Source organism: Asterias rubens, chromosome 12, assembly GCF_902459465.1.
Source record: "Asterias rubens chromosome 12, eAstRub1.3, whole genome shotgun sequence".
Lineage (NCBI taxonomy): Eukaryota > Metazoa > Echinodermata > Asteroidea > Forcipulatida > Asteriidae > Asterias > Asterias rubens.
This window is the reverse complement of record NC_047073.1, coordinates 9701747-9845925: the sequence shown is the minus strand read 5'-3', so window position 1 is coordinate 9845925 and position 144179 is coordinate 9701747. Positions and strand designations below refer to the sequence as shown.

General features: G+C 38.7%; 7 protein-coding genes across 8 annotated transcripts in view; 3 read left to right on the top strand and 4 right to left on the bottom strand.

Annotated features, from left to right (window-relative positions):
* LOC117297953 (cAMP-dependent protein kinase catalytic subunit alpha-like) overlaps positions 1-47603 on the bottom strand; it is a 57774-nt gene extending 10171 nt beyond the window's left edge. Inside the window, exons 1-8 of one of the 2 annotated variants that reach the window (XM_033781149.1) lie at positions 47409-47603; positions 31195-31218; positions 22371-22432; positions 20990-21118; positions 18989-19087; positions 7474-7556; positions 4809-4935; positions 2616-2711 (exon numbers count right to left, since the gene is read on the bottom strand). In XM_033781149.1, the coding sequence (XP_033637040.1) occupies positions 2616-2711; positions 4809-4935; positions 7474-7556; positions 18989-19087; positions 20990-21118; positions 22371-22432; positions 31195-31218; positions 47409-47457 (669 nt within the window). In that variant the 5' untranslated portion in view covers positions 47458-47603. The remainder of the gene's footprint in view (positions 1-2615; positions 2712-4808; positions 4936-7473; positions 7557-18988; positions 19088-20989; positions 21119-22370; positions 22433-31194; positions 31219-47408) is intronic. The other variant, XM_033781150.1, reaches the window with a different exon arrangement.
* Positions 47604-83248: 35645 nt separating this feature from the next.
* LOC117297315 (alpha-1,3/1,6-mannosyltransferase ALG2-like) lies at positions 83249-87433 on the top strand. The gene is made up of 5 exons (XM_033780280.1): positions 83249-83547; positions 84106-84312; positions 84793-84937; positions 85855-86052; positions 86844-87433. The coding sequence occupies exons 1-5, from the start codon at positions 83404-83406 to the stop codon at positions 87350-87352; spliced, it is 1203 nt and encodes a 400-aa protein (XP_033636171.1). The 5' UTR covers positions 83249-83403; the 3' UTR covers positions 87353-87433.
* An 864-nt stretch (positions 87434-88297) lies between these two features.
* On the bottom strand, positions 88298-110063 carry LOC117297942 (WD repeat-containing protein 70-like). Its single transcript, XM_033781134.1, has 17 exons — positions 109991-110063; positions 108436-108546; positions 106685-106894; positions 105495-105649; positions 102862-102921; positions 102132-102265; positions 100137-100290; positions 99319-99395; positions 98520-98697; positions 97454-97553; positions 96305-96389; positions 95726-95864; positions 92959-93059; positions 92350-92429; positions 90586-90705; positions 90325-90487; positions 88298-89347 (listed from the first exon to the last, which is right to left on the bottom strand). The coding sequence occupies exons 1-17, from the start codon at positions 110040-110042 to the stop codon at positions 89242-89244; spliced, it is 2025 nt and encodes a 674-aa protein (XP_033637025.1). The 5' UTR covers positions 110043-110063; the 3' UTR covers positions 88298-89241.
* A 2603-nt stretch (positions 110064-112666) lies between these two features.
* On the top strand, positions 112667-115496 carry LOC117297308 (hydroxylysine kinase-like). The gene is made up of 4 exons (XM_033780268.1): positions 112667-113209; positions 113677-113822; positions 114371-114557; positions 114910-115496. Exons 1-4 carry the CDS (start codon positions 112816-112818, stop codon positions 115392-115394), a joined length of 1212 nt encoding a protein of 403 aa, XP_033636159.1. The 5' UTR covers positions 112667-112815; the 3' UTR covers positions 115395-115496.
* A 488-nt stretch (positions 115497-115984) lies between these two features.
* Positions 115985-124080, bottom strand: LOC117297856 (thioredoxin domain-containing protein 12-like). The gene is made up of 6 exons (XM_033781018.1): positions 123952-124080; positions 121571-121631; positions 121215-121267; positions 119515-119588; positions 118472-118625; positions 115985-117743 (listed from the first exon to the last, which is right to left on the bottom strand). The coding sequence occupies exons 1-6, from the start codon at positions 124052-124054 to the stop codon at positions 117682-117684; spliced, it is 507 nt and encodes a 168-aa protein (XP_033636909.1). The 5' UTR covers positions 124055-124080; the 3' UTR covers positions 115985-117681.
* Positions 124081-125586: 1506 nt separating this feature from the next.
* LOC117297857 (caveolin-3-like) lies at positions 125587-133678 on the top strand. The gene is made up of 5 exons (XM_033781019.1): positions 125587-125673; positions 128643-128759; positions 129324-129509; positions 131593-131743; positions 132483-133678. Exons 1-5 carry the CDS (start codon positions 125587-125589, stop codon positions 132668-132670), a joined length of 729 nt encoding a protein of 242 aa, XP_033636910.1. The 3' UTR covers positions 132671-133678.
* Positions 133679-133761: 83 nt separating this feature from the next.
* LOC117297744 (F-box/LRR-repeat protein 20-like) lies at positions 133762-141882 on the bottom strand. Its single transcript, XM_033780892.1, has 3 exons — positions 141877-141882; positions 135718-135913; positions 133762-135111 (listed from the first exon to the last, which is right to left on the bottom strand). Exons 1-3 carry the CDS (start codon positions 141880-141882, stop codon positions 133883-133885), a joined length of 1431 nt encoding a protein of 476 aa, XP_033636783.1. The 3' UTR covers positions 133762-133882.
* Positions 141883-144179: the final 2297 nt, after the last annotated feature.

Below are 144179 nucleotides of genomic sequence, written 5' to 3'. Positions count from 1 at the left end.
TTTCACCTGTGCTGCATTTATAATTCTGCTGTAAACCTGAACTGTCTCGAAGGTTGTCTGCAAAAAGTGTCAAACAATAGAAGTGATATCTTCAATAATTGACCTTTCCCATGGTGTATGTAAAATTGCACATTACGCAAGCGTGCTAACACCACTGGTTGGCAAAATGCAGTCCATTTAATCTTTTGCATTGGGGTTGAAGGCAGCATGATGCATTGTGTTTCTGCCTAGTGCACAACTAAAAGGTGTTTGCATGAGAAAGGCTAATTGAATCAGGCATAAAGAATATTTTGTTTGTTTCAACCCGAACTCCGATGTGTGATTACTGCATTCCCGTACTACAAGAAGAGCAGATGTCTAAAGCGAATGCGAAGCACATTACGTGACGCAAACAATCAGGTACATGTACGTGCTGTTTTCCAACTTTGACGCAGAGCAGCGTTTTAGCTAGCGAGCCGTGCACCCGTGTTTTGCACGGCCAGTTTTGTGAAATCACGGCCTATTTTTTCAAGCACGGCCTGGCGGTGTATATCTAGCCGTGCACTATTTAATTATACGTTTGTGTAATCTAGATATCAGGCATGAGAATCTTCCGGTTTAAACCGGAATTCTGTTTTTTTTTTCCTTTCAAAATTGTGGTCTCCGAGTGCGATGTGAATTTGCTATAAAATTCGGGGGGTAGGTTTTTGGGGGTATACATTTGGATTTCTCTAATCCCTCTTCTCTAGTCAGACAATGTAAGTTTACCTTTGTAATTGTTATTATCGCGGATCCCCACACGTCGTTCATGAAATACCGGCACCTAAACAATAAATTGCCGTCCAGCAGCTGGCCCAATTTACGGCTTGTTGTCTTCCTGGCTTCGCGCATGCATGCAGCAGCAGCGACAGATGTATAAACTTGCCTCATTCCTTGCTTCCTTTATAGTGGTACGGTTCAATAATGTTTGCGTGTAATGCGCTTGCTGGTGCAGCAAAGATAACACATGTGGAGACTTTTGAAAGTCTACTGAAAAAACAATGCACGTGTTTGCACCATGTGTACTGTGTACTGTGTACTGTGTACTGTGTACGTGCAGGTTTGCACACGAACCAATGAGCGGCGCGGCACGAATCTGAGATCGCCGGCAGGCCATGGTAAACTGGTACCTGTTATTGCCTCACAACCAGCGAAAGATATATTAGGAACCAGCGAACACACTGTACGTCCGGACGACGTGCTTTCTTCATTGGTTCTATTTCTATGTTGGGGTCTAATCTCAACCTCGTTCCAGTTATACCCTATGCTGAATAACAACCTCTTTCACAAAAACACATCGCTCTCGCCAAATATATAGGCCTATATATATTTTAAAATGTGCGTCGCCGACAGATCGTTAAAATCACAAACATTTAATTGCTAAAGAATTTCTTTTACACAACCGAATTTCAAATCAAGAACCTATAAAAATGGTTTTTGGTGAGAAAAAAAAGCATTTTCAAGGGCAGAAAAAAGGGATAAGATCGTCAAAAAAAAAAATAATATTATTACTATTATTTTTTCCCCCTTTCTTTTTCCGGAATTGTAACAAAATCGCAGGCGAACCCAAAATTGTTTGAGCTTTACATTCCTTATTTTCCCTTAAACCTATTATAAAAAATAAAAAAAAGGAAAAATCACACAAAAGTAGCTCACTTCTACCTGGAAAAATAGGTGTCAGAAATGCATCAGAGACCACCACAGAGCTTCTAAAGTACCCAGAGCTCCCAGGGCCCTTAAGCGGGCCCTGGACCCCGGCCGTAAGGGACTTCGCGCTGCGCGCTCGTGTTGTGTGCTTCGCACACAAATTTTGGACTCTAAAAATATTGCACTCCCTGTTTTTCATTTTGCACTCCCACTTTTCAAATCCTAGCTAAAACACTGACGCAGAGAAAATTTGCTTTGCCTTTCACAATTCACGCAAAGTATGAACTGGGCTTAATGACCTTTGTAAACCACGCTATTAATTATTTTGAGAAATTACCAATAGTGTCCACTGCCTTTAATCAGCAGACCACTTTGCTTTGAGTTATATGTGCTTAGTAACAATTTGCAGGATACCAGTTACAAATGGAGCATGTACAGTGTATAATGGTATTTTGGCTTCCACTGAGGTAGCCAAGACAATTGCCTCCATGCCCTAGATCATTGCCCTTCTTGCCCTTTGAAATGTCAAAAGGGACTTACTGTACAGAGCTACATTTCACTCATAATAAAATGTGCCCTGCGTAATTTAAGAAAAACTACCTTGCCCTTAAAAGACGAAGGATCAGAAAAGGGAATTTACAAGGAGGACGATTTATTCCTTCATAAAAACAGAATAACCAACCAAATTTCCATTTGTTGCATATTGGTTGTTACTGGTATTCAGCTGTTGTTTGCTTATCCTGAAATTCCATTGAAATTTGGTTTGTAATACCGTTTTTATTGAGGCAAACATTTCATGCTGGGTAAATTTTGTGCTTAGCAACTCTATGAAATTGGGCCCTTGTCTGACCTTGATGCCCCTTCAAAAGCAGTACAGGGTACAGTTACTCAAAGCGAATGTTTAGTTACAAACAGTAGGATACAAAAGTGGAAAATGGCTTGATCCTTACCTTGCTGAGGATAATTTCTGGTGCCAGGTATTCCGGCGTCCCGCACAACGTCCACGTGCGACCCTTCACCCTCTTGGCAAAACCAAAATCTGTTACCTATAAATGGAAAGTACATTAATGTTAACCCTCTTACATATGTACTCTTGGTAATACTTTCCAGCGAGTTGGCCAACTGTTCAAAATCGATTAGCTGCAACAGCAGCAAAGGGTTAAGTATGGTGTTGGCACAATTGCGTACAGAATTAATTGTTTACACTGTGCATTCACCACATGATACCATCATTGCATGCTGGCATAGTTTATCAATCATTCAGAAGAAACACGGTGGATGATATTGAATAATCAGACAGTGGTAGGGTTAAGTATGGTTTGAAACTTTGCATGGTGGAAATACGAAATATAGAAAGGTTTGCGGTAACACCATGTAATGAAAATCTCTCAATGAGTTGGGGTGGTTAGGTTTGCTCCAATCAGTACAACATTTTAAAGACAGTGGACACTATTGGTTTGTCAAAGACCAGTCTTCTCACTTGGTGTATCTCAACATATGCATAAAATAACAAACCTGTGAACATTTGAGTTCAATCGGTCGTCGAGGTTGCGAGATAATAATAAAAGAAAAAACACCCTTGTCACACGAAGTTGTGTGCTTTCAGATGCTTGATTTCGTGACCTCAAATTCTAAATGTGAGGACCCTAAATCAAATTCGTGGAAAATTACTTCTTTCTAAAAAACGACGTCACTTCAAAGGGAGCCGTTTCTCACAATGTTTTTATACTATCAACCTCTACCCATTACTCGTTACCAAGTACATGTAAGGTTTTATGCTAATAATAATTTTGAGTAATAACCAATAGTGTCCACTGCCTTAAAGAAACACAAGGACAGCTACATGTCCAAACTGCTTCTTTGTTTATTGAGGAGAAACATCTTTTGCGCTCCTCAGAATCAAACTTCTAACGTTAAGCCTGATTCATACTTTCTGCAAATGCGATCACAAATCCGCAGCGAAAATTTCACATTAGTTGACTTGTGCTGGACTCAAGCGTAACATTCGCTGCGAAAAAAAGGTCCTGTGTGGTCCTGCAGTAAGTATGAAACTGACTTCAGTCTAAAAAAATGTTTACATAAAATCTCACTGTTCATTTTAGTTTTCTAAATTGGAAGTACCACTGACAATTCATAAGCATATTGGATTGCAGGATTTTCTTAGGGACTTTCGCATTTGATAATCCAACAGGGATACTGTCAACAGGTTTTACTTTGTATAGTCTTGTGTGTAATCATTGTATCATTTTACATGTGGAGTTGTATTTTTAATGCTTTGTCACTGCTCTTTTTTACCCTGTGAAATAATAAATGAAATGAAAAGGATTGGATTGGCAAAGAGTGGGGGTTCAGGTTCCAGTCATCGTACTTGCGTCCTTGAGCAAGAAGACACTCAACCTTAATTGCTTCCTCCTTCATCAGATGATCATGGGATGCGAGGCCAAAGGTCCTGTGTGTCATGTGTGTTGTGTAATGCATATAAAATAATCCGGTACACTGTTCATTAGAGAAGGGGTTTGCCCCAGTGTTTCTGGCATAGTCTGGCAGCAATATGCACAACCTCACCCTTGTATCCCAGGCCTGATACTTCAAGGAGGCAACAAAGGGGATTGCCTCCGTTGCCCCTAGTCATTGCCTTGGTGCCCTTTAAATGCTCTGGGACAGTAGAATTTTGCAATTTTATCATAGGGTGCCCTTTACCGAGGAGAAAATGCCTTGGTGCCCTTGCCCTTTCAAAAATGAAGCATACAGGCCTGGTATCCCCTTCAAGAAGTTGTATTATGGTTGTTTCGTCTCATAAAATCATTCTTAATAATCTCAACCAGATTTGATAATTTAGTGTCAGGAGTGTCAATTATGATAGAAATCTCATAATGTACACAGCTATTATTATTTATTTCTGGTTGAGCAAATAATATTGACTAGAGTGGGACTTGAACCTGCAACCTTCAGATTAACTTGCCGGCGCTCTACCAACTGAGCTATCTAGCCCTAACATTTGCGGTCTCCTTAATTTGTTAGGGTTAATATTATTACTATAACACATACAAATGGTAAACTTGAGGCTTGAAAAACAACAAAACATTGACGAGAAAATAGTCAACGGAACAAATAGTCCACAGGCTTGATATTTGGAAGCTTACCGAGATGTATCCCGTTCTGTCGATAAGTATGTTTTCCGGCTTAAGATCTCTGTATATGACGTCCAGATAATGAAGGTACTCAAACGCAAGGACTATTTGGGCTGCATAAAATCTTGCATGTGGCTCACTGCAGATCAAAAAACAACATTAGAATACAACATTTTTTTATAAGAAAGAAAAAAAAGAAAGACAAAAAAAAACAGATATAAAAAAGAATAATAATAGGGATTCGCTCTATATTTGATTATCTACAAATTTCCCCCACTGAAAATGGTGAGCAAAACCCCAAAACACTTTAAACAACTTCGAACTAACCTTTTGGAAATTACCTAACTGTACAATGTATACATGTATGTACGGGCTCTCGGTGCAAAAATTATCAAGACTTATGGGCCCAGTACAGGCACAACAGTGTGGTCGTCACAGTTCACACCAGGGGAAGCCCTTTACTACTAAAAGCAGTTGACTAAAAAAATCACAACAAACACGCGCAACTCAGCAGTTTCAATGGGGCCTTAAGATGGCCGTTTAAAATGTGAAAAATATTCCCTGGCCTCATGTCTTTTGCTCTAAACCCAGCAGAGATGTACAATCTCACATCTTCATCTGCATGCAAACTACGAAAAATGAGCAAACGATGAAAATGAGTCATCGCACCGTGGGCAAAGCGCAACAACCAAAATCTTGTTTCCCTTTACCCCATGACTACTCTTTGAATCTTGGTTTTCCTACATTGTAGGCACGACGTAGAGGGCACACTGTATTATGAATTGCGCATACATTTTCTAAGCATAGACAAAAAAATGCTAAGCAATAAAAGGTTACCAGCCAGGTACATACGATTTTGACTGGTCCCATACTGGTATTTGCTTAGTAGTTAATCAATTTCTTGAGCGGTATTCACCGTTTTATGAAATTAGGGCATGGTCCAGGAGATAGCATCTTGACATTGGTTTAATTCTGACACCATTGTGTTTCAGCAGTGTGTAACCACAGTAACAGACCTTGTGGCTATGGACACCCTTTTCTCCTTTCCCAGTAGTTCAGATAACAAACAACAAGATCGATATTACACACGCAAGATACAGGTCTGGCCGAGATAACAGGCCGTCCTGTTGAACACGCTCGATTATAATGAAATCGGGTCACTGCGACAACAATTGCGTCTAGTCCATCGACGTTACCCAGCTCTTCCGTGAAACCTGGGTCGTCTTTTTGCACTTTCTCTCGGCTCTACTGGTTGGTAAATATGCTAAGGTTATGGATGATCAGTCTTAAGAGGAGAGGAAGATGAGAAATGGAGGAGCGATGTACTTGATAATGGGTTTCTTTCTGGAGGGGGTCAAGATGTCTCTTTTTACCCGACAGAGAAAAATGTCAAAACAAGGCCCGCTCAGTGTCATCTGGTAAACACTGTTCAAAATCCATGTTGGTTAGGGTAGAGGAGGACACATTTTTCAGCCCAGTTTTTTTTAAAGAAGACTTGTTTATCAGTACTGCCATATCATTCGACTTACATTTTACCCTCACACCGATGTGTGCATGCATTTTTCACTGGGGAAAAATCCCAGGTAGCTTGGAATAGGATTCGAACCTAATACCCTAGCAACCTAGAACGGGCAAATCAGTCTTATTTAAACACCGATATGTGATGTTTCTATTTACTCACTACTTCCAAAGCCTCTTGGGGAAACAAATCTACAGGCACGTAGTATAGTGTGGGATTCGAACCCAAAACCCCTGCATTGTTGAGCTGAAATATTTATTTATTTATTTATTTCCAGGCAAAAAGTACATACAAAGAATAGGCAATAAAAACATGACTACACAGAGAACAAGCCTGTGGATAATCAAAAAGCGAAAATAATCACTATCTAAAGGCGATCCAGACAATAAAAATAACAAAGGCACAAAAGGGTACAAAGCTAAAAATGTCATACAAATTTGGAAAATAGCACATCAAATACCATACCAACCAGTGCATATATCGTTTGTTTTTACCATTTGCAATAATGTGCGATATAAACTATTTATTCAGTGCTTCCTGATTCCCTTTGAAAAACAAGAAAAAAAGAAACTGGGGTATGAACCCAAGACCCCTGCATTCTAGAGCAGATGCCTTAAGTAATCAATGCAAATTAGGTTTTAACATTCCACCAATATATGGTGAGCCTTTTTTATGCTTTAGAGTCTTTTGAGAAAAATAATCCACAGGCACCTTGGGATGGATTTGAACCCATGACCCCTGCTAAGCCTACTATATGGTCCAATATTTAAAGGAACATGTTACCTTGGATCGGACGAGTTGGTCTATGAAAAGCGTTTGTAACCGTTCTTTTATAAAATGCATATGGTTGGAAAGATGATTTAAAAGTAGAATACAATGATCCACACAAGTTTGCTTCGAAATTGCGTGGTTTTCCTTTTACTGTGCGAACTAATACGGTCGGCCATTTATCCATAAATGGCCGACCGTGTTAGTCGACAAGGTAAAAGGAAAACCGTGCAATTTCGAGGCATGTTTGTGTGGACCATTGTATTACTTTTAAATCATCTTTCTACCCATATGCATTTTATTAAAAAAGCGTTTCAAACGCTTTTCAAAGACCAACTCGACCGATCCAAGGCAACGTGGTCCTTTAAAGTAATCAGTGCAAAGTGTTACCTGAAACGCCCAATCCTTCTTAGGTGTGAGAACATTTCTCCGCCAGGTATGAACTGCAGCACCATGTACAAGTTGGAGTTGTCCTGATACACATAAACAAAACAAAAAATCAAAACATTAACCAATGCACAACCCAAAGCAGGACTTTTCCATGTTAATGTACTGTACTAAAAAAATAGAAGGGAAGTAAGTATAGTGTTTAACACACGAGTCAAAACAGTCTTAACATGTAAATTGTTGACAAAATATGCAGAAAACAGTGTCGTTAAAAGACATTGGACACTATTGGTAATTGGCTAAGACCCGTTTTCTCACTTGGTGTATCTCAACATATGCATAAAATAAAAAAACTGTCAAAATTTGAACTCAATTGGTCGTCTAAGTTGCGAGATAATAATGTAAGAAAAAACGCCCTTGTCACACAAAGTTGTGTGCTTTCAGATGCTTGATTTCGAGACCTCAAATTCTAAACCCGAGGTCTCGAAATCAAATTAGTTGAAAATGACTTCTTTCTCGAAAACTACGTCACTTCAGAGGGAGCCGTTTCTCACAATGTTTTATACCATCAACCTCTCCCTATTACTCGTTACCAAGTAAGGTTTTATGCTAATAATTATTTTGAGTAATTACCATAAGTGTCCACTGCCTTTAAAACTATGTGCGTAGGAGTGTTTTTTTATAGGCTTATATATTCATGCCTGGTACATCCTTCTTGTACTGTAAACAAGTCAGATTTTTCATAAAGGGCACCTCTATTCTTTGAAGGAAACTTTCAATTTGAACAATGACTGAGGCACTGAGGCAATGGCCAGGGGCACCCAGGCCTTTATCACACGGCAATGACCCTGCCAGTTTGAAACGGCCGTTAAAGAACTCGTCGACCCTTTTATTCCCTTATTAATACTTGTTCATGGAACAGAGCAGAGAGCTTGTTGATATTATGTACATTGTAAAGCATTGTTAGAAACAACACCCTTTGAAGTAATGCAGTTTAACAGAAAGAGTTTTTTTTTTCACACACAAATTTGAATCTGAAAAAGGCTTTAGATCTCAGGCTTTTGAAAACACACAATTCTGAGCAACAATTGGTGTTTTTTTATATGTTATTTTTTTGAAATTTCCATATGACCAATGTGCCCAAATTTTAACAGATTTGTTATTTTGTACACATTGTGGGGAAACACCACGTGAGAATCCTGATCTTTAAAGTATACTCTCCTTTTAAATACCATGGACATTATTGGTAATTGTCCAGTCTTCTCATTTGGTGTAATCTCAACATACATGTATGCATAAAATAACAAACCTGTGAAAATTTGAAAAAGTTGTGAGATAATAAAGAAAGAAAAAACACCCTTGTCACACGAAGTTGTGTGCGTTTGGATGGTTGATTTTGAGACCTCAAATTCTAAATGTGAGGTCTCAAAATCAAATTCACAGAAAATTACTTCTTTCTCGAAAACTATGTCACTTCAGAGGGAGCCGTTTCTCACATGGTTTTATACAACCAACCTCTCCCCATTACTTGTTACCAAGTAAGGTTTTATGCTAATGATTATTTTGAGTAATTACCAATAGTGTCCACTGCCTTTAAATATCAGTCTATTTACACATAATTATTTAATTTGTGGATAATTATTATTTCTTTCCAGATGTCTGTGATGATTGAATCGTCCAAGGTTATGTTAGAGCAGCACTACTAAAGACTAATAGTAACAAACACGGATGAGACTCTATTAAAAGCTCCTTGAATTTCCACAATTGGTTATTATTAAATAAACTGCAACACGTCATTTGCCCCATTCCAAAATGCACTGACTGAGTGGTCTGGCGTGTGTGTGTGCACTCACACAATGAGGGAGGCTAGGGAGACCGTGGATTTGTTACAGAAATGCAAATCTTTATTGACATGCAACAAGACGCCGAGAAAAAAACGGGGCTTGTTCCAGCAGGCGTTGAAATGTGCAATGTCGGGCCCTGGGTATGGAGACAGTTACTATGGAACAAGGTTGCCGTGGCGATACTAGATAGATGAGGACCCTATCTACGCAAGAGGATGGGACTGCGTCGATGTTGGATTGAAGGGGAAATTAATTTGTGCTATTTCTGTTTTTATGTTTCAATGCCAAATCTGACGTAATTATTACAAAGGTTTGACTTTCGATGCTCGGAAGGTTGTATAAAAGAGATCTTTTTTTAGATGGCTCATTCATTGTTGGAGCAAATTTTGACGCACCATGACATTCTACTGAAAGTTAGAATAAACAAGATTACAGACAGTAACAATCAGACTAACTTTGTTTTCATAAAATGACACTAAAATCAACTCTTCCTTGCGCTGACCAGTCGCTATTGACCAGTTCAAGTCTCTTCAAAATAATTAGTTGTAAAACTAAAACTAAGATTGCGCGGCCACACAGTTTTCAGAATTGAGTGTGCTATTGAGGCCTTTTCATTATATTTTATTTCTTATTAAAAAGAAATTTGATTTTTGTTTATTTATTTATTTTTACTTAGTCTTCTTTTTTTGGGGGAGACACTGTTGCAAAAAAAACCAAGTAAACAATAAGTGTGTCCATATATGACCAATTTATCACCAAAAATTAATGTTTCATTGTAAGAGGTTTAAAGAACTTCATTCCGAGTCACAGTATAAACTGTTTTTGAAGTCAAAACATCGGGCATTGTAAAAAACAAATCTTCCATTCAAATATTTGAATGCTGATGGCCTTACATGTATATAGCTTTCTTTTGAACCGTAATTTCCGTCACAAACAATAAATCCTTCAATCATTAGAGTTTTCTGTGAGATTAACTGATGAAAACAAATGCCTAAAACAATGCTTTATGTTTTCATCCGAATAATAATGACGCATCCATTAAAAACAAAAAGTGTTTTTTTCCCCCAGAATTTAAACTGGCTCAAGTTAGGACTTGCATGTATTGTTGCTCATGGAAATTCAAGTCAAATCTACAAGGCAATTTCAAACAAATTAGGCTGTACACCGTGGTTGAATTCAAATTAATTCAATTTCATTAACCTGACTGAACACAAAAAGTCCCTGGAGCATACAGGTGTTTTAGAGTGTATGAAATGTACCAAGTCCCAAAAAGCACGTACTTGGACAATCTTATATATAAGAACTTGGGTCTGATGATTGGATTCAAATCACCCATCTATGTATCCATGTCTTATTCCCTAGTACCGTAACGCTTTAATAATGTGCAATGCCTTTCCAACTGTAGTAAACAGACTATTTACTAGGTATGTATGTTTCCAGGGGGAGAAACCTTACTTTTGAATGTCAATGCTTTTCAATAAATAAATTGAAGCTGCACTTGGTTTTGACGCCAGGCATGATACCGTTTAGTTTTAAGAATCAAGAAGGCCCTAATAAACCACGTAACTGAAACTGACTGAGAAAATTTCAATTTGGGGCTGAACACAGACAAATTTACTAGAGTGGGATTGAACCTGCAACCTCTGAATGAACAGCGCAATTGTCTGTAGGTCGCTGCTTCAAATCCTGCTCCAGCATGTCTAGTAAATTTGTCTCTGTTCAACTCAAGATTAGTTAAGAAACATCAGGATTCTTATCACTAGGTTACACCTTTTGAATGGTAGTCTAGTGTTTCTGTGTTAGACACCAGGGCAAAATTTCATAAAGTCTGTTTAAGCAGACAGTTTCTGCTTACCATTCGCAAAGTTTCTATTTCAAACAAGGCTAACGGGAAACAATGCAAAAAGGATGTCAGCCTGCCAGCAGTTGTTGTCACCATATGAGATACACAACAATGCAAAAGCCTTTGTGAACATGCGCACATGTGCTGCTAAATATTTGTGATCGTTGATGAAGTTTAAACACTTTTGCTCACAAAGATTTTTCTGCATGCAGTAAGCAAAACAAATGTGCTTATCGGTAATGAGCTTTATGAATTTGGGCCCTGATCTAGAATGATTGTTTACATACATGTACCACTGACAGACAAAAACAAACTAATTAATGAATCAATCAAAGTTAAACATGTACTTAATGGTACTGTCGGTTAAAAACTTTTGAAAAATATCAAAAAATAACCCAACAATATTCACATTTTTAGTTGTTTCTCAACATAATAATGATGATGTTGTGTGAACGATAATCACTTGGGAGCTGAATGGAATGGATTATTACAGACAGACTAACGAGTCAACAGCACAAAACCATTACAGGTACATAATGTACCTTTAACAGTTTCTGAAACTAGTCATTACGATGGCAGATGACTGGTCATTAATAAACAGATTTTATCAAATGTCAAGAGACGCAACCCTTATAGATGTAATTAAATTACGCAAGGTACATTTGGCCCGTTTGTGGTAAAGCTACGTATACCATTGTCTGGTTGTGCATGCCTAATTAAAGAGGAAGTTGACTTGTACAGACACAACATGTACCGTAGTTGGCTTGATTATGCCTACAATTTTCATTTACAATGTATTCCCCCCCCCCAAAAAACAAAAAGTTTCATTCCAAGTTGAGAAAGATGATAATTAATTAATAACAACTGATTGTAAACAATGGGGGAGTTTTGAGAATGGTACATTGTGAATACAAGGCTCAAATTTAGCGTAAAATTCCCAAAGACAGTTTCATGTACAGTGTACCAAGTGTACATTACCTGGTAACCTGCTTAGTTTTGCTTGGCAGAAAAATGTTTTAAAGCCATTGGACCCTTTCGGTATACAGTATTGTCCAAGGCCCACACTTTGTGACATCACAACTTCTACAATGTATATAAATAACAAACCTGTGAAAATTTAGGCTCAATCGGATGTCAGAGTCGGGAGAAAATAACAGGAAAACCCTCCCTTGTATCCGCACGATTCCCTGTGTCATGACATGTGTTTAAAATAAATCCGTAATTCTCGATATTGAGAATTGATATTGTTTTACTGTTTTCTCAAAAAGTCATTTCATGGAAAAATATTTCAAGAGACTTAGTCTTTCACCACTACCTGTAATCCCTGTAAGTTATTTGTAAATCTGTGCAAACTTTTTTGTACAGAAAAGGTCTAATGGCTTAAAAAGCAAAATTTTTCTGCTGAAGTACCTCTATGAACTTTGACACAGCATGCAGGTAAAAACAACAAAAAACAAATTTGACAAACCCCACTAGCCCACAGGTGAAATTGCTTTTTAAAACACCTGAAGAACAATTAAAATTATATCCAAGGTAATCAGGCGGATGACTAATTAATTTTCGAGGGTACAACGCTGTATAATGAAGGGCAAGGTACTTTTAGTATTAATAAAGGGCAAGGAAGTTTTTCATTAAAGGCAATGGACACTTGGTAATTACTCAAAATAATGATTATCATAAAAACTTACTTGGTAACGAGTAATGGGGAGTTGTTGATAGTATAAAACATTGTGAGAAACAGCTCCCTCTGAAGTAGCGTAGTTTTCAAGAAAGAAGTAATTTTCCACAAGTTTGATTTTGAGACCTCAGAATTAGATTTTGAGGTCTCGAAATCAAGCATCTGAAAGCACACAACTTTGTGTGACAAGGGTTCTTTTCCTTATTTCATGTATTATCTCGCAACTTCAACGACCAATTGAGCTCAAAATTTCACAGGTTTGTCATTTTATGCATGTTGATAAACACCTGCACCAAGACAGACTGGTCTTTTACCAATAGTGTCCAGTGTCTCTAAAACTAACAGAGGCCAAAGTACTCTTTTATTGGTAGACTGCAAGGCAGTTTTTCATTGATAGAAGGGCATTCGGGCAAGGTAGTTTTTTTTATTGATAGAGGGCAAAGAAGTTTTTCATTAAAAGAGGCTATAAAGTAGTTTTTATTGAAAGAGGGCAAAGAAGTTTTTCATTAAAAGAGGGCAAAGTAGCTTTTCATTGAAAGAGGGCAAAGTAGTTTTTCATTGAAAGAGGGCAAAGTAGTTTGTCATTGAAAGAGGGCACAGTAGTTTTTCATTGAAAGAGGGCAAAGTAGTTTTTCATTAAAAGAGGGAAAAGTAGTTTTTCATTGAAAGAGGGCAAAGTAGTTTTTCATTGAAAGAGGGCAAAGTAGTTTTTTATTGATAGAGGGCAAAGTAGTTTTTTATTGATAGAGGGCAAAGTAGTTTTTCATTGATAGAGGGCAAAGTAGTTTTTCTCATTGAAATAGGGCAAAGTAATTTTTTATTGGAAGAGGGCAAAGTAGTTTTTCATTGAAAGAGGGCAAAGTACTTTTTATTGATAGAGGGCAAGCTGTTTTCGTTGATGAAGCTTAGGGCAAGGCAGTTTTTCATTGATACATTTTAGATGTTATTTGAAGTACAGTACATGTGTCAAACCTGACATGTCATACAAATCAGGAGAAATAAGATTTTAAATCTAAGGCAGTTTGTACCTATTTTTATTTCTGGGTGTACTCCAACATTTAATGGAACGTAATTTAAAAAGATGTGTGTTTGTTTACTATGATAACCTTCAATGGAAGATTGGATGCCATCTGTGATTGAGATTGTTATTGTTTGTTTGTAACAGGTGAAATTCACCAACAGCTTGGCAACATGGCAGAGCTTGTGTTAAGGCTGTTTTACAATTAAAAAAAGATGGCATCCGTGTATAACTTCATATCCAAATACTTAAAGGGATTTTATACGCTTGGTAATGAAAAGCACTGTTTGTTTCAACCCTAGTATAAATGTAGCCATTAAACTAATGTGTGATACATGCATTTTTGAGATTTTTCTGAAAACCTGGAGCGATTATGTCCACTGCCAGGCAGGATGAACAATTTGTAATTTGAAAAAAATACACAATCTGATCAATTTGACTTGGTCAGTAACGCAAAGCTGCTGTACTTCTTACAAAATAAGTTTTTCTTGCCAATAAATGACTAACTCACATTTCTGATGTAGAAACTCAGTTTCCAAAAGAAAGATTCCTTAGGTTAGTGGGGGAAAAAATATAAAAATCTCTTACCTTCCGTTAAAATGGTGTAAATTGCCATTGGACTTGACCCCCTCCAATGCAAAATTTGTCAACAACCAACTTTGAAAGTCAACATTAGAACATCACATGTTTTTATTTAAGATATATCAAAGTGGGGTCCTCTATTATTCAATTGAAAAAGAAGAAAACAAAACTCACAAGACTGCTCGACTTGTTCGGTTATGAATTAACAGGCCCGACACAAAAACTACTGGCCACAAGCCTGTGGCCCTGAATAAAGGTCTACTACATGTGTACATATCACCCTCCACAATCGTCTTCAGGAAAATGCCTGATTGATGAGGATTAAGACTCTGGACACTATTGGTAAATGTCAAAGACCAGTCTTCTCAATGGTGTATCTCAACATATGCACACAATAACAAACCTGTGAAAATTTGAACTCAACTGGTTGTCGAAGTTGCGAGATAATAACGAAAGAAATAACACCCTTGTCACACGAAGTTGTGTGCTTTCAGATGCTTAATTTCGAAACCTCAAAACCTTATTTTGAGGTCTCAAAATAAAATTTTGGGCTAATTACTTCTTTCTCGAAAACTTCCGAGGGAGCCATTTCTCACAATGTTTTATACTATCAACAGCTCTCCATTTTTCATTACCAAGTAAGGTTTTATGCTCAACAATTATTTATTTTGATTAATTACCAATAGTGTCCAGTGCCTTAAAGGACTGTAGTTTAAAAAAATAAAAACAGTGATCATCAGATCCCTGCAACAGGCATTGTACTTGTATCAGTCCTATCTTAGTCCAAACATTTTTGTGCTGAGTTACCATTGGAGAAATTCAAGAGGGTCTAACAAAGACACTTAGATTTGGATTCGGTTTAATGAAAACATTTTGCAGTGCTCTGGGAAACAACAACAACAACAACAACCTCAAAACATTGTATTTTTGCCAGTAGACATGCAACTTTGTGTTTGCAAAAAAATGAAAATCACAAACAAATTTGTACTTTTCATTTGAAAAAGAAGGGGAAAAAAAAAGAAGAGTGCATGCAAACACGCAAATCAGCCCTCCAGCTGACTGGTTGCATGTTTTTAGCCTGGCAAGCAACACTTTTCTGTTTTTCTTTTTCCTGACCCTTCAGATATTTCTTAGGAATGTAATTGATACACGTATCCGCTTCACGCTGCGTAAGGTGTACTAAGTATTAATTTCTTTTCATTTGGAATCGAATTCGAATGCCGCATGACTTCAACCTAGACAGATCACACTGACCTGTGTCCGCGCATGAAAAAACAGCAAGAAGGTTATTATGCGAAGGGGAAATATTCACTCACTCGCGACGTTGGGGGAAACTGGGAATCGCCCGACGGGAGGAACACACGTACATGAGACGCACTTTCCTGCCTTCAGGGCAATTTGATCTCCAGCTGTGTTTAACTTGAGATTTTATCCATTGCATGATTTGATTCCATGGAGTGACTCTGCATTGTAGGGCTGTTTGGTTTTCAAACCATGGTAGGGAACAAGAGTCGTAAACATGAAGAACACTGCACTGCAGGGCCTTACATGTGTTTTATAGAGCTGTAAATATTGCTTAAACATTTTCTGCTAAGCAAAAATACATGTACAAGTAAGTAGGATACCAGTCATGTGACATTTTGGCTGGTAACTTTTGGCCAGGACTACAATGATGTGTACGTATACAGTTACATGTATGGGAACATTTTAAAGAAACACTACACCAAGGTCAAAATCCGGGCAAAGAGGAGGCTATAGTAGATTATAGATTCAGTGAACTTACAGATTATGCATTAATTGCTAAGCGCAGAAAAATTGTGTTTAGCACAGACAGGTTCCAAACAAATTACCCATGAAGTTCTATAGCATAGTGAATGGTTCCAATCAAATGTTCTATTAGCACATAAATGTGTTATAAATGCAGAATTTTCTGATTTGAAAACACGCTTAAACAGCACGTTATTAAATTATCTTTCCAAATTTTGTTTTAATGGACAAAATAATAGCCATTTTAAGCCCACACATATCCCGAGCATATAATACATTTTCTGTGAGTTTTTATCATGTTCTATCACTCTCAACCGCCCACCAAAAAAAAACTTGTATATAACAGAAAAACAACTGATTTCAATCTAAAGCAGCTGAAAATCTTAAAAAATGATGCGAGAGACTGCAACACGATCTCCATAGTCCCTCTGCCCACGGTAATATTGATTCGGGACAGTGTAACAGTCATTCAAATACTGCTATTATGCTACTGCAGTCTTAGTCAACACAATGCCAGGCATGAATACCAAATTTCTTTAAGTATTAAAGTCGCCAGACTATTTCCCTCTAGGATTACAGTATGGGTTTTTTTAATGGGAGAAAATTACAATGTACTTGGGTAAGATCATGGATTGGCGTATGTGTTTATTATGTAATAATTGCAATAAGGATTAAGAATATTACTTTGTTTTATCATGACACGGATGTGTGATAACCAGAGCTGCCAACACCAACATTTGGGAGAAAGTGTCCATAATTATGAAGATTTTGAAATTTGTTCATCAAAACCTGGAAAGATTGGTTTATTTTCAGCAAACTTTCTGCAGAATCTGGGAGAGTTGGCCACTCTGGAGTTAGTACATTCTGTGCTTGGTCAAGTCCAGACCCAAAATATATCCAGGTATTTATGCAAATCAAGTGGGATTCGAACCCACACTACAGCCACTCATTCTATAGAGCAGGATGTTAACTCTTAGACCACACAGGCCAGTTTGAATCATACAATGTATGACAAACATGAATGACTGCTAGCAACCGTAGGGCTGGCAGGCAAGATTGTTTTTTCTATAATGGGTATCGTCCATTGCTACTGCAACTTGACCCTACAAATGTACATTTTTGTCCATACAAAACAGTATAATGCTCATTCTACATTATGTACCCTACAACATAACTCAATGTGTGCTGTTTGATTTGTCTACAAGCTAGAACTGGGTGAACAATAACCCTGAACTTTAAGCAGTCAACAGAGGCAATATGCCAGTTAATTAAATATATCAAATGTACTGCATGCGACCTACCTGTACATTGTACGTATCACAATCTATACTGCACTCAGTGCTTATTATGAATACATTCCTAGTCCTTTTCCACAGTTTAATTGAAGGTCCAATTTTAAAAAGCTGGTAAGCACAATACAAATATTGCTCAGCACAAAACAAGTTACTTGCTAAAATTCTTGTCATTCTTCGCATATTGATGGTCAATGCCACCAATTTTGCTTTTCAAAGCAACTTGGCAATCTTTTGTGCTTACATGCTTTTAAGTGTAAGCTCCAACTTCATAAAGCCTGTCATCAGCACACACAAAAATTTCAAGCAAAGAAAAATAAATTGCTTAGAAGTGTCAGGTCACTAACCAATTCTTACAACCAACACACCATAACGTTAACATGTCGCATCTACTAGTGCCCCGCAAATTTTTTGCTTTTCAATGGAATTTGCTAAGCATTTTTTTCCCTGCTTAATAACAGCTCAATGACATTGGACAGTGCTCCGTTTTGCTCCTTTTCTAAGCTTCAACACTCCTAACAATATAAAAATATAGTGTGATACTTGGCATTAATTTATTGTACTAGGGACAAAATGGAATGTCTGTAGCATCAGTATAACAGACGATAAATGTGAACAGACTGCAGCAGCAAAAACAACAACACATCATTAACATAAACTTGCATTGTACTTCACAGCACTCCCCTCTCCCCACCGAAATGGAGACAGTTAAACATGCAGCTACATTAGCCATCGTGGTTCCTTATTGATGCATCAATCAATGCATATAATATATGGCAATAAAAGCAGGCTCATTTTAATTAAGGTCAGTCATTTCGTGATGTCAGGCTCATACGTTTTCACGCTGGAGCTATCGGCCGACCAACTGTGGCATTAAAACCTGTGCATGTAATATACTTTCTATATGATACATGTGGTGTACAGTAGCTGTTGTATAATGTCAAAAATTTATGTGTGAGTTTGGATGCTGCATCTAGATTTCCTTACAATGAATTCCAAGCTGGCACAATTTTGCTCGGCTGTGAAGCTCTCTCAGGGATGTATTATGACCAAATGCTCACTTGTAATTTAGCTTAATATACGAGTTACTGGCGTCTGAACGGAACTTGGCTTAAGGCCTAGACCCAATTTTATAGAGCTGCTGAAGCAGACAATTCTGTTTGAATTGTCTTCTAACTAAGCACACATTTGCAGGAAACCAGTCGAAAATAGTGCAAATGACATGGTAATTTTGCTGGTAACCTTAAGCTGGTAAGCACATTTTTGTTGTACTTAGCTACTCTTTGTACTTTAAGTAGCTTTAAGAAACTGGGCCCTGGTGCTTTTGTTTTGCAAAAAACAAGACAGTTGTTTGATAAAAAGCATCTTTATAAGAAAAATAGAACATTATTCTTTAAGGAATACTTCAAGGAGCCTCAAGGCAAAGACCAGGGGCAATTAATTTGCTAAGCACAAACAGATAATGAACCAGCAGCAAAGCCAGATTATGCTTACCTTGAAGTGAAACTCTAAGCTAACAAGGAAGGGGAAGCTGATGGATTGTAAGATCCTCTTTTCATTCAGTGTGTGTTCTACTTGCTTCAATTTCACCACCTGGAGTCAAAAACAAAGACACAGAGTTTAACATTTCGGTAGTACTTGGAGGTTACAAAAACCCTGGCATCAAAACCTTCAAAACCTGGACATACCTAGAGGTTCACAAACTGCGATAGAACCCAGAGGATCAAGAAACTGGATAGAACCAAGAAGCTCACAAACCTGGGCCCAATTTCATAGAGCTGCTAAGCACAAAAATTTGCTTAACATGAAATTTCTTCCTTGATAAAAACAGGATTACAAACCAAATTTCCACCTGATTTTTCAGGATAAGCAAACAACAGCTGAATACCAGTAACAAGCAAATGTAACATATGGAAATTTGGTTGGTAATCTTGTTTTTTTTTTTAAGGAAGAAATTCCATGCTAAGCAAATTTTTGTGCTTAGCAGCTCTATGAAATTGGGCCCTGGATGGAATAATAACAATAATAATAATAAGACTTGTAATGCGCACATATCCACCCTGCTGGGTGTTCAAGGCGCAGAACCCACAGGTTCACAGACCATATAACATGTAGAACCCAGAGGTTCAAAAACCTTGTTAGTATCAGCCAAAATGTGCGCGTATCGTCACGCAATCGTGTATATTGGCCCAATATGTTTGCTTGTGCATCTATTCGCCTCTCTTAATACTTAAAAAAAAATGCATGACGTCATAATTCTTACCAAAAATGAGGCTATGGGCGCACTTCTGCCACCATTTGCAGTGGCTGCGCCCATCGCCTCGTTTTGAGTTAGCATTGTGACGTACCTCATGCATAAATATTAAGAGAGGCGTATGGAGAGAACCCTGTTGCAAGATTATGAAAATAAGCAAAGCACTGAAGGGACTCACTTGAACAGAAATATTTCATATTGCCTGTAGAAGGCTCTGTTAATTTTGATAAAGCCAGCTGTACTAGACATTAATAACCCCAGGCTACCATTAGCCAACACATTAAGGCAAGCATTTGGTCATGCTTGAGTGCTCATAATGACTCCCGTTATTTCCGTTATTAAAGAGACGATTTAAACAAAGATTTCACTTCTGCGATCCACGAGTACCAATGTATTTTTGAACCTGTGGATTCCACCAAGGTTCTTAGACTCCTGGGTTTCACCCAGGGTCTTGAACCACTGGTTCTATGTATCCCAGTTTTTAATCTCTGGTCCCATCCAGGTTTTTGAACCCCTGGGTTCTATCCAAGTTTTGAACTCCCGGGTTCTACCATGGTTTTTGAACCGCTGGGTTTACCCTAGTCTTTGAACCGCTGGGTTCTACCATGGTTTTTGAACCTCTGGGTTTTTACCATAGTTTATTTGATATTCTACCCAGGTTTTTGAACCTCTAGGTTCTACCCAGGTTCTCGGACCTCTGGGTTCTAATCAGGTTTATAAACTTCTGGGCTTGTCAATATTTTTGAATGTCTGGGTTCTACTGTGGCTTTGAACTTCTGGGTATACCATAGTTTTTTAACCGCTGGGTTCTACCATGGTTTATTAGGTATTCTACCCAGGTTTTTGAACCTCTGGGTTCTACACAGGTTCTTGAACTTCTGGGCTTTTCAAGGTTTTTGAATGTCTGGGTTTTACCATGGCTTTTGAACTTCTGGGTTCTATCCTGGTTTTGAACCACTTGGTTCTACCATGGTTTTTGATCCTCTGGGTGCTTCTATCCAGGATTTTGAAAATCTTGGTTTCCCAGGTTTTTGAATCGTTGGGTTCTTTTCAGGTTTCTGAACTTCTGGGTTCCTTCCAGGTTTTTTCAACAATGGGTTATTTCTAGGTTTTTAAAGAACTTCAGATGATTATGGGAAAAAAATCTTTGCAACTGTTCTCATGGTCAGCACTAGCCTACAAGAACACATCATGAATTTGCTTTGAGAAAAGGGAATTTGAGGACTAGATCCACGACGTACCTTTTGTTTATCAAGTATTTTCATAGCGAAGAAGTTACCAGTTGATTTATGCTTGACCAACATGACCCTACCAAAAGAGCCGGTACCTAGGGTTTTTAAACGTTCGAAGTCGTCTAGACACGCTGTATTCTGTGAGAAAGAAAAGAACAAAGTGTTTAGTCAAATTTAGAAGTACTCTTTCTTGGTTGAAATTTTGAGAAATTGTTCTACTTATTTATGAAGTTGGAAAAAGTTATGAAAGAACAAAGGAGGATGAAGACTAAGCAGATAGTCCGTAATAAACAGCCGACTACAATGTAGGAGCAAAAATGATCATGAAACTGATGATAATAATATTCAGAGCATTTATAGAGCGATCTTACTAAACAGAGAAAGTAACACAGCAAGATTAAGAGAAGACACATCATAATTCTATTGACGCAGGGCCCAATTTCATGGAGCTGCTTAAGCATAAGATTTGCCTAAGCCTGAAAATAGCTTGCTAATTTTACAGTATGTTTCTGGCCAAAATTTCATGCCATTTACATTACTTGTGACTGTATCTAGCTGTTATTTACATTACTTGTGACTGGTATCTAGCTGTTGTTTACTTAGCATAGCCATTGAGTGGAGTCTTGGCCGGTAGTCTGATTTTACTAAGCAAGGATTTTTGCTGAAGCAAAATTTGGTGCTTGAGCAGCTCCATGAAATTGGGCCCAGATCACTCAAAGCCATCATCCCAGATACATCTTGGTTGTACCACTTTGGAAGGCAGATTAGATACGTTTTAGTAAGTCAAGTCAGATCTTATAGCAGTTTGTGTTTGTGTTTGTATTTAAGAGGCAGGGAAATTACCAATTCAATTTTGTGATGAACCCATTCTTCGATAGGTAGTCTTCATGTGAGTCAGGAAAAAATTACTCTCCATTCTCAACTTGAAATGGTGTCAATAATAGCCATTGTATTCGATACCCTTCCAGTGTCAACATCCAAAACATCAGGGCCCAACTTCTTGGCTTTTCCTACCTCACACTTTCTGCGCTTGCGATCACCATTCTCCGCTTGCAGGGCAAGTGCTGTGATTCTGCACTAGGTGTGTAAGCGAAGAATGCGAGTAACGCAGAGTATACGCCAGCACAAAAGGCAACATTTTCTGCTAACCCGAGAAATACATGTACACTTGACGTAAGCGCAGAATTCCCTGCTTCTGCACACACTTGTTCTTTGCTTACAGTAAGCAGTACTATCAAATTGGGCCTTAATGACATCATTCTGAGAAAAGTGGGTCTCCACATGAGCTGCTACTCTCTCTAACATGTCTAAAGTGTTCAATACACATGAGCACAATGACATGGACATGTGTAACAGAGTTCAGATAAATAATTTAACAAAGTTTACTTACTTGTGTTGGGCAGTCCCATTTTTTCTGGCATTCTTCTTTTGCTTGTGCTAGGAAGTTTTTCACTGTAAACAAGAACACGCAATATGACATATCAGTACAAATAATCAAAAACCTACAATGAAATCATAAACGTGTTTAAATGTGGATGGCTAAAGCATGCTGGCGATGAAAAATATTACCTGTATTAAATTTATGTGATAATAAACTTTGTGATAATAAACTTTTATCATGCTGTGGCCATCTTGATTTGCTTTCATTCAAATCAATGTAACCAAACCGCTTGAAGGGCAAATAGTTTGGTTACTTTTAGTTTGATGAATATTAGCATCAATTTCTGCTGTTTGATACATGGAACAAGACCAAGACGGTGGCAACATGATAAAGATCCTTACCGTATACTCAGTCTTGCTTTCTGAGTCTTGACATGCGAAAGGATACAAAATCCATACAGGCTACTCACTCGTACCTCAAGTAGGATTTGAACCCCTACCCCCTCATTCTAGAGTATGGTGTCTCAACCACCAGACCACCAAGTAGACAAAGGCCTAATTTCATTAAGCTGTTAAAGGATTTAGGTACTTTTTCAAAACGTCCATAGATTTACGTTAAACTTACAAGGTTTGAAGATAATGATAGTGGAAAGCTTCCCTTCAAATATTACTTACTGAGGTTCTGTAGTTTTTGAGAAATGAGTAAAACAATGTCATGAAAATACGTTTGTAAATGATTAAAATAATTTTTGTCTCGTGAGACGAAAATTATTTTCATGACATTGTTTTACTCATTTCCCAAAAAATACAGCACCTCAGCACGTAATATTTTCAGGGAAGCTTTCTACTATCATTATCTTCAAACTGTGTAAGTTTTGTGTAAATCTGTGGACATTGTGTTTTTTGTCCTACAAAAGTTACATAGACCCTTTAAGCAGAACAATTCTTTTTTTTGAGAAGTAAAAAAAATTTCGTATTTTTTCACAAAGATACTACACAATGTTGTAGCCTATTAATATTATTCATTCAAAAACACAAGCATTCGAATTTGAGTTTATCAGTGGCACAGGGCCTGCAGTCCACTCCAGTGTTACATTTGAGCCCAGCTTGTTAATAGCAGGGATCTAATTAAACATGATCATTCTATCGTGGATAAAGAATAATATTGTTTGCGCTTGTTGTTGCTGCATGTAATTAACAGGGTTCAGGCCTTTCAACACCAAGCACGTACATGTACTTACATGTAGTGGTGAAGACATACTCTAGAATGAATGTTGCGAGGGTTCAAAAACCCACCTAAGTACCGGAAAGCATCGCGTACACATTGCTTTTCACAAATCATTGATGTCAATGCTTACCTCATGTGACGTCATTGAATGTTAAGGATGTTTTATGGCTTCAACGAAGTTGCTTTATTTTTAATACATGTATCCAGTCAGTTTTTTTATCACCAAATATTGATTTCTCTTGAGAATACATTCCTCAGTCTGTCTTTAATTCATGTGTTCTTCAGAATAAAGCTGATTTTGTTTCTTATTTATTGTTTTACCCTTTAAAACAATAATAAATGGAAAAAAAAACTAACTCACAAATTGAATCGTTTTTGAGCAGAAGTGAAATGGTGACATTGATTCATGAAAGAAATTGGTTGAATATTTATTCTTATACGTTCATTTATGTAATTCATGCCAATGTGCTCGCACATATTATAAACACTTCATTTTTGAAAAATGGCACACAGGTAAATGTCTTCAAGAAACATTCATGCTTACAACATGCACGACAGTGAGGTTTTGCAAGCAATTGTACACAAAGCCTGGAATTAAACCGAGGCAACTGCCTCTGTTGCCCTAGTCTTGGCCATGGCACCCCTTCAACAATCTCCCAAAGATTTCCCAATGGGAATGCCCTTTTCAAAATTAAAAATGGCTTGCACTCTCACAAATATGAAATTCCAGGCCTGGCGCAAAACATGTTGTTTGATTCACAATGCACGATGACCATGAAAGAGAGAGATGTACGCAACTGGCCATCGTCATCTCTATGGCCCGGAGTCCCTAACATCACAGCCACTGTGATAGAATGGTTGCTTAATGATGTACATGCTCCAAAAGATTGATGGAATATTATAATGGAATGGAACACACACATACAAGGTCAACTTTTATAGAGCTTATGTCAAATTAATTATCAAGCAAATATGAACCGACAGTACATAATGTGATGACCAACGTCATAATCTGGCCATCTCGGAATTAGCGATATGGCATTTAATAGTGAAACCAACTAGAGCGTCAGCAATGATATCAATGTGATGTGAATGAAATCACTGTACGTAATATCTATAAACCTCATTTATGTTAACCTTGAATTCCCACGATGAGCAAGTAACCCACCGACAGGACCTGATTTTTGACACAGGTCGTCCAGGCTCGAGTCTTTACAACTGCTGGGTGTCTTTTGGACACCTTGTTTTAAATTTGGACAGCCTGTTTTAAATTCCCTGCAACCAGGGCTAAACATTTTCTGTTGACTTGTACATGTAGCTCTACCAAAACACCCCTCCCATGGTTAGAATGTCATTCTGCACTTTCACCTTTACAGATCTGAGGCACGAATCAGGAGAGACTGTTTGTTTACTGGGTTTAAGCCTTAAATATACACCAGTGTTTACACTTCTTCTTTATTGATTTGTTTTATTACATGTAGTTCTGGATGCGAAGCAAAGGATTCTCAGAAAAGCAACATTAATAACTACATGTACATGTATAGCATGTAGTGGAGCCACACGGAGAGCTGACAAGACAAGGACGTTTCGGTTTACAGATTATGTAAAAAGAAAAACCCCAGACAAAATCAAGAAGCAATTGAAAACCCATCCACATAGTGGCCCCGGTGAGATTCGAACCGGGGTCCTCGAAATGTAGAAGTGGAATGCAAGGAAAGTATACCACTACGCCAACCCGACAGCCAGCCCAACCTTTGGCTGCTTAAACATGCAGGCGTCAATATGATATCACGCATTCGAAGAGAGCAATCGGACCACATACATGTGATTCTGTGAACATGTGTGCATCATTTTCATCAGACCATGCAGAGTAATACTGACAAGAACGGTAACAGGCTCACGAAGGCAATGACAGGCGATGCCAGAAGACCCAAATAGACAAGGCCGGTTTTAAAATAAATGTTAATATTCAATCCACATGCTGATCAGTTAAGTACAGTTGTAAATAAGTACAGTCGTAAACACATGCAAACAAACTCCAGAGATCTCTTCTTGAACAAATCTCCCCCCCCCCCCAGAAAAAAATACTGTTAAACATTTATAACAATCCATCCTCAACATCCAACGAGCTGGATAAACATACAAATCTATTAAGCACAGGAGAATCTTCCTAAGCTTAGAAAAAAAAAAGTTTCTGCCTTGTTTGGCCTAGCCAATGTCCCCCTTGACAGCTGTGCAACATCAATAATTTATTTAAGCACTGAAGACTTAGCTCTTCATTCGTAATGTATTGTACATGTACAAGCATCTTCCTAATAATAAAGTTTCTCTGAATTCGCTGGGCATCCCTTGGGGCACCCCCTGGTTTTGACATTTTAGAGTTTGACACTTACTGTACATGTATTTATTATGAAGCCTTGGGTTTAATGCATCCCTAGGAATACATGAATATAAAATCCAACATACAAACACAGGCTGTATTGAGAATGCCGAATACCAATAGAATCTCAGGCCTGTATGCTCTGTTTTTGACAGGGCAAGGGCACCAAGGCATTTCCTCCTTGGAAAAGGGCACCCTTATGAAGAAATTGTAAACTTCTACTGCAGAGCATTTTAATTGCCTTTGTTTGCTCCGTGAAGTATCCGGCCTGGGATCTTTGGCACAATAAGGCCTTATGTACAAGTATGGAAGCCATCTTGGTTGGGTTACCAGTGTACCCCAAAAAACAATGTTATGTAATAAACACCAGAAGAGGGTACTAGTCTGTTCCCTCCCTCTTCTTCCTTCCACTAGATTTAATAAAGTGTACAATAAAGTTATCGATTCTCTGAGAATTCTAGCTTAGATAATTAAGTTGTAAAGAAGTGGCCACCACACAATTTGATGTCTTCAATAAATGTCCACTCTGTCCTCAGAATTAAACAGCTCTCATTTCGAAGAACTGAAGAATGTAACAGACTTGATACATGTATATATTGATATTTTTTACGCGAAGGAAACCAAAAAAGTGAAAAACCAGCATTTAATGACATTGTACACCTTATTCACGTCAATGGGAAGCCCCACAGATGTCTCGATGCCTTACAAATGTCTGTTGTCATAACGACAGTAAACGCAGGTTGATCATTATTGCGTATTACGCCTATTCTCATACACACATGTGCACACGTCCTGAAGTTGTGTAAGTGTACAATCCACTGAAAAATATATTCCAAATGTTGGTTAATTTTGAATGCTAGTATACATACGGTATCGTATAATGAACTCAACAGTTAATACGCAAACATTTTTTGTGCTTGGGTCCCTGCTTTTTATTCACTTCAAATACCATTCAGCCACCGGACTCAAGCTCTGGTGTTTCAAATCAGCAGATCGTGGGTTCGAATCCCGGTCATGACACTTAAGCAAGACACTTATTGCTTCATCCTTTAGATGGGATATAAAGCCCTACCCATGTGTTGGGTAATGCATGTAAAAGAACCCAGTCACAGTTTCGCTAAGAGGAGGGGGGGTTTTGCCCCTGTGTTTCTGGCATCCAATACATTTTTAAGCCTCATCTACAATGCTGAACAGGGCCAATTTAAAAAAAAAAAAAAAATATATGCAGCCAATAACTGCTTAGCAAATTTATGACTGCGGTACCAGTTGCAACAATGTAAACTTAATGGTATTGTGGCTGGCAACCAGTTACTGTTACACAAGATTTTTCTGTGCTTAGCAAGTTTTATGCTTGCGGGCTTTATGAAATTGGGCCCTGGCAAAATCAAAATCTCTATGGAAACATTTGCAAGGAGTGTTAATGATCAAGACTAGAGCGCAGAGCAGGACGGCCTTGGGAAAGTTCCGGCCTGCAAATTACATGTATACGCCTTCTGAAGCATAAACCCTTAAAATTAAAGCTACATAAATTGTTTCCTACAATACAGAGAGACTATAAAGTGACATATATCCAAACAACAAGTACTAATCCACAAGAGAAAGTGACTGGGTAAATTTTAATTCAATTTTGGGTTGAACAAAGAAAAAATCATTTGAGCCCCGTCCTGCTAGTCCCTGGTTGTTTCGGAAGGGATTACAGCTGGCAGTTACAGGTTGAATGGCTTTATGACTGTCACCCCTGAACAAATATATTGACAAAACACACGTAGGGTGACTGCTAGGGCTACATATCTCAGTTGGTAGTGTTGCCACGTTTATCTGGAGGTTAAGGTTCAAATCCTGCCCTAGTTTTGTTTTCTTTGTTCAACCCATACAAGCAAATTTGAATATAATTGATACGACAAAACAGTACTGACAAACAATAAAGAACTTCTTTAGATATTGAATGAGTTGAGAGCCCCAGCAACCAAGCTTTAAAAGAAATTAGCGAGCAAGGAAAGTTAAAAGAGAAGCCCAGAAAAATCCATTAGAACCATAGTCTTAGAATGACTGTAAAATACACTAAAAAAAGCTACATATGATCAAACATGGGTACTTAATATTTCCCCATTACAAGCAGAAAATCTTCCTAAAAATAAACTCTGTCTAATCTCCAGTTACAATAGTGCCTAAGATAACTATAAGGTTGAATATGCACAATGCAATGTCCCAATGATGGCGAGTAAAAACCCTTACAGTCCCAAAATCTTCCACGCCTGATGTGATGCTTCCTTTTTTTTAATAGGCTAGGGCACCAAGGCCTTTTTCTACTTGGTAGAGGGCACCGCTATGAGGAAATTTTACAGTTTTGCCAGAACTTTTAAGGGGCACAAAGGCGATGACCAGGTGCCACAGAGGCAATTGTCTCCATTGGGAATTGCAGTTGCCTTAGTGAAGTATCAGGCTTGTCCTTTTATATCCAATTATCATTGCTTAGGGTAGGACTAGGAATTCCAAGTTGAAACATTTTGGTGAGGAGCAGTGCCTTAGGAGAAGAGGACGTGGGAGGATTTGGGCTACACTCTAGCCACACTGCCTACACTTTTTGTACGTTCTTGATATGTACTGTAGGTCTGTAAGGGTTTTAACTCGAGGCAAAAGTACAGTACAACACTGGTTTTCAGAAAGATCAATTACAATAGTTGTTTTAAATTTAAAACTAACTCAAGCCTGATACTTCAATTATGTGAGGTCAAGACAGTTTTTCGTATGTAAAAAACACCCTCTATGAGAGATATAAATAGCTACCGTAACATAGCATTTCAAAGGGAACCAAGGCAAATGACCAAGGGCATGTATAGGCAAATGCATGCACCCATTGCCTACTTGAAGTATCAGGCCCGCTGAATTTGGCTTGTTCAGAGATCAGCTATTATTAAACTCACACAATGTACACATTCTGAATTGAATACTAATGTTGCACCATATTTAATGTTCCCCAAGAGATGGACAAGGAGAATGCTGTATTTCTTGTAGAAAATGAAATGAGAGTTGTACGGTACTTACTGTAATCTTTACTTCCGATTCGATTTACTACAATAGAATGGTTGGAAACTAGTCAACACCAAGAACAGGGTCTCCATGTGGTTTTAAAACAAGATTTTTCTTACTCAGCAACAAATTTGCAGATTGATAAAGTTGAACTGATGGGCAAGGAGTTGGTTCTTCATGTACAAGGAGTTTACATGTACCAAATCCTTTACATGGATTAAAGGCAGTGGACATTATTGGTAATTACTCAAAATAATTATTAGCATAAGACCTTATTTGGTAACGAGTAATGGGGAAAGGTTGATGGTATAAAACATAGTGAGAAACAGCTCCCTCTGATAGTGTCCACTGGCTTTAAGTTACTAAACAAACAAGCACACAGATACTGCCTGTTTAAAACTTGACAATTTCAAGAAGTCTACTCTTCGAATGGGGATTCAAAATGGCCAATTAAGCCTAAGACATGTGTAAAGCCAGAGCAAGAGTCAGGCTCAGCAATGGTTTTTAAACAAATATTCATCCTTTTTTCAACCAAGATGGCCATCAACAACTCGTCATGAGGGTCATCAGACAACCTTGTTCACAGGGGCACGGTGCAAATTTGATTCCTCTCACCACTAACCCCTGCCTGGAATGGAGACAATGACATTGACAAACAATGCTGATTGGCTCACAAGAGCAACTGTTTTGTGAGCACGCTTGTTTAAATATTTATCAGAGCTGCCAACATTTGCAGATTTTCACAAAATTTTTGGAGATATTTAGAATATTTAGGATGTAATAGGGAATAAGTTTCCATATGTAACAAGTAACAACATTGTTCAATCAGAACATGGAAATATTGGTATTCCAGGGAAATTTCTGCAGGATCAGGAATAGCTCTTAGATATGAGCGCTTTTAGGATGTGTAGCACACGTGGAAGTATGGAAGAATGGAAGTATTTTGCACAAATGCACTTCAAATAGGTCATGTTATAAGTGGTCACCCTTACTACATTACATAATGCATTTTAAAACACATGTACAGTAGCAAGATCAGAGTAAAGCAGATTAACCACTTTATCTCTGCACTTAAATGACACACTTCCAGGGGTTACCAGCACGACCAGGCTCAAAGTACAGACTAGACTACATGTAGATTCCAGTTCCTTTACCACTTGGCAAGTAACCCCACAACCAAACAAGTTCTGCAGTGACAGTCTAGTGTTTTTCTGATCCTTGTGAACATATTTTAACAGATTTTCAATTCCAAATTACAGCAAATGTAGGCCCTATATAGCTATAGAAAACAAATTATTTCAAAACTATATTCAAGGTCTTGCAGAATAAATTTTTGGTCCATTGAAAGTCCTGACCTGATCCAATACCTTTGGACTAATGGATATTTTCTTGAAATTTGAGTGCTGTGTTATTTGATCGCGTAAGGCATGTAAGGCAATGCTTCTATAAAACGAAAAGAAAGGTCCTATAAAGCGTACAGAGATTATATAAACTAAGATGGAGTAAGAGACCTTCCTCACGGTGTGGCAATCTGTTTATTCCACTCAAGAAGCTGGAACTGGACTGGGTAGGCAATATAGCCCAGACTTTAAATGGTTAAATAAGAATTGCCCAACACACATTGTAATTGTCCCAATATTAAATGACATTGACAGCCTTGTGGAAGCATGACACATGTTTATTACTTAATGTTAACAGGCCATTTTGTAAGTGCAAAAAAAAAAGACTTGTGAATAAAGGTCAATTTCATCGAGCTTAAAGCGTACAATAGACTACAAGTTTGATAAGCAGAAACAAATCTTGCTTAGCAGACACAGGTTACCAGCCACGCCAAACTGCATTGTAATACATACCACTGGTTACTTGCTATGTACATGTTGCTAAGCAATATTAATTTCCTAAGCTTTTTATATTCTGCAGCGCTTGACGGCTCTTACAAACTGGCCCCAGATTCTTCTAAGTAAGCCTGTTTACATAATGCACATACTCTCGTTCACCCATACACGTAATGCTTAAAATGATATGGTCGCAAAAGTAAACAACTTCAAAGCATGTCCTCAACATGGCAGGCAAAAACAATTGCAAAACGAAACTCATGAAGCAAAAGAATTAAACAAAAAACACCTGAACCTTAAAAATGCTGGATGGCTGAGGCAACATACAGAACAAAAACAGAATCAAGTGGATTTCACCTACATGATGCTGGCGTGATAGAACCATCTGAAAATCGTGAGGGGTGGAGCATGCAAAAGAAGAAAGTAACAGTTAGTGTGCAACAAAGTTTTGGGAGGGGTTATTCTGGGGTAAAGAGGGCAATATTTTCTTCTCTTGCACAGAAGCAGGTAGATCTATTGAGGCATACAGAACATTTGCAATAGGGAGGGGGAGGGTATTTAGGGAGGCTTTTCACCTTGGAGACAATCTGATCGTTTCACTCATTCATTCCAGATACTTGATTTTTAAAAGAGAAAACTGCAAGGCATCAATGCGGAATGGACAGAATTCCTCCTAAAACAATTCAAGGGGCACCAAGGCAGTGACTAAAGCCTGGTTCATACTTCATGTGAATGCGAATGCGATACAAAATTTGGCGCCACAAATTCGCAACAAATAAGTGGCAGTTGACTTGTGCTCAACTCCTGTGAAACATTCGCTGCGAAAACAGTCCTGTGACGTCAAATTTCACATTGCATTTGCAGGATGTACAAAGATGTATGAAACAGGCTTTAAGTAACGGCAAGGAGGCGATTGCCCCAGTTGACTCCATTAAGTATCATGCCTGCCTGCCCATTCAAGATTATGACACGCATTTGACCCCCAAAATCACAAAATAGTTTCCAGATAATGAAATGTAAATTTGATCAGATAAGACTGTCTCAACAAGTGATGTCCCTCCCTCTTTTAAAAGCAACAATGGTCATTAGCAACAGTACCGCATAAAATATTGGCTACAAGCAAACAAATTATAGGAGGCAATAAAACCAGCTGGTCCCTAAATAACTACTCAGTTTGCTTACTTACATGAAGGCCGGTTTATAGTCGGTCGCGCGATGGCGCGCGATGGAAATCTTACGCGCAATCCTAAGACTGAGCCCTAAAAACTTTGTCTTTTTTATGATCCGCGCACGTCAAGATTTCCATCGCGCGACCGACTATAAACTGGCCTTAAAAGTAGGATTAATTTTCCAGCACTACAAATTCAACTAATAACAAATGCATGCCCTAATCATTATTAAGAGCATATTCTATTGAGCGCGAAATGCTTAAAAAGAAGCAAAGTTAGGCCAATAATTGCAGTAAATGTTTAACACTTTTTCACTACAGATCTTTAGAGCAACTTACTACATTGAAGCTTCATTACATTTACCATCAAGTCATACATAAACCCTCCTACTGTCTGATCTTAACACTGAATATAATCCATACTTATGAATTAAATAATAAATTGTTAACAACATGTATGCAAAAAAAAAGTGAAATCTGACAATACAGTCCTGTACAGTTTTGCCACAGTCCTGAGCAGTTGAATTGTTTCATACGGTTGGTCAGCTTGCTTGAAAATGGTGCAAAAGAGATGAGGGTTTAATGAGTTAATATAATAGTAAGGTTTCATGGGCGCTCAGTTAGTGCAACAACTATTTTAATTGGCTGTGACGTTATCAGTCTTTGCACATTGATGAAGTTTCAAACAATTAAAGTATATAAACAGGAAAGTAAACTGAACAGATAAACTCAGCAAGAATTTGAACGAATTTGGAAGATTTTGAACTACATGTTGAATAACCACCATGATCAACAGACAGAAAGTAGTCTCGACTACTCATTTGAGAATGGACTTCTTTGGTGTTGTGTGAGGTTTTTGTAGTCTTTTTGACTTTGAATGGGGGATTTTAATTATGTGAGACCTACAGCAGCAAAGGCAATTTGAACACTGTGCGCTCTTTATATATTTATATAATGTAGCTGAGCTTATTTTAAATGGGAGGGTCATCAGGGAAACTGATAAACAACTTGTCTAAACAGTTACATTCAATTTTGCAATGCCCCTTATTCTTGACCGCGCGAGGGCGCTATAAATAGTATTTTGATCACTTCCGGGGGTACACAAGATTCGCCCTGCACAAATTAATAGGCGTTCTGTCACTTTTGTTGCGCCGTAGTTTCAATTTGCTTTAGAGGTGGATTATAACGGCTCCTTTAAAAGTCTTATTGTCTGTGATGGATTAGATGTCTGTGGTTATAATGTGTTCCAATCTTTAAAAATTGTTTGGGGTATGAATGAATATACCCCCGGAAGTGATTGAGAGCGCCCTCACGCGGTCAAAAATATGGCCCATTAGAATTGCATTCTACTCTAACCAAGTGTGCCAAGGAAACCTTACTAATGTAGCTTTTTTTATTAGTTCATATATAGTTTTACTTTGACTTACATGTAAGCAAACTGCACAACATACATAATTGGGTATAAATACTATCTTTGACAATGACAAGAGTAAAAACAAGTTGCAATCTATTTGTGTAGCGTCCAGTCCTACGTGTACATGCGCTACTTGAACTTCAGCTTGTGGTAACATTATTATCATTTCAAAGTGTTCATAACAAACAGCTCTGCTCCTTCAAGACCAAAGTACAAAGTCTACAGTTCTTATCAATGAAGAAAAACACACAAAAATAAAAAGTTTGGGCAAAGGTATACACTGCAGATTAATATTACTTTTGCCACCAGCTCTTCTTACTTGCTGAACAAGTTTACAATTCTAAATTTGTAATGTCAGAGTCACATAACTTCATCAATAACCCACATGTTGATCAACTAAAAGTAAACGTGTAAGTCCTCTGGATATTAAAATTGATATTTTTTGTCACCTTGAATTATCCACAAAGCGTGACCTTGTGCAATCCAAGACAGTTCTTGACCACATGACCTACATCGATCTGTAACACAATTTTTTAAAACTATTTTTGTGTACGTACTCAATGCTACACGTTATATTGAGTTAGCATATTGAGTGACCGAGATATGCAGCATTTTGCTTTACACAAGGGAATTGGTCCACTATGTGTACACTATAAAGAATACTTCACCAAGAGTTGTAATAACTGAACTAATGTGTGCCCCTAAACATTGAACAAAAAACATAAAATTGTCTGTCATTCTACAAATGAGTTAAGGAATTATGCCTTACCAAACTCCAGGCTGTGTTAGCTTTATTTGTAATTGTGATGTCACAGGTTACACAGTATTTTTTTTGCTGTTTAAATGCACTTTCTACTGTCTCAGATATGAAGGCACAGCAAGTACTCTGCAGTATGGAGCAAGCTTCTAAGTCTACTATACAATGACTACACAAGCGTGATAATGAAAAATGTACCATGATGAGCATGCTTTCATCATTGTTATTAATCTATGAATTGGTACATCTAAAGACAATGAGCTAAGAAAACATGCATTATGAAATGAGTAAGAGAAAGCTGATGAGTGTACATATGTATTTTGTAATACATTGTAAGAGTCATTATTTGTTTAAGGACCTTAGAATGAAAAAGCAACATAAACACAGACAGATATTTTGTGGTGAACATGCATGAGTAACACAACAGTGTACATGTAGTACAATGTGTGCTTTCACAAATTGTACATTATCACAGTCCCTTGCATAATGAAAACACTGCAGTCTATGCAATAATCCCCCTCAATTACCAGTGGCAGTCAGGCAGAATGCCTTTATAAACAAGTAACTGTCTCAATTAACCAAAGCTTTGCTTTGATATACATACATTAGGCATGGAGGTAGGAATAGGCCTATGTGTACAGATTTCTCATCCAATTCAAACCAGAACGCTTAGGCCTACTGTATGGTCAACCTTGTCCCCAGCCTGAGGCGTGTTTTTCTCCAGGTCCTCTTTCATTCATCCCCCAATGTAGTGTACAATTTTGGAGGGTTGTTTTTTCAGCGGAAATATTTAAGTCCAGACTCCCTGTAACCATGGAGGTGTAACAAAATATTTTAGAGATGATTCTGGCAAAAGGAATATGGCTACATTTGTCCACTTAAACATACTCTATAATAAATTTACTGAAAACAGTAAGGAATCGGATTGAATTATAACGCTAACACAGTACATTTATTATAAGATACATGCAAGAGCACAAAATTCCTGACAAAAACTGTTCTTGTTGTTGTTATAATGATCGCCGCAAAAATTATGTGAATTTCTATGCATCTTTTCCTAAATTTAGTTCAGTATCGGTTCTATGCTAAAATCAGGCTTATTTAAGTTACACGCATTTATTAATCATGGGGGGGGGGGGTAGAACAAAACACCTGTTTTCTTATCAACAATCCTAGGAGCCAAATCACCTGAACAATTACAACTGGGGAGTGGATAACCATGTCCAGTTAAATATTACAAAGTCTTTCTCTATCATTGTATGGTTATAATGAAGCACACTCTGTGGAAACTGTTGCCATGACAATAAATATGATATCAGTAAGTAGAGGTTTCAAAGCCAAACTGACAGCTCTCTGATTTATGCAAGGCAATGACAACAGGCCAACCGGAACTGCAAAAACATCTTCTTTTAATAAATCACGCAGCAACCAACCCGCTAGGGTCAAGAAAACACTAGTCCTCAAGAATACTAGCCCGGAGCTGTTAATTTCTGAGCTGCAGTTTGTCTCATGGTGGTGTGGTGTGTGTGTGAATTTATTATGCCAATCCAAATAAACCGGTTTGATATCTAGAGAAGAAGGATTGGAAGGAAGATGGCCCTGAGAGGAAGAGTCTTAAGATGGAGGGAGAAGATAATGGATCAATGATTGATCACAGAGTCAATGTTAATGCATTTGTAGAGGTCCTTGATGAAGTATCAGAAGCATCAGAACATACAAGTACATGGAAATGTAGTATGGATTTATGTTGGTAAAATATTAACCCTTACATCTGGTGTCATCTATATGGGTGCAGTAAACCATAGAGCTAGGACCTAGCTCCATGAGTAAACACTGCACATCAGGCATGGTATTGGGCCCTTGGAATAAGATAAGGACAATTTATTGGGACCATGGGTTGACCTACATTACAAGAGGCTTTTTTTAGACTATTTATTCAGGTTATTCAATAACAGCTGTGCTGATTTTCTGAGGGTCCCCAAAATAAAAATTTTATCTAACATGTTATATTTAGGTCAGGCATAATCAGCGTCCAACACTTTTTTGTTCATTGTTGAATTATTATTCAGCTGAATGATTTTGATGTTCATAAAAATGGCGACGGACCAAAGTGATACCAAGATCAGGCATAAAGTCATCATAAAGTTAAGTGTTAATTTCTGTTTCTTCAGATTATTCTGATAACAGGTCCCCCTTCCAAAACAAATGAAAATTGGTTCTATTAATACTGCTATCGAATAAAGGGCAGGTGACATAGAAAAAAACAAACGATAAAACGATTTGGCTTAACTGATTCAATCATGGAACCTTAAATGACATCAATTGAACAAAAAAAACATTTTTAAAATCAGCATCATTACCCACATTTTTGGCTTTGAAAATACAATAAAAATACAAACAAATCAACTCGCAAATAAAAATGTACACACATTATTCTAAAATGCAATTCATACACGTACACCCTCCATGACAAAATGACAGACCTCTCACCCTTGTACAATAAAGTATGGCGCTTGCATTTTTACTCATTTCTTGATTCACCTGAATTGAAATAATTCAATGTCTTTCTGGTTGAACCCACAACTAAACCACCAGAGCACCATCAATCACACTCTTTGGAAATGAGCCAAGGTATATTCCTGTGATATAAATTTAATACACACAGTATGCCGATTCTAAATTGATACTTGGCTCCCTCGGATTTTGTTCAACATACATTTTGTAGAATATAATAATAATGGTAATATCGAAGTCAATGCTTGACCAGCCAGCATCATCTTTTTGTGGCAGAGATATTTTAATATTGTTCTATACCCTGTGTGCGTGTGTATGTGTGTGTGGAGAGAATGGAGTGTGCCGATCATTAATTAAACCTGTTCTCTGGTGAGAGACGGTGATGGGTACGGGAAATGGACAGAGCGGTTAAAATCATCGCCAGAACGCAACACTTGAGGCAGCTGAATTGTACATTATTCTACTAGCTCCTGGCACACATAACTAATACAGCATGTCTCCTACTTTGAATATATAATGTTGTATGCTTGTACATATTGCAAAGTAAGTGTACGTGCTTGTATGCAACCTGGATACACGTTCTATGTTTGTATGCAGTACAGTAGTACAGTACATTGTACAACACAGCAGACAAATACTGACAATGCTTTCATACACAGTACCATACATTTATAATAGCACAAGTCAGATTACGTATCTTACAAGTACATGTAACATCCAAAAATAAATAAACAACAATACAGTATTTCATACACAAAAAAAAAAGCATACACGTACATGTACATGTACATGGTACAAGCATGTACGTATGATACATGTACATGAACTGGTTATGTAAAAGCATTGTATATTCACAGGGTATTGCGAACATGTACAATATTTCTATTCCTTTATGCTGTGGTCTAAATGAAATGGCGCTATATAAAAAACCCATTGTATTGTATTGTATTGTATTGTGTGGTGTGCTTCACATTTTTCCTTGACGTTTCATTTTAAATTGTGGTGTTCAATGTGCAGTAGAATGTACAATGTTCATGTATACAATTGTATGCATTTTATAACACATTTTAATATTTGGGTGTGGGTTGAGAGTACTTATGGTTTGTAAATCACGATCAATAATGAACAAACCTGATGTACAAATGACGGACATCTTGTAGTACTTGCACACATGTCCAACTCCTATAGACTCATTTACATGTGTGCTTCATTACTCATAATCACACCAGTGCTAATATCAAATCTCTACCATTATCTCCCAATGCATTTGAAACCTTCAAGGCAAATTGGCCTCATTACCTCTCAGCTAAAAATAGCATTCAGCTGTCAGAAGAAATGAGAGTAATGCTTTTGAAGGTCCACGGATGCCAACAGGCGGAGCACCACTGAACTTACATTTACTGGTAACCTATCTACAATGGTGGTACATAGTGTACACTTTGTTCAGGTATTTAGGCTTAATTAACTAATCAAATGAATAGAAAATTTTAAAAACTTGCCAAATTGTACTTTGCTGGTTACACGATTTAAAAGCAGATAGTTTTAGTTGAACACGTTTACACTTTTCTTGTGAAAGTGAGCTACATACTTGACAGCAGGGATTTTAATACTGAACAATCTATAAACCAACTGTAAAAATGTTCCTTGTCTAACACGTTTCTTTAATTAATAACGTGCGTTGAACTGTGGAAAACCAATGGCTGTTCGTATTTTTCAAAAGACTGGCGTCCGTCTTGAAAATAAAAAAATAAAAATCCATTTTCTGCATATTTATTTTTGTACTTCACTTGGCCCTGCATAATGAAACTGCAACTTTAAGAAAAAAGGAGAGCTACATTATATAATGAGTTGCTCTCCTTAAATTATTTAGGATATATCTCTAAGATGCAAACTTCACACATTAGTGATGGAAGCGTCATTGGGTGATCGATTTGAGCGAAAGAAGCCACAATTTTTATAATCATCGAAAAATGAAACTAAACCACAAATTGAAAACATTCTGAATAATCATTATAAATTCATGTTTTTATTTACATTTGCACCGAATTAAAGTACACACTGCACTTTGACAATACATGCAAGTACAAGTACATAGACTAGCCGCATTATTTTTGTTACACGATCAAAGCAAATAAATTAAACATGTGTACCACCTGTACAATGTATGAAGTTCATTTCCTGCTGTGAGTAATATTCAAATGTTTCATTTTTTTCTTTGAATTTTAATGAGTGCTTTTTCACACTTCTTGGAAAAGGCAAAAATTAATAATTATTACAGTTATTATGTCTGATGACCCCCTAACCATGGGTAAGTATGTGAACCGTTTGTGGCTCAAAATGCTGAGAGTTGGAGCTTTGCAGGGGAAAACTTTGCCTGTGACTGTACAAAAAGCTTGACCATTTTGTACTAGTTCTTGAACAGGTCTGACTGAATACCAAAACTTTGCCCATCTCTTTCGAAACCAGGCATAATGCAGTATCTGTACTTCAGAGATGTCAGTCAAGTATACAAGAGTCAACCATGCATGGAGACTGAATTTGAGAAACACTTGCAAATGTGCATTGTACTCCCTGAGTACCATCAAGTAAAACCCACAATAAAGTGGGGACACTTGACTCACGACCCAACTCATCTACACAAACACTAATGCGTCAATTGGGGGTCACAACAAGCGCTGAGGGGGAACAGGCAAAGAGACCCTGGAAATGGTTACAACAACGCCGCACGCTTTTCTTCTTCTACGTATCCCCCAACAGAATGGCCTAGATTCCTGTTCGCATTAAAACCTGGAAAGGTTACGCATTCCCATAGGATACTTCCTGGATATCGGATGGGCAATATGGAGATTCTTCCTTAAGGAGGAGAGCCAGCTCTCTCGACAGACAAGACTGTTTCTTTAATCCAGACTGTGTGTGCCGTGCATATTTTCAAAAGACGGACTGTGTAGCAAAAGTAGTGTTATCTTTAACACAAAATTAATTTCCAATACCTGAACAAAAAAGTGTTAGTTTTACATCCGTACAGGGCTAAGTATCTTGTAGCCTTTAAATCTAGAAAAATTATTATTTTCAATGCTGACCACATAAAATGTGAGATGAATCATTCACGTCCGACACACAAGGAAATTTTCAGTGGTTATTCTTACTGTTAAAATTCTTGATAAACAAAAATGGTTGTGAATTTATGCTCTCTTGGTTAAATGTAAATAAGTCACAAGGATGTAGCCAAGCAAATTAATTTTGCTCAATGCAAACACAAGAATTGACATAGTACATAAAGTGTACATTGGGACAACATTGGACTGTACATGGAATGGGAATGTCGGCTCATACAATCGCTCCATGTACAACTTTAAGCCTGTAATTTGTGTCATCCACAAGAGTATAATTGAAGTAAATCAATAGGTATTTCAGCGAGCAGGCTGTCCTCCAACATTCAATCTAATCTCCTATCATGTGTTGATGTGGGCCTCTAAGAGCAATCTCTGATGACGTGCACAGCGTCAGAAAGACCTTGCTCCATCAAATGCCACTTACTTTTATATCGCATAATCAGGCTAGATGCAACTCCAGATGCGTACAGTGTGTCCGCCAGAAACCCAAATATCTGATCCGAGAGGGGAGTGCCCGAGGAATGTGTGCAGTTGTCGTCCATGACGTTTTTGAAACTACGCAAACATTTTACGAACCCCAAACTGCCGACCCGCTGAAATCCGCTGAATCTGCCGACCCGCTGAATCGAGATTACAACCCACTACAACACTAACATCTAACTAGTCCTGGTGTAGGCTATACACATTAATATAGATTTTTTTTTTCCTCCGTCAGGCGGGAGTGTAATGGTGTCAGAGTAGGAATGATCTGCATTAATGAATTTATAATCACATTTCTTGATACTGTGGAGATGAGATTGCATAACAGTATTGAGTACAGCGTTACTAAATCAGGAACACATCCACTTTCAAGGAATATAACGACATTTTAGTACGGTAGCCTAAAAATAAGATGTGTATGGAGTTATGAAACAAAAAAAACTGACACTAATTTCTCATGATGACACCATCAGTCTCCTGTCACAGCACACTTTAACCATTGTAAGTCTACATCATAATAATAAACCTCCTTCCGAGTGGTGCATGATGTCGCCGGCGCAATGTTTCCCCAGAATGCTTTTCTTGAATATACCCCCTGAGAGTGCGACATTAAAATATCCAAATAAGTTTTAATTAGTCGAAGTAATTTCCCATCAACTTCCCAAGTTGGCCAACAAACATGCAGTCATTAATTAGTCATCAAGGAATGGTCTGACAATGCAGTTTCTCTTGGGTACTAGCATTGTATAAGAGCACTTCAATAAGGAAAATGTAACTTACATGTGTGTAAATATTTTAAGGGGCATCAATCAAGGCAATGGTCAGTTGGGGCATGTGGACAATTTTTTCCCATTGCCTCCGTAAAGTATCATGTCAGCACTAAAAGAGGCACTTACATTTTAAAACAAGTGAATACAAAAATTCTGGCTAAGTAAAGCTAGGTAATCACAATACTCTTAAATGTCTTTGTACTTGTACAAGTATTAACCTCAGTTTCAAAAAATTTCTGACAAATTCTTCATAATTTCATTGAATTAAATTTTGCAAAATATCAGCATTGCATTGTATGAAACAGGACCCAGAAGCTGTTAAAAAATATGAATACAAACATTTTGGCTAAGTTTTAAGCTGTTATTAGATGAAACAAACATAATATTATTGTGTAGTCACAATGCTCTTTTGATCAGTTTCAATAAATTTCTGACAAATTCTTCATGTCATTGAATTCAATTTTGCAAAATATCAGCATTGTATGAAACAGGACCCGAAAGCTGTTAATAGCTCAGTAGTGCCATTGTTCCTTAGGAGCCTTGATATTTACCCAAAAAATGCACGACGTTGAATCTTTTATGGGCAAATCTCAAACATGTTCACATTATGTACAAGTATGTATCACTCTGATAAAATCTTTATTTACATGTAAATTTATGGATACAATGCGTTTAAGCAATCATAAACCACAGCAAAGTCCATTAAAAATCATTGTGCGTGGTATTTGTACTGATGTAAATGTACACTGAACAAAAGACTTTTGAACTGCCAATATTCATGAAATATCATTGGATTCACCTCCCACGTTGTAAAGTTCTTGCAGACAGTGCAGCCCCTTGCCTGTATACCCCTGGTCAAGGCCTCATTCAATGTTCCAGTTCAAATTTTAATTTTCTCATAATGTACACGTACAGTAGGCCTTTGCGTACAATGTACATTATGCCCCAAACAAAACACTGCACAAGTATAGTAGACAATGTAAGCCATTACATGTACAACACGAAGGTAATGACCTTTTTCTAAAGTTTATGGACTGATCGTTTAGGAATCTTGTTTGAACATAGCTCAAAGCTTGCTTCTTATTGCAGAATTCTGCATTTTCGGCCCATGTGGTTAACAAAATTACAGGGCGAACGTACATATTGTGCAATGATTACAAAATTACAGGGAGAACGCACATATTGTACAATGATGTACAAAATGTACTTAAAAAAGCACAGAATTTGTCACATAAGGAGCACTGCACCATGATATTGGGCCCTGAGCTACATTGTACTTTGTAGACCATGACCTCTGCGTAATTCCAGGCCTTGACTGGACATGCATACATGTAGATCTGTCTACACACATGTTGTGATCATCCCCCCAGAACACCCATTTCATGTGGCACTGTCTCGAAGCTCCAACTTCAATACAGAGGGGAACCTATTCTCCTTTTTTCCCTTCAAATTCAAAATCAAGCCCGCCCCTTCAACCTCAGCAATGATTTCTTCACTCAAACGTTTTTCCTCCATTATCTCACAAATAGATCTCTCCCAGTTAAATGATGTCTATTTATATCAACTGATGGGGGTGTCAGTTGAGGAGATAGACATTTGACATTCCAAAGGTCAAACTCTGTTTATTCAATGCACACACAGAGAGATACTGTATAAAAATGGCTGAGCTTGGAGAGTGTTGGCACACAGTATGTCAATGGAATGACAGAAAAATCGTTCAACATACATTTTACAGTATGTATTCCTTATAAATGCACACGACACGTGCATGTTACTTGGACATTATGCATACATAAGGTTACATATTGGCTCACTTTGTAACAAGGTTTACATTTAACAGCTTGAGTGTCTAATAACCATGGTAGGATAGGCTACACGTCCGTACAGGTACTGATTCCACTAGAACACAGGGCTCAAATTTTTGGGGAAAATTCACAAGACCGCAAGGCTTGTTGTTGTTGCTCAACATTTCTACTAGACCAGAAAACTTGTTACAAGACAAGAACCAAGACAAGATTCAGGTCATCATTTTGTTTTCATCAATTGTAATGCTCAATCATTTAAAGCCAACATTTTTTAGAAGAAAAAACCCCAGAAAAAGTCACCTGTGAAAGTTTAATATAGTGTCTACAGTAGATTCTTTTTGAGAAAACTGGAAAAGACTTAATTGAGAACAGTTGGATCTATTCAGCGAAGTGAGAATAACCAACCCTCTATCGCTGCAGCATTCACAAATGGACACCTAGAAATTTTAAACAAATAGTCACCTTTAGGAGATCTTTGGTTGGATATTCAAACATTTTCAACAAACTTTCATTCATTATTTTCAAACGAGACACCGGACGAAAAAAACATTCCAGGATGCTTACTATTTACCATCTTTATAACGAGTATGCTTTTGGATAACAAATGTACAAACAAAAGTTCAGGGTCATTCAGGCGTTGAATGAACCCACTGCACCAACAGCAATTGCTGTACTGCCCTGTGCTTTTTCGTGCCCTTTGCAAAAAAAAAAAAGTTATAAATGTTTTCGTCAAGAAAACTGCTGTGCCCCTTTACATGTAAGAGCGAAGTTCAAGGCCTGGTCTTCACCCAATTAAGCACCCAACCTTAAATTGACAAGCATGGCAAAAATATTGATCACACTGGCGCTAAAATGGGTAATTACTTCAAAAATCAACAGAGCAGAAAGAATTTATCAGATTAAAGTCAATATATTTTAACTTGTACAGTAAAACAGTGAGGTAGTATTATTTCCTCCGCTAAAATTCACTGGTTTCGGTCTTATATCTGTAGAGCATGCATTATTATGTAATTTTCGAGTGCTGACTGTGCAGCCCATTTCGCAAGGATAAATAATAACATCAAAGTTAGGGCCTACATTACGACTGGGTCTTTCGAAATTTCTCTTCCTTACTGGGTAGCGTCTTAACTGATGTTTCAAACTGAGAAATCACTGTTTTTAGTGGGAACGACAAGTGTAATTTATAACCATCAAGCGCACTAGCTTTCAGGAACCAGGATACGTTCAACACCGTACTAGCCAAAATGGCAAACGCTAAACTGTTTTATCATTTCGCAACCTTATACCATTTGTATATCAGGTAACATTAACAATACATTGTACCAGGTGAATGCTTTCACCGGAATTATTCAACTGAAAAGTACCAACCATTTGAAATCAATATTTCCCACCCCCTATAAATAACCCAAACTTCTATTGTCACAACTTTTGTTCACAAAGGCAGTGGGGCTTTTTCATATAGGCCCCTACCACAGACCTAAAAACACTTTGAAAAGGAATCACTCAAGCATTCAAAATGTGAATAGGTAAACAAATGTACAATTTGAGAAAAGCGAAGAGGAAATAGTACATAAAATATTATAAACTACATTCCATAAAGTAGCCACAGCCATCTTGCAAAAAAATATATATCAAATTTTCTTCTCATCTCAGGGCAACGACTAAAATACTTTGAATGACATTAAAAAAAAAAAAATGTGTGACATTGTATGTGACTTACAATTCACCCACCAAAAAATGAATAAAATACATGACATTTACAAAATGTCGACCCTCAGTTTGGATATTAACATGTAAATGAAAAATTAGACAAACAAGGACTTATGGTTAATGATAAGTGAGCTGATTAATGAAACCACAGTTAAGAGACATGAGTGGATTGGTCAGCATTGATCTGCTGTGATGATAGGATGCATGGTAATTCAGGCCTTGAACGTTGTTCCCCTGAGGGAGCAGACAGGTAAGGGGAAATGCATCAATTTCTTTTGGAACAAAATTAAGTCCTACTACATCTGGGGCGCTGAGACCAAGACCAGAGGCAAGTAGACAAATACCTCAATGTACAGTAAAAGTACACAATACGCTTGACAATGTATTGTCAGTACATGTAGTAAAGACCTGACTACATTACATTTCATCGCATGGCAGTACATATGCTGAATGAAAATCATGATATAAAAATGAGACAATGTGACAAACAACTTGGCTGTCATTTTGACTTGACAGAATTTACGCCTCCCCAGGATTTTTCCAAACAGTGGGGCATTCTACCCCAATTTTGAGGAAGTTTAGCTGAAGCACGCTGGACAAGGATAAAAAACACGGATGAAGGCAAATAGATCTATAGCACATGTACAGGTCTGACATGATCCTGCCATTTTTGGAAAATTTTATGCGACAAATGAAAATTAAATAGACAAACAAAAGTTGATGATGCAAGCCTGATTCTAATGTACAGTCTTAAAGCTACACAATGGAGCTTGAAAGAAAACTATATGTACAACATGTAGCAATGAAGCAGGCAGTCATTGTTAAAGCAAAAACATGCAGAGCGATTGCTAAAGGTCAAGTTAAATTTGAGACAGCAGAAAGTGATTAAGGCCTCTTGTACATTGCATCAGCTATTCAGCCGTCACCAGAATCCATTCTCTTCACAAATAATCCTTATTCTATTGAGTAGGGTTACTAATTCAGGTCATTGTACTAACCCTAATATTGCAAAATTACAAACATTGCAATGTATTAAAGATGATCTGTCCATTCCTTTGATGACATGATGCTAACAAAATGTCAACTATAGTAAATAGAATACCGGTTACCAGAAAATGCCAAAGGTGGCTATTTACTTTGTTCTTGATGCATTCCAACAATGTTATAGACCGTTATCATGTTCACAGCCATTTTTGTTTTTCTCCCACCAAGATCAGTGTAATTGTAAAGGTTGTATCCGAATTAAGGTCTACATACTAGACACACAAAGATGCGATGACCCAGCTGTAGTCGTAACAATATAGAGCAAGGACTGCAAGGATGTGTCGTGGCCGAGCGGTTAAGAGCATCGCCACCGAACTCAAGTTCTGACCTGTTCAAGGGAGTGTGAGTTCGGGAGTCGTGGCAACACACTTAACCACTGCTTCGTCCTTCGGATGGGATTTAAAGCTGTAGGTCCCGTGTTGTTATGTTATAACTTATAATGATGTGACCAATCCAATTTTTTGCAAAATAGTCTGGTGCCTTTTTGGTGTTAATGAGTCTAAAAATGCGCTTTCACTGAATTTGTTGAAGACAGGGAATCCAACAAAGATGGCGGCAGGATGATAGGTCTATCAATAGAAACAACTGTTTTGATTGTTGGCAACATACATGGACTATCCCTGGTAGGTGGTACATGTACATGTAGGCACAATAATAATTATCACCAGCTGTTGTGTTGCGGCTGCAAAACAAAACCGCCCTACTTGTAACATTCTTAATTAATGTAAACTCAAAGTTTCAAACCAGAAAGGATAATTTTTGGCAAGAGATATCTGGTCAAATATAATTATGTGGCGAGAAAGTGCAGCAATTTGTTTCCTATTTGACTATTTTGTTAGTATTCTACTAAAAAAAAAAAAAAAAATTAAAAAGTTTTGTTATGGCGCCTAACTATTTTATACTGATACTAAGCTAGTGATAGTATACAAACAAGGAGGTAAAATGAAGCTGGTGTAGACCTCCACAGTAGTACTTTTATTACTATTTACTTATTTATTTATTTATTAATAAAAATTTATTTATGTATAAATTATGATCGTTTGAATCCAAGTGTAAAATTATTAAGATTCTGCAGCCCTATCCAATCCTGAGCTGAGTGCTAATGTTTTATGCTGGTATTCTTGACGTGTACCAACATATAAGAGTCAGTGCAAAGGTGTCACATATAAGTAGGTCCTAGTGTCATTCATGTTCTAACCTAAAGACTAAATCAACACGTTCAGACATTGTTAAATTTTTAGATAGAAACAAAATATTTATATTATTACTTCCCAAAAAAATACGATTTTTTTTTTTTATTGGTTGTGTACCTGGTTGTTGTTTTTATTTAGGATGTTTACATGTTGATCATCATAGAATCTGGAGCTATTATAAAAAGGACTTCCTTCATATGCATAAATCATGCAACGATCCAACCATGGATGACTACATGGATGGAAACTTGTAAAAATTCATTTCATACAAAGCACCACCCATCAATCATTTTTTATTTAAAATTAATATTTATTTTAATTAAAAACATAAGAAAATGACAGCTAACCTAAGGCAATTGCTTTACACTATACTATACACACAGATGTGGTATGACTTTGGGGGTCATTAATAATATTAAAACACCATGTACATAAATTGTGCACTGTCATGGACCCTTCAACAATATTTATCGAAACAGACAAAATAAAATGACACTGACATTTTGACACTGCGGTCTACTGCTTAAAAATGCACACCGTACGTTAACTACAACAACACACAACACACATGCACTGCAGTAGTGCAACAGACGACAAAAACACCAACCACTTATATCCTGGTTCGGCCCTTGTTTTGATGTAGGAGTGTTCCCCATTATGGTTCGCTGGAAGACAGATCCTTCAGCAAGTTAATGGTGGGGAAATCCACGAAAATGTTTCACCCTGTGCGAGTAGACAACGTTGCTATAATCCCATAAATTCTGTGAGTAACAGTATCGACCGCTAGCAAAACGTCAGCCGACAAACCCCATGATGTTACATGTATTATGCATTTACCATGTACTGCATCAGCGCATTACAGTCAGATCCCTCCATTATCCTTCCGCGGTAAAGTTTACCTTTCCCAGACAAATTTAATCACATGTCTCTCATAAAACAACACATAAATACGAATAGTAGATGATATTTTTCTTAAAATTTGATATTTTTACAGCTTTTGAGGGATTATTATTTGATTTAAGTGTCTACTTTTTACAGCGCGAAGGCGATCGGGTAGTCTGTTCATACGAACCGCCGGATGTTAGCTTAGCATTATGGGGCTAGGGATTGAACTCCCGGACGAGAGAAAGTTTACGTCTGCGCATGTCATTATGTAGGTCAAACTTTTCATCGGCGGCAAATAAGACAAATTTGAATATTTGTCTCAATTTTGCAGATGAAAACTTGTTTTTTTCTTGAGTGTGAGTTTTGCGTCAGAGCATAATTATGGTTACCAATGGCAGAATTTATTTGATTTTAAGATTGTGTGATTCGATTGCAATTTACAAAGTTGAGACGTTTGAGCGGGAAAATAATATTGCGGGTCTACTAGGCAGTTCAGCGTCTTCAAAATCAAGAATTTCTGGCTGGACGAATAGTTTGGATGTGCTTGAAAAAAATGCATTATTAATGTGTGAAGGGGGAAGAGTTGCTATATATATTAAATTATCCTTGACAGCCGAGTTCAATAGATACTTTGAACTATTTTTGTTGAGATAAATTCCCTAATGCGGCCAGCCAAGGTGAGCGTGCGCGCGCTGCTGGTGCAAAATTAATATCAAGACCTATAGGCTAACTTTAAAACCAGAAAACGTTAAACTTTGAGCTGAGATAAATTTCATCGGCCACCTGTAATTTTGGCAGGCTTATAAAATAGAACATGGACTGTGTTGGTGCCAATAATCATGCACAGGGAAACTTTGAGTTGTTCAGATAAATTGTTTTTTTAATTTTACCCGCCATTATTTTGATAAAATCTTTTTAAACAGATTATTAAGCAGCTCTTTGATCTACTCCTGGGTCATTGCAATCACAGTGCACTGATTTAATGAGCATGCAAAGGGTCAAAGTCTCACCTGTTTTTACCGCCCCTTTCTTTCACGTAAAATTTGTTACATTATCATTAGCAAATCGTACATTGCATGCGTTTGATCATGGTTTGGTGCACCACCCATTAAAAATAAATGGCCAGAGAGATAGAGGGCGCTGACCATAAGTTTAACTTTTTCCCCGAACAGTTTTCACTCTGTCGAGCGAGGGCGCTCTATCAAAATTGCGTTCTACCAAAGAGGTAGGTCCAGTGATTCCAAGCGGTGCAATAATAAAACGCCCATCCAACCCTTTATTGCTTGAAATGGGTGGGGCAATCCTAAATCGAGAATATCGGCTCAAGGGCATACATAGAGAGTGTGTATCGTCAAAAATAAAGTTCCTGACAATAAAACATTGTAGGCCTAATACGTGTTGGCCTGTTTGGCTTGTCTCTCCATTTTCGACAAAAGACTCCAGCAGAATCGCATTAATTTTAGGCAAAATAAACGATAGGTCTTTTCAAACTCGAGAGGACTAGACTGTTTTCCATGATTCAGACAGTGACATTAACTTCCTTTAACATTATTAATTAACTCGTAAACCAATTATTTGAACACAATATAAACCGTAAACTGAGAATGGGAAAGGATTAAACATTGCCCTTTTTTACAAACAGTAGGCCTACACGTACACAGGGAACACGATATATAAACATTATAAAACAAGATGAAATCAGTATTACTATAAGCCGTGTGTAATTTGGGTAATTTCTCCACAACTTTATGAGTATACAATACATGGAGAGATGTCGATTTTAATATAAAACATTGTTAGAAACGACTCCCAATAGAGAAAGAGGTAATTTTCACACAGCAGTTTAAAATTTTTCATGCAGGAGGAGGATTCCTTTCTCACGTATCTGAAAGCACACAATATTCTTTGCAACAAGGGCGTTTGATCTGTCGTTATTTTCTTGCAACTTCGCCCAACCAATGAGCCAACATTTTCACAGGAATGTTGTTTGATGCAAAAGTGTTGGTATACGAGAATACTGGTCTTTGGCAAAAATAATACAAAAACCTTAAAATTCACTGAGAGTCTGTGTTGCGCAAAGGTCAAACAACTATGCCTACGCAAGGTAAACCAAGAGAAGCTTGCGTAACACCATGTGAATTATAAAAGAAACAGTGGTTAGCGACTCAACGTTTCAATCACTACTCTTAAATCGTCTTCAATATGCAAAGTATTGTTTCCCCATACGGTCATAAAAGCCTTGCATTATTATTATCAGACACAATATGTCCCCATGATCCGTGGTGAATCATCATGAATCCCGCTATGCGACCGTTTTAACTATTCACAAAAATGAGATGGTGGCTATATTTAGACGAAAACAAAGGTAGATTGTGAGTACTGGACCTTACTAATTACTTCTGTCAATAGTGTGTTCAATAACGGTCCGTGGGTCCTTTGTCTGTGGTTTAGGCTGGGGGGGGGGGTCACTTCGTAGTGATACTACTGTGGCTCATATCCGCCAATTCCTAGAGAACTCTTGTTTTATTTACGGCGATATATCGCCATACTATTGCGTTATATCGCCGTACTAGTGCGTTATATCGCCATATTTATTGCGTTATATCGCCGTATTCTATTGCGTTATATCGCCGTATTTTATTGCGTTATATCGCCGTATTTTTATTGCGTTAAACAAAAATGCGTTTTGTTTAGCTCAGGACTGCAATGTTGTTAGTGCAGATTGTATGGTGTTTTATAAAATTCCTCTGCAGATTTTGGAGCTCCTGGTTTAATGGAGTTAAATAATTTAGATTGGACTCCAACCAGTACCGTTCGGGAATAACACTTGTTGGTTTGGATTAGGTCAAATTCTTTCAAACTGCTAGGCGTTTTTTATTTAACGCCCATTCGATCATTTGGATGGCATAATGATGGCACTCAAGTAAAATACGGAGGCGGCGATCTGTGTTTTTGTTTGAATGTGTTCAGACAAAAATGTACAGCCAATTAATAACTTACGTCACTTGCGATATTTGGCACCCTTACTAACCGATTAAAAAAAAGGGAAATTATCACGAAGCTTTCCATGGAGGCCATCAGTACAAACATTTTATCAGTGAACAAACATTATAACATAATTACACAAAACATCAAAATATTATTGTTAAAAAGGAAAGACACTATGGTCTCCTGCTTAAAATAGCAAAAGTTAATGACTAAACATGTAAATTATTACATTGGAAACAGCAAGAGTTAGTGTTTTCCCCTTTTAACCGATTGCATTACTCCCCCATGTTTCCAAGAACCTCATACACAATGACGCATCCTGTCCTCTAATAAAGCAATGGTCTTAAACCTGACGACGCATGCAACAGGTTAAATCCACACTTTCTCATAGATGCTATATTGATGCGTTGCTATGGAAACTGAGCCAAAAGCGGACGAACACGGGAGGTTAGTCTAATAATTAATGAGGTGAGTGTGTGGTCGTGTATTAGGGTCTATTTGTTGTTGGTAATGCATCATTGATTGGATCGCGTGTAAGGTAAGGTAAGGTAAGGTACCAGTATAGTGGGTCCAATTTTATAGAGCTGCATAAACATAAAATTAATAGGCTACTGCTTATAGAATTCTGCTTAGCAAACATAAGCAGGGTACCAGCCACAGATAGTACACGCGAGATGGTATTTTGGTTGGTAACCTTATTCTGTTAGCATAGTTAATTATGTGCTTGTACTTTTTACGCTGTAACAGCTCTATGAAATTGGGCCCAGCTGGTACTAAATTGATGCATGTTACTATTTTTGAATCAAGACAAGGTACATCGTTGGTGGTGTATATTTATAGCAAAGTTGATCTAGGTATACTATACACGATAAAGTAAAGCATTGGCTAAGCTGTTTTCTCTTTACAGTGTTTAAAATTAAGACACTATACGGCTTAAATTTGTTTACTTGTTGTTTTCAGCTTAGCATGTTGTGGAGCAGACAGAAATTGCACTCTCCCGGTGAAAGTCGGTGATCTAATTTGACTATAAAAAATATTATGAAGGGCGCCCTCGTGTGTTCTCAAAACCAGATAGCTGCCGCTACCGTAAAGCCTGATGAAGTCACACTAGTTCGAGGCTCGTGAATAATGCAAGGTATCGGCCTTGCTTGCCTGGTGTACCTTTTCCCTCACAACACATTAAACGGTTCATACATGTGCATGCACACCTTTCAATATTGCTGCTGAATTCTAAGGATACAGCTATATTATGGTCAACATTTCTCAACTCCTAAATATGCTAAATTCAAAATCACAAACAGAATTTCGATAGAAGAGTGGCTGTGTAGTACCAGGCAGTCCGAATTATTGGCATGTGTGAAGTGGCTAATTTTAAGCTCCTTGGAAAGTCATGCGTCAAGTTTGCAATGATTAGGCCTATAACAAGGTCCTTGCTCTAAACAACATTGTTTTGGGGAGCAAAGACATTATTGTAAGTACATGAGTTGAAGTTATTGAGGCTGTACCTAAATAAAGCTCAGACAAACAACAACCCTGAATCGTAAATGATGACAAGTTCCTTGCTCTGTGATTTCAGCTCATATCCTAATGACGAACGGGCGAACTTTTAATTTGCAGACAGAGGAGATCAAAATCAAAGTGTAAACATCACGTAAACACATTATTTGGGAGATAGTCTCATTTCCAGACGTTTATTTTAATTTCTAGCGACTTGTTGTCAGCAAACACGCCTGATGCATCGTGTTATCTGTTTGCCATCTTCACTCAGCGAGTGAATGATGAGTCTAGCAGTTGATTAGTTATACACTGGCTGTATACAGCATAATATGACCAACATAGCAACAGCGTGAACTTACCAGTCTGAATAGCACTGGTTCTGCTGGCAAAGTGGCTGTGCTCGACTCTCTTTGAATCAAAGATACGTTTTTCAGGTTTGGGAGTCAGGTTCAAAACCTACCGGGGGCATGTGGACTGGGTTTTTAGTCTATCTGACTGTGTGGGTTTTCCTTGTAATAATTCTTGTATGTTTTTACTCCCACATCTTAAACGTCAATTTCATGATTGTCTCCCCACTTTGTTGTCTAGTTGCTGATAAGGCTTTGACATCATTATCATGGATGAAGATAGATGAATATTGTTTGTGGTGGTCGGGTTGGCAGAGTGGCCTTCCCTCTTCTTTCACCTCTAAGGACCCTGGTTCGAATCACGACGGGGCACTACGTGGATTGGGTTAACTTAATAGTCCCTGCCTGACTGATGTGTGGAATTTCCCATGAAAGTTCTCTGAGGTTTTCCTCCAAAATCTAAAACTGAAAACCAAATCCATTGTTCTCGGTAATGTGCACACGACCAAAACCACGTAAACAATGGAAAATTACCTGGTAAGTCTGCTGCCACCTAGCGTTTCAAAGTCTCCCAACAGCAACCAAAATGTCGCTTCTGTATCTACAATTTAAGGTTTACACAATGCAATCCTACACAAAATTACTGCCTATAAAAGTTTTCCGCTTTCGTAAAATACTACATAAAAAAAAAACGTAACTCGAGTCCTTCGAAAGAGAATACCTAAAAAGGTCACCATCCCACGGTTATTCAACTTCTAATTTCTGTTTTCTTTTAATTTGACAGCGTCCTGAAAAACAACTATTTTTATCATGTCATATTAATTCATTTTGTGCTAGACAAGCTGTTACAACATGACGAGATTTGACCAAACTAATTCCTGTTCACGATTAACGTGCTGTGGTTTTAAAGGGCTAGGGCACGGGCACTTTCTGTATATGCCACGACACAAAACACAATGTCCACCGATTAGTATATGGACAGGTTTGCGGTAACACCACGTAATGACTACCTCTCACCTACACGATTTGAATTAAATATAATGATTTCTGAAAGCTCCCCTTAACATATTTCTTGCTTGGGTGCTGTAGCTTTTTAGAAATGGGTTACAACATCATTTTCGTCTCAGGAGACGAACATTATTTCAGCATGTACATTGTATTTGTAGGCATATCCGGTCAATGTTTGCGCGACTCTCCTGAAAACATATCTCTGTGATAAAAAACACAAAAAACTAGCGACGACTATATAATGAAGCTCAAACTTTAAAGACACTGGACACTATTGGTAATTGTCATAGACTAGTCTTCTCACTTGGTGTATCTCAATAATATACATAACATAACAAACCTGTGAAAATTTGAGCTCAATCGGTCGTCGAAGTTGCGAGATAATAATGAAAGAAAACATCACCCTTGTCACACGAATAACTTCTTTATCGAAAACTACGTTTCTTCAGAGGGAGCCGTTTCTCACAGTGTACTATACTATCAACATCTCCCCATTACTCGTTACCAAGTAAGGTTTTATGCTATTAACTATTTTGACTGATTACCAGTAGTGTCCACTGCCTTTAACATGTAAACAATATTACATAAATCTTCATTCACAATGAGTAGGGATTTATGCCACGGCCAGAAACTTGATCTACAAAAGGTATCAAAGCCCTTTTAAGTCGGAACAACTGACTTGGTAACGAGCAATGGAGAGTTGCTGGTAAACATTTTATGAGAAACGGCTCCCTCTGAAGTAAATAACGTAGGTTTTGATAAAGAGGTAATTTCTTACTCAAATAATAAAATACTTCACTTAAAGGCAGTGGACACTATTGGTAATTACTAAAAATAATTATTATCATAAAACCTTTCTTGATTACGAGTAATGGGGAGAGGTTGATGGTATAAAACATTGTGAGAAACGGCTCCCTCTGAAGTGCCATAGTTTTCGAGAAAGAAGTCATTTTCAACGAATTTGATTTCGAGACTTCAGATTTAGAACTTGAGGTCTCGAAATCAACCATCTAAACGCACATAACTTCGTGTGACTAGGGTGTTTTCTTCTTTCATTATTATCTCGCAACTTCGATGACCGATTTAGTTCAATTTTCACAGGTTTGTTATTTTATGCGTATGTTGAGATACACCAACTGTGAATGCTTGTCTTTGACAATTACCAATAGTGTCCACTGCCTTTTAAACCTTTTCATGCATCTGAAAGCACACAAGTATTAATGCAACAAGGGTGGTTTTTTCTTTTAGTTTTCTCTTGCATCTTCGATGATCAACTATTGAGCCTAAATTTTCACAGGTATGGTTATTTTATGCATGTGGGGATACACCAAATGAGAATACATGGTCTTTAACAGTTACCAAAGGTGTCCAGTGCCTTTAATAATTCTATTCGTGGCTGGTTGCCTAACACACACACACCGTTCGCTTCCTGATGATGATGATGAACACCACATCTCCGAGTTCTTTCCCGGCAACATTGTTAGTTTCCAATAAACATGATACGAGAGAAGGCCCCGAGGGAACCCAAACTGCTGACGTTGATTATTATCACGATATACCGTCACCCCAAAACGTACCGTGCCCGGAAGAAAAAAACCGATGCCAAAAATAGATAAAAGTATTACTGGATTTCCTTACTAAAAATAGACGAAATCAAATAAAAAAGGGTGCGAGGAAACGAATAAATAAAAATAAAAATAAAAACAGTATTTATAAAGCGCCAAATTGCCAAAGGATACAAGGCGCTGAGAAGGAAAGAAGAGGGAAAAAGACAGAACAAAGATAAAGATGACCAGCTACGAAGAGGCAAAAAGGTGGGTTTTGAGAGCACGTTTGAAGGCTGGGACACTGTTTGAGCTTCTGGCATGTATGCAGTATTTTTTTCTCAGAGACTTTAACTTTGAAAAAAAGGAGAGATGATAAAGTGAATGAACAGTCCAGCGGCCATTTTATCCAATCTTTAATTCATTTGAACACTAATATCCAATGGGCAAATTGTGTCCGAGTGGTGGATCTGTGACGCAAATAGGGTGGTATTCCTGAACAAGAAGTTGACACCATACAAAATGTTACAAAATGCTGTTGGGTACCGAATGACAATTGCCTTTGATTCTTCTTCGTCTTTAAAGACACTGGACACTATTGGTAATTGTCAAAGACCAGTCTTCTCACTTGATGTATCTCAACATATGCATAAAAAAAAACTGTGAAAATTTGAGCTCAATCAGTTGTAGAAGTTGCGAGATAATAATGAAAGAAAAAAACCACCATTGTGACACGAAGTTGTGTGCTTTAAGATGCTTGATTTCGAGACCTCAAGTTCTAAATCTGAGGTCTCGTAATCAAATTCGTGGAAAATTACTTCTTTCTCGAAAACTACGTCACTTCAGAGGGAGCTGTTTCTCACAATGTTTTATACTATCAACATCTCCCCATTACTGGTAATCAAGAAAGGTTTTGTGATGATAATTATTTTGAGTAACTACCAATAGTGTCCATTGCCTTTAAGCATCCACGGGGTTATTCGGAGTCAATGGTATTCGATCGTGACTATAACGGCCTTGTAGTTCTTGGGGTTATTATCTGCCTGTCTGGGCAGTATGAAAATATTCCATTAACCCCCAATCAACAAGTCTTCACTCTGAAGGATGTTCATTTCGTCAACTTTCAAGAAGAAGGTGACTTGTTGTAATTATTTAAAGATAAGAAATATTATTCGCAATGTTGATATTTGCGGAAGAAGACGGTTATATTGGGGGGGGGGGGGGGGTGTCCCAAATCAATATGGAAATATTGTCTTATACAACAGACTTCCTCCATGGGGATGCAATTTAAAGCAATTTTACTGGGAATTAACGACAATCCTGGCCAAGCTATTGTGGGGAGATGGCATAGTATGAATTTAGTTTTGGTGAGATGACAATAGACGTATGAATTGATAGTAGAGCTATTTTATAGCTGAATTGCATAAATTTAACAATAGACACAAGGTGTGTATGGATACGGTGCAACTTGTATAACAGTGTCTTTGTTAAAAGGTGTTACTTTGCTACATTCTCGAAATTTGTCAGACCCCACTTTTGCGAAACATGGGAAGGGTATAGCATATAACCTCTTCTACTTACTCCAAAAAAAATTACCATAAAACTCACATGACAAGAACACTGTAGCCGATGATTGTATTACAGTTTGAGAAAATTCCCCTGGAGAGGAATGTGGTATTAGAGAGAGGGAAGAAATTTCGAACTGGGAAACATTTTTCAGATTGTGCATTCCAACCACGAATTATTCTGCCAGCGTGGACATTTACCGCTCAAGATTTTCGGTAATATCCTAAAAACGCCATTTTAAAAGAATGAAACATTTAGGATTAAACATTCTACCGGTTCCACACACCGAATGTATACCTTGGCTTGAATTCATTACTGGACACTTTTGAAATTGAACTGGAGTAGAGAAGATACGAAATCAAGCTGTTCGATGTAGCCATGTCTGAGTTAGTATACCATAGTGCATGCTTGCAAAGAGATCATTAAATTTGTAAATATAATGTCTTTGTAAGCGAAAGTAGTGTATTATTTTTCTGAGTGAAGGCCAAATTAGGGCGTGGTATACCAGCAAAAACCGTCACCATAAACGAACATGATGGGCGATGTGTCATGTATAAAATCACAGGTATCCTTGAGTCTGAATCCAGAAGGACGCATCCTCTATAGCTGTGTTTTTATGGCGTAATAAAATATCCTAACCGCGGTCTATTTTTAGCAATTGGGTCTCTGGGGATGAGGCCACGAGACTCACCCTGGCCTGGGACTATGCCAGCATTATTAAGTATCCGTGCTCCGTGGTTTTATGTACTAAAATTACATCTGTTATAAAGCTTAATTTTGTTGGTTCGTGGGTTCAAAATAATATGGCAAATGCATTAAAACCATCCAGTCGAAGTTTCAACATTACACATTGGATCCCTACAGAGGAAAGTGGTCAATATATTGTTCAGTACACTGAGATTTAACGGGAGTGTGTGTGGTGGTTGGCATGGTACACCAGCATCGATTTCCGAACTCGTCTTGAGGAGCAAGCATATTGTAATAATAGTCTATGATTGTTGTGGCTCTACGAGTACAATGGCAAATTAATTGCTGCTTGATCATCAGTTTGAATGAACGAGTTTTCTTTAGTCACACACTCGTATCAGAAGAGAACATGACAGTTAGGCCTATTAACAAATCGACCAGACGTTATCTCAAACACATTCTTTCAAAAGCCTCAATCAACGGTTGGAACAACCATGGAGGTAGAATTCTACCTCCATGGAACAACCTATACATGTACCAGCAGTCTTCGATAAACCACGGGGGTTCCTTCATCAACGAATAAACCAAACTCCAGCAGCAAGAAATTGTGACAATGGCAAACAGTTAAACGAACACGTTGCCTTGGATCGGTCGAGTTGGTCTATAAAAAGCGTTTGTAACCATTTTTTATAAAATGCATATGGTTGGAACGATGTTTTAAAAGTAGAATACAATGATCCACACAAATTTGCCTCAAAATTGCGTGGTTTTCCTTTTACTGTGCGAACTAACGCGGTCGGCCATTTATGGGAGTCAAATTGACTCCCATAAATGGCCGACCGTGTTAGTCGACGAGTTAAAAGGAAAACAACGCAATTTCGAGGCATGTTTGTGTGGATCATTGTATTCCTTTTACAACATCTTTCCAACCATATGCATTTTATAAAAAACGGTTACAAACGCTTTTTATAGACCAACTCGACCGATCCAAGGCAACGTGTTCCTTAAACCTCAGGCCTATGCTCGGTTTTGAAAGGGCAAGGTAACCAAGGCATTTTCTCCTTGGTAAAGGCACGGTAAAGGGCACCCTATAGTGAGAGGAATGTGTTATTTTCTACTGGTGCATTTCAAGGGCACCAAGGCACACAGGCGGGCACTGGAGGCAATCGCCTTCGTTGCCTCCGTGAAGTATCATACCTCCAACAGAAAGGACAAGAACCAAGAAACACTCCCTAAAATGTACTGCACATGGTAACAGCAATGCAGACTATTCGCTGTTAGCACCTTATACAAGGATCAGCCATTAGAGTAACTAACATGTCATAAACAAACCATGGCCACACTGCCCCTTTATTTACAAATCTTAATTTTTCACAAGTAGTAAACTGAGAGGGTTGATGGGTCCACACGCACATCTTGAGTGTCCGAAGAACAACTTGTGTGTAGCGTGACTTTTGTCATCACAACGGTAGACTGCCTCGTGTTTTTGACCTTTAGGGGTTTACATTACAAAGTCAGATGCATATTTAACCATGGAGAGTTGCGGAAGCCACCTATCAAATTTCCACTGGCTTTGAGTGTGTTATACGGAAGCACTGTTGAGGTCAACTCGACCTAAGAGGCAATAATTATACGAACCCAAAGTGTTATACGAGAACTAACGTGCAATATTTGGTGTTCCATTCAAAATCAGGTATTAATTAATTATGGATACAACTCGCGTTTTACATTTCCCTCTCCATCGTCAAGAAAGCTGCATGGTGATTAGAACACAATAATTATAATATGTAAATTCTCACCGGAAATACACATACCGGATGCTGGCCACTCAGTTGAACTTATGTACCAGGCCCAAATCATCGGTGACAACCCGTACAATATTTACGCCATAATGCAGCCATTTTGAGTTGTAAAAGGCGCTCATTTTGTACAAAATATTGTGGATAGGTTAGTGATAGTCGCGTCTGAAATAAGTACTTTTTGGGCACTTGATTGACATATTAATGTGCATTTCGGAACGACCTACGGTCTGAACCAATAGGCATACAGCCAGAAGAAAAAAAACATCAACACATTCAAAGTCAAGATTTTTCCGTGACCATGTCCCCCATGATCCAGTGGCCATTTTGTTTTCAAAGGCTGCCATAATTTCGGGACTCATCCGGACAGTACTTTTGAACCAACAGGCGAATTCGTTATTCTTGATTTTATAACGTAGACCTGAGCTACACGAACACCCACAGTATTTATATTTGATCCATGAATGGCAGTGGATAAACCATACATTTTCATGGGGGGAGGGGGGGGGGGGGGGGGGGGTAGGGGGGTGTCAAGCAGATGCAACGACAAATGGATTGGGCCTTTTGGATGTATCGAACCCTTCATTCTTGGTTGTGTTGTTGATCTCATTGGGGGAGGGGAAGGATTCTGATGGATTTGTTGAGTTTTAACCCAGCCAACACTAAATTCCTAAATGAGTACAGAACAATTTGTCTGTCCTTAAATGTAAGACTAGGACAGACAAGTTATCAGTGGTTAGTGCTGGGTATAGCCAATTCAAAGAGCTGGAAGAAGGACATACGAAGTTGCAAAACACACTGCCTTCTGTTACTATATCTGTAAAGGCCTAAAACGACACAGAGAGAACACCCTTCTTCAGTGTTCGTGTTTGCCAACACTTTATCCGATAGCCTCAAAATATTACTTGTAGGATCCACTTCCTTCAAGAAAAACACGGGGCCGCGGTGACACCTTTTGCTTTAAAAAAGTTCAGTAGAAACTGGCAGACGATCGCTCGATCTACCACGCGCTAGCTTTGGGTTTCGTTTCCCCGCGCAAAATAAACTCCACAGTGGCCCCGGGCGTCATATCGAAATAATTATGTTACACGGGAGCTGTTGGAGATTTTCGCGCCAAAAATAGAACGGAACGGTATCGGCTAATAAAGTGGATGTTGCGTGTGACAAAGAAACGCGATGGTGATGATACGACAGATTGCCTTTGGAGTGATGAGGACGAGGATGGAAGAAAAGGTCCTCAAATCGAACGTCAAGCCCGAATTTTCAAGTCAGATTAAAGGTCAGTTTAAAAGGCAATGTCTGCAGGAAGAATAACTCATCGTTACTTTTGTGTGGTTGTTCCACTAGGGTTTAGGTGATCCAGGCAATCACGATGAAGCAATTTTTGTTCTGCCATCCACTTCAATGTATATCAAACCGAGACCAGAGGGAATTTTTTCTGCACTTAAAAATTGCCATCCTCAAAAAAGGTCCTATTTTTTGTTTCGAAGGATTCCTTTTTTTGAACCGATTCCCCATTGAAAAGCAATACGACAGTGGCAATTTCGAAGTGCAGAAAAAAATTGCTGCCGGACACCGCTGAGTTGCCATACGAATCATACTTTTAAACAAGACAAAACTGGTGGCAGCGTGCCATGGGGCATATTGCAGTGAACTTCTGCATCAGAGAGTAGGCCTATCTCATCTTTCACTATCGCATCTTGTTGACCCCATCATCATTATGCCTCTTTCGAACAGAAGAGAAACGAAAGTGCTTCAACCCACACTTACGTTTTGGCAAGACTACCTTTTGCTGCAAAGCTTCACCATTTTTAACAGAGAGTTAAAACAAGATGTCAGAACAGTTATGCACGTAAATAACTTAATTGAGAGTATTTGTTGATCTCCTTTTTTAAGCATCCACCACCAATAAGAAACACATTCGCTGTGCGTCAGTGACATCCAAAAAGACGGCGTTCGCGGCTCGTGTATCCTCTTATGCTAACCCGAGCTCGCGGCCATCACTGAAATGGATTGCATGCTAAGAAGATGATCTGATTACATCGTCCGCTCTGAGCAGAAAACCAGTCACTGAATATGTATTATGACACTACTGTATCGGTTGGTAACCAGGCAAAATAACACACGACTGTTCTATGTGTTTAATAGTTTAGGGTTCTTTGATTTTCTCTATTATGAAACGTCCGTCTGGATCAAAGTAAACGCTGAGACGACAAAAACAAACCATTATCTCGACCATGGAAATTAAATCAACGATCTAGCATCCGTAATCATAATTACTGCGAAACATTAGACAGAGGAGTTGACCAGAGTAACTCACTTGTACTGAGCTTAACATGTTATATTTACTGAGATTGGACGGACGTCTGGGTACCAGACTAAATGGCGCCGTTACATGTCCTGTGTGTGCAACGCAAGCCAATAATTACATGACAGATGAACATTATCATAAAAAAGGTAAACCAAACACTCTTTTACTGTCAGCATTAATTTGGTTAAGAGACTGAGTAATGTGGGAAAACCCCATAGTGCAATCTATTCCAATAGTTCCAAATCCTATACTTGGAAAGGGAGTGTTTTATCATAAAGGCTATCGAGCGTTTTGAAATGCGGACGCAAGCTGTTTTTAAAAGTGCGTTTTAGACAAACATAAAACAAAAAGTCGCAATACACTGCGGTTTTGTGGTGTCTTTTGTTTGTTTGTTTGTTTGTTTGTTTGTTTGTTTGTTTGTTTGTTGGTTTGTTTGTTGGTTTGTTGGTTTGTTGGTTTGTTTGTTTGTTTGTTTGTTTGTTTGTGGTCGTTGTGGTTTGTTTTGGTTGGGGGGGGGGGTCAGAGAGTGCCGTTTATTTGGAGCGGTTTGGAGGGGGCAGTCTGAAATGTCCCGAGTCAGAATTGACTGGGATTGTGGGTCCCTGTGAGCGCCTGGGCTGGCTCACAGTGCTCACGGGGAAACTGGTTAAACACTTGGCAATAACTACGATTCTGCGTCAAAAAGCAGCTTTGGCAAATTCTGGGTTAAATTTTTCACATAATTATTCCGGTTCAACTCTGACTCAGAGTTTTCAGTAATTTTGGTTAATTCTTAAAGAAGGCCTATACACTTTCATATCAAGTATCTCACGTTGGTTTTGGTTCCTGACTGCCATAATGAACTTTTCAACAACCCCAAGGTATTGCAAACAGAGTCCGATAGAGCAGGAGGGACCATCCACATAGTACAATAGGGTTTCCAAACATCGCTCCCGGCACTATTTGCTTAATCCCTCAACACAAATCTACATGGATGTCGTGGGGGACTGCTGACTCAACAACTTGCTCAAACACTTTGGGGGTAAAGAGAAGGCCTTGCATGTAGTTCAGTGAAAATATTTATCCACGGGCCCCCTGACTATGGAAGTTTGGACTCAGTAAACGTCAGAGGGTCCCATTCCCCAAGTAGCTTCGAAACTGGGTCAAGATGGCGTGGATTTATAGTTCAATGTGGTATTACATATTATAAAGTGAATTGAACTATATGCATTGATGACAGGTAGTCGGGGCCACTCATTCTGTTATTATTTTTAATTTGATAAACGTCCTTTAAACCCAAGTCCACTAGTTAATGTTTTTAAAGACACGTCATCCAACAGCGCCAGCACAATTAGCGCCAGAACATGACGGATAGGGAACGAGAAGTGCTCAGATGTGGGAGGATAACCTCAATGGAAAAAAACCACACAACAGGTATAGACTGAAAACCCAATCCACCTACAAGGATCCAGTCTGAGGTGGAATTCGAACAGGAGTCCACATAGGTGAAAGGCAGGGAGAGAAACCACTGAGCCAACCTGTATCCCCTTTGCTATAACGTTCACATTCGTATCTACTTTGAAACTAAACATAATACCAAACACAATCTCGCTAAATAAGGCCTACACTTACAGACAAACCGTGGTTAGTAGAAGTATACCAGGCAAGTTACAAAACAGTAGTGTTGGTTGTAACTTGCAAAGTTATGCTTAGCATATTTGGTTTCGGTATTTAAAGGCAGTGGACACTATTGGTAATTACTCAAAATAATTATTAGCATCAAACCTTACTTGGTATTGAGTAATGGGGAGAGGTTGGTAGTATAAAACATTGTGAGAAACGGCTTCCTCTGAAGTGACGTAGTTTACGAGAAGTAAGTAATTTTTTTACGAATTTGATTTGAGACCTCAAGTTTAGAATTTGAGGTCTCGAAATCAAGCACCTGAAAGCATTCAACTTCGTGTGACAAGGGTGTTTTTTTCTTTCATTATTATCTCGCAACTTCGATGACCAATTGAGCTCAAATTTTCACAGGTTTGTTATTCTAAGCATATGTTGAGATACACCAAGTGAGAAGACTTGTCTTTGACAATTACCAAGAGTGTCCAGTGTCTTTAATAGCCGAGAAGCAACCGTATGAAATTGTGTTCCATTGATCGCGAACAGGTAGTACTCTGCACTCTCTCAAACTGATGAGTGGTTGATCCATCCAATTACTTTGCGTTGGAATACGATGAGAGTGTGGTATCGTGTCAGCCAGTGGCTTCAATAGATGAAACCTATACCATACCCTGACATAAAATAATGCTTAAAATAATGCAATAATGTACAGTTCTACTACGTAATAAGTTGTCATGTGACGTCAAATAACAGTACTATTGAAATGTATAAAGCATATACACGAGGGAGTGGTAACATGTCGTCAGATGACTTCAGTGATGGTGAGGCGGTTTAAAGACGTGTATGATTCAATATTAGTCAAAAAAACAAAAAAAACTATACAAATTACTGTAGGTAAAGAAGCACTGCAGCTGTTGTTAAAGTATACTTAATTGTTTTGAAACAGTTCCCTTCTATCTAAAGAACTTAGTTTCTTCACAAATTCAATATGAAAAACGTTTGTGTTTCTCGGATTGTGTATTCCAATACGGGTTATTCGTCCAGCGTCGACATGATAAAATATACCCACTCCAGATTTCTCAAAAATGCTACCACTATTTCGCTGAAAATTTGAAAGGTTAGTTTTATTGTATAGAAATATTTGTTGGGTTAAAACAATCGAACGGGTAAAAAAAAAAAAAAAGGTATACTAACATGTCGTCTATATTATAGTGACTCCAATAATGCTTCAATGCATGCGAACGAGGCTACAAGCATCCATGTGGGGTAATGTGTCAGCTATATACGGTGGGTGCGATCGTTTAGCTTCCCTGGGTCGACCCCGGTGTGTGGCGTTTTTTCCCAGGATGAACGTGTGCAGATAATTACCCACGTTCGTCCTGGGAAAAAACCCCGCCACACACCAGGGTTGACCTAGAAAGCCCAGTTTCACTCCACTATTTCCAAATGGATAGTTTATGATTTGTAACATGTCGCCCATTGGTTTCATGCTCAGTCAAAGTGCTTTCTTGTTGGCGTAATATAGCAACTGGCAATGTCATTTTCAATTATTTTAATTTTCAGAGTTCCTCACGTGGAACCGTCACGGTTGATAGGTCTACATGAAAATGAGCGAAAACCACATTTTCAAAATTGAATTAACCACTTCGATTTCTACACACCTGAGGAAAAATATGTTTACCACTTCATAAAATTCTTTGACGGCGATTTTTTTATTGACAATTTTAATTTGACCCAAGGGCCCAATTTCATAAAGCTGTTGTTATTATGTCAAATTAGCGCGGCAAATTTCACAAAAGCTAAACATCCCTTAATTGTGTCAGGCAACCCATTCTTAGGTTTGGAATAAGTTTGCATATTTTGATTATATAGGCCCCATACCACTTCTACTCACGAACCCGTGTGATATCTGAATTCAAAATGTTCTTGTAAATAATTAAATACATGTATTAGTCATTGTGAAATATGGATGCCCTCATAAAATTTCATACGTAAATTTGTGATAATTTATTATATGGAAAGGTTTGCGGTAACACCATATAATGACTATCTCTAATGAGGTGGTTCTGAAAAGAACCGTTTAGTTGAAACCAACGGTTCTTTTCAGAACCACCCCAACTCATTAGAGATAGTCATTACATGGTGTTACCGCAAACCTTTCCATATCGTATTTCCACCATGCAAAGTTGCAAATCCTACTGATATTAAATTATTACTTTTTGAAGTACACGTTAAGTTATTCTTTAAAGCCATTAGACACTTTCGGTAAACAGTATATTGTCCAAAGGCCCACACTTCGTGTATCACAACCTATATATAAAATAACAAACCTGTGAAAATTTAGGCTCAATCGGTCATTACATCGGAGTCGGGAGAAAATAACGGGAAAACTCACCCTTGTTTCCGCACGTTTCGCCGTGTCATGACATGTGTTTAAAATAAATCCATAATTCTCGATATCGAGAATTGATAATTGTTTTTATGTTTTCTCAAAAAGTAAAGCATTTCATGGAATAATATTTCAAGAGAAGTCTTTCACCATTACCTTCTGTAAACCCTGTAAGTTACTTGTAATTCTGTGAACTTTTATATATTTTTTCTGTTCCGAAAGTGTATAATAGCTTTAATTCATCAGAATCATTCCATATAATTATCTACTCAAACATAAACAGTTAATGTACTTGGTGTTAATTTACCCTCGCTTGACAACTCAAGTCATTCTGGTGCATCGATGGAGCGACGTATCTTCTTAAAGACACTGGACACCTTTGGTAATAACTTGTCATTCAAATAGCAGTATTCTCACTTGGTACATTCCAACATATGCATAAAATAACAAATCTGTGAAAATTTGGGCTCAATAATATTGGAATTGAATTTGCAGAGGATGATGAAAGAAAAACACCCTTGTTGCAGTACTATGTGTGCTTTCAGATGCGTAATAAAGGCTTCAGCTAAAGTCTTGAGTGAGATCTTTCTCAAAAACTACGTTACCTCAGAGGGAGACGTTTCTCACAATGTTTTATACTACCAACAGCTCTCCATTGCTCGTTACCAAGTAAGTTTTTATGCTTAACATTATTTTGAGGAGTTATACCGATAGTGTCCAGTGCCTTTAAGAATTATTACACCTCATCATCATAATCTAAAATGACCGCTCGTTAGGGGAATCGAAGCGTGAAACGTCGCCGAAGGGACAGCGCGTCAGACCCGGCTGAACACACCGTTACACGGTGTTAAAAACGGTGGCCCGTGTGCCTTGTCGTATTATATTTATTATTTTTGAATAACCCTCGTTATCCAGGCAGGAAAAGACTTGGAGAGCAATTTTTTTAGAGAATTTGTTTTTACAAATCAATGATGATTTATTATTATCATTGGTAAAAGTCAACATTTTGAAAAACACGCATTATAAGGCCTGCAAGCACATGAACTTGCTAAGAAGAGTCAGGTTACCAGTCATCAGGGCATAACGTTTACACTGTTGCGACTGGTGCCCCACTCACTTTTTGCTTAGCAAATGAATTATTAAACAAAGCAGTATGTCTCTAAACAAAGCGTGTATGACTTTTAAAGATACTGGACACAATTGGTAATTGTCAAAGACCAGTCTTCTCACTTATAGTGTATCCCAAGATATGTATAAAATAACAAACCTGTGGAAATTTGAGCTCAATTGGTCGTCGAAGTTGCGAAATAATAATGAAAGAAAAAACACCCTTGTCACACGAAGTTGTGTGCTTTGAGATGGTTGGTTTCGAGACCTCAGATTCTAAATCTGAGGTCTCGAAATCAAATTCAATAACCCTTTATTCGAAAACTACGTCACTTCAGAGGGAGCCGTTTCTCACAGTGTATTATACTATCAACAGCTCTCCATTACTCGTTACCTAGTAAGGTTTTATGCTAATAATTATTTTGAGTAACTGCCAATAGTGTCCACTGCCTTACTTGTTCCGTTCAGTCACATTACTACACAAATCCTTGCATGCCAACGCATTTATACATCAGGAGAAGAGAAGCAATTTAAGTTTAAAGTATTTCTGTATATACAAGGCAAGACACTTGATTTCCTTTTAAAAACACACGCGCCGAATGATTTGACTTTCACCTTTGAACTTCTCAGCAACAATGCGCATGATCGCAATAAACTTTTGTTGTTTCGATAAAAGTTTGTAATTACTTTTGAACGCAAACAAAATTGAGCAAATTATTCAATGTTTTAATCAGTGGGGATAGATTAAGATATATTATTACTCTATGTCATTTATCGCTTGGACTTTGTGTTGTTCTGAAAGAGGATCAATGTGCAAATAGATAATCATGAACGCAGAACGATTATTGTTATTTATTTGGCATACAAAACATTTGTGAGAAACAACTCCCTATATATGAAGTAACGTAGTTTTTGAGAAAGAGGTAATTTCCCACTCAAATATTATAAAGGACTTTAGGACTGGAGCCTTTTTAGGCATCTGAAAGCACACAAAATTGTGCAACAAGGGTTTCTTCATTATTCTCTTGCAACTTCGATGACCAATTTGATTGAGTCCAAATTTGAACAGATTTGTTATTCTATACAATATTATGTTGGGATACATCAAGTGAGAACGTCCCTGTCGTTGACAACGACCAAAGGTGTCCAGGGTGGATTTCACAAAGGTAGTCCTAACTTAGGACTAGTTAAGGTAATGCTAAGAGATAGGACCAGTCCTAAGTTAGGATGAGTTACTGGTCCTAACTTAGGACTGGTCCTATCTCTTAGCATTGCCTATACATAAGGACTAGTCCTAAGTTAGGACTACCTTTGTGAAATCCACCCCAGTGCCTTTAAAACCGTCCACTACCACGCTTTTTAGTTATACCTATAATTCCATCCAAACCGAAAACGGCCGTCGGTAATTCGGTTTTTACATCAATCGATTGCTGGTTCAGCTTGATCGGAATAGTAACGTTAATACTGCTTTAAAGTATTAACGTGGTACCCTGATGGCGTGCACCATATCATAGGAGGCCATTCCTATAATAGAACGCCGTGAGGGAAAACTACACTTCGTTCTTATGGCCCTGTTTCCCGCCAATACTTGTTCTATTTATAGCCTAAGCGCGCTTCCCGCTGGTTTGGGGACTAATGGAGCTCGCATGCTGCACTTGTCGCGCAGAATAGAAGTTAATCGACTGACGTGTCTGTCACTGTACATCTTTTAAACTACGACCGAAAAGGACTGCTTGTGTCAATAAATTGATTTCGCAGGGAGAATTAATATCTATCGATTAAAGCTGTGCACTTTCGGTTTTGTAAATTTCGATTTTTGTTTTTTGTATTAGCAAAAATGACATTTGTTCATCTTTGTATTGAATGAGTAGGTCTATATAGAGCAAGGTCCCCTTTGCTCTGTATGCTACGGTATAAACCTGACGACTTGAAATATCTTGAAACAACAAAACCGAATTTCTCGGATTCGTTTATGATGGAAATAAAAACCCAAACTGATTGTTGTGCGGGGATATAGCTCCATGGTAAAACGTAAGCCTGTAGGCCCACCAACCGCCTATTCATTCATCAAGGCGACGCTTTGCTGTTCTGCTTTTCAAAAAACCTGCTCCTGTAGTAGACCTCTTTAACAAACTGTCCCTAAGTTTTTAATTATCTGACAGCATAAAGTAGACATTATGAAAACATGAGATGGGACGAATAGCTTCATCAGTTCTTTGGAGCACTGTACAGGTTTTCAGTTGACCTGCTTCTAAGATGACCTTAAGCCAATCACCTCACCAGGACATGTCCAAGAAAACACCAGGGTAAAAAAATTAGGCCTTCAGTAAGCCCCTTTCAGTTTCAGCGATGTCATCATGCCTTTCGATTTCGCGCCTACCTGGTCGTGAAATTCAGCGTTTAAACCCCTTAAGGCAAAATCCATGGGAACGAGGTCATGCACCCGGGAGACACGGCGCGGATTAAGGGTTTGCGGCCTCATCCCCAGTCACACAACTCGGTTTCCACGAAATTGCTGCTTTTGGAGGATACCGTCCCTCTCGCATGGTCGAGTTTTAAAGGGAAACAACGAGTGCACGTCAAAAATACCATGCCCTTATTACCATCTTTTGGAAGCGCGTATTATTAGAGAGGTGTACGCCTGGGCAACATTGCAGTTTCGGAGTCCAGATAACGTCACTATAAAGTATACGACCTGCCTCTAGCTACAGGGCAAACTCGGTTCGAATCCCACCCAAGTAATATTATGCATGTGGTGGTATTTTGGCTGGTAACCATATTCTAGCTAGCATTATTGTGTTGTGCTAACCCACTAACTTTTTTATGAAATCGGCCACAGGCCGAAACCAGGCGCCATTTTCGGTACATACTTTCAAAATGGCGGACGGGATCTAAGTAAATGCCGGAGCCAGAGTCCGCACATGGTAAGCCACTCTTTCAAAAAAGCATAGAAAACATACAAACAGCCCCACGATATTATCGAAAACCGCTGACGTAAGCATGACGTACTTGTGACGTTATGAAGGCGAAAGGTGTAAAGTCACAATATACAAATGTTTCTATTTTTAGTCGCAACTCCCGTTGGCACACCTTTAACAGATGTAGAGATTGCTGCCATGATAACGAAAGGAAATGTACCCAGAAACAGTCAACTTGAGTCACCGGAAACTTTTGGGAGGTCACGTCATTTTCTTGTAACCTACGTGACATCCCGAAGCTTTTCACAGCAAATGTTGAAGAAACTTTATCACATGCTGAACTTTGTCAAGAGACATGATCTAGAATAAACGTTATGAGACATCATACGGAAACAACCCATCAAGAGTTCTTAAAGGTACTGGACACCTTTGGAATTGGAGATATATCCCATGTATAAAATAAAAAATCTGTGAATATTTGGGCTCAATTGGTCATCCAAGTTGCAAGAGAACAATGAAAGAAAAAACACCTTTGTTACACAATGTGTGTGCTTTCAGATACATAATAAAAGGCTTCAGCTGAATTTTTTTTTTTCATTTTATAGCCATTGGACACTTTCGGTAAACAGTATTGTTCAAGGCCCACACTTCGTGTGTCACAACTTATATATAAAATAACAAACCTGTGAAAATTTAGGCTCAATCGGTCATCGGTCGGGAGAAAATAACAGGAAAACCCACTCTTGATTCCGCGCGTTTCGCCGCGTCATGACATGCTTCTTAAAATAAATCCGTAATTCTCGCTATCGATAGTTGATATTGTTTTAATGTTTTCTCAAAAAGTAAAGCATTTTATGGAACAATATTTCAAGAGAAGTCTTTTACCATTACCTTCTGTAAACCCTGGAAATTATTTGTAAATCTGTGAACTCTTTTTTTTCTGTACCGAAAGTGTATAATGGCTTTAAAGGTACTGGACACCGTTGATGATTGTCAAAGACCAGTATTCTCAATTGATGCATCCCAACATAATGCATGAAACAAACAATCTGTGAAAATTTGGGCTCAATTGGTCATCGAAGTTGCAAGGGAATAATGAACGAAAAAACACCCTAGTTGCACAATGTGTGTGGTTTCATATGCATAATTATTAGAAGGCTTCAGCTGAAGTTTTGTTTTATCATTTTGAGTGAGAAATTACCTCCGCTTAAAAAAAATGCATTATTTCAGAGGGAGCTGTTTCTCACAATGTTTAACACTACCCAACAGCTCTCCATTGCTCGTCATACTGTCCAGTGCCTTTAACGGGATTGTAGGTTGCTATTAGTAATTGAAATCAACTGTTCGTTCCAATCCTATAATTGTAGATAATAAACCATAAAACTATCTTCTTTGTGAAAACTTCAGTCGTTTCAAAATGGGGCAGAGTTTTTCAGATATTGCCGAAAGTCTGGAGCGGTTAGTTCTATAACATAACCGATCATCTGATCAAAAAATATGTATTTTATCCCTTTTGACGCACTGTTTGGTTTGGGTGTAGTAGGTCCCATATACAGACAAATTTATCCAAACCCAATGTGTTGCATTCTGCCCGCCATATCTCAAAAATGCTTATTATGTTCGTTGGCTTTTAATTTGTTTGGCCTCCCGTACATTTCACCTAGTCTAAACAGCGCTTAATTATTGATTACAAAACCCATGCATTATTTCTCCTAACGGCTATATACAGACTTGTGAATCCCATTTAAGATAATGACCAGTTTAATTGTCTTTTGATGAGATGATTTGGCACTAAGTTCAGGCTTGCCGCATACTATGTACGTCTTTAATGTTTGCAGCGGGGAAAACAAACTCGGCGTGTATATTTATGCAGTAGATTCCAGGGAGACCAATACCAGAATTCAAGTAATGTTTGGCATGCAAAGCGAGTAAGAGCCTGTGATTGATGAAACAAATGGTGATGAATTTATATCCTTGTGTGAAGAAGGTATGGTGAGACAGGGTACCAGACTTGTATTTCGATAATGTTGCAGGTACTCGTCCCCAGGGGAAAACTAAGGTACATTCAATAACACGTCAGATTGCACCGGGGGGCTCGAGCGCCATGATTGCATTATGCCATGTTTCCAGTGACGGTGTACATTAAAGGCATTGCACACACTATTCAGTGCATGGTTGTTTTATAATCAATACAGAATGCAAGTCTTAAAGGCATTGGACACTAATGGTATTTACTCAATTTATTAACTGATAGCTTAAAATTTGTTTAGGTCTAATTCTGTATAATAGGCATACCTCTATTCCATACGCTTTTTTTATACTAAAAACAAGTATTGATACACCATGGCACTTGACACGATTGGTAATGGGTAGTTTGCATAAAATAACACATATGTGAAAAATTTGTCTCAATACTGGTCATCGAAGTTGCAAGAGAATAATAAAAAAAATTACCCTTATTGCACAAATTTGTGTGCTTTCAGACACCTAATAAAAGGCTTCAGAGTGAAGTCTTGTTCATATTTTGAGTGAAAAAATACCTCTTTCGAAATGTTTCTCAAAAACTACGTTACTTCAGACAAAATGAAATGAAAGCCGTTTCTCGCAGTGTTAATTGTCGCAACAGCTCTCCATTGCTCGTTACCAAGTAATTTTAAATGCTAACAATAAATTTGAGTAAAATTACCAAACGTGTCAAGTGCCTTTAAAGACTTGGTACTATGTTATTGTCGCAATGAAGGCCTGCGGAGTTTAGAGCATCAAAACTGACTTGTGTTTCAACACAGAACATACTGTACAAGCAAAGGGCATAGAACGTGGCCTCGCATGATATGATGGCTATTGGCAGGCGATCACAACATTATATATATATTTTTAGCAGAGGATCGAATCAGCATCAAAACTAAAAGAAAACCCGTAAATAAGTTAGGAATTTAGATTTACAGTGTGCTTTGCCTCAAAGCCTGTTGCTATTTATGACCCCCCCCCCCGCCAACAGATGACGGTTTACCAAAAGTGAAAACGAAACAAGGAAACGTTCAAACATTAATTTATAATTATTTATGCACGCCTTTAAATTCCAAACATCCCGTTGCTAGTTTGTCGAATGCATACACTGACTTGCACGCGCATTTTGAAACGCCAGAGACAAAATAATCTTAAAGACAGGGTGAGGGTTTACTTTTGATATTAATATTGTCAAAGACCAGCGCAATATATGCATGCGGAAATTTAGGCTCATATTTAAGAAAACAAAGTAAAACAACAGTGGGGTGCCCAGGAGAGCATAAAAGTAAAAAAAAAAATAACTATCGCCAAAAGGCGTATGTCTCCTACACAAACTGTGAAGGATAGTCTTTGACAATTACCAATAGTGTCCACTGCCTTTAAAGGGAAGGTTCACGTTTGGTAGTTGTCAAAGACCAGTTTCCTCACTTGGTGTATCCCATCGTAAGCATACAATAACAAGCCTGTGGAAATTTGGGCTCAATTGGTCATCGGAGTTGCGAGAAAATGATGAAAGAAAAAACACCCAATTGTTGGACGAATGTGTGTGCTTTCAGATAGGAATAAAAGACTTCTAGCTAGAAGTCTTTTACTATAATTTAGTAAGAAATTACCTCTTTCTCAAAAACTACGTTACTTCAGACCGAGTTGTTTCCCACAATGTTTTATACTATCAACAGCTCTCCAATGCTCGTTACCAAGTCAGTTTTTAAAGGCAGTGGACACTATTGGTAATTACTCAAAATATTTATTAGCATAAAACCTTTCTTGGTGACAAGTAATGGGGAGAGGTTGATGGTATAAAACATTGTGAGAAACGGCTCCCTCTGAAGTGCTATAGTTTTCGAGAAAGAAGTAATTTTCCACGAATTTGATTTCGAGACCTCAAGTTTAGAACTTGAGGTCTCGAAATCAACCATCTAAACGCACAGAACTTCGTGTAAAAAGGGTGTTTTTTCCTTTCATTATTATCTCACAACTTCGATGACCGATTGAGCTCAAATTTTCACAGGTTTGTTGTTTTATGCATATGTTGAGATACACCAACTCTGAAGGCTAGTCTTTGACAATTACCAATAGTGTCCACTGGCTTTAAGTATATTTGTTTTCAGTAATTACCAAACGTGTACCTTCCCTTTAAGTGATGGAGTAATCACCAAAGGTATACCCTCCCTCTAATCTAACGGTTGATACAACATTGATGCCCTCATTTGTGGAAGGATGCCACAGTTGGACTGTGTGGACACAAAGAACAGCTCGTCATTAACAAAAACATTATATGAACATGTTTATTATGTTATGCCATCTGGCTATTTTTGTTTTACTTTTGGAACTCCGTTTTAAAGACACTATGGACACTATTGGTAACTCACACTTGGCGGTATCTCAACATATGCACAAAATAACAAACCTGTGAAAATTTGAACCCAATTGGTCGTCAAAGTTGCGAGATAGTATAATGAAAAAAAAACCACCCTTGTCACACAAAGTTGTGTGCTTTCAGATGCTCAATTTCGGGACCTCAAATTCTAAATCTGAGGTCTCGAAATCAAGTTCGTGGAAAACTACCTTCTTTCTCGAAAACTACTATGCTATACTTCAGAGGGAGCCGTTTCTCACAATGCTTTATACTATCAACAGCTCAGCATTGCTTGTTAGTTGTTACCAAGTAAGGTTTTATGCCAATATTTTTTTGGAGTAATTACCAATAGTGTCAAATGCCTTTAATCATAGAGTTAGCTTTAATACAGCTAGGAATATTCCCGGATCGTAGGACAAAACAGTCACGCACGATTGGAACTGTGATCTATTACACTGTATATCAACGCGTAATGATAAAACATGATGTACATAATGCTAGTCCATTACGATACCTAATCAAGGAGACATGTATTTCCTTCGGCGTGCATTTAAAGGCAGTGGACACTATTGGTAATTGTCAAAGACTAGCCTTCACAGTTGGTGTATCTCAACATATGCATAAAATAACAAACCTGTGAAAACTTGAGCTCAATTGGTCATCGAAGTTGCGAGATAATAATGAAAGAAGAAAACACCCTTGTCCTACGAAGTTGTGTGCGTTTAGATGGTTGATTTCGAGACCTCAAGTTCTAAATCGGAGGTCTCGAAATCAAATTCGTGGAAAATTACTTCTTTCTCGGAAACTATGGCACTTCAGAGGGAGCCGTTTCTCACAATGTTTTATACCATCAACCTCTCCCCATTACTCGTCACCAAGAAAGGTTTTATGCTAATAATTATTTTGAGTAATTACCAATAGTGTCCACTGCCTTTAAAAGGGTCATGATTTGCTGGTTTTATGTTTTACTCACATAATGGTACAATACTTTGTACTAATAAACATTGAGAAAACAGTATAGCGATTGCAAACTGCTTAGTACCAGCCAAAAGTACATTATGGTGTTAAGGCACTGGACACTATTGGTGATCACAGAACATTAGCATAACAACTTACTCGTTAACGATAAACGGAGAGCTGTTGATAGAATTGAACATTGAAACGGCTGCCTCTGAAGTAACGTAGTTTTCGAGAAGAAATTATTTTCCACTAAAACATCTGAATTTGATTTCGACACCTCAGAATTTGATTTTGAGGTCTCGAAATCAAGCGTCAGTCTGAAGGCACACAACTTCGTGTGACAAGGGTGTTCCCCCCCCCCATTATTATCTCACAACTTCGACGACCGTTTGAGTTCAAAATTTCACAGGTTTGTTTTTGTGTACATATCGATGAGATACACGAAGTGAGAAGATTTATCTTTGACAATTACCAAAGGTGTCCAGCTGTCGATTTCACCAAACTCTTCGGACTTAGGACGAGTTCAATTCCGTTCAATTTTCTCTTTTCACTGGGCCCACCGAGTTATTCCCCATCAAAGTCAAAACAGCCCAACATTACACCATTGTAATTTTGCAAACGTTAGACTAGAGCATCAATCTTGAAAACTCTACAAATCTCATGCTACATCATAATAAGGTTTGGGAAATGTTGTGTGTATACACCCAAACCAAACAGTATACTCCAATCACGTCCGCCATACCTCAGAAAGGCTTATAGGACAAATTTGTCAGGGCCTATGCCATCCAAATACATCAAGGTTGGAACTAAACAAGCCCCAGATCACGATTGGGCATTGAACCCCTTTAGGGGGCTCTCAAAATCTGTCAAAATATCGAATATTTTGGGGCCTCTAGACAAAACTAATGAGCTTGACGCTCTCAGTTTTCTCATTATTTAGTCGGGTGCACCCTAACACTGAATTGCATCAGGGTGACAAACAAAATGGCCGCTTCCATTCAGTGGCCATTTGTTGGAAGACCACCCTTATTGAAACAGTCAAACCGTTTATATGCGAGCTGTGTTTGATTCTCCACTCGTCAAAGCAAACACTTTGTCCAAACACCAAGGTCTTTTCATTGTGGGTTTTGACGTCTATTATCATTTATCCACAATCGTTTAGCTGGTGACAATACGTAGACATCGATTAGTCCATGTTGCTATAGGGCCTTATCGAGCAACTAGAATCCTTGGGGGGGGGGGGGGGGCAAGAGGGATACTGAACTTACCCCGGCCACATTCAGCCAAAAAAAAAAAAAAAAAAACTGAGAAATAGCCCCGTTTTATAAATAAATGTTTTCATTTGAGTGTTTTACGAGCAGAGATTATTCATTCAAAACTTTTACTTTCAAGAAACACAGAAAAACAACCTGTGAAATTTAGTATAGGCTGCACCCTGCGTGGGGATTCGGCAGTTCTTTTAATGTAATGATTTGTACTTTTCTGAGAGGAATTAGAGGTGGCTCTGAAAAGAAGTGGCTGTTGGTTTTATCGACTGTTAGTAATGTAACGATTTTCCTTGGACACCCAAAGTAAATGGCCAGGTTATTTCAAAAAGGAAAGCGACAAAAGATGCAAGTTATAGAGGTATTATGCAGAGGATAAAAACATCATCATTCAGTTTTGGTCTGAAAGCTTACTGATTATGAAGTTCATACCAAAACAATTTTTCCTGTGAAATATTTTTCTCTAAAAATGTAAATCCGAGAAGGAAAAAAAAAACCGCATCAATGCGTTTAAAATGCTTAAAATTGTTCGTGTATTTTTTTTCCCAACTATTTTCTCCGGACTCACACGAAGGACTATTAAATCACCTTTTTTCCGGCACAGATTTGTCATTTCACTGGTTGGTTTGATTGGCTCTACCGATCCGTCATTGGAGCTAGGAATAGGATAGTATGTTAGGGAATGTGGTTGGGATGAGGGTTGACTTAAGAAAATGGCTTCTTATGCAGAACAAAAAATGTCCCAGCAAAGTTTAAAACCGTTACAAATGGGGAGTGGCAAATCTATAAATGATTACCATAAACGCACCGGATGTAACTTTGTATAATATTCGATGTGGACGGCAGACAACTCATGGGGAGTCAAAGAGCTTAGAGCATGGAGCAATATCTAGTTTATTGCTCCATGCTTAGAGACAATTGGCCAAGACACCGCTCGAGACATGCCATTGCCATACGTCTCTTGTTGTCGTTGACATGGTCATCCTTTTGTACCTTCGTGAAAAAAAAAACCATAGTATAGTGTATGCAAGAGGCTCCCATACCAGATCAGACACAAGGTATTGCAACAATTACCGAATTAGTACACTCCCCATAAACAGCAAGCCGTTTAGTTACCTAAAATGTAAGATAGTTATAGGCATGTACATGCAGTTATGTGTACATTATACAGGAACTAATCCTTCCTCCATACAAAGACATTGCACACATGCAATGCAATCAACCTTTTAGTACTTCAAATAATGTTATCACATTATTTTGAGATGACAACGATGTTTTGAAAGGGAATTTATACACATTTATTTCGACTTGAATGATATGTTGAAAACAAATCTACTTGTGGTGGATAATTTTCTTGCATGAGAATGTTTTCTCATGTTTACCAATTTTTTTTCTCAACATTTAACTCTATAAATCCCTTGAGGTAATGGAAATTTATATAGCGCCTATCCATGTAAACATGCTCCTGCGCGCTGATCATTACTCACTTTAACTCAGTCTAACAAAATCCTACACCGTATGCTAACTCGACACCTAAATCATTGTTGGGTCTAAACTATTGTTCATGTAAAGCGCATTAGCTTACTCACTCTAAAAACTCTGAATTCTGGATTACTGGTCCCAGAGGGGCATTTCAGGGTCAGGCTGCTGTCCCAGAAAATGGTTGTACAATATGATGTTTTAACCCGAGTTATGTGTCATATTGACCCATATCTGGGTCAGTTTGACCCATTTCTGGGTCATGACTGACCTGGAAATGGGTCATATCCAAGGGGATCCTGATCCGGCTAAAAACTGACCCGGATGTTTTTAAAGTGTTGTACAATTCTAGGTCAAAAAGGGTGCAAGAATTATTTGGATTATGGGGTAGTTTAGGATTTTAACAAATCATTTGCTGAGTGCTGCTGAGTGCTGACTTCCATAATTTGTTGGGGTAAAATAATGCACTATCATGCTAGCAGTTGGGCATGAAACACAGCAGGTAATTGTGCTACTGTGGTTAAAATGGGCTGTTAGTTGTTATTTCGCAGAATCTGTGCACAAAGTGAAAACGAAAATCGGAAGGCGTTTCCTTCCTCTATAGATCTATATGTCAATGGTTTAAACAATGTTACCCGTCATTACATAACATATCAAGTTGTAAATAATAAAAAGTCTCTTGACATGGCCATGTTCGTCAAATATTCACAACAAATAAAAACAATCTGTTTAAAAGGGCTACTTCAATGTAAAGACAACACAAAACCACTTTTTAAGAAAATCACATTACGTAAAAAGTGAATGTTTTTCGTAAGTTTGTGTTCAGTTGGAGGAAATCACATGACATGGTTCTCTTTTAATCTCTGCTTACACCGTTACAGAGAACTTTGTGTTTTATCAATGCCGATAAGTATGTGCTTCATTACGGTATGGTGCCGTTAGAAGTGCAGATTTCCGCGGTAAAGCAAAGCCATGCAATTGGACCCAGACTGCTCACACTTCCCTAAACGATGCATTAGGTCCTCAGCTATATCAAATTTTGCAGAACGGTATTATTTAACTGTGGCACTAAACACTGTATTAACTATCAAACCACGGAGAAATTTTTTTGTTGTCTATGCTCAACATCATCACAAATCTAAAGTTTAGGACACTCGCGAGCTTTAATAGCTGGGAACCACACTTGCAGTCAGATATAAAATACACAATCCCCTCCAATGGATTTCATTAAGTCAATAAATGGCGGTTTCTATTGACCCTAATCTTTATTCGATGGTTTCAAAGTGCAATCCTGGAGTGACATTGTGGCATTGCCTCTTCCCAAAGCACTGATATAATTCTAATCAAGTGAACACCATACACAACCATTGATGAATATTATCACAAAACAAATAAAATACTACCCCCCCCCCCGAACTATGCATCACATAACACTGAAATAAAGTATACTACACAATTGGGATGTACGGTGTATATGATGGGTTGAAACAGTGGAGCAAAATCCATTTCCAGAGTAAACGTCACATTCCATGGTCTCCATCTTCCAATAACAAACCTTCTCTTCTCTACTGCTGAAATCTCATCGTGACGTGCTGACATTCTGACATTAAAAGTAACTGCATTTACAATGTCCAATACTGCCAAACTAATTCACAATCTATTGCCTAAATACAAGGTATTTAAAATGTACTTGTGTTGTACAGGTTTTGTGGGGGCACATTCACAGTTGACCCGGGGGGAGGGGGGGGGGGGAGTGGAATGTCAACTATCATCTGCCCGGAGCAATAGGGGTCTTGGGTTCAAATCCCAATGAGGACCATTTGTTTTTCTCTCTCAATCCATGTTTAAACTATCAACGATGAGAGAGTTAGACCACTTGATGACATGAAATAGTATTGGATAAACCATTCACTATTGGTTTTAAGACCACCTAGTAATAGTTATGTTACCGGGGTTAGATTAACCTAAATGAGCAGGTTTCAGTTCCATCCATATTCCACCAACATAATATTTATTAACCAAGATAAGGTTGAAAAGGGGGTGATATGTTAAAGGTTGCTCTTGGAGTCTTAGCCCAAATATTAATCAAGAAAATCACATTGGCTTAAATCAATTGGATTATCTTAACACAATTTCGGTCACTAATTGTTCCTCAAACCACACCCACGAATCTCAGTCGATGCTGTCATGGTTTAGCTGACTCAAGCGCAAGCAACTAATAATGGCTTATTTACTTTTGATTTAAAGACACTGGACAATTAATATTCTTTATCCCCGATGCAAATTAATTCAACATCTTAAAACCAGTTTAACTAATCCCTTACTCGTAATCGGGTTTTGCAATACCAGACAAAACTTCATGCAAGCAACCACGTACTCTCCAAAGCTTCATCAATCTAAAAGAACAACAATAACCTGCAAGCGTGGTTTACTCCATGGTTATATCCAAACCGGTTTAACGGTAAACCGTATTCAGTTTGTTGCACTAACCGCGTATTCTCAAAACTCCAAGACCGTTTGTGTATCACACAACCATCTCAATGGAAATGCTGAATGAAATAAAATCCAAAGCATGTTCTCTCGCATCAAACCCAAAATACACTCAAGATCAAGATGCCTCACTGTGAACAAAATAATAACAAACTATAACGAAATCATCCATGAAAGATTTTACTCGAGTACCTACACCTGTTCTGAAATTGCCGTGAAGTAGGCCTAGTGAACACGCGACAGCCAGACACGCAGACTTATTGAAAAATAAGTCTGAATTGTGTTTTTTAAAATTTGACCCATGCAGTTGTATTACTTTAAATCGCACATACTTATTTAATTTTTATTTTGTTCTGTGGGATTTGGACCTCAATTTGTTTTGAAAATCGTTCAAAGCAGGCCAAGGAAAATCCATGCAAATAGACAAATAATTTTTAATTTAGTTTTTTATTTCTTAGAATTTACAGAAGACCAAAACTGTTTTGTTTAATTACTTAGACCAATGCATTGTATTAAATAATCGCATCCCTACTGATTTGTTATTTTATTTTGTGGTATTTAGAACAGATGTTATCAGAGTAAAATCTTTCAAAGCATGCCAACAACAATATTTTCAAAACTTACTGAAGTCGGCGTGATCCGAGCTGCCCGACTTGCTGGATTTCCCTTTGGACATATCGCTGCCGGAATCCCGCGTCACACGGAAGCGTATCTGAGGTAGGTAGAAAGAGGTATATCCGATTTTGGGGTTATATAAATCCAAGACGTAGATAGGAGAAGCTCACTCAGTGAGAGTGAGAGGGAAAATGATCACTTTGATTATACTCCAAGATGAAGAAGAGACGAGCTTGGTGATGCTACACTTAATATATATATATTTTTTTTCTACTGGTGGGAGACATCCGAGACGGACCACACCGTGGGTAAATCGCAGCGGGACAGCGGGGCTGTCACCAGGGGTAGAATCACGGTGAACGCTCGGTGTAAAACACACTCGACACCCAGCGCACACCCAGCCCGTATATCAATAATGAAGGGGGCCACCACCACCACGTCAAAAGGGATCCTCGTAAAAACTAGTTGACTGACATCCAACTTTCCCCTCCAATAAACTTTGAAAGAAAAGCATACAAACCTTGTCTATAACCGACATGGCTGATATACATATGAATAGCCAACTACTCCAATTCAAGGCGCGTACTCTACACGATCCAAGATAGCGCACGAATTGACACGGGGGCTAGAGAGCTATTATTATTGTTGTGTGATCATCAATGTACCAACGCACGAGTACGTGTACACAGATCTCCTCCACATGCCGACCGCACTGCCTGCCTAAGCACGGTTTCCCTCCTACCCCTGTACACACCAGATCATCAAAGATTATGATTGGCCGAGTCACTATTTCCCCGGGTTAACCAAACTCCCAGAAGGCTCTGAATGCCGACGACAGTTTCCCCAAACTATTTTAATGTTCTTCCTTCAGACCTCGATGACAGAGTCAGAGGTTACGAGTGTTTAGAAACGAGGAAGATACTGAAAATAATCATAATTGGGTCGACCGGTTTATAAATCATCCGACGGCCAAGAATGTGGATGTGTAAAAAAAATATATAAAAAAAATGTGTTTAAGCGATGTTATTCAGAATGAGGGCGCTGTTTCACTTACCTAAACACATTCCCATCTCTCTCAAAAATAAATGAGGCTGTTCACGGAAGATTATTTTCATGGAGGTTTCTTATTACTCCTAGAGAAGCAATGTAAAACCCTAAGCTGATATTCTCCAGCAAATCTTTAGTTACATACAAAACCTAAGACAAGACAGGACCACAACGAAAATTCTCCCACAGTCATGAACAAAAAAGCCCTAATGCAATTCAAGCTATTCCCAACATCAAAGTCAACATTAATTTCCACTTCTACTCCTCCGCCACAAAATCGGCATCCACACTAAAACGGTCAGGAAGGAGTTCTACCCTTGTTTTGCTATTAAGAAATTGTGTAAAATAAAAGCACAAACTAAAGCCAATTTAGACGCATGCGGAATCAAACTTACCATCTTGCAAGGATCTTTCCAGTCAAAGCTCGAACTTTAACCCAAGTTAAGAATGAGGCCGTATAAAGGACAGCGACCCTCTCAAGAGATGGTGAAGTCAAACAGCTAAAAAGCAGATAGAAAACCGGAACATTTCAGTCGAAGAAAACTACTTAGCTTGTGGTGAGCAGTGAAAATGCTACCGTATTGGGGCCCCAGCACGCCCTGATGTGTGTGTTCAAGCTCTAGAGCGTACTATTTGCTGAACTTATTCGCAGTGATGTAATTACATGTAGTGGTAAAAGTCAATGTAAAAACCACCCGCATCTTCGGAAGGTATTTTATGTTATTATGATCAACTGTCATAAAAGTGGTATCCCAGGCAGACTGCTCGTCAACTGGTTAGTCAAGCTTGTCTGCCCTTTATTATTTCTGCAACACAGCCAAGACAGGTCAGATTATTTGCTTATTAAAGGCAGTGGACACTATTGGTAATTACTCAATAATAGTTATTATCATAAAACCTTTCTTGGTGACGGGTAATGGGGAGAGGTTGATGGTATCAAATATTGTGAGAAACAGCTTCCTCTGAAGTGCCATAGTTTTCGAGAAAGAAGTAATTGTCCGCGAATTTGTGTTCGATACCTCAGATTTAGAACTTGAGGTCTCGAAATCAACCATTTAAACGCACACAACTTCGTAGGACAAGGGTGTTTTCTTCTTTCATTATTATCTCGCAACTTTGATGACCAATTGAGCTCAAATTTTCACAGGTTTGTTATTTCGTATGCATTATGTTGTGATACACTAACTGTGAAGGCTAGTCTTTGACAATTACCAATAGTGTCCACTGCCTTTAATGCTTTGAAAAAAAAGAGAATTTGTTTTCGCAGTTTCCAAATCAATGAAGGACGAGACTGATGCTTTTTCCCCTTTGTTGGCATAAATGAAATAGTTTCTATAATTCTGACTTGGATTGTCATTGCTAATGATAACTGTTCCAGAGAACTATTCAGGGAATTTCGGAGGTTTGATGTCTGGTGATCTATGCTGTGATGAAGCTTATCAAAAAAAATCGAACCTTCACACTTGTTTTTTTTTAATGGCAATTTTTTTTTTATTACATGTTTTTCACGATGATTAATTTCACACAAGAGAGGGCGGTGTTCACTTTGCTGCACATCATGACCTTTGACATTGTAAATATTGCCAACATCGACTGCAAAGTGATTGTTCCCGAAGTCTTCCTGTTTTTCCTTAATTTAATGATGCAATAATCGAATAGCATTGATAAACTTTGGAGAGAGTGTACTTGAGAAGAAAGTACGTATTTTAAGTGGGCTAAAACCTCAATTCACACGATGGTGAAGGTAGTTTTCGTGCATCCAGATTTAGGTATCGGTGGAGCGGAGAGGCTGGTGGTCGATGCCGCCCTTGCGCTGCAATCTCGGGGCCACTCGGTGAACATACTCACGGCGCATCACGACCCCGGACACTGTTTCAAGGTAACCTACACTACATGAATGTAGTTTTATACTATATAGAATAGAAAGCACTTAGGCTTATTCGAACTTTAAGCTGCTGAGTGAAAGTAACAGTGATTTCATTGCAGCTTGTTGCTTTTAATTTATTCATCCTTTTTTAAAGTTAATTTAATTTATTTAAGCATATTTATTGATTTGAAAAGGAATAGTGAGGGTTACGCCCACTATATTATATTTATAATAAGTAAATTTTTTACTTTTCTCAAAAATAAGTTCGGCAATTCATCTTGGAAAACCAAGAACTGTTAGAAAAAAATAAATCAAGCTGCCAATAGGGACGCCAGGCTGTAGTTTACACATAACTGTACTAGGTTTTATTCGTTTTTTTTGTTATGAATCGAACAGACCCAACGCACCATGATCATGATAGTTACTGCACCGGTGCATCAGCATTGTGACAGTACTTGGACACGGATTTCACCCATAATCCTTGGCATGCCGATCATTTACATTGGGACGTGCACATGGGTTATTTGTTATATCTTGGTTTTATTTTCTTTTAACTGATTTTCATTGCAGGAAACCAGTGATGGCACATTGGATGTCAAGGCAGTTGGTGATTGGTTACCGAGGAGCATCTTTGGTCGATGTTACGCCCTTTGCGCATACATCCGAATGATGTATGTAGCATTGTACTTGGTGTTCTTCAGCGGATTGGTCTATGATGTCGTCTTTTGTGATCAGATTTCAGCTTGCATTCCTTTCCTCAAACTGAAGCGAACTAAGGTATTACGAAGGATTCGTGATGGCAGGATTCAGTTTAAATGCAGCAGGGTTCTTCCCATGCATTAAGCTAGCATATCTGACCGATACGCGTGTATTGCGGCAATATGCGTAAATTTCGGCCGATACTCAAAAAAAAATTTTTATTTAGGGCTTACTATATTTTTTATATTTTATAATTTAATAAATAAAAAACATCACAAGAAAACCAGCACAGTAGGGCTTTTACAACCTAGATAAACACCTATTAGAAACTATTCCGATGACCTTGTTTCAATTCAGCATCCTTCAGCCAAACATCCACACATTTGGCTCAAGAATGCCCCCCCCCCAGTATTTGTTTCAAGGTCTTGACACTTATTAAACATATTCTATGCTTTCTTCTGGTGTAACTCACTCCCTCATACAAAACCAAAAAGCATAAATGGTTAAGAACCCGAAGAGATTATTGAGCAACTGGAATTTCTTTTTGTAACGTATCAGGTGCTTTTCTACTGTCACTTTCCTGACCAACTTCTGACGAAGCGAGCAACGTTCCTGAAGCGTCTTTACAGAGGGCCCATTGATTGGCTGGAGGAGAAGACTACAGGGATGGCCCACTGTGTACTCGTCAACAGCAGTTTTACAGGTAAAGGTTAAATGCAATCCATTGGGAATGGCAACCACCATTACCCTAGTCTCAGTCTTTAGTAAGGGAATAAAAAGTATTTATCATCATAAAACCTTTTATTACAAGAAATGGGGAGAGATAGATGGTATAAAACATTGTGAGAAACGGCTCCCTCTGAAGTGACGTAGTTTTTGAGAAAGAGGTTAATTTCCACGAATTTGATTTCGAGATCTCAAGTTTTGAAATCAAGCATCAGAAAGCATACAAATTCGTGTGACAAGGTTTTTTAAAATTTCATTATTATCTCGCAAATTCGACGACCGATTGAGCTCAAATTTTCACTGGTTTGTTATTTTATGCATATGTTGAGATACACCAACTTTGAAGACCAGTCTTTGACAAATACCAATAGTGTCCACTGTCTTTAATCACCCCCAAGTGACATGCTCTCCACCAATAGTAATAGCAAAGCTGTCTAAGGGTATTTATGAATGTAAAGGCAATGTCCGAATTGGATTGCCCTGTCATACATTGAAAGGTATGGTACATTTTTGGTAACTGTAAAAACAATAAGACCAGTATCCTCACTTGGTGAATTCCAACGTATACACAAAATAATATACCTGTGAACATTTGGGCTCAATTGGTCATCAAAGCTCAAAGAATATAGAGAAGAAAAACAACACCCGTGTTGCATAGAATTGCGTGCTTTCAGTTCAGAAGCACGAGACTGAAGCCTTTCTCAGATTCACATGTCAGTATAAAAACTTAACTCTTTCTCTTAAACTCCATTACTTCAAAGGGGGGCATTTCTACCAAGGTTTCATAATATCAGCAGGTCTCCATTGCATAACCTTTTGTTTGGCAACAGTCGTAGCTGCCAATCCAGATATGGCCTAACAAAATTCAATATCCATTTCTTTTCAACCTTATAGCTGAAACTTTTGCTAAGACATTTCCCTCGTTGAGTCACATCACACCAGACGTTCTCTACCCCTCTCTCAACTTCGCTGCTTTTGACAAGAAAGTCGAGCCCCTTGGTGACCTGCTCCCAAAGAACACAGACGTCCTCTTTTTGTCCATCAACAGATTTGAGAGAAAGAAGAATCTTGGTTTGGCAGTTGAGGCCCTCGGTGAGTTAAAAATATACAACAAATCCTTTGAATCTCTGTTCTTCGATTTCATCATCATCATCATCATCATTCAGGATGTGTTCATCCTGTGTATGATGTAGCCCTCATTTAAATGCCATTCATTTCTACTTCTTGCAGTTCTGGTCCATGTTGTTCCTGCATATACTCCGATGTCAACTCTCCATCTTCTTCTCTGTCTACCTCTTTTAATTTTCCAGTGTAAGATGTAGCCCTCCTTATGTAGACGCCATCCATTTCAATTTCTTTCAGCTTTGGTCCATGTTGTTCCTGCATATACTCCGATGTCATCTCTCCATCTTCTTCTCTGTCTACCTCTTTTCCTTTTCCAGTATTCTTTTTGTCCATCTGTTCTCATTTCTTCGGGCAGTGTGTCCAGCCCATCTCCATTTAGCTTGTTTTATTGTCCTTATGGTCTTTAATTCCTGTGCATTTAATCTTTTCTCTAATTGAGATTGTAGCATTGCCTCTCCATTGCTCTTTGTGCTGTTTATGTTATAAAATGTTCCTACTTTTTTAAATGGCCAAGTATCATGGCTGCCCTTCAATAATCAATCAAAAGACTGCATCATTTACAGGTCTGGTCTTAATAATAATAATAATAATATGGATTTATAATGCGCACTTTTCCAGAAAACCGATCAAGGCGCCTACACAAAATGAAAACATCAAATTAACAGGAACTTGTGTATGTCAAAGTTAAGAACAACAGCAAGTCAAAATAATTTTTTAATTCCACCGACTTTAAAGCATTTTCACTTCTTTCTTCACAGGAAAGCTCCTTGAAAACCCTGCTCAAGTCAAAAGAAAAGTTCATCTTCTTATGGCTGGTGGCTACGACGATCGAGTCACAGAGAACCGTGAACATTATTTGGAACTCCGTCAGCTTACAGAAAAGCTCAAGCTCAATGACCGTGTGACTTTCAAACTCTCGTTCAGCGATGCCGAAAAACTCACCCTACTCAGTAATTGCACTTGTCTACTGTACACTCCCAGCAACGAACATTTTGGGATTGTTCCGATCGAGGCAATGTACATGAGTCGGCCAGTCATTGCAGTAAACAGCGGCGGGCCGTTGGAAACAGTAGTCCACGAGAAAACTGGATTCCTGTGTGAGCCTGAAGCGCAGAGTTTCGCTGACTCCATGCGGGAGTTTGTGACAAAGAAGAACTTGTCCGATAAATACGGAAAGGCCGGGCATTCTAGGGTCGTTAGTAGTTTCTCTTTCAAAGCATTCGGGAACAAACTGGATAGAATTGTCAAGAAACTTCGGAAGTCATAGTGTAAAAGATATGCTTGTTGATTGAGAACCTGTGATTTTTCATGATATATCATGTAAAATTAAATAGCGCTTGATAACTTTTATACTGCTTGCTGTTGAACAATCAGTTGACTCCTATTAATTGCCTAACTACAAACACAAGCTTCAAATCAAAGGTATTTCAAACACAACAATTATTTACAAGAGTTAAACCATTGTTTTAATTTTCATACATTAAAAACGCAACTAAAAAATTCATTATACAATGTACAGATTTCGTGACAATGAAATTTAGTCAATGATTTGTGTTTTTCGTTTGTCAATAACCTAAGCAAGTCTAGCACTTATTTAAACATTGGGACCCGATAAAGTTTGAAAGTTTGTTTTCTTCATGCCTTAAAGCCATTGGACCCTTTCGGTAAACAGTATTGTCCAAGGCCCACACTTCGTGTATCACAACTTATATATAAAATAACAAACCTGTGAAAATTCAGGGCTCAATCGGTCATCGGAGTCGGGAGAAAATAACGGGAAAACCCACCCTTGTATCCGCACGTTTCGCCGTGTCATGACAAGTGTTTAAAATAAATCGAGAATTGATATTGTTTTACTGTTTTTCTCAAAAAGTAAAGCATTTCATGGAATAATGTTTCAAGAGAAGTCTTTCACCACTACCTTCTGTAAACCCTGTAAGGTGTTTGTAAATCTGTGATTTTTTTTGTTTGTTTCTGTACCGAAAGGGTCCAATGGCTTTAAAGCATCGTACGCCGTCCCAAAAGTATCTTTGAACACATGTTGGACACATTATTCATAATGACTGTACTAGTTGTACCAATCCCTATCAACAATTTGACTTGTCCAAGCTTATTCTAAGCCTATAAAGTTGGGAAGGTAGTGCATTCTGCTCTACCAGCCAGGCTCCTAGTGGATGATACCAATGCCTACATCATTTCGGACTGTGAAGGGGTAACCCTGTTTCAGCCCCAGGAGTAGATAGCACTGTGCCCCTGGTGACAGCTGATTTGGGTCGACAGCCCAAATCAATTAGGTGAACCCTCAACTTGTAGTGGCTGTTCGGCCATGTGATGTTAGGCGATCTTTCATAAATTTTAAATTTTGTTTTAACGGCAAACAGCACCTTGGGTAGTCTGCCTTATGAATTTCAGCACATATTCCACTCTTAATAAGGTACACAATGCAACAGAATTATTCCAAGATAAATGCAATTGTCAAAAATTAACAGACTTGAATTTTAAGCCACATCTTTTCAAACCTGTAAATCGATGAACAGGGCGAAAGTTGCTCCACACTACACTATGATGTAATAGATGTAATAATTGTATTGAGAATAAAGAATGCTATTTTTTGTATCCTTACACCCATGTGTGATAGTGCCATTTACTTTGTACTTTCTGTGGAAGAAAATATTCAGACTCATCAGAAGGGATTCGAACCAATGACCCTGCACTCTAGGACATTCCGTTTGTAATTCATCGGAATACTCTCACACAAATTTTTACCCTTAAAACAGCGACTTTGTGATCATTAAGTATTTTTGTATCAATGCGGGCTTGTAAAATAATTTAACTTTGCAGCTTTATCTTGAGATAAATTATTTTACAATATTTTTGTGAATTCTCAAACGAGCGAAATGCACACTACGAAAGTAGTTCCAGTGGGCTGTGCCAAGATTCATTAGTGTGAATGCTGGAGAAAGTTTACAATTCAGGGGCTCACCAGGATGAGTACACTGGGGTCGACCCGGGGAAGCTAATCGAATGCACCAAGTGATTCGTGTTGCCATCTGGCCACTCTTTCAGTGTTCCCCAATACCTCAGTGATTGGTGTCACCATCTTGTCACTCCTCCAGTGTTTCTATCAAGCTAAACATGTACACCACAAATCACACTTCAAGTGTCTGTGTCTAGCTTTTGTTTCTTTGCCCAGTGAGGAACGTCGGTGTCGTCAGTTTCTTCTTCGTCTGACTCCTCCTGGTAGATTGCTTTTGGTTGGGTCCTGAAAACAAATAGTAGTAGTACAAACTGTATTAGTATTATGACAAGTATTATTAGTATTAAATTACACCATTTACTACAATCTGAGTCAGTATTCCCTTTACCTTGGGAATCAGTGTGTGGTTTAAAGGCAGTGGACACTATTGGTAATTACTCAAAATACTTGTAAGCATAAAACCTTTCTTGATTATGAGTAATGGGGAGAGGTTGATGGTATATAAAACATTGTGAGAAACGGCTCCCTCTGAAGCGACATAGTTTTTCGAGAAAGGAGTAATTTTCCACGAGTATGATTTCAAGACCTCAGATTTAGAATTTGAGGTCTCGAAATCAAGCATCTGTTAGACCATGGTGCGACAAGGGTGTGTTTTCTTTCATTAATATCTCGCAACTTCGACGACCAATTGAGCTCGAATTTTCACAGGTTCATTATTTTATGCATATGGTGAGATACACCAACTGTGATGACAAGTCTTTGACAATTACCAATAGTGTCCACTGCCGTTAAAGACACTGAACACCTTTGGTAATTGTCAAAGACATGTCTTCTCACTTTGTGTATCTCAACATACGCATAAAATAACAAACCTGTGAAAATTTGAATTCAATTGGTAGTCGAAGTTCCAAGATAATAATGAAAGAAAAAAAACACCCTTGTCGCACAAGTTGTGTGCTTTCAGTACTTGAATTCGAGACCTCAGATGAGGTCTCGAATTCAATTAAAATATTTACTTCTTTTTCAAAAACTATGTTACTTCAGAGGTAGCCATTCCTCACAATGTTTTATACTATCAACAGCTCTCCATTGCTCGTTACCGAGTTAAGTTTTTACGCTAACAACTATTTTGAGTAATTAACAATAGTGTCCAGTGCCTTTAACAACAGCACTCAAATGACAAATCACAGCTGTAACTCAAACATTCCACGTTTACTCATCAAATTTAAGTGGATTATGACACTTGAATTGTCTGAACTTACTCAGTATATGCTGGTGAGATCCAGAAGGGATTTGAGGAAGCCTCCTTGGCATGACGGAGGATGGCTTCTCTTGGATTGCTGTCGTCTTTCTTATCAACGGCAATCACTTTAGCAACATATGACGCTAAGCTAGCCCCGCCCGCTGCTACTCGCCCACCGCGCCCTAGAAGTTAAAGGAAAACAAACATTAGTTGTGTATCTTCAGTCAACATCAGAATGCATTTAACAACTCCAAGCCATGACCAACAAGTAGATGCTTACCTGAGGTGATGGGTAGATCTGGTCGACGTGACTTGACAGGATCTTGACGATCCTTCTTACTTTGCTTGTAAGATGTCAACAGTTTGGGTTGATCCTTACGGTACATCCGTAACATGTGCGCTGTTTGGTAAACAATACACAGCACATAAATCATAAGTTAGAATTTTAAAAAAAGTTTACGCTTTTTTGCACAGGATAGTGACTAGGCCTAATAGTAGACTTGATTCAAGTCTTAGATCACAGTTATTCTTCTGTATCTCAGCCACGAAAAAACGCCCCCACATTATTAGCTATCACGCGCCCTAACTCGCAATCTAATCGTAGGCTAAATGACGAAGGTTGATCACAAGTGGGCGCTGTTTGTAGCGGCTATCAGTGGGACGAATAAAAAGCCACGATCAAAGACTTTGAACCAAGTCTAGCCTAATAGTGACAAATTTATCTTTGCACAACATTTCTCATCTCACAAAATCAACATCTATGCATCATAATAAACATAGCATACAAATCTTCAGCATAGATAGATAGGCCTAATAAACCAATAATACTACTACTAATAAAAATAATTTAGGCCTAGGGTGAAACAAAGATTTTTGTTCCTGTACCTACAGACAAACACTACATCAAACAAACAAACAAACAAACAAACACACACACTGACTAGTAGTAACTAAGACAAAACATCACCTACAAACAATGTCATGACTTTTCTTTCATCACTAAGAATTATTAAACTGAGCAGTAATTTCTTTTTAAAAAATTTGACAAAGTAAGTGCAGAATCACTGAGACTATTCAAATATGTAGTACCACATTGGACAAGACTATTTTATTAACAATGAAGTTCCGTTGAAACTGACATAACGATTATTCTAACGGGAACTTTGAGCATCATAAGAATTGATATTTGACGATAAGGTAAAGAAAGAGTACACTAGAGTACAGGCAAGAAGAATTTAAAAAAAAATAGTTAATGGCCTGCAAGAAGAATTTTAAAAAAATAGTTAATGGCCTGCTTTCTGACCTTAGCAGAGTCTTTATTGGAGATAAAATAACAACACAACACACATGAACAGGTATGTACATTTAGTAAGTGTGACAAAAGCAGTGAAGTGGAAATACATGAATAGAGAGAGAGAGAGAGACAGAAATACATAAATTTAGTTACAAAGTAGAACAAAAGAAAAGCATATTTAATAAATTATATCTGGGGTGGATTTCACAAAGAGTTAGGACTTGTCTTATCTCGCGTTAGGACAGTCCTAAGTTAGGACTAACTCTTTGTGAAATCGACCCCAGGCCCTGTAAAGGTTTAGCTTAAGCTCAAAGACCTCAAATATTCAAAGAAAAGAAGAAAAGAAATGCAAAATTTAGCTCTCAAGGTATGTTATGTGTGATGGAACAAGAAGGTAATGAATTATGGTTGCATTTATACAGAAACTTAATAACAAAAGAAAATATAGGAAAAGTATGTTTAATAACTGAACTCAGGCCCCGACAAAGGCAAACATTGAGTGTGCTAATGCTTAAAGCTCCAAGACGTCAAATATTTTTAGAAGAAAAGGAAAAGCAAATATACAGGCCTGTCTGCTTCGTTTTTGAAAGGGCAAGGGCATCATCAAGGAATTTTCTCCATGGTAAAGGTCACCCTACGAGGAATTGTAAGTTTCTACTGTAGCATTTCAAGGGAACCAAGGCAATGACCAGGGGGCATGGAGGCAATCGCCATTAAAGCCTCCTGAATATAACTCTCATGTGAACTTACGTGTGATGATGCTTTCGTTTCGAACTATGTCTAGTTCCTTGACTTTCCTCTTCTTTTTTACTACACACAACTTGGCACCCCTGTGAAAAAAAAAGTTGTTTTAAAAGTCATTTAAAAAATCACTTCAATTCGTCACTGCTCCACAATCCCCATAGCACTTAAAGGGAAGGAAAATCTGTTGTAATTATTCTGAGACAATTCCCTTCAAAGGAATGTGGTTTTAAAGTGATTCAAAAGCATTTCAATCTAAGAAACGTTTCTTAGATTGTGTATTAAATTTAGTGTTTATTTTACTTGCGTTGACATAACCACTCCAGGTTAGTTCTATCATATATATGTACATTTACATGTGATTAAAGCAATCAAACGGTTCTAAAAACCAAAGGTATACTTTGCTTTTAACACTACACCTTAGTCATAGTACACAAAATTTGCATTTTCCTCCCTTCCTTCAAATCAATTTAATCAAAATGAGGCTGCAAGGTACAATATAGTCTGGCCCCTCAATGGTATCATCAAAATAAAGATTTCTAACTGATGGCGTACACAGGGATCGTGACCAAGATGAAGGTCTAGGATGCTTTATTTCAATTAACCATTAAACTTTACCTGTGACTTTTGTCTGGGTCGTAGAAGATTTTCGCCTCTCCGTTTCCGCAGCCGACAATGATTTGGTTCAGCTTCGGATGCCACAAACATCTGGAGACAGTCTGAAAAAGATATATAGTTTGCAGAGGAAAGTCAAATATGAGATTTTGATACAGCATAGTATCTACTGCACTTGTTCAGGACAAATGCAACAGGATGGCACCTTTAAAGGGTATATGTACATTTTTCCTAAAACACAATGTCCACAGATTTACATTAAACTTACACAGTTTGAAGATTATGATAGTAGAAAGCTTCCCTTGAAATTTTACTTACTGAGGTGCTGTAGTTTTTGAGAAATGAGTAAAAGTAATAATTTTCGTCTCAGTTTTAGCATGTAAAAACGTAGTAACCAGTTATGCTATGGTTTTGGTATAATATCATAACTGGTTAAGGGGATTTTACATGCTAAAATCATTTTGGTCTCATGAGACCAAAATGATTTTGTGACTTGTTTTACTCATTTCTCAAAAACTACCCAACCTTAGTTAGTAATATTTGAAGGGAAGCTTTCCACTATCATTATCTTCAAACCCTGTAAGTTTAATGTAAATTTTGAAAAAGTACCCGGCACCTTTAAAGGGAAGGTATACATTTGGTAATCACTCTTAAAATCAATGGCAATAAGAACTTTTGGTTAGAAGCCTACCGCAGCTTTCGATATAAGAAAGCATTTTGAGAAACATTTCACCTCGAAGCATTTGAAGTTATGTGGATGTGTAAAAAGATATCAGTTGTCATGGTTTGAATCTGAGACTCAGATTGTGTAATCCTATTACGAATTATTCTTCCTGCATGAACATATTCCCTCCGGATTTTCGGCGATATCTCAAAAAAAGCGACCCGCATTGTGAAATGAAATTTTTACATGTTAATTTTATTGTATTGACCCATTTCACCCGACGTCATCAGCAAAAAATCTTGAATGCGCCGTACTGGTGGGCAATTTGACTGTGCGTTTTTATATATAACTCTATGCTGCATGTTATGCAGTAAAGTGAGCATTTTAGGCGACGCGGCGTTAATACACGTAAACCTAACTGCCCACCAACATGGTGAGCGTGGCATTGATCCGCCGCATGTGATACGCGTGCAAGGGGTCAATAGGGGGACCTACATCTGCATTTACACAGGATTAAAACAATCAAACAGCTAAAAAAAAGAGGTATACTTTGCCTTCAAGTGAATGAGTTTGTCGTCTCAGGGCTATAAGATCGTAAGTGAAGTTTGTAAGAATTTGATAAAATTGCTTCTGTACACTGACGAATGGAGTTTATTGATCAAGATTCGTCTCCAAAGTAAATCTTGGCGAAAAGAAACATTCAGTTTCCAAGAAAAACATTTACTTGTGGGTTTTTATTTATTCAAACTTTAGCATATACATAAACAACTTTTTGATTATTATGACTATGAAATTGCAATTAACGACCTTGTAGCACTGAGCTGACGACTTGTATCTTAGTCAAACCATTGGGGGAGGGGAGTGGGTAAGGGTGTACAACTGTAGATGATTCAAATTGTGAGGAGTGTTAAAATGTACTTTCAAACAATAATGATGCATAGATGAATTTCATTTATTCATTCTGGTTGTGAGGCCAAGGACTCTCAGAAAAGCTTAAAAAAAAAAACAATGGAGAGAAGACGAGGAAGCAAGTTTCAGTTTTAGATGTGGGAGGGAAAACCCCAGAGAATTAATCCAGGGAAACCCACAAAATCAGGTAGGGACCGAAAACACAATCCACAAAATCGTGCCCTTGGCGAGATCCGAATGGAGGATCCTCGAGGTGGAACTGGAAGGCAAGGAAAGATACCACTAAGCCAACCACACCGCCCGTGTTCATGCAAGGAAAGATACCACTAAGCCAACCAAACCGCCCGTGTTCATGCAAGGAAAGATACCACTAAGCCAACCAAACCGCCCGTATTCATGCAAGGAAGGATACCACTAAGCCAACCACACCGCCCGTGTTCATGCAAGGAAAGATACCACTAAGCCAACCAAACCGCCCGTGTTCATGCAAGGAAAGATACCACTAAGCCAACCAAACCGCCCGTGTTCATGCAAGGAAAGATACCACTAAGCCAACCAAACCGCCCGTGTTCATGCAAGGAAAGATACCACTAAGCCAACCAAACCGCCCGTGTTCATGCAAGGAAAGATACCACTAAGCCAACCAAACCGCCCGTGTTCATGCAAGGAAAGATACCACTAAGCCAACCAAACCGCCCGTGTTCATGCAAGGAAAGATACCACTAAGCCAACCAAACCGCCCGTGTTCATGCAAGGAAAGATACCACTAAGCCAACCAAACCGCCCGTGTTCATGCAAGGAAAGATACCACTAAGCCAACCAAACCGCCCGTGTTCATGCACCTGTTTTGTCAATTAAGGCTTTGATTTCTATTTTGCTTATTTTTACTGGTGTACTTTTTATTAAACTTTTCTGTGTAATTTTCTTACGTTCTTTTTTTTTACTGTAAAGCCCAGTTCATACTTCCTGCGAATGTGAATGCGATACGAATGTTGACGTCACAAATTCGCAACGAATAATTCGCAGCAGTTCAACTTTGCTCAACTCACTTGCGAATATCGCTGCGAAGGGAGGGTGGTGACGTCAAATTTACGTCAAATTCGCTTTATGCGACCTTGAACAGACTGGTCCTGGAGAGAGCGCAGCACAAATTCAATAAATTATTATTAATCAAATTATTTATCAAGGGCAACTTACCGAGTCACCGCATGGAATCTCGGCGACAATATCGAAGGTTTCTCGTTCCAAGAAGACGAGTTTGCCTTCCCCGGCTCCCTTCTTAACCGAGGTGCAGGTTACCAGCATCTTGTCATCCGGACTGAAGACACAGTCCGTCCTGTAAAACAAACACAATAAAAGACGATAAATTTGCACTAGGGATAAAGATGTATTTTGGTTTTACCCATATACACCGATGTGTGTTAGCACTGTATACTCAGTACTTTCCTGAGTTCTGTGAAAAGAAAACCACAAGCATATTACTCAGGTGGGACTCAAACCCACAACTCTTGCAATTCTAGAGCAGTGTCTTACCAAATAGACCACAGAGATTGCACGGCAGCAAGAGGCACAATAATGTTGAGACTTTTTCTCTAGCAGTGACAGAAGACCAGGGTTTGAATCCCATCGAAGTTTCCTGTGGGTTTGCTCCCATACCATTTTTGAAATTTGTAATTTATGATTTGCTGAAATATTTCAACCCCACATTATTTAAACTTTAACCCACTAGGTTTCCCTTGTGGTTTGTTACTTGATATCTGAAACTATTATACTTACAATGGGAAATAGTTAACAAGTCCTGTAGCTACATTTATTGGCCTCTTGAAGTTCCGCAGATCCCAAAGTTTTAAAGTGTCATCCCCTGGAAAAATGCAACCAGCAAAATTTAAAAGAATTATTGATTTATTTAAAAACTCAGGCCCGAAATGACACAAAAGCCACAACCTCTGTTGCACTGGGCCTAATTTCATAGAGCTGCTTAAGCACAAAATATTACTTAACACATTTCTGCTTAGAAATAAAAACGTAGCAGAAAAGAACAGGATACCAGTCACAGAGTGCTGGTAACAATATTCTTATAAGCATAATTTTGTTGTGCTAAGGTTCTTTTTCTGCTTAAGCAGCTCAATAAAATTTGGCTCTAGTCTTCGGCCTCGGTGCCCTTCCATAAGTCTTAAAAGTGCCCTTTGAAAAATGGCCTTGCCCTCTCAAAGATGAAATTCCAGGCCTGTACAGTTGTTATCATCTAGTTTTCACAGAAATACACCAATCCACTGTGAAAGTTTTATCAAGCGAGGAGATCCTGTAAGTTAACAGCAAGTAACAGTAAAATGATTACAGGATTTTGTGCTTTTAATTTTAGTTGCCAAACCACGTATAACAAGAGATTTGAGAAGTATTTGGCATTGTCTGCACATGGCAGTATTTTAACCCTATTGTTTTTGAGAAAGACTCTGCTAGGGTCGAAACATCAGGCCACTGTTGTGGTAGTACTAAGTCTGTAGCGCATGCGCGCTGCGGGTATGTCAGAGGTCATATGAAATACACTTCATACATGGCAACGTCCACACTAAGCTTGTGTCCTCATCTTCCTTATTCCACCATTGACTAGTTCATTGTATATCCACAGTGCTACAAAATTGCTTTGGATACCTCTCCATGTAGTATTATGGATATACAATGAACTAGTCAATGGTGGAATAAGGAAGATGAGGACACAAGCTTAGTGTGGACGTTGCCATGTATGAAGTGTATTTTGTATGACCTCTGACATACCCGCAGCGCGCATGCGCTACACTTAGTACTACCACAACAGCCACTAACTATTTTACTGCATTTACACCATTATGTCTATTTGGTTTGTAAAGCAGTTTGCAACAACTAATAAAGTTTTCTCATTATTTTTTTTGCCACAACCGTACTTACCCCCTCTTGTGGCGAAGACCCTGTTGTCATATGAGAACGTTATACTTGAAGTATCAGTACCTACAGCATGTGCCGTCTTCTGATGGAATGTTGGTCTTATCTACAATATTTAAAATAAAATAAAAACAGTGTGAATCCCGGTTCATACTTCCTACAAATGCAAATGCGATGCAAACTTTGATGTCACAAACTTGCAGCGAAGAATAAGAAAGAGTTGCACTGAGCTCAAGCCTTCTGAAACATTGGCAGCGAGAACAGAGCTATGATGTCAAAATTCGCTTTGCATCCAGTGTTGTAGCTAGACCAATTTAAGTGGTGGGCTCTAAATTCAGTTTAGTCTACCAAGGGCAGATGGTTCAACAAAATTATTTATGACTAGATATGGGGCCAATCATTGCTGAAGTATAATTTTGGGGAAATCTGTGCTGGGCAGCACAGTGTATTTTGCTCAGAGTCCTGGGCAGGCCCGCCCGGCACCGCCCACCGTGGCTACAACACTGTTAGCATCATTCAAATCAAGTACAAGTATATCAACAGAAGACAAAAAATACCAACAAATTCTCCATATTGGAGGAAATGCTCATTCTAACTAAGGGTTTTAACTCCACAAGAAGTTGCGAAAGTCTTGGCTTAGAAGTAAAAACATTGGGCGTTGGATTGTCATGGCTGAGTGGTCTAGTGCACTGGACTTAAGCCATGCATTGCTCTAGGTCTCATGTGTTGTGTAATGTATGTGAAAATGTATGCGCACTTAACACTGGAGAGGGTGTTAGTTTCCTGGTCATTGGGCCAATTACATTCCTGTAATTGTTCTCAGCTCCAGTAGGAGTGTACAGCCGCGGACTGACGTGATGCTCAGAAGGTTTTTTCAAACGTAATATCAACCTCTACCCTAGCAGGTGTTCAGTTATACCCCTTTGGGTCAAGAAAAGCAATCATAGAGAAGTGTCTTGCTAGTACTAGTGTCAGGACCAAGATTCAAACCCACACCCCAATGACTAAACCACCAGATCTTAGATTTGCTGCTCTAAACCATTCAGCCATGACACCCTATACTCAGACTTACGAAGGGTTTCTTGACATCCCAGAGTTGCAGCGTTCCATCTTGACACGGCGCTGCAATCAGTTTAGCGTCCCGGCTGAACGCACAGCAAGTCGGGACCGTCTTGCGTCCCTGTAACGATCGAAACTTGACAACGTCCTTCTGTCTTTTGGGGTTGTTGAAGTCCCATATCCTTACAGTTCTAAACAGAAAAGCACGTTCAAAGATTAAAACAAGACACCAAGTACAAAAAAAGAAGGTATTTTAAGAGAATTTCATTCTAAGTATGCCTTTATTTTGCTTTTTCCCCTTACACCCATGTGTGTTAAGCACTGTATACTCGGTACTTTCCTGAGTTCTGTGACAAAAAACCACACTTGAGTGAGATTTAAAACCATGACCTTTTACCACTAGTTTCACAGGACTCGGGGAAAATACAGAAAATGCAGGGTACAGTCTCCCGACGATGACTAGAGCAAGCTAGTCGAAACTTTGAGACCAATTAAGAACTCACTGCGCATTTAATAATGAGAAGTCCCCTCAATCCAATAAAGCCAAAGAAGTAGTCCAGGTCAATTTTCTACATTCCGCCCAGAAAGTAGTTAAAAAGCATGACAGTTCTTTTAGAACTGAGAAGTCTCCCCGTTTCAGAAAATCTACTCCGTTGCAGTAGAATATAAAGCAATACAAGTTCTGAAAAGAACACAATCTACCAAATAGATATACACAAGGTGTTATCGCAAACCATTGTATATTGATACCTCACCATGCAATGCCTCAAATCCCATGTTATGTATTACTTTTCATGCTCGTGACTGCTTACCCGTCGTTAGAGCATGTGATGAACTCTTCCTTGATTTTGGGATTCCAGCAGGCACCGTTTAGAGTTGAAACATGGCCCTGATCAAGAACAAAACATAACAATTATCAATTATCTACCGTATAGAAAAGTTTGCGGTAACACCATGTAATAACAATCTCTAAATGAGTTGGGGTGGTTCTGAAAAGAACCGTTGGATTAACTCGACGTTTCGATCAGTATGCTCTGATCGTCTTCTGGAGAATTATCTACCGGTTGAAACCGAAGACGTTAACAAAAGAGAGCTTGACAGAGGGAGGTCCTTGCTTCGCTTTCGTGTGGGAAACCAGTAGGGACATCACTAAGAAAACCAACGGGATAACAAAGAGAATAATTGGCGAGGTCAACAAACATGTAGGCACATGTAGGTATTTCTTGAAAAAGTGTCACAGCCGCGATTCGAACCCACACTCTGCTGATCAAACACCACAGCTTGAACCCGGTGCTCTTCACCGCTCGGCCATGACACGCCACATAAACCTAAAAACGTTCAACCTGCTTTTCTGCTTCTAAGAAACCCGAAAAGGCAAACTGTGCTTAATACAGGGCCGATTTTCATAGACCTGCTTACTAGTAAGCACATTTTTTGTGCTAAACGCATTAGCATATTTCACAGGTTAGCAAGAAAATTAGGTGACCATCTTGCCTGCTCGTTATGAATTTACATTCAAACGTCTATCATTATGCTTAGCAGCGTTATAAAATGAAAGTTACACAGTAAGCACAAAATCAGCCAATGAAGCAGCTCTATGAAATTGTACCCAGGTCTTTGATTGGTGTACCTTGGTCCTAGCCATATCAACGATGTACTGATCTCCCATGGCACATTCCATGACCTCAAAGCCATCTCGATCGATGACCTTAGCTTGAGCTTTGGCCGCTGCTACTAAGATGCAGTCACCGGTAATGCTGTACTGAAGTGTCTTTATCTGGTGGCTGAAATCAACAAATATAAAACGTTTTTAAGGCGCACATATCTGAAAGAGAACGAAAAAAAACACTCATGGCACATACAGAGCAAAATAGATTATGAAAACAAAAGCAACAAGAAATGAACATAGCAGCAAACAAGATGCAATCGTATGATTCAACAATGAAAACACAGGATAAGCATTTACACATGACTCTGACAATAAGCAATTTGCACTAGATGTGTTTAAAAGTCTGGAGTGATGGAGAAGTCTAAATGTGACCGGCTACGTGAAAATGAGTCAGATGTTGACAATTTCAAGGATTGAGTTATATGCATGGCTGGAAAGAACACACCAACAGCAGTAATTTGGTATATGTCGTAGCGTTGGGGTGTATCGCGTTGCTGAGTTACTTCCGTTTGAAATTAGCCAATAAATCATTTTTTTTCTGAAAAACGAATTACAAGTAAAGTGATGTTTTAAACTACCATTTCGTGCAAAAGGATACAAATTAGACATAAGTATGATCATAAAATTGTTGTATTCATAGCTTTATTGCCTAAAAGAAAGTGTTCTAAAGATTAACCATGATGCAAATATAGATCTTAAAAAGTAAAAAAAAAAAAATCTTTTTTTTTGGTCCAAAATTTAACTGTCCATTACTTAATAATGCATTGGGCGACATCTGACTCATTTTCACGTAGCGGGTATATGTGATTGGGAATTAAGTTCCACACTCGGGGGAGCTGGGACAGAGAAAGCTCTGTCACCCTAGGAACTACAATGACCTACAAATTACACCAAATAATTATTCAAACTCAATTCAAATAATGTGTAATGCTATTATGCAAAAAGAAAACCAGCAAAGCAGAAATTGTAAAATAACAATTGACATCAATGTTATGTAATACTTTAAACATTACATGTTAAAAAAAAAATTTGTATATACATTGTAAATAATTGAGAGATACTAACATTGTAGGCCTAAAATTAGGTGTTACAATTAAACAGTTTTTATTTGAACAAGCAGTAGGAGGACATGAAAAGTATTGATCAGAGTCCACATAGTTGCTTTTTATTAAAGGGAAGGTACACATTTGGTAATTGTCAAAGACCAGTCTTCTCACTTGGTGTATCCCATCATAACCATAAAATAACAAGCCTGTGAAAATTTGGGCTCAATTGGTCATCAAAGTTGCGAGAAAATGATGAAAGAAAAAACAACCCTTGTTGGACGAAATGCTGTGCTTTCAGATAAGAATAAAAGACTTCTGGCTAGAAGTCTTTTATTATTTTAGTGAGAAATTACCTCTTTCTCAAAAACTACGTTACTTCAGATGGAGTCGTTTCCCACAATGTTTTATACCATCAACAGCTCTCCAATGCTTGTTACCAAGTCAGATTTTAAGTTAATATTTGTTTTGAGTAATTACCAAACGTGTACCTTCCCTTTACAGATGAGGTGAGGTATTATCATTATTAATAAATTAAAGGATGCTAGACTTTTCCAGTCATAAGTTTACTGGCCCAATGTTAAAAACCATGCCCTCAGGGCATGCAGTCCATTGTAAATTTTGAACCCTGACAAGTCAAATTTTTGAGTCAACAAAGTTTAGTTATGGACCGTGTTAGTTCAAGAAATGAATACCTAAAACTGTTGAGAGATATTTGTGTGGATCTTTAAATTCTAATTTTAAAACACCTTTCTATACAATATTCATTTCAAAACAAATACTTTGACAGCCTAGAGCACCAATCCGAAGGCAAAGTGTCTCTTTAACCCCAACAGGCCATCCACAAGCCCACTAAAAAATGTCACAAATATCACCGAACCATCTATCAAACACCTAACCAACAGAACAATACCTTTCACAGGGCTGCAACGAGCGGAAGGAGTGTAACGATGCGTCCATAGCAGCAAAATCCCACATCTTCATGTCATAGTCAACGCCCCCAGTTACTAAACGAGAGCCAGAGGGATCTAAACTCATCGCTGAAACCTAAAACAAAAGAAGGTTTGGTGAACAATTAATAAAAGCATTGTTTTTTACTCATTACCTACAAAGTTTTGCTAACATATAAATACGTTGAAGGCAAAGTATACCTTGGTTTTGGGAACCAGTCAATTGTTTAAATCTTATGTAAATGTGCAATAAAACTAAATTGTACAAAATTCATTTCAAAAGGGGGTAATGTTTTTGAGAAATTGCTAAAAATCTGAAGCGGTTATGTCCATGCAAGAAGAATAATCCACATAGGCAAACACAATCTGAGAATCATTTCGTGCAGGATCGTTTCTCAGTCTGAGTGCTCCCAGATTCGAGCATACCATGGCAAATTTCGGACATAGTTCTGCAAATTCTGATGCTTACTAAGAAACCTGTCTTTTCCTGGTTTCACTCAGCAATAAAAATTCATTGCAAGACAAATTGTCAGTATTACCATAGTGATTTGTATTGTGACTTCCAACTTTACTTTGCAACTACGATTGATTTGCAGTTAAGATCAATCTTAGCTCTTTGTGAAAATCAGCCCCTGTTTTTAGACTAAATTTCATTACTCAATCATAAAGTTACAAGAAACAACAATTACTCACTGTTTTGACTCCATGATTTAACACAATCTCATGAGAGGCTGGTATTCTGTTGGGTAGACTCTGTATGGAAATAGAATAGATCCTTTGTTTTAGTGGCGTGTTGTATTTAAGCAGAGTTTAGGGTTCGAGTCCTGGTTTTGACACATGTCCTAGAGCAAGACACTTAACTATAATTGCTTCACTTCGACAAGGGGTAAATGGGTACTTACGAGGGCAGAGATGGTTCTTGTGATTGATTTAGCTTGGTGCGCTATATATTTGGCAGCACAGGCTGTGAACTACATATTTAGCAGGGTTTGACTGGTCCTCGGGTGTTTTAACCAGGTGATTTGGCCAGCGGACCAGTGTTAAAGGGTGTCATGGCCGAGTGGATAAGAGCACCGAACTCAAGTTCTGGTGCTTCTGATAAGCAGAGTTAGGGTTCAAGCCTCGGTATGACGCGTGTGTCCTAGAGCGGCACACTTTACAATAATTGCTGCACTTAAACAGGGGGTAAACGGGTACCTGTGAGGACAGAGATGGGTCTTGTGATTGATTTTAGCTTGGTGCGCTACATATTTTGCAACACAGGCTGTGAACTACATATTTAGCAGGGTTTAACTGGTCCTCAGGTGTTTTAACCAGGTGATTTGGCCAGCGGACCAGTGTTTAATGCCATTGGACATTTTCGGTAAACAGTGGTGTCCAAAGGCCCACACTTCGTGTATCACAACTTTTATATAAAACTAGACATGATTGCATTTGTGCACAAATGCATACCTGTTTCGTCAATGAAATTTCAATATTCTCAACTGAGTTTGAAATTTGTTGTGTATTCAAAGCAATTTGCTCAATCTGGCATAAATAAAAATAATAATTCAGATTAAACCATGTTCAGTTAGGAATTGATGACTTAAAGGTGCCAAAATAAAAAATAAATCATAACAAATCACATGATGACGTCATCAAGACGTCATTTCACAACTCACAAGAACTTACCAATATGTAACAACCTACTAAGTTTCAACATGATCGCATTGTTACTTCGGGAGTTATATTAGTTCAAATAGTGCACCTTTAAGGCCACGTCACGTGACCCCCTCACGACGCCATTGGTCTGAAACTTCACAAATATGATGCCTGCCTGACAGTTAACGTGTGTATGAAATTTGAAGTTATTACAAAAAACTTCACCACAGACATCTTCAAAAAGTCCATTTTGAAGAGTTTTCAACCTGCCGCTAGAGGGCGCTGTTGCAATTTGTGACGTCATCAATATTTTTTTTGAACTGCCCACCCTTGCTAGACACTTACGTCCTTGGAAAGCAACTTCATAACTTTTGCCACTTTTGAATTAAAGGGCACTTCCGGTTACGACCGGAAGTAGAGGTCGTGTGAGGTCACGCACACGAAACAAAATGAAGACCAAATTTATCCCTACCCTATCCCGCAAACAGAAAACCTACGGTCTATTTTGGCTGATTTGATTTAGATTTTCAAACATTTAACATAAAACACCTTTAAGATGACGTCACGTGACCAGTGATGACGTCATCATGACATCCTTGCTTTAGGATCATTATTGCACCATAACCTTCAATCCCTGAAAGTTTCATTGCAATTGCTCTTTGCGAACTATGCAAAGAAATTGCGAGTACTGAAACAGGCAATAAAAATATAAAAAATTTAGGCTCAATCGGTCATTGGAGTCGGGAGAAAGTAACGGGAAAACCCACCCTTGTTTCTGCACGTTTCGCCGTGTCATCACATTTGTTTAAAATAAATCCAGAATTCTCGCTATCGAGAAGTGATAATTGTTTTAATGTTTTCTCAAAAGGTAAAGCATTTCATGGAATAATATTTCAAGAAAAGTCTTTCACCATTACCTTCTGTAAACCCTGTAAATTATTTGTAAATCTGTGAACATTTTTTTTTTTTTTTTCTGTTCCGAAAGTGTATTTTAATGGCTTTAAAGGAACATGCTGCCTTGGATCGGTCGAGTTGGTCTTTGAAAAGCGTTTGTAACCGTTTGTTATAAAATGCATATATGATTAGAAAGATATTTTAAAAGTAGAATATAATGACCCACACAAGTATCACTCGAAATTGCGTGGTTTTCCTTTTACCTCGTCGACAAACACGGTCGGCCATTTATGGGAGTCAATTTTTTGACTCCCATAAATAACCGACTGTTTTAGTTCGCAAAGTAAAAGGAAAACCACGCAATTTCGAGGCAAATGTGTGTGGATCATTGTGCATTTTATAACCATGTGCATTTTATAACAAACGGTTACAAACGCTTTTCAAAGACCAACTTGACCGATCCAAGGCAACGTGTTCCTTTGAGGGTTTGGGTACTTTTTGTAGGACACAAAACACAATGTCAACAGATTTACAATAAATGTGCACAGTTTGAAGACAATGATGGTATAAAGCTTCCCTTAAAATAGTACTTGCTTAGGTGCTGTAGTTTTTAAGAAATGAGTAAACAAATGTCACAAAAACTATTTTAGCATGTAGGCCTACAGTAACGTATTTACCAGTATTGGTATTTAAATACCAGTACCGGTAAAAACATTGTACATGCTCAAATAATTTTTGTCTCCTGAGACAAAAATTATGTTTGGCCTATAAGGGAAAACGCTGTGTTTTACCTCATCCTCCTGACCGTCATCCCCGCTATCATCGTCATCGTCACTGTCACTGTCACTGTCACCTGTATCCTGACTAGGTTGCTGCTTGGTCTTAGAGGAGGAATTAGATGATGAGGAGGCAGCTGGAGCTGAGAATCCGGGCGGCAGAGGTGGACCTGTTCCAAGTAAAAGAAAACTGTTAAAACTGTGTTGTCTCATTGAGTCATACTTCTAGGTCGCATTAATAGCCAGGACTTGAGTTGGTTTTTGTGACAATGACTCGCTATACACCATCATGCCTTGTGTCTTGTCATGGCCATGCGGTCTAGTTCACTGGACCCAAGCTCTAGTGTTGCCAGCAGCAGAGTGTGGGTTCGAATCCCAGTCATGACAGTTGTGTCCTTAAGCAAAGCACTTCACAATAATTGCTTTGTAAAAAGTTGGGAAGGAAGTGCATTCTTGGGGTGTCGTGGGGTGTCGTGGCCGAGCGGATAAGAGCACCGAATTCAAGCTCTGATGCTTCTGTTCAGCAGAGTGTGGGTTCGAATCCCGGTCATGACACTTGTGTCCCTGAGCAAGACACTTAACTATAATTGCTTCTCTCCACCCAGGGGTAAATGGGTACCTGTGAGGGCAGAGATGGTTCTTGTGATTGATTTAGCCGAGTAGCGCATATTAATGTTGCACAGGCTGCATACTCCCCACCAGGGAGTTGAGATGGTTTAAGGAGTGAATTAAGGCCCAGTGACCAGGGGTAATAATGTGAAGCGCTTTGGGACGCCCTCCGGGTGTGAAAAGCGCTATATTATTATTCTGTTCTACCAGCCAGGCTCCAAGTGGATGAAACCCATGCCTACATTTTATGGAATGTGGAGAAGGTAACCCCGTTTCAGCCCAAGGAGTACATGTACATGTACATGTAGGTGGCAGTTGGTTTTGGTCGATAGCCCAAACCAGTTAAGTGTTGCTCTCGCACTTGTTAGGCAATCTCTCATAATTTAGGCCAGGATCTCACATTCGCAGGTTGTATGAACAGGGCTTGAGAATGTTCAGAATAACTGTGCTCAATAAGTAACTAGGAATATTCAGAGTAACTGTTCTGAATAAGTAGCTGAGAATATTCAGAACAACTGTTCGGAATAAGTTACTAAGAAAGTATCCCTTTCAGAGATCCTCTCAGGTGTTTCTGGTATTCCTGAGGAAGGACCTACCTATTTCATCGCTGTCACTAGAATCCTCAGATTCGCTCTCGTCGCTTCCATCTTTACCCCTCTGTTTGTCCGTTGGTTTTGGTTTTTCTGTTGGTTTTGGCCTTTCTGGACCCGCAGAAGGTTTACTTGGTTTACTTGCTGTAATCTGCTGTGCAGTGCGCCGGGTCTGCTCAAACATGGCACTTACATCAAACGTCCTGGCTTTCTTACCTGGGGATCAAACAAAGAATTAAGCCAAAATGAAACATTGACAGTAGAGTAGACATTGTATATGGCTACACCCAAATGCTCATTGTTTATGCCAAACTATTGATTCGGCCCAGATATAACCGCACAGAATTGGCAAGAAAAAAACTTGTCTAAGATCACAGATATACATAAAACTTGTACTTGGTCTAATGATGATAGTAGAAAACATCCCTTGCAAAATGTCTGTCTGAAATGTCATATTTGATGAGAAATAAATAAAACTAATTTCTTGTTTTTGAGTTTATCGCTCAGTGAGCGTTTTATCCCTGTTTTTTAATCGATGTCATGCAAAATGTTTAATCGGTTTTTCACTATTTTCTCGTGACCCAGGTGGCCGATCGATCTCAAACTTCTACAGGTTTGTCAGTTTGTATTAATGGTGGATTACCTAAAAGTGCTTACTTTGCCAGCAAATGTTTTGCTAAACAAAAACCAGTTATGTTATGTTCCTTTAAAGCCATTGGACACTTTCGAAACAGAAACAAAGTTAAAATTTCATGGATTTAAAATAACTACAGGGTTTACAGAAGGTAATGGTGAAAGACTTCTCTGGAAATATAATTCCATGAAATGCTTTACTTTTTGAGAATACAGTAAAACAATATCAATTCTCGATATATAAAAAATTACGGATTTATTTTAAACACATGTCATGACACGGCGAACTGTGCGGACACAAGGGTGTGTTTTCCCGTTATTTTCTCCAGACACCGATGACCGATTAAGCCTAAACTTTCACAGGTTTGTTATTTTACATATAAATTGTAATAAACGAAGTGTGGGCCTTTGGACCATTCTGTTTACCGAAAGTGTCCAATGGCTTTAAAAGAGGCCCATTTCAAAACCACATCATGGGCTTAGACTTTGGTTCCCTTCGCCTGATTGAAGCCCTGTATGTGAAGTGCACAGTTTCTAAATAACTGACGGAGTGTGAGCAAAAGCCCAAGCTGTGGTTTCAAGAAGGGCCAGAATTGAGCCACTCCTCACTATAGTTGGGCCAATTCTATAGTTGGGACAATTCTCCAGTTGGGCCAATTCCATAGTTGGGCCAATTCTATAGTTGAGCCAATTCTAAAGACCATGTGAACTTTGTTTACAATAAGTTTGACCTTGTACATTCTTTGGCTCGTCTGGCAGGCAAGATACTGCACGGGTCATATTGAAAAGTTTACATTTTGTGTCATAGTTTCCACATAAATCCAAGAGTTATGAAAGTAAAAGCCCGATAAGTTTTGAGATGTGTCCCTTTCATCAGATCAAAAGTTGGTAAGAATTGGACAGTGCAATCTCCATAAAATATAAAATTTGATGTACAGTATTCTTCCTATGAGCTGTGTACAAATAGTGCCTGCAGGAAGTCCAGGCTTGGTGGCTCTTTTGTAAAGATGTGATGTCACAGGTCACATCGTCTATAGCTGGATCTGAATACCATTGCCATAACACTGGAAATCTTCATAAAGAAATTTTACAAAATTCAACACCGTCAAAGAATTTAAGCTTACCAAATCCAGAGAAGCCCATCATTTTGGCCATGTCGTCATTTTGTTTCTGAGCGGCATCTGCTGCACTGTTATCATCCAGGTCTTCCTGTATGTTAACTCGCTCCCTCGCACCTAAACAACAACACGCATTAGGAGACAAGCATTAAGCGTCATACCAGGGTTCAAAACAATTTTCATTTTATTTTTTACAACAGATTACATTTTCATGAAAATATTGCTCAATAGTTTTATGCAAAAACTAGATTGAAGTCACATGTCACAGATTGTATGTGAGAAATGGCATTTAGGCTGGTGGTAACAATATTCTGGTACTACAATAATGTTGTTGTTACACCAGCCAAAATGCCATTTCTCACATACAATCTGTGACTTGTTGGTGCAGAGTGGGTGCCCAGTTTGCAAGCAAGGTGCAGAGTTTGCAAGGTGCTCTAAGGCATAATTTCGGTGTATAATACTTCTCTCCTTATATCTGTATATTTTTTATCGCTATCCTATGTTTATGTTTTGAGTTGACTGTGTGGCTGAATACCTGACATGTACTCCTAGAAACTATAAGGCTCCCCTGTGAGCCTTATATAGGGGTCTCATATTTAGGGTCTTTTTAACGCTATATATGTTTTTCAAATTAGCGTTCATCGGTGAAAGTTTTGCGACCGTTAGCCAGCCAGAACTGAAGTTTCATGTGTACTGTACACCTAAAGCTTTCCCCATTCTACTCGATATACATTCATAATGCTTGTATTTCCCTTTTGTTGAGTTACGTATTAAAGGCTCACAGCAGGGGAGCCTTATAGTTTCTAGAAGTACCTGACATGTAGGCACCTCGCAAGCTCGGCATCTTGCAAACTCGGCACCCACTGGGCACCAAGAATGTCAACATGTACCATACAAACTCGGCACCAACCGATTTTTTACTAACAAACTCGGCACCAAGCAATTTTTCCCTTAAAAGAGTCAAGTGGTTAAGGGAAGTTAAGCCGTTTTGTTTGTTCAATAATAGTGTTCCAAATGATCAACAAGCAAGGCAAGGGAATGTATGTGTGATAATCGCTCTTTAGACATGTATTGTTAGACTTTAATTTAAATTTTTAAAATAAATGGCAACAATATCAAATTTTGGTTGGAAGCTTGCACAGCAGCTGAGCTTTGAATAGTCAGGATACATTACATTAATTTACATCAATAAATAACAATACAAAAATACAAGACTAGAGAGCAATAAACAGAGCCATGGATGAACCTGGTCGTTTGGTCCTTGCTCTTTCTTATCTACCTCCATCCATGTATAAACTAAGTTATGCACATAGATAGGGATTAGACCCAGTGACTGGGGCGCTAGATTCCTTTTTTCGAAATTTTGAAAAAAAAAGAATCTAGCGTCCAAGTACAAAATTAATACAATACAAAACTGTGTACAATCTGGCTGCATACAAAATGCATTATGAATGAACCCACGTTTTCACAATGACAAATCAACACTTAAAACAATTCACACGTAACCACAAGCATCACATCAGGTTGTTAATTCAACAAATAAGACCTATTTATATCTTACGTTCGCGAAGTTTTCGCATTTCTGCCAAGTCGTCGTCGTCTGAATCTACCATTTTCACACATGAGACTGTAAACTTGAAAACTTCGAACAAGTGGTGGCGCTATTTAACATTAACCCCCAATAATTTGCCGATAGGGGGCGGAGGGACAAGATTGAGGCCGTGTCCGAAACGGCGACTTTGGCTACAGCTAGCTACGGCTAGATCGCGCGCGTCTGCCTATTCTTCAACACTGGAAGACGCGCTGATCTAGACGTAGCTGTAGCCGAAGTCGTCGTTTCGGACACGGCCTAAAAGTCGGAAGCTGTAATTAAGACGGGATAGTTTTATTTTGGAGAGAGAATAACTCGACGGGCCCCCTGGTAGCCTCATATCAAATTGAGCAGACTGTGTAAAAGTTAAAGAGCCAATGATGGTGAACCATTCCCATTATGGCAATGCACTGTATTCTATGGGTTTAGTTATAGTGGGGTTTAGCACTTTGTCATACAATTTTGTTATTTTTATTTTTTATATATTTATTTATTCTTTTTGTTTGGACCTTCTCGTCAAGGGAACTCGACAACCTTCCTAGGGGATACAAACGCCAAGATGGCAACAGGCGCGCCAGTCTCCCTGTTGGTTTAGAGTAAACCTGTGGTGACTCAGTGAACATATGATTTCGTACAAGTCAAGCAATTTTATTTGTGTTTATATTCATAACTAGATTTGTCAGGGGCATTTCGGGACTCATTCTTGTAACTTTATCTCACATGATGACCTCTGTATCCTGTAACTGTCAATGTATTACTCGATGATCGTGACCCTTTTTGGTGCGGTGCAGCAGCGCGGCGATGCATGCTCCGCCTTTTGCCTCGGGGGGGGGGGGGGGGGGGGGGGCGGGGATTTTTACACAGAACACATTAACAAGTATTCTTTACGGTTTTAACCGTTCGATTTTTGTAATCCCGGTAGTTGTGAACAATAAAATTAACCTGTGAAAATTTCTTTTCATGAAATATCGCCGAAAATCCGGAGCATAATATTATAATGTCCACTCATCATGAGGAATAATTCTTGTACAATAGGAATACATAATCGTGACAATCTCAGTTTCAAAGTCTAGGGCATTAAAAAACTAATATTATTTAATATTTATCTTCTTACATAACCATATTGTTTCGAAGATATGTTTCCAAAAATGAACTGAGAACTAAAACTGACAACAAATAATGAACTGAACTGTATTCAAAAGCTGCTGTCAGTGCTGTTATACCAAGCTTCCTATCCCCTTTAGCCTGACCGCATAAAGAGAGCTCTCCAGGGTTACTGAGATTTCATTTCAACAATGGGGGCCGTTCTGTGTAGAACTAGACGGGCCGTCGAGTCCATTGTAGTCAACCCAACCGTTAAGTTTATTGAATAAAAGTGGCCTATACCTGTGTGTGTGGTCACTGGTTTAGAAAAGCACAAAATGCAAGTTGTTTTGGCTAGAACTCTCTGCAACCGGCCACGTAGCCTACCTGTACATCAAGACGAAGACAATTTCAGGACGCATTCCAAACGTGAACACAGGTAAGATTACTTTTCCTTTCTTTTTATTTCAGTTTTCATAGATAACTTTGAAAGAAAAAAAACCACCCTTGCCTTCGAGACCTCATAATTTATTCTAAACTTGAGGTCTCGAAATAAACATCGTGGAAAATTACTTCTTTCTCGAAAATTACGTCACTTCAGAGGGAGCCGTTTCTCACAATGTTTTATACTATCAACCTCTCCCCATTACTCGTTACCAAGAAAGGTTTCATGCTGATAACTATTTTGAGAAAATTGCCAAGAGTGTCCACTGCCGTTAAACTTTGCAAATAGATGAAGTTTGTGGTTGCGAGTGTCTGGTCATTTTGTTTTGATCCACTAGAAATCAGTATTTTATAGTAGGACTATAACACCCCCCCCCCCGAAAAAACGAAGAAGAAAAGAAACCAGTGACAACTTCCTTTATGAAGTTTGCAACCACTGTACTGTCTAGCTGATGATGATGACTAACTGCACCTTCTTCATTGAGTTTATTACGCCCTCGCCGTTTATGAAAATAATTAGGTTTTAAAGTGTATGTTCATTTCATTCACATTTTAAAAAGTTTGATGACTTAGCCCTAAGTAAGACAAGTTAAAAATCGAGGCTATAACACAAAGAAAATACACGCTCGCCATAGCGGGTGGTGAGATTTAGGTACAAACTTGTGGGGTTATGGAGAGGAAAATGACAATGCCTTTGAAGATGTAGGTGGGTTGCCGAGGGAGTCGTGAAGTGCTCGAAGACCATTACCTATTGACTTTTGCAAAAAAAAAAACACCAAACAGTTACTGGCAGAGTAAAGCATTTTATGTTGTTCACCATAATATACATGAACTGACATTTTCAAGAAGTTTGAGATTGATCGGACATCAGGGTCACGAGATAGCGAATAACCGATTTACACATTGTGCATGACATCGTTTCAAAAACTAATGAAAAAAAAACGCTCACTGACCGATAAACTCCAAACGGGAACTTATTTTTATTTATTTCTTTTCAAATATGACATTTTTTGCGCAAGAAATATTTCAAGTTATGTTTTCTACTATCATCATCTTAGACCGTGTAAGATTTATGTAAATCTGTGATTTAAGACGATTTTTTTCCTACCAGTTCTGTAATGTTCCTTAAAGGAAATTAAGTAAGCCATCGTTCTTTTTGTTCAATAATTATTGAGTTTGTAAATTATTTTTCCAGGGGCGTGGTCAAAGACTGGATTATTGATATGACACAGAAATAATGACTTAAGATCCACATTAAGAAATTAATAATGGACACAAATCTGTATCTTGGACTTCCTGAAACTATTGAAAGTTTACCAGACAGCAATGAGCAGCTTATTATCAAACCCTTCCTCACCGATTCGATGGCCGGCGAACTTCTCAAAAAGTTATATGGCATGGAAGCCAGTCACACCAAGGAACTTCCCAGCTTCTGTGACCAGAATTTCCACGTAGGGGTTACCGGGGCCGGAGGCGCGGAAGACGGCGTCCGTGAGTTTGTTCTGAGGTTGAGCAATACGAACGATTCGTTGCATCAGAGAGGGTGCTACGATGACATAATTGGGGTGCTGAGGTATCTACAACAAGCGGGCGCATTGGGAATGTATCCCGCCCCAGTGATGAATCTCCAAGGGGAATACTTGAGCCTGCAGACGTTCTATCGCGGTAAGGTTTCAGGAATAAAGACAAGGAACCGGTGACGTTCTCGGAAGGTTTGCAACTTTCTGAAAATAACAAAATCGCCCTTGGAAATTCAGATAGGCATTTCCTATTCAACCTTTCAGACACTATTGGTAATTGTCAAAGAACAGTCTTCCCACTTGGTGTATCTCAACATATGCATGCATAAAACATATCTGTGAAAATTTGAGCTCAGTTATTGGTCGTCGAAGTTGCAAGATAACTATTAGAGAAAACACATCCTTGTCACAAAGTTGTGTGCTTTCAGATGCTTGATTTCCAGACCTCAAAATATAAATCTGAGGTCTCGAAATCAAATTCAAATAATATTTTAATCGAAAATTACTTCTTTCTGTGTCCAGTGTCTTTACAACATCTCCTTTGGGAGCTTTGCCAAGTTCCCTTGTTTGGAAGATCATCTAAACAAACTTTCCTTCTTTGTCCAACAGGTACTAAAGACAAGACGCATGGTGTCTTCCTTGTGATGCTAGTTACTTTCATCCAGGGTGGAATATTATCTGAGGTTGCTCCTTTATCAAACCAACTCCTGTACAATGTGGGAAAAGCTTTGGGAAGACTGAATGCTACATTGATGGTAAGACTTGTGTTATTGGTGCATCTATAACAATGTGTGTGTAGTGCTAGAATTTTACACTGGACCATTGCTTGTTCTCTTCTATTCAACATCTTTGTCTCAAAGAATTACTCAAATGTTAGTTTGGGTCTCACAAATATCTGTGAATCCTGCCGAGAATCACCCATAACAAAGAAGGGATAAAACTTCTCTTAGTGTTTTGTTAAATTGAAACAGTTCAGATAATAAAACTGTGTTCTCATTTTGATTAACGTCTCCCTCTGAGAGTAATTTCTCACTCACATATTAAAAGACTTCATCAGGCCTGAATCCCCCTTTAGGCATCTGAAACCACACAAATTTGTGCAACAAGGTGTTTTTTTCTTTTATTATTCTCTTGCAACCTCGATAACCAATTGAGTCAAAATTTTCAAAGACTTATTCTTTTTTGCCCATGTCGGGATACACCAAGTGAGAATACTGGTGTCCAGTGCCTTAAAACTTTCATAGTCTAAACTTTCATAGTCTTTGCATCCAATTTGAACACCCAATTTGAAAATCTTTAACAGGGGTATAAAGGTGCAACCAGCAACCTCAAAGCACGTGCAGCAGACAACCGATTCTGCATGACTAGTGCAGGCAATGTGAAACAGTACGTGTGTAGAGAAGCACTTCAGAGCAGACGGAATCTAGCTAATACAATACTGGACCGATTCATCAAGGATGTCAAACCGTTGGAATATGACATGCAAAAAGGTTTTTATAACAAGTTTTCTGTTTTCTCACCCCTGTGGTAAAATCCTAACCTTTTGTTTGTTGTAAGGAAAAGGCAGTTTTTTTTCTAAGTTAAGGGCTCCTCTACGAGGTGAATTTAATGAGGGCACTGTGACATTTCAAGGGACACCAAGGTGATGACCATTGTCATGTAGACAGTGGGGGACTTTCGAGACACCCTTTCCAATTGACTGCTTCTGTTACACGAGTATATTTGTGTTGTCAGTTAGCTTTCGAGAAAGACTCTGCTAGGGATGACACTATTTTTTGCATTTAAAACAGAAAAGTGTTTTTTAAAAGGAATTTTGGTAATGTTGATTTTTTTTTTTTGCAGGAGTGATCCACGCAGATGCTAATCGAGCTAACATTCTCATTTCAGAACCCACCAATCACTCGGATGCAATTCCAGACATTGGCCAATCAAGAAGCCCTGTTATCAGTGGTATTATTGATTTTAATGACATGTCCTATGAGTGTCTGGTGTATGACATTGCAGGTAGCGTTGTTGATATGATGGTCGGTCGGAAGGATGACCAACCACTAGAGGGCGCTGGTCACTTCCTGGCTGGTTTTACCTCTGTGGTGCCACTGTCCCCAACAGAATGGAATTCGCTGTATGTCTCAATAGCCACCAGATTCGTACAACTTCTTATCATGTCTTACGATGAATACTGCCAGCAAATAGACCAACCAGACGAGTACATCTTGAGATTTGTCCACGCTGGCGGATGGGATGTACTCAGGGAATTGTGGGAGACGCCACAGCAGCAGGTCGAAGCAATATGGGAAAGAATTATCCAAGTCTACAACAATAACTAGTTCCTACACTACGCTTTTGACAATAATTGTACCAATGCACTTTACATAAGTGCCCTGCAGCCGATTTCACGAAACGCTAGGATGAATCCTAACTCGAGTTAGCATGATTAACCCGTCCTAACTTAGGATGGGTTCAATGCGTCCTACGTATTTGAATACGGAACTTTACTCGTCCTAAGTCCTAAGATTAATCCTAAGTTAGGAAGAGTTTGGTGAAATCGACGGCTGGTCAGTGCCCACTGGGCCAATAAAATTCCAGTAATCTTTCTCAGCACCCTGGGGAGTGTACAGCCCGTGAGCTGCCGTGGTGCTCCAAAGGCCTTTTCATACACAATAACCCATTGCCCCTGGGTGAAGAGAAGCAATTTCAGTAAAGCATCTTGCTCAAGAACACAAAGGTTAAGATTGGGATTCGAACCTACACTCCATTGACTCAACCACCAGAACTTGAGTTTGATGCTCTAAACCACTCGGCCATGACACCCTAATATTTGAACTGAAGAATTTTAGGTTGTTACCATTGGTAAATGTGTTAGAAGGAGCAACATAAAAAACCAAAGGTGGCAATGAAAGTATGTAAACAACAACAATTTCTCTATAAATTGAACTTGCATTTAATGAATATTCTAAGAATTTAAATCTGCAATTTTTTTTTTCTGATGATTGATAACAATTGGTTGACCAGAAGATAGGCCTATCTACTTGTATTCTGAACATTTCCCAAAACATAAACTATCTGAGATACCCAAATGAAAAAATATGACTTTTACGATATATCAAACGCAAGATATTTTTTAAAGCACAATGGGAGATTGCCTTACTACATCACAAGGCAGGACAGCCATTACAAGAAGAGGGCTACATAACTAATTTTGGCTGTCGACCCAAATCAACTGCCACCAGGGACATGTTGCCACCTACTCCTGGGGCTGAAACAGGGTTACCCCCCTTCACAGTCTGTAAGGATGTAGGCAAGGGTATCATCCACTAGGAGCCTGGTTGGTAGAACAGAATACACCGCCTTCCCAATATTTTACAAAAGGAATTATGGTTAAGTGCTTTGCTCAAGGGCACAAGTGTCATGACCTGGTATTAAACCCACACTCTGCTGCTAACAACACCAGAGCTTGGGTCCGGTGAACTAGACCCCTGGTCCACGACACGCCACATAAGAATTTAAAATCACTTTTTAAGTATTTGCATTGTGTGAATAGTTTGAGTGACCTTCATTGTTAAAAATCAGTATTTTAGAAAGTGTCAGATTAATAAACGTTAGTGTACAGACCACAATATACAAACATTCCTCAAAAAATTGAGCTAAGGTATGTACAAATCTGGGTTGGATTTAACAAAGAGTTAAGACTAGTCTTATCTCGAGTTAGTATGAGTTACTCGTCCTAATAAACTAGTCTTAACTAATTAGGACATACGTTTTTAATATCTCCTAGGACTTCTCTTAAGTTTGGACTAGTCCTAACTCTTTGCGAAATCGACCCCTGGTACAAACAAAATCAAAGGCTGAACTCAATGTTAAACTTACCCCCAAGCAATCCCAACTGAGATGTTGATTTTTAGTCAGAGGTTAAGTGCATAAGATATAAACTATTTTCTGAAGAAAGATCAAGATGATTTTGTGAGGGAACCACAAAGTGTGATGCCTAGCGCAAAAAATCAGGCACTTCTCAGATAAAGAAGAGAACATGACAAAAATTAAATGGCATTAAAAGCAAAAAAAAAGTATTTGTTTTTGGGGGACAAGAAGTGGCCGCAGACTTACCAGGCAAATCCATTGTTCTCGTTATGTGCGCAAGCTCAGAACAACGTTAACAAAGGAAATTTAACCGGCAAGTCTGCTGCCACTTGGTGTTCCAAAGTCTCCCATTCAAACATCAGTCTTGATAACAATATGATGTGCCGCCTTAAACTTTCTACAAATTGACAAATTATTACAAAACAAGCCTTTAAAAAAGGTGTTTCTTGAAGCTTTTTTCCTTGTTTATTTGTTGATAAAATAAACAACATTTTGAGCTTTGGGCAGGAGCCTGGTTTTGACCTGAAGCGTCACATAAATTATATTCTTTGTTTATAGTGAACTGGTTCACTCAGACCGGCACATCGCAAACAACATTTAGTGCCAGTGCAATCAACATGATACTCCTGTGATTCTTTCAGTAAAAAAATATTTGAGAAAAAAGCTCATAAATATGGTACAAAAAGGTGCATGCTAAGACAAAAAACTAGCTAAATACCAACACCAGATGACAAAGGGTTCTGGCGGGCGCAAAGGTTAGAGTTCTTCAGTACCGCCACCGCCAAGCTTTCGGTGTGCCTCATTCATTGTCGCCACAACTACAACAGAAAAATGTAAAATCAGAAAATAGTCACAAAAAGGCAGGGGTACACTTAATTGTCAAAGACCAGTATCCCCAACATATCCATGAAGCAACAAACATGTGACATTTTTGGGCTCAATTGGTCATCGAAGCTGCAAGAAAATAAGGGAGAAAAAAACGCCCTTGTTGCATAGAATTGTGTGCTTTCAGGAGCCTGAGAAAAGCTTCATGCCTGAAGCCTTTCTCAGATTCAAATTTGTACATGAATGTGAACAGAATTACCTCTTTCTCTCTCTCTAATATCTTTTGTAACATCAGCAGCTTTTCAATCCTTTTTTTTAACCAGGCAGACTGGAAGTTCTCAACCCTGACTAAATCAGAAGCAACCCTTTCTCCAACTTTTACTTTGAAAAAGAATATCTTCCAGAAGGTCGTCGTTTTTTTATGAAAACAAAAAATCAGCTAAGAATTTACAGGAAGATGCAAAAAATACTGTTGTTGTCTTTTATGGTAAGGTTTATGATAATGAGTAAAACAAATTAGCTGTTGCAAACTGCTTACCAATCAAAAGGACCTATGGTATAAATGCAAAAACATTGGTTAATGTCCTGATGTTTCGACCCTAGCAGAGTCTGACTCGGAGGCTAAAAAAAGCCTTAGATAAAGACTCTGCTAGGGTCGAAACATCAGGACATGAACTATCTTTTACAACTGTGGCAAGTGAGGGAATGTCTGGTACCCTACCTCCTGAAACGTCTGGGTAATAGTACTTGTACTTAGGGTTGCCAGCCTTGTTGATAAGCTCAGTCTGGACCTCGCCCACGGAGTTCAGAAATAGAATCCTGGGGATGTAACCGCCGTCTGGAACATACTTGCTGTCCGATGGCTCTTCATCATCCTACAAAAAGAAAAAGCACTCACTTATATCATCAAACCACACTAGTCTGTCTCATGCATATAAAAATAAAAGCAAGTTCTTATATGGCGCATAACTGTATTGCACCCTGGTCATTAGGCAAATAAACGTATTCATGTAATCATTTTCAGCTCCGTAGGGGTACAAACCAGGCAACCAAAGTGCCCCAAAGTGCCCCTTCATACACAATATCTACCTCTACCCTATCAAGTACCCATAAATACCCCTGGGTGAAGAGAAGTAATCGCAGTAAAGTATCTTGCTCAAGGACACAAGTGTATATCACAAATTAAGAATAGAGTCAACAAATTCACCATGGCCCAGTGGTCAGACTGCAGCACTTGCAATCGTAAGGTTACAGGCTTGAATCCTACCAAGCTAACCGCTGACTTCACAATGACTAGAATAAGGATTGTCGTTTAGTTACTGAATCACAATTACTTCATTTGAGCAATTCATTATCAAAGATGTCAAATCAATGTTTGTATGAGAGACATTGGCTATTGCCAATTTTGTGTTTTATATCCCCTTAGGGAAGATCATGATTCATCTACAAAAACAACAAACAAACAAACAAAAAACGGCAACAACATGCTCCTATAAGAATCCCATGTCTAAAGATAAAAGATAACAAATATTTATTGTCACAAAAAAAAAATGAAATGTGTATAAAAAAAAAGGAGAATGCAAACAAGAGAGGCATAACAACAATAGACAACAAGAATACAAATTACAATCTACAGAAATATACAAATATAAAGGTTGAGGGCAAGTAAAAAGTACAACAATAAGAAGTAAACCAAGTTATCTCGATCATCTACTATTAAAAAACTTAATTGCACTAGGCAGAAAGGATTCCTTATTTTCTTACCTGAACATTGACCATGATAAACTTCTTACTGAGACTTTCAATCTCAGTGGATGCGGCAAACTTTGGCTTCAGAGCTAATAGAGAGAACAGGAACATATACAGGTAAGCACTAATTACTTTATAAATGTTTGGACTAATAATGGGCAGTGAAAAGTTCATGATTTCTCCCTTTCACCAAAAGGTATAGGTTTTTCAGGCTTATAAAAAAATACAATTCATAAGGCACACAGTATCTGGAATAGAACCATTCAAATACCTCATTTTAGTTTCATATATACTGAAAAGCTAGGGAAACTAAATGGGCACATTTGAAATAATTTTGGGTTAAAAGAAGAAGATTTGTCTAGAGCGGAACTTGTTGGGTGGCTTCTGGCACCACTGAGCTATCTAGCCCTAATGTTGGTGTGTTGTTTTAGAGGTGCCAGTCAGAAGCCATTCAACCTGTAACTGCAGTATGAATTTGAATTTTTGAATTGTTTTAAAACTGACAGACTCGAAGGTCAAATTACAGATTCATTACAGTAGTTAAAAATAGATTTGACATACATGTATGAAATACTTCAAAAGTACACCTAACCTAAATAATAAATAATATAAAAAAAACCAGATTGCAACCTCGCCTATAAAACAAAAACAGAACCATATTTGATAAAGAAACACCCCACTGTAGTGAAAAGGGGAAATGGATTAATTAAAAGGGACATTAACAATACAATGTACATTAAGAAAATTTTTGAGCTAGGCATAGCCAGAGATCACACCCAAGTTTATTATAAAACCTGGGAAGCGGCAGCAGAGGGATCACCCAAGTAACTTAAGATGCTATGTCAGATTTTTGGCCCCAAACATTAAAAAATAGATTTTTTTGAGTGAATGGTATTTCAAATAGTATCACCCACTCTAACAAAAAAAAGTTTAACTTTTACTTTTAATGGTCAGGAACCATGACAAAAATTTAAAACGTTTCTTATAAAATACATAAGAAATGGTCATGTGCTCCCGACAAAAAATAATTTTGAGCACTTAATTTCACTACTGCTAATAATTGGCGGACTTTTTCGAGCAATGGCTCAAATGAAAGCTTGTAACTTTCTCGACCCACATCAAGATACTTATTGAATTTTAAATCAAAATTTTTGGGTCAAATCGGCAAAAAATCTGACATAGCATCTTTAACACTAAAATAATGATCAACACTAATTTAATCCCAGCACAAAAATTTGGGTGTTGAATTTCAATTGGTTTAAAATCTGGATGCATAACCAAGCCTTCGCTTGGCCCCAGCGGCCAGTCTATCCAGGACCGCTGGGGTGGGCTAATCGCTTGAACAGATTCTTGTTCAGGAAGTATGTCATGCGTACAGTGCATAGACATATTGCCTCCATGGCCCTTGGCATTGACTTGGTGTCTCTTGAAATGTTCCAGTATAAATTGAGATTTCTTTGAAAAACTTCCATGCCCTAACTTGATCTTGATGATGATTGATTGGCTCATTACTAGGAACAACACTCAATGAGGTTAGGTCGGGAGGGAGGAACTTCTAGACGAATTTATGCATACCTATGAGTGTACGCCGAAACTTAGTGGGGCTAATGAAAATGAAGTTTGGGGGTAAGGCTGGTTTGGATATTATGTCAATTCAAAATTCAGTCCAATTTCTATAGAATTTGATGACATGGAGAAACTGCCTTTTCACTCACCTTTACAAGCTCCACACCAGGTTTTATGAATAATTAGCATCAAAGGTTTCCCTCTGCATAAAAAAAAACACAAAAAATCAGCAATAACTGTTTAAAGAACAATTCATTAAGATGCTTACTAATTTTGGGTTTTTACCCATACACCGATGTGTGTTAGCACTGTATACTCAGTACTTTCCCCCGAGTCCTGTGAATAAAATATCACAGGCATATTACTTGGGTGTTATTAAGATGAGTTGCAGTAAAGAAAAAGTGTTCTCAAACAAATAAAATACCAAAGATTTGACAGTTTTAACTCACAGTCACTTTATAGGCAATAGGACTGATAGGCAACTGTACTACGCTTTAAGACTTACGTGCTTTTAGATTGTGCTAAACCATCATTTAATGCCCACCATTCAATGTTGTCACCAAAACCTGAAATGAACAAATAAATTATAGAATATTTTTTAGTAAAAACCAAAACAAATAATTAATCATTCTATCCTGTTTTCTAGCGGACGTACCTTACACAATAAAAGTAGTTCCGGTCTGCTGTTGTAAGATGCATTGGTAAGAAATATCAATGCTTTCTGAGGTAAGTTGGAGTTCAGTTAGCTCTTCTTGTCATGGGCTCACCTGAATTATCACACACGGCAGCCAGGGTCAACCCTGGGATGTTGATCAAACCATGGAATGATCACCCTGTGCTCCCTATATTACCCACACAGGGAACACATACAGTAAAAAAAGTGTAATACACTGTATGTAGGCCTCGACCTCTACAGCGGCCACCAGCGGCCATTGCCGCGATGAGATCTGTATTTGTAGGGGATGGGGCCAGGGAGGCGCCCGGCCAGGGCCAGGATACAGTCTATGTTTTTCCCCTGGCTATTTCGCTGGTGTCCAAGGCTTGTGGTTTTGGATTAATGTTTGTGACCCACCACTACCAGTGACCTGCCTGCCTTGCGACTTTCTTTTTCATTGCCAAACATAATTATGTTTGTGTACACACAACAAGCGGGGAATTATAAAACGTCAAAATCAAATTATATGGAGGTAATGGCAGAGTAAGCTTGGGCGATATTGATTTATTTTATTCACGATATATTGCCGACAATATATCGCGATATTCGATATAATCGTGATCAATTAAATTTGACATCAGTCTTCAAACTCCAAGTGAAAGTTGTAGAAGAGACAGTAATAGCATAAGAGAGGTGTTCTAATGACCTATTCTTCTGGTTTTACTCCAAACCTATGGGGTGCAAGATGTCTCAGCTAGCAAATACATCGCAATATTTAATCTGTATCGCGATTATCGCGATATATCGCGATTATCGCGAATATCGCGATATATCGATATTTCGATTAAAACCAAATTCATCCAATATCGAAATCATTTCCAAATTAATATCGCGATATTCGATAATATCATGATATCGCCCAAGCTTACTGCAGAGCCCTTATTTTGGAAATCATCATACTCCATCAAGTTCATAATTGAATAATCAGCTTGCCATGCCACAAAAGACGCAAAAATAAGCAGGAAGGCGAAATGGCTGGAGTGGCAGCAAAGTGCCAACGTTTAGAAGCGTTTTTTTAGTTAGGTGCATTTGTTTACATTTGTTGGTATTCATTTAAGCAGTCTAGCGTGGCATGAACGTCGGCATGCACGTTACAACTTACATAGCTAAATACTAGGCCAATTATTTTGTGCTAAGGGGGTGGGGGTTGGTTTTTTAATTTTCATAATCGTATTTATAAATGAAAAAAAAATGAAAAAAAATCAAGAGATTTATATTAAATTTTAAGGTTCAATTTTCAGCGGATTTTGTTGAGCCTCCCGGTTGTTGAATGTTGTTGGGCTGTTGGAGTGGGGTGGGTGAGGCTCGTTTGTCTCTCGCAGAGTTGGGATGGTGGTGATCTTTTTTCTTCAGATTAGCACGCAGGGAATTAATTTTCTTAATTTTTTTTTTAAGTGCGATTTTTACATTTTTTTCTTCTTCTGGAGCAATGATTTGTTTTCAGATGAGCAGAAGGGAGTTTAATTAAGTCGATGAATTAAGGGGGGGGGGGGGTAAATGGGGTACGTTTGCAATGCGCGTGCTGCAAAAAACTGTAAATAATTCAGCAACAAATATTTTAAAACTTTTGTTCAATTTCAATTGCACAGCATGTAAACCGCGGCAATGAAATAAATATGGGTTTGAAAGTTGACCAGTAACTTGAAAATGGTATTGGTGCCCTTTCAGTTGGCCTTGGTGCCCCTTTCTTTTTTGGAGCTTTTGAGGCCAAGTGGCCATGAGTCATGACCCTCTACAGCTTAAGGTTGAGGCCTGAATTTGTATCATTTTTATCAATTAATTTATGTTTAGTAATAGTAGGGCCTATATGCTGTAATGTATTTAATTTTAAAATGAAATTTTAATATAAAAAAAAAACTGAACAAAACAAAAAACAGAGTGAGAATGAATTTACTCTTCCAAAAACGGAAAAGATTATCAATTTACATTTTCGGTACACTTTTTTTGTCAAGTCATTCCCTCAGTATTGTGGGTGTATTTTGGGCCTGTATTTTGCACCCATTGCTTCGCGACCGCCCCACCCTATTGCATCAGCTATAGCCAGCATAGCAGAACATGTGTCCGGAATCTGGGCATGCCAAAACAAACTTCATTCTTTCGGGATAAACCCTTTAAACGATTCCACTTCACAATTTAGTTCATTATCTGAGCTTCTGTTGTTTCTTACTTACCTTTCCCATCTGCTCCTTCTGAACCTCCGTATACAACAGCGGCAAAAAGTGTCAGAAAAGTGATAAGTGTCGCTGTCCACGTAGTCATGTTGATGGTCGCCATCTTGAGAATGTGAAGACATCCTCATCCCCACCCATACGCGTAATATTTTCCTCACTCTATGTATACATATGTGAGATCGAGGGTAGATATAAGGGAGGTAACTTAACAGAGTTTTCGTTATATTATTTGAAACGAGGTTGATACCATACGAAACCCCTGTCATAGGTGGTTGTCCTTAAGCTGAAATATATTGCTTATTTTTTACGGTGTTTTTACTGTCAGAGTTTACAATGCACAATGGTATTTATTTAAAGACACGTTTGTACCCTCAACAGTCTTTGCATCTAGGAATTAGTCAAATAAATGTGTGTTTAAAACAACGGCTTTCAATGACAAAAATCCAACCCATCCGTGTCAGATGAAATACTGTCCGATCCGGACACTTTTGCATATGCAATCGTGTCCGGGGCTATGCAAAAAATAGAATGCTCCGGGGATCACCGAAAATCACACGCAGCTGGTTGTCGGCTTTTAAAAGAATAAAATAATGTCATCCTGTATATTTCACTTTCTTTTCTTAAAATAGCTCTTGCTGGGCGTGTTCCACCCTAGCGTAGGCGGACCACCTATACATTATGTTAGACACCTCTCATGGGGGGATTAGACTTTATTTTGGCGTGAATGTGAATCACACGTGACCTAAAATATACAATAATGTTTGAGGGTATACCTGCATTAAACGAGACATTTTCATCGAGAAACAATCTCAGATATTTCAATTTTATTCGCAGAATGGCGTGTTTTTTAAACTGTTAGATCAGCGTTTACCCTAGTTTGATGTTGCCCTATACATAAAGCGGATCTCTCGAGTCTAGCTTTCTGTTTTCACACCGCCCTTCCGAAATCGTCCTGAGTTTGTAAAAACTCAATGTACGTCAGCAGTGAATCACTTCCCGGTATATTTCCTAAACTTTAAAGTAAAACAGTTTTTTCCTCAATCTGACAATTTGAGAAAACCAACTATAAGTGCATGTGTCTCCTTATTTCGGTATTGCAATTATTGTAAATAGAGTAAGACTTCTTTTCATGCGCAAAAGATTGCTGCCTGTTGTTGAGAGTTCAATATTCTTAAAATAGCAGCACCGATGAGAGAATTTGTTTTAAAGAAGCACCCTCGATAATGTTGTGGTGAGATGCCAAGGTCACGGTCACCATTATGTGCTGATGCCAATCACAGGCATGTCTTGCTCAGCAGTGACACCCTATACCGGCCTAAGCTGGTAAGTGCTATCTAAACACTGCAAGTGTTTCTTCGAGCCTTTTGCTGAGCAGAATTGTAAAGTCAACACTTCCTGAAAAACGGAACAAACTGTAGCTCGGATCCCGATCATTGTCTCATTAATCAAGAAATCTTCAGTGAGAATTTTTAATGGCGAATGTCTACCGCTCAAGTTGCAAACATTCCATAAGCTTTGACGAATTGCCGCCCAGGAAAACCGGATCAAGGGATTAGCTTCCCTGTTGATTCTAAACTCGGAATACAAGGATAAACTTGACATTGAGAAGGAGGGTGACTTTCAGTTCCATTCACGATGGACATGGTGGACATTTATGTGAGTCCAGACGACATAGACATCGACCATGCTCCGGCCGAGGAGAAAGTCAACCCGCATCGGGTGGTGAGTACAACATTTCGTTGAAAAACTTGTTAGTCTAGCTAGGCCTACATCAGAAATACAAAAACATCGGAGCAGTACTGTTTGATAGCTCTCGTGATTTTTTTATTGACATTATCATTATGGTACATACAGTCAGAGTATTAGAGGTTGGGTTAGGCAGGTTATTGCAATGGCGTCACTAATTGTTGCAACTCATCCTCTCAATGTGACGGCAATATTAAACAACAAACCATTGTCCTGAAACCAGTCTAAAATTAGAAAATATAATTAACTGTTGCAAACAACTTACCAACCAAAAATGGACCGATGGTATAAATGCAAAAAGTAGTTAAACAGCCAATAAAGGATGATCTCAAATATATAGATATTACAGTTTTCTAACAGCTGCAGTCCATCCAGGAAACATAAAAAATATAACGAGTCTCTTACCTCACATTAAAACATGGTAAAAATGGGTTTTCTCCAGAACGCTTCAAGCCAAATTTCTGAAAAACGTGGGGTCAAACAAACCCGCGCGACAAAGTCCTAACTGGATCCTAGCGTTTCGTGAAATCGGCTGCAGGCATTGCCACCCCCCCCCCTCTTGTGAACATGACGGTCGAAGGTCACATTGTGTGGATCAACACTGACCAGTGTGGATCACAACCTGATTGTTGACCAGGCAGATAAATCTATTCCTCACAATACTGCCAGATTCAAACCAGGGAGTCAACGGGCTTCCATACGACCCACAAATTCAGTGACCAATGACATCTCAGAGTCTATCCATACAAAATATCTGCCAAGTGGCACCAAATCAATTGTAAGTTGCGTACTCATCAATCCAGAATTACAACATCTGGGGTCGATTTCACAAAGAGTTAGGACTAGTCGTAACTTAGGACTAGTCCTAAGAGATATCAAAAATGTACAGCTAGTCCTAAGTTAGGACTAGTAACTCGTCCTAACTCGAGATAAGACTAGTCCTAACTCTTTGTGAAATCCACTCCTTCCATGTATTTCATTTTACCTGGAAATTTAAAGTGACCACAATGAAGGCCACATTTTGAGACACATTTTGAGACCGAATTGTCTGCAATAATTTGAAAACAAAGTTCAAACTCTTTATTTGTAGACGAGATCTATAATAGCTCACCTAACATGTTCTAACATTGAGATCTTTTCCGAGTTCAGCTGTCATTTGCTACCCGGCACGGAAGTCGCATATTAAGCCCATCGGCCAACAAACGCGTGAGTCAATGTTGCTTGGTGCAGGAAGTTGGTCACCTATTAAGGGTATCCTATAGACCCAAAGCCCACTGTCATCATGTTTTGAAATGTGATTGGTAGCCCGCGGGGAAGTTCAGCAAGCTTGTTGTTCTTCCGTTCATGTCAATGTAAACCAAAACCGAGGCTGGAAGGAAAAACTAAGCTGGTTCCATCTTTGGAGATGGAGTTGAACTCATGCTAACAAAATGAATGCTTACTGTGAACGAGACAAGGTACGACAGCTAGAAGTTGTCACAGACCTCACATTGTTGCTATACCATTTTCATGCAGCGATTTTGCTTTCTCCCGTCATTTGCAATTTGATGAGTAAAAGTATATATATTTTAGTAACAATGGGATGGCAATGCCACCTTACACTGCCGCCATCCTTGATCAGTGGAAACGTGCACGCGTAAACGCACACTCTCAGACAATGATAGCTCTTCTAAAGAAATGTGCACGTTTCACGATGACGGCCAATGCATGGGGTCTTTTTTGAATAAAGAGAGTGACAGTGTGACAGCATAATCTTTTAAGGCGTTTTGGAAACCGCGGCATAGAGTTCCAGCATACGCCTGTCGGCCATTTTGAAATCGTTTACTCTGATGTGACGCAAACTCGTAACGGTTAAACAGGAGCCCAAGCCAAATCCGTGGTTTCGAAAATACCTTCCACGAAAGTTGTTTGGCAACTTGATTATGCAATTATTGATCTTTAATGCCACGTGAGATCAAATTGACCAAATAAGGCTGTGTTGAACTTTTTGTTTGGTTTGGCGGCACATGTCCAGGGGCTCGGCCTTGACGAATGATGTAACGCCCACAGCTGAATTTAAATTTGGATGATCCAGTTTGGAACTAATTCAGAGCTTGCTAATTAAAAAGTCTTACGGGTGCATTAAACACTGAGTGGCTTGGTCCTGTCATCAACCACGCCATTCGGCCCGTTAGATCATGCCCAACTCGGTACGGGCGTATACACGAGCAGTCTCATACCACGGAGTTAGTGAACGATTATGACAAAAAAAGAAGTAACTTTTAGTGCAAAAAATTACACACAGCCTTGAGATCTGCAGTTAGGTAGTTATTCTCATTTGGAAACCAGCCAAACCTGAGTATTATGGATGACGTCATCAAACATGGTGGAATATATGAATCTATCCATTTTTGCAAAAGTAAGTGAATTTTGTTTTTGTTCATTTTTTACAATAAAATATGCTTTTGTTTTTGTTTGCTTTTCCATTTTCCCAACTTCTTCCCATTTCTAAATGGTTTACTCCTTTCAAACACACCCTTCTCTCTTCAAACTTACTCTCTTTGAACCTTTCCAATTCTCTTCAAAATGCAACCGAACCTCTCTTATCTTCACACATCCTCCAAATATTATTCTTGTTGACTATATCACCTCCTGTGATATCCCTATTGTCTTCATCTGTCTTCATCTGTACTTAAAATCTCCTCTTCATCCCTGTAATTTCTCCTCCTGTCCCGTCACCGTCCCTTCTCTTTTACTTACTCTATCTTAACTCGGCATGGCTTTAACACAAACCACTGCAATTCATCTACCGGTCTACCATTTCATGTTATCCCTCTGTGCTACACACAAACAATCTCCCCCCACTCGTCATTTCTTTTCCATTTAACCATCCCTTCATCTCCCTGGCAAATCTTCATCTCGCCACCACCCTCTCCCTATCCCCCACGCTACCGCTCTTCGAACAGGTATGGCTGAAATGCAAAGCAAAAGCAGAAAAAGCTCTCAATCTCATGAAACATGGGCGAGAAAAAGAAGAGACAACCAGTTCGAGCCGTGACAACATGAACGCATTGATGAAAGCAGTAGGTACAACGGCGAGGTCCATGTCATATGAAACCGTTTTGTAGATTTTTTTTCAGACACAAATCATACATGTATGTTGTAAATGAAATGTCTCAATTTTCAGTTGCAGCATTGCGAATTAATACTAACACTGCTGCTTGAATCAAAATGAATTAGAATCTTGGTCAGAAACAAAATTGCAATTACTTGTAGTCTAAATTCATCATTTGATTAAGTACAACACTTTATGTGTATGATGCTTTCGGAATCAAGACAAGGTATGGCCTACCACAAACTGCTCTTACTGTATACTGATCTCACACATCATGCACAAGTATACTTGACAAACATTTACTTTTAAAGGAAACCGATAACATCATCACAACTGTACATCTCCTGAAGACAATCAGAGCATACTGGTCGAAACGTTGAGTCATACAACCACCGGTTCTTTTATAAACCCACACTACCCAAAAGAGATATTCACATGGTGTTCCGCAAACCTCTCTTTTTGTACATATTATGCAAACACATTTACGAATTTGCCATTGATAACAAAAAATAACGTTCCTCCCTCATCACAGCCGCTTGTGCCTGAACAAGACACCAGACGCCCACCAAATAACCATTTTATAAAGATGGATAATGACATACTAAGGACACCATCCCTTGACTCCTTCGGGCAGACCACAGTGAATATACATGCTCCTACGGTGGAACAACTCGACCTTCACGACAGGGATCCTACAGATATGAACAAACATGTCAGGGTGAGCGAGAAACATTATTGTGTACTTCAATCCAAGCTCGTGCTTAAGTTTCCATGGGTAGCACTTCCCCTTACCCTTAGACTTTGTTCCAAGTCTGCGATCGTGGCTTTTAGTCTTACCCGAGGATAGCCAATAGACCTTTAACATGACTCCTCCATCTTGGTCATGTTCCTTGTAGCGAATAACAATAATGAATGCTAATAATCATTCTGAAAATAGGAACCAGACTATTTTGCTCTTCCAGCCTCGGTCTGGTTACGTTGTTATCAATGGGGAAAAATGAAGATGGCTGCACCATGAAACAGGTCTATACATTATTGCCTGAAATAGCGCCATCTTGTGGATACAGTTTAAGGGCGTTTGATAGATAAGCTGTGACAGAGTTTTGCGTGACAGATGCTTTTGCTTTTGGTCTTGATTTCATATTTTATGCAAATGAGTGATGATCCAGTTCGCGTCCATGAATCTCATGTCGATAAAAAGGTGACTGTCACAGGTTTGCCATATTATGCTCGACACTTTGAGCATTACAACTTTAAAAGAAATCTTCGTTACGCCCCTTTCGAAACCACGGCTTGGGTTGGGCTTGAGCTTTACGCCCCGATTGTATAAAACGTGCGCTTCGCTTACCGGGTTTCGATAAAGCGACAGAGCCAGCAAGCTGAAGCCCAACAAGCCGTGCTTTCGAAAGGGACCTTATCGTTCTCCACACTTGTTTAAAATCAAAGCCGCTCCCTTGATGGGAGAAATATCAATTAACACTGACTGCCACTTGGATGGGCTAAGCGGCTCCCAATCCCCGATTCAATGACTTTGATCCCTGGCACCAGAACGTACATCTTTATAACTTTGTTGACTTCCGACTCAAACAGGTGTTTCATTACAACCTGTACAGTTTGACATCTCGATTTTCGACAAACTCTGCTCAAAGAACAGGTTGACTCACTTTGTGCCTAGCCAAAACCTCGTTCTATAGTGTGCCATTTCCCCACTATAATAATATAGATCGGTGATCTATCCCCTGCATCTATTGTCAATCGTAACTGTTAGTAACAAGAGAGCCGGACATGGCTCGCTGAATCATGGGAACAAGGTTGTCGGTAGCCGGAACATGACGTCACACTTCGAGGCTCGTGAAAACGCCAGATACCGGTGTCGGATACAATAAGTGTCCGCCATCCAATACTGTCCGCTCCGGACACTTTTGCATATGCAATCGTGTCCGCGCTATGCAAAAACCGTCCGGTGGACATGTACATGAATGTACACGTACGTGCGCAAGCGAGCGTGCATGCACCTGAACATACGGACAGATTGATAATCACGTAGTTTATGTTTGCAGCGAATACCGGACGGCCGAACATTTCCCATGTCATTCATGACATGCACTTAGCTTGTAAAAAAAAAAAAAAAATGCGAACGTGTTCCGTCGACCATGCGTCGACCAAGGGCGTTTAATTTACTGCAAGGACGGTTTTGCACGGGGCGGACACAACTGCATATGCAAATGTGTCCGGGCGGACACAATTTCATTATGCAGCAACGTCCGGGCGGACACGATTGCATATGCGGACATTATTGCATATGCAATAATGTGCTCCGGACAGTAGTGCATAATTGCATGCGACACCGGCACTGATGAGCATCTGGCACAGCGGCAGGGTCCTGTCAATTGCTTCGCATTCATTCACACGGCGGAGATTCGCTGTCTACACAAATAATGTGCGCATTTATTGTGAATAAAACAACATTTACATACAAACATTGTTGTACACGAAACAGCAGCAGCAGACGGTTGAAACGTTCCTGCTGATGGGTGTAGCTAAAAAACACGTCACTTCAGAGCAGACCAATCATACTCTATACGGAAAGCTTACGTCACTGCATGTTTATCCAGTGAAAATCGTTGTATCCAATGAAATCATTGGGTCTGTGAAACCAGTGCCTGTCTTTAATCCTTGCGGATGAAAACTGGAGTCCAGACTATCAACAATCTCCATTTTCACTCAAATCCAATCCCAAAATAGGCTGGTGCCTTACATACGACATAACCATTATCTTCATATCATGGATGGTATTTCAGATCTGGTTCGAGGAGGTACTAGCCGAGCCAGAAGGAATGCACAGTTTTGACAGAGTGTGGCGTGCCAGCTACGTCACCTTCACGACGGTCAAGTTTTGGTGTTACCGTTTCTGTACGCTGCTCTGTGGCGTCCCCTTCGCACTCTGCTTTGGTAAGTTTGGTCACTCGATTTGGTCACTTTGGTTCAGATCGGAGAACACCAAGATGGCAAAATCATTATAAAGGTCTACAATATTGCTCTTATGAACGAGACATAAAGAAGGCACAACAACAACAATTCAATTACTATAGGTAAATACTATCACAAACTGTTAAGACATTCACTTTCGCTTTCGTCGATTCGTTCAGTCATTCTATTTCATTTATAGGCACCCAAGACTGCACTTTGACCATTCTTAATTTGAACGTCTACGACCAAATTTACACTTGATGAAATTAAATGGTTAACCAGCTCTTGCTGGTAGCTTTTACAAAATGGAACGAGTCTTGCCGCCCAATGAGAGGGAAAGATCTTATTTTACAAGTGAATGCTAAACTGGTGAAATTTGAGGAAGCATTATCATGGACTGGACAACACCCCTCCAGCTATGAAATGGTAAAGCCCTCCGCCGCCCTCGGGTAAACAACTCCTTATAAGGGAATGCCGTGCGCGTCGCGCGTATCGCGTGATGTGGCACAACTGTTTCAGCCGTTGCTCTCGACCAATAGGAATGAAGAAACTGTCTTATAAGAACAGGTGCAAGCTCGCGTGTCACGCCCATGTTTCAACACTTTTTGCTGGTCATAAACAAAGGTTTAGCGAAACTGTCTGAGGTATTTATGAATAGAGGTTGATTGTCTATCTACATAAATTCTAAATGAATGCTATTGTCTGTGTTTTATATCCACAGGAGTGTACTTTGCGTGTCTCACGTTCCTACACGTGTGGTATGTGGTTCCGTGCATCAAATCGTGCCTGATTGTCCTACACTGGGCCAGAAAAATGTGGACGATATGCGTCCGGACATTCTGCGATCCTTGCTGCGAGTCATTCGGGAAGATCTTCTCTAACATTCAACTTACGAACTATCGCCAGTGATCTGCCGAGGCATTCATTATACTTCAATCATGGCACAATATGCAATATTGTAATGGACTTTCGCCCATGGTTTAAGCATGCCGCTTTTTGGCACGTCGTGTCGAGCATCCAAACGCCTTGTACACACACGATGCCTGGCTACTTCGAATCTTCTTTCAGTCATATGTATATTATATCAATATAGTGCGAAGGGAAATGCATAACGAGAACGTCAACATGTCATCCACAGCAATGCGGTTGTTTCACTTCGTTTATCAGAGACGTGCAATATTATTGTAAAGGACTTTCAGCCATGGTTTTAGAATGCCGCTTTTTGGCACGTCGCGTTTGAGAATCCAACCGCCATGATAGACCTACATCACAGGAGCCTGGCTACTTCGAATCTTCTGTGTCCACTGTCTTTAACGTGTAAACGCCACCACGTCGCCTAAAATGCGCACTTCACTGAAATAAACGCACAGTACAATGCATTGCCCACCAGTATGGCGGTTTGAAGATTTTCTGATGATGACTTCAGGTGGATTAGGTCAATAGCCACTGCTAAAGCTGTTGATTCGAACACGACACGAGACACACATGGATTCTAGTTAATGCGAATATTATTATTATTATTATTATACTCGGTCTTAAAAATAATTTTATAAATCTGTAAATACTACCTGATTTTCTGATTTTCACTTCTTATCTTTATAAAATGCAACGCACACAATATAAAGTGAGTTCTTAAAGGTACGTATAAAATACATCTTTGGATTTTTATGAGAGTTGCAACTTATTTTCTACTCTTTAGTTCCCCTATAAACACAACATTATGGTACTCAACTTTGAAAACAAAAACCGAAAAGAGTTTAACATGATGAGGTGCACGTTGTCATTGCACGTGGGCTTGTTTCGATAGCTCGAACAAGCGACGACGACAATGGGGGTTTGACTGCCCATGCACCTTTCATTTTTGTCCAGAGACAAAACAAACCTGATGTGGCAAGGTGGATACCAATATATATGATCATTGAGAGTGGGGGGGGGGGGGGGGGGGTAAAACAAAATAAATTGTGGACTCTATGCAGGGGATCTGGGTGAGCATTGGAATACTTGTGCTAAAACGGTTTACTGGGTGAGGATGGTGGATGGAAACTTCCTTCTCAAAATAAATTCATTCAATGACATCAACAGATACATTTTCTCTGTCTCGATTTTACAATATTGTAAGATTTAAACTGCAGTTTCCCAGATCACAAAACAGGCGGGGTCCTTCTTCGTGAATGGAAACCTCGACAGGGCGCCCCCTCTCGGTACTCGTGGGCAACCCTCCGTCACAACCCTGAGTTTCCTGTTGCTGTCGATGAGTTTCTTCATCGTGTCCTCGGTAACATTCTGGTTGTAACTGACGTCGAGGTAGCGAAGCTTCTTGGCACAGAATCCAATGCATTCGATGGCGTGGCTGTCGATCTTGAAGCACTGTTTCAGCACGAAGGTTTCTAGCTTGAGACAGGTAGCTGCTACCTTTACCACCCCTGTTCCCCGGACCTCGTGGCAGCGGGTCAGGATAATCCCACGGAGCAGAGGGCAGCCGTTGGCGAGACTCTCCAACCCAATGTCTGTGATGTACCAACAATCCGTCAGGTCCAGCCATTCTAGCCTCGGGAGACCCCGTCCTATGTGTTCTAGCCCGATGTCCTGGAGGAAGCACTGCCTGGCTACAAGGGTGGTCAGGACAGGGCAGTTGCGGGCTATGCTCTGCATGCTGCCGTTGGTCGAGTGGCTATAACTGATGTCCAGGTACTCCAAATGCATACAGCCCTGGGTTAACCTGTCCAGATCCATGTCCAGGAGAGGGTTGAGTTTGACCAAGTCTCTCGACCATCCCACAGAGAGGTGTCTCAAAGAGGTGCAGAAGAACGCCAGTGACACCAGTTTATGAGGGTCTTCCCGGAAGCCAAGACAGTCGTTGATGTTGATGAAAGTCAGCGTCTTACCAAGCATCTTGAACAACTGGACAACCCCTGAGCATGTTATGAACGGGCAGCTGCTGATGTCGATCCTCCGTAAGCACTTGAGGTTATTACCGATCACTCCTAGGCCGGCATTGGTAACCTGCTTGCACCCCGAGATGTTCAACCATCCCAACAAGCTACATCGGGCCACGACTCGGAACAACGTATAGTCGGTGACGTCCTCACACCCGGACAGATCCACGCCGAGCATGGTTTTCCCCGAGACACGAAGTACACGTTGCAGTACGTCGAATGAGAAGGGTGATTCCGAGGGCACCTTGAGGGTGGTGAGATGGTAGAGGGAGGAATCGCTGGTGATGGTGAGGAACCTTTTAGATGAGAGCTTGAGATTGATGAAGGCTCTGTCTAGTGGGCTGATGAAGGAAACAATCCTCAGGAGGAGCTCGTCTGGGAGATCATTCAGACCTAACCGTCCCGGTGACGACCCTGAGGATCCAATCAAATACAATAGACATTTATCATGTTGCCGCCATCTTGGTCATGTTCATATAACATCCAATGACATTTAATGGATGCTGATATTCCCTGTACAAAAAGGAACCAGACTATTTTTCTTTTCCAATCCTGGTTTATGGTTAGGTCTACATTGTATGAATGGAAGAGAATCAATATGCCGCGTGCACCATAGCAGGTTTAAATACCAAACTCTGTGCGTCTTGGCGACCCAACGACTGTTATTCTTCCATTGGACAATAATGTGTATCAGTAACAATTGTTCAACTAGTGTAATTCTGTTATTCTGCCATTAATGACAATAATGTGTATCAGTAAAAATTGTTCAACTAGTGTAAAGAAATTCTTAAATGTATTAAAAAACAAATAATTGGGGAGGCAGGGTAAAAACTATCGAGCTCCGGTATGACGTCATTGATTTGACTCGGAGAAAAACATACGGCTGTTCCATGATAAAACTTTATTTTTAACTCACGATGAATTATTTACAGTATAATAGATTAGTGTCTATTTTTTTTCACGAATGATACGATTATGCTCTGTCAGTGTCAGTAACAAGTTACATGTTTATTTTCTTACTAGTATTTTCTTCGTTAACAACGTCTACATCTTCCAGAAAAACCGTTCCGGTTTGGAGATTGTCACCATCTTGTGAAGGAGTTTCGGTCGGATCTGGCCGGATCGCTGTGTTATCATGGCGGGAGGCTTCCCTCTGACATCCGCATTGTTCCTGGTCCCGGTCGCGTCTTCTCTTCCGGAACCATTTGATTGCAAACTGTATGGATTAAAACCAAAACAATGCAATCATTTTGTAAGTTCATCTAATAGCCACATGTCATATTGCACAACACACAATCAAGTTCAAAATTAAATTCACTTTAATTCCATCAAATATTTATTTTTGTGCTCACATTCACAATAAGAACAGAAAGAATCATTTTTAAAAATAGAAGTACAATGCAAGCAAAGAGTAAACACGACTGTACATCATATTTTTTTCTTCATCTTATTGTTATTAATAATTTTCTTGATCTGTTCTCGACTGTCCTCGTCTCAAATAATTGTACTTAATTTGTTTACTAATACTATTCTCCCCTTTTTTTTACCAATATGGAAATAAAATATGTTGATACTGAATATAATGTAACAATCTAAGCTGTGAGCAAGCCGGGGTTGCGAGGAACAGAACTAGAGTACAACATAATAAGCAAAGACCGGAGAGAATGCAAAACACACCAGTGATAAGCTAAAGATACAGATAATGGCCGAGAAATAACTATAAAATTAGGACCCGATAGAAGCACAAACAAAAAGAGAACCGAAGACAAACAGTTGGAGAGAACTGTACTCCTCTACTGGGCCTAATTTCATAGAGCTGCTAAGCACAACAAATTGCTGAACATGAACATTCTTCCTTGATAAAAACAGGTTACCTACCAAATTCCCATTTGTTGCATACTGCTTGTTACATACTGGTAGACAGCTGATGTTTTTAAAACGTGGGAATTTGGTTGGTAATCATGTTTTTATCGAGGCAGAAATTTCATGCTAAGCACTTTGTTGTGCTTAGCAGCTCTTTGAAATTGGGCCCTGGAGGGATGTACTTATTGAATATTGGAAGATAGATAGATAGATAGATAGAAAGCAAACATAATGGGAGAGAAGGGTTCTTTTGAACGAGTCTATAAATTACATGTACATTGTACATAACGAAAAAGCAATTCATGTTTTGTCATAATGATAATGAACGTTTATTTTGTTTTATTTAGATTTGGTAAGAACAAAATATAATTTTACATTTTACTCACTCTAAAACCAATGAAACAATCTAGATACGAGTGTTAATTTGCTCTGATATAGGTCACGGGTTGAGATATAAACAAAATGAACATACAACGAGCTTACCATTTTAAGCTTGGCCTCGGGCTCTGAAGAAAGAAGTAGAAACTCTTTCATGAAGTGTAACAGCCGAGTGTTTTTTGTGTGCACTTAAACAAAAACTTACAACTAATTCCAAAAACCGCCGAAACCCTCACTTTTACGCGCGTAAACGCATCGTTTGCGGTGTTCGATTAGTCTTTGCGTCAAGACGTTCATTCTATATCTATGGGCCATGGGCAAACGTTACGTCCGCGCGCGTTTTGTGATAAGGTTTCAGGCGCAGACGCTTACTGCCCTGATATTGTGTGCTGATATTTTCTTGAAAAGCTGTGGAAAAAGTAATAACTTCAAACGAGTGTAACCATGGTAGATGGTGTCCATCTAATAACAATAATTACCCGTTATTATATAGCGCTTTTCACACCCGGAGGGCGTCCCAAAGCGCTTCATACCCCTGGTCACTGGGCCTTAAATCACTCCTTAAACCATCTCAGCTCCCTGGGAAGTTTTATTCTATTCCGATAGCAACAACGCGGTGGCTACGTTTCGTCCACCAACATAAAGAGGACAAGTAAGATCTGTACGGTATTTAGCAGAAAAGCAGAAAAATGGAAAATTAATTTTCACAATTCGTTCAATTCTCATTTTCAGGTAGCAGGAAAAGTAGAAAGGTACACAGAAATGATTAAACAAACACATTATACATTTGACTTCGTCCGATCTTGGCAAACAATATGACCAAACCCGAGGTGAAAAGTGAAACATAGGCGGGATCTTGATACTCAGTACGGTTGTATACTGTGAGTTACAGTCAACCAGACAAAGATGATAGTAAGATGGCTTATCGAGGGAATTTTGACCGAACACGTAGTGTTTTTTACGGCATACCGAGCCTCCGAGTCCGATCAGATACATACAAATCTGGTGCACATTTACAGATTGAAAACACCCAGCTCCTAGTAATTCCTATACACAACGTCGCAAAATTAAACTTGTGAACAGACACTATAGGGTAAGATATAAGGCTAAAAATGGCTGCAGCCACTGCAACCCTGCAACCAATATAAAAGAGCTCCATCACTGCCGCTACAAGGGATTGAGCTTCCATATCTCTCACGATATCATTGACAATGTTATGACCATCTGATAAGCCCCCTTCGTCGTCGTCGTCGTCGTCGTCCTATGAGTCACGGCTGACCCTTTGTGACCCTGGTTATGATGGAGTTCCACTTCTGCCTATCCAGTCCAGATTGATATGCATTGTTTATTGATAGGCTCGTGAGTTCTTTGATTCCTTCCCGTGTCCAACAAAGTTTGTTGATGGCCACGTGCACGACTACCTGAAACCATGAAGGAATAACAAAGATCTTCTCAAGGTCCTCCCCCTCTCTTCTAGATATGTGGCCAAAGTATAGGAGCCCCCTTATTATAGCACAAACACAGAGGACACATTGCAACCCACCCTCTCCAGGGCAGCAGTAAGGATCTTAAGGAGAGAAGGCATATAGCGCAAGATGTTTAAAACGAATATGTACTCCTCTAAACGTTGATGTAATCTAACACATCTGGACAACCATTAATTATTCCCTGTTTGTCCTAAAAAATATACACATGTTTAAAGGCAGTTGACACTATTGGTAATTTCACAAAATAACTATTAGCATAAAACCTTTCTTTGTGACAAGTAATGGGGAGAGGTTGATGATATAAAACATTGTGAGAAACGGCTCCCTCTGAAGTGACGTAGTTTTCGAGAAAGAAGTAATTTTCCACGAATTTGATTTCGAGAATTTGAGGTCTCGAAATCAACCATCTAAACGCACACAACTTCATGTGACATCAAGGGTGTTTTTTCTTCTTTCATTATTATCTCGCCAGTTCGATGACCGATTGAGCTCAAATTATCACAGGTGTGTTATTTCATACATATGATGAGATACACCAACTGTGAAGGCTAGTCTTTGACAATTACCAATAGTGTCCACTGTCTTTAACCCAATTGAGCAAATAATAGACTGTGAAAGTAAAATGGCAAGATATGAGGCAATAACCACCTCCCGTCTGATTTTTGGGAGTTGGTTATTAGTACCTCGCCTAAAGGTTCAATGACCTCCTCCAAAATAAGGATCACTGACCGACAATCTCCTCTGCTCGCCCCTAAACCTGGATTAAGTTCAGGTAATTACATTGGCGTCGGTGAACCTCTTCATTCGACGTAAAGTTTCAAGAAGACCCCATTGAAAAGTTCATCTCAACCTAAAACGATCAATAAACATTCAAGGGGAATTAAGGATTATTGTAAAAACAGCAACATCTTTCTTTCAATGTTTGTATTATAGGCTAAACGCGCTGCAGTAACGGATGAAATCACATGGGATGATGGGGCAGGGTGGGGGTGGGGTTTGACTCCACCCCTCTACCCCTCCTTACTCTCTTAATTTGAAAGAGTGAAAAGGCACTCTTTGAAGAGCTATACGAAGGACAACCCTTTTTCCACTCTTTTAGATTTTTCACTCTGTCCTGGAGTGAAACCCCTCTAAAAGAGTGAAATAACCACCACTCTTTTTGAGGAGCCATATGGAGGACAGCTCGAAATGTAAAGAGTGGTGTTTTTCACTCTTTTACATTTAAGAGTTGCTCCAGACAAGCAATTCAGTAGATAAATTAAGTTATGACTAAAAACGCCTATCTTTTTGTCAGCATTGTCTAGTGGTTAGACTGCAGGACTTGCAATCACAATGTCGCGGGTTCAAATCTTCCAAGCGAACCACTGATCCACAGTTACTATACGTATTGTCGTCTAGTTACTGAATCACACCTTCTTGATTTGTAAAATTTCTAACAATAGAAGTTTATGAGAGAGAGAGATTGGCTGTTGCCATACAGCTTGGTGTTTATATTGAATAAGACAATTAATTTTTCACCGATGTGCGTAAACACTTTATACTTTCCCGAGCTCTTTGAACAAAGTACCACGTGCATATTATTCGGGTGCGACCCGAACCCAATTCTAGAGCAGTGTCCATACTCGCAAGAGTTTTGGGTTCGTTTTCGCCCCCTGAATGTACACAACCTCTCCGGTCGTTTTATGCAAGGTGGTTATTAGGTTGTGATCACCATAGATTAATCGGAAATTATACTGTCCAGTCCAATTTAATGTATATGGCTTAAAAAAAATGTTTTATTAGTGTCCGTGTTTGCTGCCAAAATATACTACTTCTTTTTCACTCAACACTTGGGGTTGTGGTGCTCAACTACTGAGTAAATGGAGAGTCGATTGTTGGGTACATATTGACACAACAAAGTTGGGTATGAAATTTGACGCAATAGTTGGGTAGCCGTTTTACACAGAAATTGCGTAAATTACGACGCAACCTCTGTTGCGTAGCGTTTTACCCTCCAAAAGACCATGTTCCCTTTTGAACACCACAAAGTGTACAATTTTACGTAACATTGGGTATTTTTTTCTTAGCGTGTAGATGCATAAGAATGCATCAAATAGCATCTTCAACTGAGTGCTAAAACATTCTGGGCCCTTCGAGCAAACCCTCGCCGTGGTAGACTTTTGCATTGTACTAATCCATTTATATAGTTTTGCTGAGTGAGATGTGTTTCCATCAGCAAACACAAGCCTCCGAAATAAATTACATGGGCCTCAACATATTTTTTGTATTTTTATGATTTTGAAAAAAAGAGTAGGAAGCATGCAGTCATTTAAGTTGGTAATACTCGAAAATGAACAGGAAACCAGTCACAAAATGGTCGTGTGAAATGTTATTTGGGCTCACGTTTCACACGAGCTTACTAAAAGATGGTCGTTGGGAACGAAATCTTATCGGTGTATTGAAATCGCCAACTTGCTAAGCGAGGGGCGTCAGGGAACGCGATGTGTGTGGGCGTGTCCACGCATTCAAACCGAGAAGGAGAGGGTTTTAACAAAAGGATCCGGGAAAAAGTCACACCGAAGACATCGTTGTTTCGATTTGGTGTACAAAACCAATGGAGACGTCTGAAAAACAAAAACAATGGGAGAACAAAGAGAAGTCATCGGTTGACACCATAAACACATCGTGTGAATGTTTGTCATGAAATCGCATGCAATCTTTGGGACAGACAACTGGCGCCCAAATCGATGGTCGCGTGTTTTCTGTTCTCGTGTGAAAAGGGCTTTGGTATACTTTGGTGAAATGTTTGTGCTTAAAGGAACACGTTGCCTTAGATCGGTCGAGTTGGTCTTTGAAAAGCGTTTGTAACCGTTTGCTATAAAATGCACAATGGTTGGAGAGTTGTTGTATAAGTAGAATAAAATGATCCACACAAATTTGCCTCGAAATTGCGTGGTTTTCCTTTTACTTTCGAAACTAACACGGTCGGCCATTAAGATGGGAGTCATAAAACATGAAAATCCACTTGATGCCAATTGTTCCCATCTCCAGAAAAGTTTTTTTGTTTTGCTTTTTCCGAGTACAAATAACAGACGACGAAACGACCCAATTTGTGATTTTCCCATTTTGACCCAAATGACGATCCATGCCTTATTCGGAATCGTCCCGTGTTAGGATTCTGTACTGGGCAAGTTTCGCAAATGGACTACCACAATGTCAACACATGCAAAGGTATCCGAAAGTTACCCAAACATGGACTGCATACACACGCTGATTTCACCATCAGAGATCCCTTCAGTCCGCTGTTATTTGTCAAAATATTCTTGTGAGTAGTAAGAAAGGCATGCATTATAAGTTAAAGAAGAAAGTAGCCTCAAACATACGGAGCTCCAGGAGTGCCATCCCACACATCGAGTTACCGACATAATTTATCTCATCAAGACGACTTATTTCGTGGAATAAGTTAACTTACCGACATATTGTATCTTGCTAAAAACAATCAGTTGACTTAACAACATAATATTTATTTCACCAAGTCGACTTATATAAAATGGTTAATCGACTTACTGACATAATCTATCTCACCAAGTCGACTTAGATAAAATGATCAGTCGACTAACTGACATAATTTATCTCACCAAGTCGACTTACAGAAACTAAGAAGTTGACTTAACAGCCTGAACACGCGTTGAGATGTGTGTGTATCAAACCTAGTGCACCACTATGAGAGCACTCTATTTTCTAGTCTTTATATTGCTTTTTAACTTTACGTTTGTGGGCTAAAACTAAATGTAATACTGTAATGCCCCTTTAAATGATGTTTGACCAGGCAAAGATATAAAGTAGGTTCCAACGGTTACAAAATATTAGTATGATTAGCCAGTGCTTAGCCCGCTCATGGGGGTTCCATTGTTTGTGATTAATTTACTTCATTATCATTATGTTTGACAACTTGGACCGAGCACCTCTGGGTTAAAAGATGTTAAGGAGTTTTCTCAACTTTACAAAATTATGATGTCATTTAACCATTGCTTCATTCTTCGGATGGGACGTAAAGCCGTTGGTCCCATGTGTTATGTAACGCATATAAAAGAAACCCAGGTTCCAAACGATACATGCTTAGCCCGGTCGTGGGTTCCAGTATTTTCTTATTTTATGTAAATAACATTACATGCGTAAAATACATAATGGTTGGAAAGATGTTGTAAAAGTAGAATAAAATGAGTGGGTTTCCTTTTACTTTGCGAACTAACACGGTCGGCCATTTTTGGGAGTCATAAAAAACAGGATCTATGGAAAAGCTGAAAATAAAAACCATGTCGAAATATACAATTGTTGTTCAATAGAGACGTATTGTAGTCACTTTGGTTGAGGAGCGAGGAAACTAGTAAAAAACACACAAGTCACAGAGCTGGCTGGGACATAATGTTATGCACCTGACAAATCTATGCATTCGCATGGTTCGTTGAATACAAGGGGGGGGGGGTTGGTTGTGGCGACAACAACCTTTTTATCCTTATGACAACCATCATATAATAATGTAACTTCACGGCTGATGGTTGCACTTTGGTATTGTCACTTTTCAACTCGGCTCCGTGACGTGCTGTTTGGTACCTTCCATACATATACATTTTGTTGTGAAGATTTTAATTGTGTAAAGGCTTATAGTTTGATGAATAATAATATGACGAAAACAAACTTTTATCCTTTTGAACTGAATTCATGATTTATTATCTCATTCTTCTCACGTAGCTATTTAGTAGGGTCCAAACGTGAGGCCAGTAACACTATTTTGCAAGTACATGTACACCATGTAGTGTTAGTTGGACGCAGTTTGCTAACAGCCATTAATTTTTTTTTTTAAAATATAATCAGTAAATTAATAATTTTGCTTGTTACATAAAATAAAATTGAAGAGGATGCCTGAATTGACTAATACAATCGGAGTTGGACGAGGTGTAGACTTGATTCAAGTCTTAGATTGTGGTTATTCTCCTGCATACAACATCTTTCTACCCATATGCATTTTATAAAAAACGATTACAAACGCTTTTCAAAGACCAACTCGACCGATCCAAGGCATTGTGTTCCTTTAATGCAACACATTTGATAAACGTTGCACGATTTTAGGGTAAAAAAATGTGAATTACGGGACGATGTCTATTGTTAAAAGGGGTACGAAAATCACGGAAAAGAATAGTTGAAGAGAATTTTCTTGTTTTGTCCAAATCACCCCCTCGAGGTACGACTATCTTTTAAAGGAACACGGTGCCTTGGATCGGACGAGTCGGTCTATGAAAAGCGTTTCAAATGCATATGTTAGAAAGATGTTTTAAATGTAGAATATAATGATCCACACAAGTATTACTCAAAATTGCACGGTTTTCATTTAACGTCGCGAACTAACACGGTCGGCCATTTTATGGGAGTCAAATTTTTGACCCCCCATAAATGGCCGATCGTGTTTGTCGACAGGGTAAAACGAAAACCACGCAATTTCGATGCATATTTGTGTAGATCATTGTATTCTACTTTTACAACATCTTTCTAACCATACCGATTTTAGAACAAACGGTTACATAGCGCTTTTCAAAGACCAACTCGACTCGGATCCAAGGCAACGTGTTCCTTTAACTATTTTGTAAAATCCAACCCTGACAGGGGTTAAGCACTATCTACTGCCAAACAAAAGGGCTTTGAATATTTAGGACCTTGTTCTCTTGTTGTTTTGCTCAAGTATTCATGGACCATCAATAATTATTATTTAACTTTTGA

Bases quoted from the DNA above. Each gene is read 5' to 3' on its own strand.
- LOC117297315 (XM_033780280.1), top strand. From the start codon at position 83,404: ATGGTGAAGGTAGTTTTCGTGCATCCAGATTTAGGTATCGGTGGAGCG. The intron at 84,938-85,854 runs GTAAAGGTTAAA...TCAACCTTATAG, and splicing joins CGTCAACAGCAGTTTTACAG to CTGAAACTTTTGCTAAGACA. The intron at 86,053-86,843 runs GTGAGTTAAAAA...CTTTCTTCACAG, and splicing joins TTTGGCAGTTGAGGCCCTCG to GAAAGCTCCTTGAAAACCCT.
- LOC117297942 (XM_033781134.1), bottom strand. From the start codon at position 110,042: ATGGTAGATTCAGACGACGACGACTTGGCAGAAATGCGAAAACTTCGC. The intron at 102,266-102,861 runs GTGAGTAATTGT...CTTTTGTTTTAG, and splicing joins TAAATCATGGAGTCAAAACA to GTTTCAGCGATGAGTTTAGA. The intron at 93,060-95,725 runs GTAAGTTGCCCT...TATCTTTTTCAG, and splicing joins AGATTCCATGCGGTGACTCG to ACTGTCTCCAGATGTTTGTG.
- LOC117297308 (XM_033780268.1), top strand. From the start codon at position 112,816: ATGGACACAAATCTGTATCTTGGACTTCCTGAAACTATTGAAAGTTTA. The intron at 113,210-113,676 runs GCGGTAAGGTTT...TTTGTCCAACAG, and splicing joins GAGCCTGCAGACGTTCTATC to GTACTAAAGACAAGACGCAT. The intron at 114,558-114,909 runs GTTTTTATAACA...TTTTTTTTGCAG, and splicing joins GGAATATGACATGCAAAAAG to GAGTGATCCACGCAGATGCT.
- LOC117297856 (XM_033781018.1), bottom strand. From the start codon at position 124,054: ATGGCGACCATCAACATGACTACGTGGACAGCGACACTTATCACTTTT. The intron at 121,632-123,951 runs GTAAGTAAGAAA...TGTTCATTTCAG, and splicing joins AGAAGGAGCAGATGGGAAAG to GTTTTGGTGACAACATTGAA. The intron at 121,268-121,570 runs GTAAGTCTTAAA...TTTTTTATGCAG, and splicing joins TTAGCACAATCTAAAAGCAC to AGGGAAACCTTTGATGCTAA.
- LOC117297857 (XM_033781019.1), top strand. From the start codon at position 125,587: ATGGACATGGTGGACATTTATGTGAGTCCAGACGACATAGACATCGAC. The intron at 128,760-129,323 runs GTAGGTACAACG...CCCTCATCACAG, and splicing joins TGAACGCATTGATGAAAGCA to CCGCTTGTGCCTGAACAAGA. The intron at 129,510-131,592 runs GTGAGCGAGAAA...ATGGTATTTCAG, and splicing joins ATATGAACAAACATGTCAGG to ATCTGGTTCGAGGAGGTACT.
- LOC117297744 (XM_033780892.1), bottom strand. The intron at 135,112-135,717 runs GTAAGAAAATAA...TTGGATCCTCAG, and splicing joins TGTTAACGAAGAAAATACTA to GGTCGTCACCGGGACGGTTA.